The 113,627-nt window shown below is 32.5% G+C and overlaps 9 protein-coding genes and 1 long non-coding RNA gene across 21 annotated transcripts; 6 read left to right on the top strand and 4 right to left on the bottom strand.

The window, feature by feature from the left end:
• Positions 1 to 9,254: 9,254 nt before the first annotated feature.
• LOC109123214 (uncharacterized) lies at positions 9,255 to 19,462 on the bottom strand. 2 transcript variants are annotated; one of them, XR_002030859.2, is made up of 2 exons: positions 9,720 to 19,462; positions 9,255 to 9,588 (listed from the first exon to the last, which is right to left on the bottom strand). It is a non-coding gene; the product is annotated as an uncharacterized LOC109123214 (long non-coding RNA). The 2 variants fall into 2 exon arrangements; XR_002030856.2 differs by having other exon boundaries at positions 9,255 to 9,581.
• A 5,162-nt stretch (positions 19,463 to 24,624) lies between these two features.
• Positions 24,625 to 26,718, top strand: LOC100257476 (chaperone protein dnaJ 49). 2 transcript variants are annotated; one of them, XM_019222210.2, is made up of 2 exons: positions 24,625 to 24,876; positions 25,605 to 26,718. In XM_019222210.2, the coding sequence occupies exon 2, from the start codon at positions 25,752 to 25,754 to the stop codon at positions 26,478 to 26,480; it is 729 nt and encodes a 242-aa protein (XP_019077755.1). In that variant the 5' UTR covers positions 24,625 to 24,876; positions 25,605 to 25,751; the 3' UTR covers positions 26,481 to 26,718. The 2 variants fall into 2 exon arrangements, with proteins under 2 accessions (XP_019077755.1, XP_010656013.1); XM_010657711.3 differs by having other exon boundaries at positions 24,686 to 24,876; positions 25,710 to 26,718.
• Positions 26,719 to 31,370: 4,652 nt separating this feature from the next.
• On the top strand, positions 31,371 to 35,509 carry LOC104877364 (uncharacterized). 2 transcript variants are annotated; one of them, XM_010657722.3, is made up of 2 exons: positions 31,371 to 31,589; positions 32,334 to 35,509. In XM_010657722.3, the coding sequence occupies exon 2, from the start codon at positions 32,480 to 32,482 to the stop codon at positions 34,931 to 34,933; it is 2,454 nt and encodes an 817-aa protein (XP_010656024.1). In that variant the 5' UTR covers positions 31,371 to 31,589; positions 32,334 to 32,479; the 3' UTR covers positions 34,934 to 35,509. The 2 variants fall into 2 exon arrangements, with proteins under 2 accessions (XP_010656024.1, XP_010656028.1); XM_010657726.3 differs by having other exon boundaries at positions 31,379 to 31,589; positions 32,439 to 35,509.
• An 11,906-nt stretch (positions 35,510 to 47,415) lies between these two features.
• On the top strand, positions 47,416 to 54,955 carry LOC100247222 (transcription termination factor MTEF1, chloroplastic). The gene is made up of 2 exons (XM_002271126.4): positions 47,416 to 48,609; positions 54,758 to 54,955. Exons 1-2 carry the CDS (start codon positions 47,672 to 47,674, stop codon positions 54,813 to 54,815), a joined length of 996 nt encoding a protein of 331 aa, XP_002271162.1. The 5' UTR covers positions 47,416 to 47,671; the 3' UTR covers positions 54,816 to 54,955.
• A 657-nt stretch (positions 54,956 to 55,612) lies between these two features.
• LOC100242085 (F-box only protein 6) lies at positions 55,613 to 63,180 on the bottom strand. Its single transcript, XM_010657682.3, has 2 exons — positions 62,868 to 63,180; positions 55,613 to 57,146 (listed from the first exon to the last, which is right to left on the bottom strand). The coding sequence occupies exons 1-2, from the start codon at positions 62,999 to 63,001 to the stop codon at positions 55,898 to 55,900; spliced, it is 1,383 nt and encodes a 460-aa protein (XP_010655984.1). The 5' UTR covers positions 63,002 to 63,180; the 3' UTR covers positions 55,613 to 55,897.
• A 9,092-nt stretch (positions 63,181 to 72,272) lies between these two features.
• Positions 72,273 to 74,751, top strand: LOC100264367 (4-coumarate--CoA ligase-like 1). The gene is made up of 6 exons (XM_010657675.3): positions 72,273 to 72,718; positions 72,908 to 73,489; positions 73,569 to 73,767; positions 73,878 to 74,023; positions 74,144 to 74,211; positions 74,319 to 74,751. The coding sequence occupies exons 1-6, from the start codon at positions 72,296 to 72,298 to the stop codon at positions 74,566 to 74,568; spliced, it is 1,668 nt and encodes a 555-aa protein (XP_010655977.1). The 5' UTR covers positions 72,273 to 72,295; the 3' UTR covers positions 74,569 to 74,751.
• A 4,536-nt stretch (positions 74,752 to 79,287) lies between these two features.
• On the top strand, positions 79,288 to 86,767 carry LOC100254075 (squamosa promoter-binding-like protein 2). Of its 4 annotated transcripts, none has more exons than XM_002271276.5 (5): positions 79,288 to 79,462; positions 81,454 to 82,207; positions 82,494 to 82,627; positions 84,871 to 85,128; positions 85,940 to 86,767. In XM_002271276.5, the coding sequence occupies exons 1-5, from the start codon at positions 79,456 to 79,458 to the stop codon at positions 86,281 to 86,283; spliced, it is 1,497 nt and encodes a 498-aa protein (XP_002271312.2). In that variant the 5' UTR covers positions 79,288 to 79,455; the 3' UTR covers positions 86,284 to 86,767. The 4 variants fall into 4 exon arrangements, with proteins under 4 accessions (XP_002271312.2, XP_010655967.1, XP_010655962.1 ...); XM_010657665.3 differs by lacking the exon at positions 79,288 to 79,462 and adding an exon at positions 79,973 to 81,000; XM_010657660.3 differs by lacking the exon at positions 79,288 to 79,462 and adding an exon at positions 79,973 to 81,277.
• A 1,142-nt stretch (positions 86,768 to 87,909) lies between these two features.
• On the bottom strand, positions 87,910 to 95,341 carry LOC100264264 (ranBP2-type zinc finger protein At1g67325). 6 transcript variants are annotated; one of them, XM_010657640.3, is made up of 10 exons: positions 95,230 to 95,335; positions 94,313 to 94,358; positions 92,807 to 92,922; positions 90,151 to 90,421; positions 89,670 to 89,749; positions 89,238 to 89,283; positions 89,022 to 89,131; positions 88,820 to 88,844; positions 88,594 to 88,745; positions 87,910 to 88,320 (listed from the first exon to the last, which is right to left on the bottom strand). In XM_010657640.3, exons 1-10 carry the CDS (start codon positions 95,236 to 95,238, stop codon positions 88,318 to 88,320), a joined length of 858 nt encoding a protein of 285 aa, XP_010655942.1. In that variant the 5' UTR covers positions 95,239 to 95,335; the 3' UTR covers positions 87,910 to 88,317. The 6 variants fall into 6 exon arrangements, with proteins under 6 accessions (XP_010655942.1, XP_002277426.1, XP_059591091.1 ...); XM_002277390.5 differs by having other exon boundaries at positions 89,670 to 89,740; XM_059735108.1 differs by having other exon boundaries at positions 88,283 to 88,745; positions 95,230 to 95,341.
• Positions 95,342 to 97,743: 2,402 nt separating this feature from the next.
• Positions 97,744 to 104,385, top strand: LOC100248968 (YTH domain-containing protein ECT1). The gene is made up of 6 exons (XM_002271307.4): positions 97,744 to 98,250; positions 99,721 to 99,797; positions 99,897 to 100,394; positions 100,595 to 101,128; positions 102,017 to 102,229; positions 103,662 to 104,385. The coding sequence occupies exons 1-6, from the start codon at positions 98,208 to 98,210 to the stop codon at positions 104,013 to 104,015; spliced, it is 1,719 nt and encodes a 572-aa protein (XP_002271343.1). The 5' UTR covers positions 97,744 to 98,207; the 3' UTR covers positions 104,016 to 104,385.
• Positions 104,386 to 105,213: 828 nt separating this feature from the next.
• LOC100259092 (non-specific lipid transfer protein GPI-anchored 1) lies at positions 105,214 to 107,852 on the bottom strand. The gene is made up of 2 exons (XM_002277542.5): positions 107,367 to 107,852; positions 105,214 to 105,592 (listed from the first exon to the last, which is right to left on the bottom strand). Exons 1-2 carry the CDS (start codon positions 107,728 to 107,730, stop codon positions 105,351 to 105,353), a joined length of 606 nt encoding a protein of 201 aa, XP_002277578.1. The 5' UTR covers positions 107,731 to 107,852; the 3' UTR covers positions 105,214 to 105,350.
• Positions 107,853 to 113,627: the final 5,775 nt, after the last annotated feature.

Raw genomic sequence — 113,627 nt, 5'->3', positions numbered from 1 at the left:
AAAACAAATAAAATTTAATTTTTTAAGGTATAAATGAGCCAAAATTTTCATTATATGTCTATATGTATTACTCAATTAGGGACATTCTAAATTATTTTATCTAAAATTTCAAATTAGTCTTAAAAATTATATATATTTTAAAAGAATGTAGTTGTAACTAACAACCTTCCAAACCTAAAGGTAATAGCAATTAGCAAGCTTCATTTAGCCTTTTATGATTTGTTTTACCAGAAGGAAGCACCAAACAATCCCTTAAAAAAAAGGGGAAAAGAGAAAAAAGCAAGGGCATGAATGTAATAACAATAAAAAAAACAAGGGTAATACCGTCAAAAAGTGGTAAATTCCCGGCAAAAGTGGTTAAGGGAGGGTACAGTGGCAAGATGGTAATAAGCGCAAAAAGCAGGGGTAGCAGTTATTAGTCCTCCGTGGCACTTTAATCAAGGCTTTGTCACGAAGTGATTAGGCCATCACTACCCACTTCTTCCTCTTCTTTTTATTTATTTATTTATTTATTTTTAAAGCTACGTGACAACGACGTGCCACGTCATGAAGCGTGGACCAATGGAAGGGGGCAACGTGGAAGGCCATAATGAGGTAAGTGACAGAGCTACGTGCCAGTTATGGAAAAAGATAAAAGGAGATGCATCTAGGGACACGTGTAGGTCTGGGGAGGACTCTGGCTGAGTTTGGACGACTCTGACTCGGTCTCAGAAATTTGTAGGCTACTTTGGACAGTGAGTCATAACTTCTATTTTACTTGTTGGAAGAGGCAAATATTTATTTTTTTTGTTTTTTATTTTGTTTTTCCTCATTAAGTCTAAATTTATTTATTTATTTTATTTGGTAAAATAAAATAATTAATTTTTTGTTAAAGAAAAATTTTAGTGTATGTTTGGATTTTTTTTTTAAAAAAAAACAAATTTTGTTATAAAATATAAGAATTTTTATATAAACAAAGAGGATCATATATGACAATTAGAAATACTTTTAAAAATGATAAATTTTAAAAAATAAAACAAAATTCACGCTTTCACACATTTTTAAAATTTTAAAAATAATTTTAAAAATAAAAGATAGAAAAAAAAAAAAAATAAGATAAGAACATATCTTATATTTTAAAACATTTTAAAATTTTAAATAAAATATTCTCAATTTTAATTTTTTTTAAAATAATTTTTAAAACAAGAAAAAAATAATTATTTTAACTTCTAAATTTTAAAAATTTTCACTTTCATAAATTTAAAATTTTTATTTTGGAAAAAAATGAAACAAAATACATGGTCTTGTTTGATAACTATTTTTAAAAACAGTTTTTGAGAATAGTTTTTGAAAATTATTTTATAATGTTTTATAAAACAAAAATCTGTTTGTGAATGTTAAATGTTTTTATCCTGTCTTTAATATTTTTAGATACGATTTAAAAATAATTTTTATATCTAGTATTTTATATTTGATCGAAAAAAATATTATCTAAAAATACCATATTTTTTGTTTTTAAAAAAATAAAAAATGGAAATGATTTTTAGTTACGAAATGTGTTTTTTCTATTATAAAGAATAAAAACAATTCTCAAAACATAACCTAAATTATTACTTTTTAATTTAAGAATCATATTTTATATATAATTTTTTTAAAAAAAATAAAAATAGAATTTTCTTTTTATTGTATAGTCCTCAAATCATGGAAAATGAGTATTACATTTACAAAAAGTAATTAAATAATCCTAATTGGGGTTTAAATATTAAATACCAAATTAATGGGCTCATATCCGACTCTCTAATTAAAATGATTAATAATTAATCAACTAAAAATAAAATAGTGCCTAATCACACCCAATGGAAATCACGTGCCTGCACGTGTATGTAGTTTTTCCATATTGCCAGCTGCCATTGTCAAGTTGGCATCGAGGGAAAACGAGGGAAAACAGAGATTGGAAATATAAAATTAATAAAGATTAGTTTAATTATTTTATATTAATTTTCCAATAATTTAATTTTGGAGGTTTTCCAATAATTTCAATTTTCAACTTGACCCATCAAGAGCTAGTGGACAGCGCTATCTCTCTCTCTCTCTCTCTATATATATATATATATATATATTTTATTGAGGTTTTTACGAATAAATAATAGACTACCCTTTTTATTTGTTAATTTAATGAGGTTGGTTAGGAAAACTAAAGTTTTTATTTTATTTTTTATATTTGTATATATGTAAAATAATGCAAATTAATTTTATAATTTTATTCAAAATATATGATATATTATTAAATAATATATAATATTATTATTTGGCTTTATTAGAATTATGACAAAATATAATTATATCTAACATACTTTAAGTGAATTTTAATCTTGTGTGTGGATGACTTCGAGACAATCTCATTTATTCAAAATAATTCTTATTCCCGTCTTATTAAAAAAATTAAACAGATGGAATAGGACATGGTGGCACCACCACCCTTTCACATTTAACTTTTTTTATGAATTTTTTTTCTTTTTTTCTTTTAAAAAGTTATTCTAAAAAATTTGAATTACATTAAAATAAATATATTTTATAAATAATTAAATTATTATTATTTTTTATAACTTATTTTATTGAAAAACATTTTATTATTTTTATTATATATATATATATATAATATAAAATTAAAATTAAATTAAATTAACTTGACATATAATTGGGGCGCGGGGGCAATACTTGAACTTATCCCAAACCTGTCCCAGTTTAAAAAAAAAAATTAAACCTATTTATTTAAATTTTAAACTCGTCCCATTAGAGACAGAGCGGGGTGAACTCCTGAAAAAATCAACTCAATTGTCATCCCTAATCTATAGAAAAAGAAAATATGAAATATTATTTTCATCAACGAGATTAATATTTATATATAAATGCAATTAAGTTCTATTATATTCAAACTCTATATCCTAATACAATTCAAACTAATAGTAAACTTCTACCCTAATTCAAATTCTATATTTTACTCTAATTTAAACAAATAGTAGACTTTTACTCTAATTTAAACTTTATATTTTACTCTGATTCAAACTAATAATAAATAGATAAATATTAATAGTTAAATTAAAAATTATTTATTTTCTCTATTATAATCTTTTGTGTCCTTAATTTTTAATTATAAGAATAAAATTAATTAAATAACATTTTATTTGTAATTTTATTTTTAGTTTATATAATATATTTTTTATTTTAGAAAATTTTTAATTTCTATTGTAAAAGAGATTCATATACTTACCGCAATTCACCATAATATTTTTTTTTTCTTTCAATAAAAAATATTTAGGGTATGTTGGATTTTCAAAAAGTGTCAAGAAAAGAAAAGAGAAAAAAAAAATTATCCTCCTCAAGGAAAATTTAATAGAAAGAAAATAATATGAAAGATTTTAATTTTTTTTTTAAATGGAAATTTTGATAAAATGTATTTTTTAATAATTTAAATTTATTTCTCTCAAAATTTATATGGATAACAAGCTGAAATGAAGTATTATTTACCATTTTCTTTTATTATATTTTATCTTTCTATTTTTTTTCGTTTTAAAAAAAATCGAACTAAAAGTTGTATTTCTTTAAATAATATATAGTAATATAATCAATAAAAATAAATTGCAAAATAAAATTTACAACAAAATATTTTTTTAAAAAAAATACCTGTATAACATAAATAGTTTATAATAAATAAAAAATGTATTACTTAATTTATTTTATTATCACTTTTATTTTTTTATTAAAATCATTTGAAGAAATATAATTGTGATTTTCATTGTTTTATTAATCGTTTAATGAAAAAAAATACTCCTTTTAAATAAATTAATTAACATTTATTTTGAATTCTAATTTTATTAATTTGATTATGTTAAATTACTAAAACCAAAAGTTATAATTTAAAAAAAAATCAGTTTTAGCATAAATAAATTATTAATTGGGCTTGATTTAATATAATTCCACGCTCTAAAAAAAATTCTTTACATGAATTAATATTAAAAAATTTCTTTAAAAATCATATATATTTTACTTGTTTGATAACAAAAATAATTATTTTATAAAAGGATAAATATGGAATTTTAAAAGTTATGTTTTATGAATAAGTGATTTTTGGATAAGGTTTAGTTTAAGGTGATTTAAAATTTATGTTATAAAACAAGTGATGCACCATTTTTTGGATAGTGTATGTGATGTTTGTTTTTTTACTTAATTCTAAATAGAATTTAATGGTTAATAGTGTTAAATATTAGGTTGTTTGTTTTTGTAGTATTTTATTTATATTAACTATTAAAAAGTAACAAAAAACCAATATGTTATTTTTTCTATTTAGAAAAAGTTATATATTTTGATTTTTTCTATTTAGTAAAAAGTTTATAATAAGTTATGAAAAAGTAAAAAAACAAACAACCTAAATTCTGAAAACAAATTGCTTTTAGTTAAAAACCAAAAAAACAAACACCACCCTTAGGTTGAGAAAAAATTGGAATTCACCAATTATTTTTTTTAAATTTTGTGTATTATCTCTTTTATCATATGCGTTGTCATAATAACCTTTTTGAAAACTATTGAAAAAGATGATAACTTTTAAAAATTGTTTACAAAAATGAGATATTTGTCATGAAGTATGAGAAAGAACTTGTGACGATAGTTTATGTAAATCTATTTGTAACTGAATGGTCCAATTTCGTAATAATAATCGACCTGAATCTAACTCAATGTTTGGACGAACTTAGGCAAACATTTTCATTAATTGAGCTTGGATTAAGTTTTCTTAACCTGAACTCAATTTGAGTTGGGTTCAGGTCCAGATTCGAACAACTTGAGTCTAACCCGAACTTGATTTAATATTTTATAATATTTATAATATTCATATTCTTTTTAGATTTTAAAGAAAAAAATATCAAATTATAATTATATTATATATATATTTATTTATTTTTATCTTTTTATTATTATCTTGAAATTTTGTGTTATTTATTATTTAAATTTTGGTATAAATATATAGAAAAAAAGTTTATTAAAAATCATTATGGATGAATTTTGAAATTTGCAACCCAATGAATCTAAACAACTTGAGTCTAGCCCAATCAACTCAAATTTAACCTTATCAACCCGAATTTAGAAAAATAAAGTTGAGTTGAACTTGAATTGAGTGTCTCAGGTTAGAGGTCGAGTTAGGTTGATTATTTTTTAATTTCGATTAGGCTTGAATTAGTTATCAACCCAACCAACTCGCTCAAGTTGCAGCCTTAGTTGGAACCAATATAATTAACCTCTCAACTTAATTTATTTATTATTTAATTGACTTATTTGTTAAAAACCAAATTTTAAAAAAGTTAAATATGAGTTAAATAAGTTAGGGTTATAATGTCAATTTGGATCAAATGTATATTATATAAATTGATTAAAAAAAACTTATTTATTAAACGAATTATGTAACTTAATACAAATTTGACCCAAATAATGTTATAATCAATTTAAGCTTGTCAAAAAAATGTTAGATTTGAGTCATGGGCAAATCATATTACACTTTGTTATCCTTACCTAACTTTCTATGAAAAGTGGATTTGCTAATGAAAATTTATACTTTTTAATAAATTTTAAATCTAAAAACATTTAAAAAAAATTGTATGATTAAATTTAAAATATCAAATTAGCACTCATAAGTCATAAAGTGACTTCTCATGAATCTCATCTAGGTCTATTATTGTTTACTAAGCCAACAGCATCAATTCTCACCTTGGGTCAAAACTCATAGAGAATGATTAAAAATTTGTTTTTGTTGATTGCTAATAATTATGGCTGTTTTTATTTTTATTTTTATTTTTAAATTATAAAATTAAAAATACCAAACATTTTTAATATAATATTTATAAAAACTAAAACATAACCATGTTTGAAAATTATTTTTTTAAAACAATTTTTTATTCTTTAAAATAAAAAAACACAGAAAACACGTTTGACAACCAAAAACTCTTTTCTATTTTTTATTCTTAAAATAAAAAATGAGGTGTTTTTAGAAAATATTTTTAGTTGTTTTCTTTTATTTTCACTTGTGTTTTAAGGGTTATTTTAAAAAATAAAATATTAGATATAAAAATTATTTTTAAAACATATTTGAAAATAAATTAAAAATATTTTAAAACTTTTGTTTTACAAAATTTGAAGAACACTTTTAAAAAACTATTTTTCAAAATTATTTTCAAAAGTAATTACCAAATAATCCTTTATATTATCTACTTTCGTTTTCAAAATGAGTCATTATGCTTGTACTTTTGTATTCAAAATGAGTCACAAAATTTCAAAAAAAGAAGAAGAAAAGAATGGGATAGAAACAGAATTGCAAGAGACAAGGTTTTGAGTTGGCTTTTCAAGGGAAGGAGACAATAAAAATTTTCAAAGGCATCCCACAAGACAAGGCTTTAAAATGTAAAAGAACAATTAAAAAACCGCCTCCAAAACCATAAAAAGATGGGCAAGCCCCATGGTTTTTTATTCTAAAAAATAAATTATTTTTATATTTTAGTAAAATAATAAAAATTTCACAAATATATTTACAATATTACCATATTTTATTCCACAACCACATCATGCATCCCATAAAACTTCCTGCAATAATAATATTTTTAAGTCTCAAATCATCCAAATAACGAGACCTCAAATATTATGAACGATTTAACTTATTTTCATTAGATATTAATTAAATTTTAAATAAAATAATTAAAACCGATCCAAAAATTAATATCGAAATTCAGATAAAATTCAAGTTATTGTAACCTTATTCCGGTCTCGGAGAAGGGAACTTATTTTTCAAAAAAAAAAAAATAGTAATTTTTTTTAATGTAGGAAACTTTTTTAAAAAAAAAACAAGTTTTCTAACTCAAATATGATTTTTTTTAAAAATTTATTTATTTATTTTAATTTGTTCTCCTTCTCCACTGAGCTCCAGATCCCGTGAACCAACAATTGTGGTCAAATCATGAAAACTTAAGTGTATGCATCCATTTTGGAAGTAGCCCCACATATACATCATTTGCCAATTTTTGAAGCCAAGTCTATGAGATCATCACTTTTACCAAAAAAAAAAACCAAAGGGTCCAAAGGGTCTATGGTAAAACCGTAAAAGTCAAATTTTATGAACTGGCAAATTAAAAACCCTAGTTTAATGTCCAAATTCAGAGAGACGGTGGTTGAGGAAAAATACTTGTTTATACAATTTGGAACATGGAACATTTTGGGAACTTATATCTTATTCTTTGGGGCGGGGAATTGATAGTGGCCAGTTGGGCAAAAGTAATGATTTTTTTTTTTATAATTTGTTTTTTTTTTTAAATATTACTTAATTTTCATGGTTTTCAAAACGTGGGTTTTTTCTAGATGTAAATATTGAAGTCCTTTTCATTGATTTTTGAGCTTTTCTTTTTCTTTTTTTAATTTTGTGAAATGAGTTTCACTGTAAAATTGAATTAAAAATATGAGAATATAGAATTAAAAATATATAAAATTAACTTAATATATTTATGAATAGAACTTTTTTAAAAATCTATTATTTTTTTAAAAATAAACTTCTTTTTTAAAAAAAAAATAAAAAAAATAAGTTTTACAATTTATATAATATTTGGAGTGAAAGTGATAGTTAACTATTATGCTTAGAAATTGGAGCCTATTCAGTGGTAGCCAGAGAGCAGGGGTGACTTTTCTTTTCTTTAATATTACTCAATTCTTTATGTTTTCCAAAACGAGGGTTTTTTTTTTTTTTTTTTCCTAAACAATGATGATATATATAAATTTCTGTTATAGAAATGTGTAAATTTGTTTTAAAAAAATTCCTATAGTAAGAATCACTTCTAGCTCCCACCAAGATTTTAATACATAAACCCTAAAACCATAAACGAAACATGATGATTTATTGAATCTTTGGAAAAAAAAGGTGGGGAGTAAGAGGGAGAAGAACCATCAAAATAATTGGAAAAGAAAAAGGTGGGGTGTGAGGGGGAGGGGGAGGGGACAAAAGATGGAAAGAAAAGGACAACACAAAGGAGTGTTAAGTATTCCACCAAAACAAATATAATTAAACGTACTTCGGTCATTCTCAACAAGCTCTTTGATGAAAATTACACTAACAAATAATTCATGGCTTCGTCAGAGATTACGGCATTGCAACCAACCCCACGAAGAAATGCTGACAACAACCCCTAAGAATAAAGCTTCAAAAGTGATTAAAGCAGCATCTCATTACTCAACCTGATCAAAGTTTTTTCGGGTTTAATTATGTTACAATGAATTTAAGTTCTTGAAAAGCATGGCATGATGCTGCCTGCATCCACGGAGCTGCCATGATAACTTACATGGCAGTCTGAGGAGCGTAGGATGGGTGTAGACGTGGAAGGATCTCATCCAAAGGAATGGGAGAATGGGAAGATGAGGATTAAAGCTTAAACAATTCATTAGTTTAATCACCTAAGCTTATAAAAGTATTTGAGATACTTGTTCTCAGAACAATTGGGTGGTGGACCAACTCAAAGCATTTAAGTGTGGGAGATAGTGATGCATCCTCCAGACCTCATTGTGGGAATTCTCCTACCTTATTCCCTTTTTTTCTTTTCCGCCTAACAGCTAAGCTTTGTCGAACCTCAATGTGGATTTTAGCTAAACAAGATTAAAAAAACTAACTCTAATTAAGTTTAGAGAGCGAGGTTGATCAAACCTGACCCACTTCAAGGAACGGCGTAAAACATTTGCTAGATCTCAACTAAAGGTCTAATCAATCCTCTCTGTTATCCAACTAATGATACAGTTGACGTACTAGAATATCAACAGCACTGTGAGGGGCAAAAATGAGTCTAGAGAAAATGACTGCAGAGCCGAGCTGCTAGAGCCATCAGCCAGTCTGTTTTTGGGTGCTCCGGGGCCAGCAAGTTTTGGAACAATCCAGGATTCCATGGTTTCAAGAATATTACAAATAGAAGCAGCAAGGGAACACCTGATTGGATTAGAATAATGTTCAGATCTAGCCTATTTACAATATAAAATCAACCCAGATGCTCCTAAACCTTTTATATATTCATAAGATGAAAGTATCAATAATTTGGATGGCATCAGCAAATAACAGGAGACGGGTGGCAAAACCACCCATATGGTGGTCATATATGAGCATCGGAGGAAGTAGAGATCTAGGGATTTTTTTTCTCCTTTTCTTTTTTGCCCAAAGGTGAGACCATATACGTGTTTTTTAATGTTTTTAAAAAAGGAACAAGAGCCATCAAAGTTGATTAAAATGGCCGATATAATTCAAAAGCAGGTAATACAGCATGCCATCCACCAAACATTATGAAAAAGGAGTCCGTTTAAAATATTTGAGCAATTGAAAGCCGGGCCACATGGCACCTATGCATAACTCAAAAAGAAAACGAACCTTTTCTTTTAAACTTGTAACAGTTGATGATTGACTTGGCACACCATGGCTGGTGCGGAAAGCACTCACAAGTATTGTGTGATTCCCCCCATAGAGATGATAAAAGGGCTCCATGCACAGAGCCTTCTGAAATGTTTGCTACAAATGGGGCCGCCAAGCTAGTCACAATCTGCATGCTAGGAAAATGGTTGTTTCAATCATTGTTGTTTCAGTAAAAGAAAAGGGGAATAATACCATGTAAGAGAAGAAACCATCAACGTCTTGTATCATAATCATAACATGCAACATGTAAGGGATCAGGACCCACCAACTATGGCATGTGAGAAGATCCAACAGTGGAGAATTAACCAAGTGGCCAAGCTCATTGCAGGCTGCTGAGGATATTTCATTAGTGGAAATGGACCTGCCTAATGGGTCCTGATTTTTCTGTATGTAGAAAAAGTATGACGGCAACTTCCCATCTCCCAACCAAGCTGTCTCATCATTGATCACATTAGTATTCGTCTCGTGCAAATATCCTCAGCTCAAAGGGCCAGCACCCTTTTGAAAATTCTAATTGCTTGTTGCATAGCAAATACGACGAAATGAAGTTGACAAATTCAAAATTATTGAGGGGCCACATATGGTACAAACCAACTCCAGGTGTTCATGTTGGAAAATCATAGGGTCAATAGCTATTAACTTCTCCTTTCTTTTTTTTTTTTTTGGCTTTCCCTCTCTCTCTCTGTGTTTCTGTTGTTAAAAAAGGGAAGAAGTAACATTGTAGAAACCATATGGAGAACCCTAATAAGTAACCCAACACCCGCTCCTAAACAGGAAAAGCAAGGAAGAATATTAAGGCATACTTTCATGTGAGACATGTTGACTGTATGAGAATATATTTCAGACCAAAAGTGTTGTCTGCTTTATTTAACTCTCAATCAGAAAAGTTCAGTTTGCCTGCATTGATGCATCTGCTGCCCACTCTTGCCGGTACAACACCAAAATCCCCTAGGGTTTCTTAAGCTCCTCATTCTAAAATTCACATAAGCAAAATTAAGAGTTAATCAACCATGGAACCTGCATCCCAACATACAGAAGAATACATGAACCAAAACTCAAGTAGTTCTGTATACCAAAGAATTTTTTTAACAAAGAGCTGGTGCCAACTTGAAAACAGCATGTGTCAGTAAGAAAGGAAGCATCTTGCCAAAGTGTCTGGAATTGACACTTGAGCAACGTTCATTGGGTGAAAATCCCAGATTCAACCACTCATGTAAAGTGCATAAGAGAAGTAATATTAGTGAAAGGGGTATGGATCTACTGACCATTACTACTAATTAAATTGCAAACAAATAACATAGACAGAGGGATTTAAACCTGTTGTCTGAGGGATCAGGAAATAAATCACATGGTATGTTCTACAAAATCAAAGACTATGACCCAACAAGTATCGCTTGGTCATTTTCTTTTCCTACTTAAAAATGTATCTTGAACCAAAGTAATGGAGAATGGGTCCATGGACCACCTAACTTGTCCTCAAATGGTCATAGATAGACAATAGCAATGTTCCAAATATTGGCTTCAGCAACAATTCCAGTTCAAATCTAACGAAGATTGAGATTTCTATTATAATTCATTAAGAATTGGAAAATGACAGATCACTTGTCTGTACTGGTGTAATCATTGGTCTTCATTACTGATTCCCTATCCCCATGTCCTCAGTTTGTGTTGCCAGTTACTCAACTGGATTCATTTCCGATTCCACCCTTTCTTGTCCAGCAACTCATCCATCTCAACATCATTTCCCCAATGCACATATAATAGAGATATTGTATTCTTAACCGTCAAACATACTCCATAAAGTAAGGTTGATGCTATAATCACTTTACACAATTGTACCCTAGTTATGATAGACATTCATCAGCCACACAACTTTCTGGAAGCCCTTTGTTCCACTTTCGACAATGCTAATCTAATCCAATGGGGCAACATCACTTTCAGTCTCTCCTTTCTCATTGGAATTGGGAAATCCAATCCTACATGCATATCTTTCATGCAATCTTGAAACTAATATCAATTAACTGCAGTTATCACAAACTTAATGCTACAAGATATGACACAGCAGTACATGCACATTTTTCTAAGTAGTTTTAAGAAAAAACCAGTTTATGCCATTTTTCTTAAAAGATTGTTATTGCTTAAACGTACATGCCATTTTTCTTTCGTTTTCTTTTGCCTCTCCCATACAGAGCTCTTCTCTCTGAAGCATTTAGAATATTGTCTAACACAATTTCATTTTCATATTTTCTCCCATCTTATAAAAGTTTAAGATAGCTTTCTTTATAAATCTCTAAATCCTATCCAATTCTTCTATGCTTGTTTCACATCTAAAGGGGAGTGCTTTGAAATTCTTTTGCAAGGTATTCTACATCCATAAAACATGATGACCTCTTTTTGGGACATTGCTTGGACATTGTTTAGAGTTTTTTTGATACTTGCAAGTTTAGAAAGGTAAAATTTTATCATATAACCTATCACATAGAGCATTTACATATTTAGACATATTTCATCCAACCACAGGTTTTGAATGTGTTTATGTAAGATATTGATGGATGCATGTTTTTGCCTCTTTCAGCCTTATTGTTCATGAATGTTATATGTTGCTTTATGCAGTTAATATCTTGATTAAAAGGTCATGTTATCTTGAATGTTAATGGTGATTTTCCATAAAAATTAGGTAATTTTGGCTCAAACAGTAAAAAAAAAAAGGTGGCCAGGTATAATCAGAAGTATGAGAACTATGTATTTTGCAGTAAATTCAGTGCTCTGAAAAGCAAAGGATTTCAACATTGAATTTACATAGTATAAATGCCTACTCAACATGAATACCCAACTATGGGTCTCCTTTAGGAAAAGATTCATATAGAATATGGGATATAGCCCTGTTTAAAGCATTCTTTTCCACTAACTGTATAAAAGGATATGCCAATTCCTCATCCTCAGTAGACGTAACAGGGAAAATGAGAAACATTCCACAACATATGGGCAGATGAGCAATATTTCCTACTTAGGCAAGTAAAAAGAATCAAAACTGACAACAAAAACAACAAAAAGAAAAAAAAAACAAAGAAGGGAAGAAGAAAAAGAAAAATAACACACACAGCCTGTTGCCATAGCCTAATTCCGAAAGATTGGCTGGCTTTCAATCAAAATCCTATTAATTGTAGCTGTCCATAGGAATTCTACTTGGATGGAATGGATACTTGCCAGACGAGTTTCTCCAACCACAAACAACTTATATCAAGTTTTTACCAAAAAAACAGCTAACTGAAAAGATTCAAAGAGAGCTAAAAATATCATGATCTAACTCAACTGAAAATACTGCATCATTTATGTTCTAATAAAATTTGAATAAAATAATCTTCCAAAATGTAAATGATCGACGGTTTTTGAGCCAATAAGTGTCCAAATACAACAACCTACAAGAAGTAGAGATAAAGAAAACCTGTGCAAGAGACACTGCGAGAAGGTTTCCCTGATTCTATTCCAGAATGATGATTAGGCTCACATATTAGAAATATGCTGAACTCAAGATTCTTGGAATTGGATTAAAGCTACTAAAGGTTTTGCACCAGTAAGCCTTTGTACAGGAGAACTTTGAGGTTTTACTTTGCTGGTTTGACTTGTAGCCTGAGGCAAATCCTTATCTTTTGGTCTTGGGACCAGCAGTTCAACTTTGCTGGAAAGGTTCCATTTTTGCAAGTTCCAAATTGAAATACCTACACAAACAAGACTTGCCTAACATGACATGACTGGACAAATAGTCCTAGATTTGGAAATTCCTATATCATGTGCAGCCTTAAAACCTACAAAAAGATAAGAGCAGCCAAAGCTGCAAATTTGCCCTATGACACACTGCAGGGAGTGAGAACAAAATTTTCTCTATCACAATGCTTAAGATATAATTTTGACTAAATGATAAGTCATGAGAGAGTTTTAACACATGGCTCTCAAAAACCTCCATCCTTTCTAAGTGACATGTATATCAAATGCTTAAAATGCTTGACTTATTCAAAAAATGAAAAAGAAGCAGTCTATGGTGAGAGAATACATACCAAAATTGCTAAGTGATTTGTTTTTCCTTTTGAGGTTTTGGCCATTTTGGAGTTGGTGTCTCTGGCGGGGGTGGGTTGATGGGTGTTAGTGGCTGGGCAGGTGGGGGCTTTGTAGTTGGAGGTCAGCAAAGTAAGAGAACAAGTTATGGGATGTCATAATGCTGCTCCCTCCAGCCTCCTCCCACGGCATATGAGAAATAGAAAACTAAGCAAATTTCAAGAATGGCAACTCCCAAAATTCCTTAGATATCCTAGAATGCTCATATATGTGTGAATGCAAGTTTTTGTACCTAGATAACATATTATGTATTTTCATTCCTGTGTATATGCATGTATATATAACTCAAAAATTTAGTATTAAACTAGCCGTGATGGGGTAAATTCTGGTGATCCACGTTCTATTGCAGCAAGTTGAGCTTAATTTTTAACCCTCCATGAATATTATGTTATTAATTTTTGAATACCATTTTCAACAAATCTACCTTCCAACATTATAGGAGCCACTAGTAGTGCACTGTATATGAAGACTGAATTACTAAAGTTGAATTCCCATATATTAATACTAACAAAAACTCATTGGCCATGAACTTAAGCTAATTCATAGTTCCACATTCCATCCAAAATTTTCAGATAATGTTTGCACATATTCAACCACTATAAGATCATTATTACTAACTAAAATCCATATCAATACTAAGGAATTGCCAGATTTTTAGATGATAACATAATAAGTAAACAATCAATTATGGTCGGTTTGGTAGCTCAAATGAAAATTGTTAACTGTCTTCATAAACAGAAAAATAAAAAAAATAAAAAAATCCAATTACTATCCACAAGAATATTTTCTAAACTAGGATCATTTTTAGAAAATATCAAAATACAAGTACTTTAACTGATAGAGTTTCCAATTCTAACTCCTTTAATCAAGGGATTTCAAACATGCAGATATTTCTCCCTGATTACATGTGATTTGAATGAAGTCAAATGTAATACTTTTGTATTTTCAATCCCTACTCTTAAGGCTTAAAGTTTAGTAGTTTACTGTAAATAGGATTCAACTTTGTATATTATTAATATATGAATCATAAGTCAATACAAGATGAGCATTCTTTTCCAACACTGTATTCTCTGATATTTGCATTCCCTACCTGGTATCAGAACCACAGACACTCCAACAAGTATTTCTTCTCTCAGTGATTTTTTCTTCTTCTTCAACCAAACTTCATTCTCTAGAAATGGCCACTGATTCAGTCAAGAATAACCCCGTCATTACTGTCTCCACCACAGCATCTTTATCTGCCATGAACCTCATCACCATTATGCTGTTGCACAACTTCCCTTGAAACTAACCTCCGTCAACTATATCTCATGGTGGGATCAGTTCATCTCTCTCTTTTATGGCCTTGACTTGCTTGGATATCTAGATTGAACCATGCCATGTCCTCCCTCTGCAACTGTGACAAATGGTGTTTCCTCTTTGAATCCACATGTTTTGGATGTGTTAAGATCAGCTACTCTTACATGCCATCTTGGCCTCACTGTCTCAGACAATGGTCCCCTTGGTGTCCTCTGCCTGGTCCAGCCAAGAAGCTTGGACACGCGTTGCGCAGATGTACACAAAGAAATCTCATGGTCATATCATTTATCTTAAGGATAAATTTTCTCAGATCACCTGTCGCTGCAAATCAGAGGCAGAATTCCTGTTATCCATCAAGAATATTGTCAACAAACTTGGTGCTCCTCCCAGTGATGCCAACCTGCTTCTCTATAATACATACAGTCTAGAGCATGCCTACAAGGAACTCATAGCAGCCTTACACAATCAGGACCCCATTGTTCCATTTGAAGAACTATACGATCAGCTTGTCAACCATGATATCTTTCTGCACCATGGTGATGTCACTCCCAAACCTAACCCACCAACTGTCAATCTCACCTGCAAAATCCCACTCAACAACAAGAAACCTTACCCCTCAAAACATTCCTAGTCTTCTTCCATCACCTCCACTGATCTACTGTGATGAAAAAACCCATTCCTTCTCTCCTGCCATCCCATCCACTCCTTCCAACCCTGTTTCTTGCCAATTCAATGGCAAACATGGACAAGATGCCTGCAAATGCTATAAGCTTTTTCCTCATCTTCACCCTTCTAAACCATCAGCCAATCTCACTACTACCTACACTCTGACCAAAGGAAACTGGATTGTGGAATCTGGAATGTCTCACCATGTCACCTACAATCTTTCCAACCTCTTCATTCACCAAGACTAAGAGGGCTCTGGCAACATTGTAATAGGGATGGTTTGGGTCTTTCCATTACCTATAGCAGTTCAATGCCATTATCCAATAATTTTTCACTTTCCAATGAGTTATGTACACCCTCTATGAAAAAGAACTTGACTTCTATTTCCAAGTTTTGCAAAACTGCACACCTACTTCATACTTCATAGTCAGAATAGACATGATGTAATAAGAGTGGCTGAGCTCTAAGCATTTATCCAGTCGACAATCTATGGTTCCCTCTCCATGTGTGAGCATCAAAGCATCTCCTAACATTTGGCATAGTCGATTTGGCTACCCTTCTCTCAAAATCACAACTTTCCTTGCTCACTTTGGTGCTGCCATATGATTTCTCCCTTCTTTTGTGAGTCGTGTCATTGCAATAAGAGCCACTGTCTTCCATTTGGCTAGTCAAGTCTTCAAAGTCATGGTCCTAATGACATTGTCTACACCAATGTTTCAGGACCTTCTCCTATTGTGTCCATTGATGGGTATAGTTATTATGTCATCTTTGTCAATTATTTTAAAAATACTTATGGTTGTACTTATCAAAAAAAAAAAAAGTTATGGTTGTATCCATTGCATCTTAAAACAAATATTTATTCAATATTTCATCAATTTAAGTCCGTTGTTAAAAACTACTTTAAAACTTCCATTGTTTCTATTTATTCTAATGGTGGTGGCATGTTGCACTTAAAAACTTTCTTGCTAGCTTTGGAATTCAGCACCTTTAGACCTTGCCACACACTCCCCAACATAATGGTTCAGCCGAACAGCATCACAAACATATCATTGAAACAGGCCTTACCCTATTGCACAATGCATCCCTCCCTCATCAATATCGGACCTATGTCTTTCATACTACAGTCTACCTTATAAATTGCCTTCCTACTCCTATTCTCAACTATGCCTCCCCTTATAGCAATTGTTTCATGCCAAACCAAATTATGGGAAATAAAAAAATTTTGGGTGTGCTTATGCTTTCCGTGGATCAAACCATATACATCCACTAAACTTGATCCAAAATCTCAACCATGCATCTTCTTAGGATACTCTCTTAATCAAAGTTCTCATATCTGTTTGGAACTCAGAACATCTAAAATCTATCATTCACATCATGTTCAATTCATTGAAACAGTTTTTCTATCCTTCAAAATTACCACATCCACTACCACCTCCCTCAATCTGCATGATTGGTTTTCCTTGTCCTGATCTCTTGTGGTTCTTCTCTCCCCAATCACTACTGTTCCATTTCAGTCCCTGAGCTAGTCCACCATGCCATCTACTCCTCATGCAAATGTTGTAGCACCACCTCCCTACTTAGATGCATGCCCTGTTGCTTATTCATCATTGACAACCACAAGCTCTATGACTACCGAAACAGGTGCTACCCTTGCTGTCCAAACATCCCCTTCTTTGTCAGTCATCCCTACCACAACCTCACCTTAGCCTAGGTCCTCCTTAAAAAATAGGCAACTACCTTCATTGCTACTTACACCATGGTCACCAGGTCTAAGAATAACATCTTGACGCTTAAGGTCCTTAATCACACCAAAACCAAGCATTCCATAGCCAAGTATGTTGAACCAACATTTGATACCCAGGCACTCGAATCTGTCCACTAGCAACAAGCAATGTCCAATGAACACAAAAGCTCCTCCCAAATGGCACTTGGGATTTAGTGACCCCAAGCCCCACGCAAAATCTCATTGGATGCAAATGCATTTTCTGCATTAAAAGAAATCTTGATAGCTCGATCTCACAAAACAAACCTCTCCTTGTAGCCAAGGGATTTCGTTAGCTTCTTGGTTTGCATTACTGTGACACTTTCAGTCCAATAGTTAAATCAACCACAATACATCTCATTCTCAATATTGCCCTCTCAAATGGCTGGCTAATTTGATAATACTGCCTTTTTGCACGACACTCTCATAAAGGAGGTCTTCATGCAATGACCTCCTGGATTCACAGGCTCTACTCATTCGTCCTTTGTTTGCAAGCTCAGGAAAGCTGTCTATGGTACAATGAACTTAAAAGGGTTTCTAATTTACTTTGGCTTTGTTAACTCCAGAAGTAATGCTTCCTTATTTATTTATAAATCTGCTATTGTTACTGTGCGTTTCTTTGTCTATGTCAATGATCTTATTGTTAGAAGAAACAGTGCTGCTTTCACTGCTTAATTGTTGCAAGTTTTACCTAACAGGATTTCAGTCAAAGATTTGGGTGTTTTGCACTATTTTCTTGGTGTTGAGGTGTTATCCATTCTCACTGGTCTCCTCCTCACTATTTTTAAGTACATCTATGACCTTCTTGAGAAAACAAACATGATTGGCGCCAAAGATGTCACCCCACCAATGTCAAACACTCAACTACTCACTCTATCTGATGGTTCTCCACTCATGGACACCACAAAGTATCGACAAGTTATTGGTGCCTTGCAATATTTTCCCCTCACACACCCCGACATCTCCTATTCAATGAACAAACTTGCCCAATTCATGCATAATACTACTGAATCTTACTAGTACACTGCTAAACGATTGCCGTGATACTTGAAACATATCATTCATCATGGCTTATTTCTCAAATGGAACCAACATCTTCACTTGAGAGCCTTTTCAGATGCAAATTGGGCTAGGGAATAGGGATGGCAACATTTCCACCACGCCCTACATTGTTTATCTCAGAGGTAATGCTATCTCATGGCATTCAAGGACGCAAAAGTCAGTTGCTCGGTCTTCTACAGAAGCCAAGTAATGAGTTCTTGCATCCTATCCAGGTGAACTTCAAAATTTACTTGGTGAGCTTAATGTGACACTTACTAAACCACCTGTCATATTCTATAACAGTATTGAGGCTACTTATCTATCGGTCAATCCAACATTTCATTCAAAAGTGAAACACCCTTCCATTGATTATCATTTCATCCGTCATCATGTACCGCAAGACTCATTTGGCATTTCTTATATACCGTACAAAGATCAAATGGCGTATGCTTATCATCTCCACAGTTTCAATTTCCACAAACCAGGAGCGGTATCTCCAATGGGAGCATAATAGAATTTCCAGTTCTAACTCCTCTAATCAAGAGGTGTAAAATTTCAAGCATGCAGATTTTTCTTTCCGATTACATATGATTTGAATTAAGTCATTTATAATATCTTTTGCATTTTCAATCCCATCTCCATAGGCTTAACTTTATTGTTTCTGTAAATAGGGTTCAACCTTGTACGTCAATACACGAATCATCCGTCGATACAAGATGAGCATTCTTTTCCAACGCTGTATACAACTGAAAGCAGTAGAAAAACCAAATGTTCATCGTTTCCATTTTCGAAAGCGAAAACATTTCTGCTACGAATATTATAGTGTGGACGACAAATATACATTGAAAAAAGCAGAGAATTGGAAAGCAAATAGTAGAAAATCATATGAACAGATTCAGAAAAAAGAACCATTGGTTTAGGATTGAAGCTGAACGGAGATTCCGGTAGCTTCGGCGAGTTTGATCGGAAATAGTCTCCAACGCGTCCGAGACTGAGTGAAGAAAGTACTGTCGATACCTCTCCGATTTTCTCGGAGCTACCACTGTCGTTTTGGAAAACCACAAAATGACCGAGGGCATCTAAACGCAGCGTTTTGTTGCCTCTACCCAAAAGAAGCTTAATGTGGAATGAGGATACGTTAGTTGCATTTTTATAATTAAAATTTTGAAATTTGAATTTGATAGAAAGGTTAAAAAATAAGGATATGTTTGATTTTGGGAAAATTTGAAGGAAAGAAAATTAAGCGAAAATGTGTAATCAAAGAAAAAGTAAAGAAAAATAAAAAAATATATTTATTAAATGTTGAGTTAATCAAAGTGAAAAAAGTTACGTTAGGTATTATTTTAAAATTAAGTATTAAATTAAATTAAATTATTTGATAATGAAAACATGGGATGATCAAAATGATTTGTTTTAAAAATTAACCCTATAATTACTATATGACAGTTGAAATTTGTTCCAAATTCCTAATTAGTATGTATAGAAATATGAGAAAAATAGGAGACATCCAATGAAGTAAGAGAGTTCATGGTTCAGGACATGGATAAATAGAGTAGTGAAATATGAGATGTTTCGATAACCCAATAATTATATTCGATTTTATCATTTGTAATATTCTTTATAGTACAGTGGAATGATTCTCTTTCATTCATGAATGTAGGTTTAATCGACTGAACCACGTTAAAACCTCATGTATCATTATATTGATTGTTTTATCTTTATGTTCTTGAACTAACTTTGTTTGTATTAAAGCTTCTACCAACATAACATTCTATGTAACTAATATACTAATCAATTAAAATTATCTTTTAAAATATCATATGTATTGCAATTTACTAGACTATCAAATAAATCATTTATAATTTACTCACAATTAATTAAGTATATAAAGCTAATCACATCCTATCTTATCACCTTGTGTTTCAAATCCTTTAAATTCTTTAGATGTCCCATCTCATTAGCATTGTTCATAATTTCAAATATGAAATTATTATTTTTAAATTTGTCAAAAAATGTATTATTAATTGTTGTCTTCAATTATAGTTACATATTTATTACACAATTAATAAAAATATTTTCTAATATATTATATTTAAAAATATATAAATATCTAATTATGTTAATAAATGTGTAACTTTAAATCAATTATCACAATATATACATAAGGACATAAAATAAAAATTATTATTTTATAAAAAAGATAAGGATAGGAAAAACTATATATATATTATAAATTTATAAACCGTATTCATAAAATATTTTTCCATCTCCCTACAAAAATTAAAATATTAAAATAAATTTTAATAAATTAATTATTATTGAAAATGTAAAAACTATCATAATAATCTTTTTAAGAAGTATTTTTCGCATTTTGTATAGTCATTAATATTCTAAAAAATATATTTATAAATAAATTATAAAAAAATTTAAATTTGAAAAACAATTATACATGCATTATTATTTCTTTTGTAACCTTAACTTCATCCAAACTTAATAGGTCATTGTACTTAATAAATGTGTTTTTTTATATTTTTATATTATTACTTGCATAAATTTATAGTTTTCTTCGATGAGTAACTTATTGAAGTTTATAATATTATTTTTTTATAATTTTTCTTAATATATTTATGAGTTTGTCTATCAATTTTTTTTGTTCAGATTTCCATACATATTGTGACATTTCCATAATTGAATATAACCAATAGGTGTAATATTGTTATGCTAATCAAGAATATTTGGTTGATCATAGCTAGTTCAATGTTATTTATAGGCATATTTGAAGGGAAATAAATAGGCAAATTGATTATATTGTTCATGTTGGTAATAGATTGATAGTGAAAGGATACAAATAGCTAATTTTGTTAAGAACATTTTAAGACTGTGTAGAGGATGCTAGAGGAATTTTCACTTGAGCTTGTAAACCTCACAATATTTAGTTCTATATTTTTCTTCCTCTACCAAAAAAAAGGTCATTTGGGTTTCAATTAGAAACTTGGAACATGGTCTTCACTTGCTTTTATAAGACACAAGTCAAAGGTTGCTCTCATGATTTAGATTATTGTGTTATATAATACTCAAAGCCTATGACAAATCTCATAGTAAGGAAATTGATCTCATTGTATTCAATGTAATTTTGGATGATGGTTTATTATTTGAGTGTCAATTTATATATAGAGATATTAGGGATTTTTACAAGTTTCGTGGGATCATTGCCTTTGTTATATCTAAAAATATTTAATTCCTTTCCATTACTTCATCTCATGTCTTAGAGTTTTGTTTTACTTTTTGTCTATTATTTTTAAAGTAGGTGGATTGTGTTGATGCCGGGTTAACTGAGAATGGATTCCTCCCTTGGATGTGACAGTGAAAGTTCCCGTTCCAATGCCCGAATCTGGGCTTTCTGCTTCCCTGCACAAAGATGTCTGAACACACCCTCTGAAACCCAAGTCAGACTTTGGGAATGAATAGAAACCCTAAGAGAGAGAGAGAGAGAGAGAGAGAGAGAGCTCACAGTGTCCTACCCTTGTTCTATTTTAGTAGGGTTTTTATAGTGTTCAAAGGTGGAGGAAGGCTCAATAGTGTTGAGCAGGCCCTTGTAGTGATGATTGCGTAATAGTGATAGGGCAATCATCACATCTGCAAGGCGGCTGGGGATTGTGTCAAACGATGCGTCATGATACAACTTGTCATCCTTTCAATCTTGTTGAAGGTCTGGAACTAGATGCACCAGTCTAAAGATGTAGATGTGAGGATGGGGAGAATCCCATCAATCATCTGGATGTCAGTTGGCCATAGTCTCGCATATCAAAGAAGATTTGAGGCTATCAGGGAGATGCAGGTCGCTCAGTAGCGCAAATGGTCTGGACAGGATGTCTCCGGATGCCTTGAAGGTTGTTCGAGCAGTGATGAAAGAAGTGACACGTGGCCTAACTGGGATGATGCCACATGAACAGACGCATGGAAGTACTTGTGGGTGAAAAAGTGGGATAAGGCCCCTACAGATTGGTCATTCAAGATCATCCAAATCGCTAAATAAGACATAAGAAGGATACTTTACTACACTTGTTAAGAGTTTGTTGTATTTGAATATGTCAATACTTCTCATATATGTACCATGATCAATGTAGTAGATGTACATTATGATGGCATGCATTACATGTTACAATTGGTAAGTCTTACATGAACTGATGTTTGTAGTTTAACAAAGTGAAAACTATCAGCCTTTCAAGACTGTCTCTATTATCTTTGAGTTACAAATCCTCTTGTTACGTATTCAACTGATAAGTCTTAACTCTTTAAGAATTAATGTCAAGTTAAACTTAAAGAACTACCATGACCATAGTTTTTATGAACACACCTCCTTAGGATCACCCAATGAGACACTCTGTCTCAATCCCGTAAGATATCATGGTGCATCTACTGAAAATATTTATTGCTACTAGCTTCTATCAATAGTGACCTAATTCATAAGTAGGGAATATATAATCAGTTTACAATCCTACCCATAGGTCAAAACTACCGTTAGCTTTAGCACAAACTCAATATTCTCTTAAGGTTGAGAGACAACACAATGAAACAATTTAGTGAGGTCATGACTACTTGATGACTTTAAGTTATGACTTATTGTAAGTCTTGTCTAATGTCTAAGCATACACACTAATACAATCACTATGGAAAACTCATCTTGATAGTTAAGACCAGTCATTCCTTGTATTAGAAGGTGGTGCATTACAAACCTCTAATGAGTTATCTAGAATCATGAACCGATTATAAACAAGTCATTTATTTGTAAGGAACTTGTGATTTAGATCTTATGTTCAACTTCTAATGCACATAAATCACATACAATGTAGGTGAAAATGTCCATAAAGTGCAATTCATAGAACAAAGATAGATAAAAATGAAAGTAGAATATCATTAAATAATGAATTTCAAATTTATTACACTATGTCACAATTTTAAGGGCTCTATCATAACATGATGATTTATACAAGCATATCACAATCTACTGTTAGAGATCAATTATACTATAATAATTTGTACAACATCTAGGTATGGGAAATGAATCATAATAATAGGTTTGGATTACCTCTTTCAACTAGGTAGATCCATACTTTGAGTCAATTTAGACCAATTTGTTATCATATCACATACTACTAAAACAAGTTATTATTGATCCATCTACTTCCTTCTCAATAATTTGACGTGTTACATTGCTTTAACACATTTTTCAACCTTCTAATCACGTCCCAAGCTTCAATGATAGTCAAATTTCTTTGCCATATTCAATGGATATTCCATCTTTATATCTATAATTCTTATGTTTGTGGAGTTTAATGACTTGGTGAGATTGACACTTGTTTAATAACCTCCATTCCTCAATTGCCTTGTTATCGAAACTACTTCATGTGGTCCAAAACCTTCGTTTGGATTTCACCTAGTTTAGAATAGGAAGGCACGTCTCTTGTCAACTTTGTTGCAAGCGAAATGACCAAAGTAACCTTATGTACAATTACTCTAGAGGATGGGTTTGTTGGGTGGCATTAGATACATGTTACACTCTTTTGGCTTTTAGCCTCTCATGTTCAAGTTGCATGTCTTTAATTTTTTATTTTGATAACACCATTGAAGTATAGTTTAGTTAGTTTAGGGATATTTTGATAATGGTTTTTGGAAATTTGTCACTTAATAAGAAATATAAAACCATTTTTTAAATAAAAATTTACATTTATATCGATATTTCAGATGTTGATAAGGTTTATTGAATTTTTTTTATAAGCACGTTTTTTTAATTTATGTTAGATATTATTTTATATTTAATGAAGCTTTTGTAATATGAAAACTATCATTTAGTTTAAGATGCAAGTTAAAACTTTTTATACTTATCACCAATTAAAAAAAGAGTTACATATATAAGTTTTTTTATTATAAATATTTACATTATAGGAAAAATAATAAGAAATAATTAAAAAATAAATAAATAATTGGATCATTCTTTGGTATACCATACCTTGTATTCTCATAAAAATATTTTTCTATACTTATTTAATGATTTCCAAAAAAATAGTTTTTGCTAATGGGCCAAAAAAAAAAAAAAAAAGGAACTCATGACTAATTTAAAAAAAAACTATAAAATTTTATTTCAACTCTAGAAAAAAGAATCCTCCACTCTAATAAAAATGCTAAGAATAGAAAACTTGCAAACCCAACTCAAGAGTTAAAAATTAACCATGGTTAGGATTCCAACCAAGGAGATGAAAAAGGTTGGGTTGGGGTTAACAAAAACATATACTTTGAACCCAAGGGTAGCCCATACTGCCTTTATATTTTTATTTATTTATTTGTATAAATTATTTTGTATTTACTTATCGCTTGTGATTGTTTATTTGTGAAGTCTGTCCAGACATTGAGAGGGGTTTGACAAAAGGTCCAGTTTTGGGGATTTTTTGGATTTGGGTGGGAAAAGAGGGGCAAAAAAAGAAAGTTTTTTGGTGATGGAGGTCTGTCCATGGTGGCTCTACGATTCAAATTCATCAAATGGGTAAAAAAATTTCTCATTCTCTCCACTCTCTGTGTTCTAGATGGGTTTCCTTTTGTTCATCAAAATTAGTTGCTTTAATTGGTGAATTCTGGTCCTTTAAGATGATTCCCACCTTGGGTGATGTAGATCCATGGATGATTCCTTTGTTTGATTCTGATTTCTCTCTATGATTCAAATATTGGGTGTTTGCGGTTTTCTGAATTTTGTGGTTGATCGGGTGCTTGATGCTTTTTGTGTGATATGGTGGTTCAATGGCTGTTTTCGGTGTGTATCGAAATGGAGTCTTGTTGTGAATGGAATTTGGGTGTGTTGTAGTGGAAGTTTTGTATTGCATTGTGGAAATTTGGAAACTCAATTTGATTTATTTGGAACTCAATTGCCTGAATTTTTTTTTTTTTGGCTTTGGTTTTTGATGTTTTTGTGTGTGTGATAAGTTGGGTTAGCGGCTATTTTGGAGGTGTTGCAGAAAAGGGTTTTATTGTTAAATGGAATCTAGGGGTAGTGGAATTTTTGTATTGCGTTATTGAACTTTGAAAGCTTAATTTGGTTTATTTGGAATCCAATTGCCTTTTTTTTTTTTTTTGGGTTATCATGTAATTCTATGATGGAATGATGAACTGAAAGAAGTTTTGCTGTTTTTAAATCGTTCTGATGATTGTCTTGTTGTTTTCATGCTTCTTCTAAAGTAGCATTCTCATTGGGTCTATTGTTGAATGTTCTTGAATTAGGGTTTGGACTATTAAAGGTGGATCCTCTTTGGATTTATGAGAAAAGTTGGAATTGGTGGTATCAGATAGTGAGGATTGGCTGACTTTTGTTTATTGTACTGGTAGCTGTGCTGTGATATTACACAAAGAAAGCAGTTGATTAGGGAAATGGAGTGTAATAAAGACGAGGCTACCAGAGCAAAAGAAATCGCAGAGAAGAAGTTTATAGCACGGGACATTGCTGGAGCAAAGAAATTAGCTTTGAAGGCTCAAAATTTGTTTCCTGGTCTTAATGGTCTTCCCCAAATGTTATTAACACTTGATGTGCATATTTCTGCGGAAAACAAAATAAATGGCGAAGCGGATTGGTATGGGATACTTGGTGTGAATCCACTAGCAGACGATGACACCGTGAGGAAGCAATATAGGAAGTTGGCCCTGATGCTTCATCCTGACAAGAACAAATCTATAGGGGCAGATGGGGCATTTAAACTTATTTCAGAAGCATGGAGTTTGTTGTCTGATAAGACTAAGAGAATCGCATTCGATCAGAAGAGGAATGTGAAAGCAGGTCAGCAGAAAGTTCAGCCTCCAAGTGGAGGTCCATCGTCATCCGCTGCTGCTAATGGTTTTTACAGTTTCACTAAAAGTAGGACTACAAACACAAAAGCTCATAAGAATGCCACTCAGATGGGTCCCTCTTCTGCCCCTGCTTCAGCTCATAAGCTAAAACCCAATACCTTTGGGACAGTCTGCCATCGGTGCAAAATGCAATACGAGTACCTCAGAATTTATCTCAACCACAATCTGCTTTGCCCCAATTGCCATGAGCCTTTTTTTGCAGTAGAAACACCACCACCACCTTCAAATGGCTCTAAATCATCCAATCCTCAATGATCAAAATCATTTATTTTAAAAATTAACCCTATAATTACTATATGACAGTCTAATTAGTGTGTATAGAAATGTGAGAAAAAACAGTAGACACCTAATGAAGTGAGAAAGTTTATGGTTCAGGACATGGATAAATAGAGTAGTGAAAATGAGATGTTTCGAGAACCTAATAATTATATTCGGTTTTATCATTTGTAATATTCTCTATAGTACAATGAAATAATTCTCTTTCATTCGGGAATGTAAGTATAATCGATTAAACCACGTTAAAACATCATGTATTGTTGTATTGATTGTTTTATCTTTTATGTTCTTGAACTAACTTTGTTTGTATTAAAGCTTCTATCAACATAACATTCTATGTAACTAGTATATTAATCAATTAAAATTATCTTTTAAAATATCATATGTATTGCAATTTGTTGGACTATCAAATAAATCATTTGTAATTTACTCGTAGTTAATTAAGTATATAAAGCTAATTGCATCTTATCTTATCACCTTGTGATTCAAATCCTTTAAATTCTTTAGATGTCCCATCTCATTATCATTGATTGTTCATAATTTCAAATATGAAATTATCATTTTTAAATTTGTCAAAAAATGTATTATTAATTGTTGTCTTCAATTATAGTTATGTATTTATTACACAATTAATAAAAATATTTTCTAATATATTATATTTAAAAATATATAAATATCTAATTATGTTAATAAATATGTAACTTTAAATCAATTATCACAATATATACATAAGGACATAAAATAAAAATTATTATTTTATAAAAAAAGATAAGGATAGGAAAAACTATATATATATATTATAAATTTATAAACCGTATTCATAAAATATTTTTCCATCTCCCTACAAAAATTAAAATATTAAAATAAATTTTAATAAATTAATTATTTTCAATTAATTATTATTGAAAATGTAAAAACTATCATAATAATCTTTTTAAGAAGTATTTTTTACATTTTGTATAGTCATTAATATTCTAAAAAATATATTTATAAATAAATTATAAAAAAATTTAAATTTGAAAAACAATTATACAAGCATTATCATTTCTTTTATAACCTTAACTTCATCCAAAGTTAATAGGTCATTGTACTTAATAAATGTGTTTTTTTATTTTTTATATTATTACTTGCATAAATTTATAGTTTTCTTCAATGAGTAAATTATTGAAGTTTATAATATTATTATTTTTTTAATTTTTCTTAATATATTTATGAGTTTGTCTATCAATTTTTTTTGTTCAGATTTCCATACGTATTATGACATTTCCATAATTGAATATAACCAATAGGTGTAATATTGTTATGCTAATCAAGAATATTTGGTTGATCATAGCTAGTTCAATGTTATTTATAGGCATATTTGTAGGGAAATAAATAGGCAAATTGATTATATTGTTCATGTTGGTAATAGATCGATAGTGAAAGGATACAAATAGCTAATTTTGTTAAGAACGTTTTAAGACTGTGTAGAGGATGCAAGAGGAATTTTCACTTGAGCTTGTAAACCTCACAATATTTAGTTCTATATTTTTCTTCCTCTACCAAAAAAGGTCATTTGGGTTTCAATTAGAAACTTGGAACATGGTCTTCACTTGCTTTTAAAAGACACAAGTCAAAGGTTGCTCTCATGATTTAGATTATTGTGTTATATAATACTCAAAGCTTATGACAAATCTCATAGCAAAGAAATCAATCTCATTGTATTCAATGTAATTTTGGATGATGGTTTATTGATTGAGTGTCAATTTATATATAGAGATATTAAGGATTTTTATAAGTTTCGTGGGATTATTGCCTTTGTTATATCTAGAAATATTTAATTCCTTTCCATTACTTCATCTCATGTTTTAGAGTTTTGTTTTACTTTTTGTCTATTATTTTTAAAGTAGGTGGATTGTGTTGATACTAGGTCAACTGAGGATGGATTCCTCCCTTGGATGTGGCAGTGAAAGTTCCCATTCCGGTGCCAGAATCTGGGCTTTCTGCTTCCCTACACAAAGATGTTCGGACACAACCTCTGAAGCTCATGTCAGACTTTGGGAATGAATAGAAACCCTAAGAGAGAGAGAGAGAGAGAGAGAGAGAGAGAGAGAGAGAGAATGAGAGAGCTCCCAGAGTCCTGCCCATGTTCTATTTCAGTAGGGTTTTTATAGTGTTCAAAGGTGGAGGAAGACTCAATAGTGCTGAGTTGGCCCTTATAGTGTGATTGCGCAATAGTGACAACGTAATCATCACATCTGTAGGACGGCTGGGGGTTGTGTCAGACGACGCGTCATGATACAACTTGTCGTCCTTTCAATCTTGTTGAAGGTCTGGGACTGGAGTCGCTGATGTAGATGTGAGGATGGGGAGAATCCCATTAGTCATCTGGATGTCAATTGGCCATGATCTCGCATATCAAAGAAGATTTAAGGCTATCAGGGAGATGAGGGCCGCTCAATGGCGCAAATGGTCCAGACAGGATGTCTCCGAATGCCTTGAAGGTTGTTCGAGCAGTGATGAAAGAAGTGACATGTGGCCTAATTGGGACGATGCCACGTGGACAGACGCATGGAAGTACTCGTGGGATAAGGCCTCCACAGATTGGTCATTCAAGATTATCCAAATCGCTAAATAGGACATAAGAAGGATACTTTACTACACTTGTTAAGAGTTTGTTTTATTTGAATATGACAATACTTCTCATATATGTACCATGATCAATGATGTAGATGTACATTATGATGGCATGCATTACATGTTACAATTGGTAAGTCTTACATGAACTGATGTTTGTAGTTTAACAAAGTGAAAGCTATCAACCTTTCAAGACTATCTCTATTATCTTTGAGTTACAAATCTTCTTGTTACGTATTCAATTGATAAGTCTTAACTCTTTAAGAATTAATGTCAAGTTAAACTTAAAGAACTACCATGACCATAGTTTTTATGAACACACTTTCTTAGAATCACCCAATGAGACATTCTGCCTCAATCCCATAAGATATCATGGTGCATCTGCTGAAAATATTTATTGTTACTGGTTTCCATCAATAGTGACCTAATTCATAAGTAGGGAATACATAATCAGTTTACAATCTTACCAATGGGTCAAAACTATCGTTAGTTTTAGCACAAACTCAATATTCTTTCAAGGTTGAGAGACAACACAATGAAACAACTTAGTGAGGTCATGACTACTTGTTGACTTTAAGTTATGACTTACTGTAAGTCTTGTCTAATGTGTAACCATACACACTAATGCAATCGCTATGGAAAACTCATCTTGATAGTTAAGACCAGTCATTCCTTGTATTAGAAGGTAGTGCAATACAAACCTCTAATGAGTTATCTAAAATCATGAACCGATTGTAAACAAGTCATCTATTTGTAAGGAACTTGTGATTTAAATCTTGCATTCAACTTCTAATGCACATAAATCACATACAATGTAGGTGAAAATGTCCATAAAGTGCAATGCATAGAACAAAGATAGATAAAAGTGAAAGTAGAATATCATTAAATAATGAATTTCAAATTTATTACACTATGTCACATTTTTAAGGGCTCTATTATAACACGATGATTTATACAAGCATATCACAATCTACTGTTAGAGATCAATTATACTATAAAAATTTGTACAACATCTAAGTATGGGAAATGAATCATAATAATAGGTTTGGATTACCTTTTCCAACTAGGTATATCCATACTTTGAGTCAATTTAGACCAATTTGTTATCATATCACATACTACTAAAACAAGTTATTATTGATCCATCTACTTCCTCCTCAATAATTTGACGTGTTACATTGCTTTAACACATTTTTCAACCTTCTAATCACGTCCCAAGCTTCAATGATAGTCAAATTTCTTTGACATATTGAATGGTTATTCCATCTTTATATATATAATTCTTATGTTTGTGGAGTTTAATGACTTGGTGAGATTGACACTTGTTTAATGACCTCCATTCCTCAATTGCCTTGTTATCAAAACTACTTCATGTGGTCCAAAAGCTTCGTTTGGATTTCACCTAGTTTAGAAGAGGAAGGCACGTCTCTTGTCAACTTTGTTGCAAGCGAAATGACCAAAGTAACCTTATGTACAATTACTCTAGAGGATGGGTTTGTTGGGTGGCATTAGATACATGTTACACTCTTTTGGCTTTTAGCCTCTCATGTTCAAGTTGCATGTCTTTAATTTTTTTTATTTTGACAACACCATTGAAGTATAGTTTAGTTAGTTTAGTGATATTTTGATGATGGTTTTTGGAAATTTGTCACTTAATAAGAAATATAAAACCATTTTTTAAATAAAAATTTACATTTATACCAATATTTCATATGTTGATAATGTTTATTGAATATTTTTTTATAAGTACATTTTTTTAATTTATGTTAGATATTATTTTATATTTAATGAAACTTTTGTAATATCAAAACTAGCATTAAGTTTAAGATGTAGGCTAAGACTTTTTATTCTTATCATCAATTAAAAAAAGAGTTACATATATGAGTTTTTTTATTATAAATATTTACATTATAGGAAAAATAATAAGAAATAATTAAAAATTAAAAATTAAAAATTAAATAAATGAATAATTGGATCATTCTTTGGTATACCATACCTTGTATTCTTATAAAAATATTTTTCTATACTTATTTAATGATTTCCAAAAAATAATTTTTGCTATAAAATTTTATTTCAACTCTAGAAAAAAGAATCCTCCACTCTAATAAAAATGCTAAAAATAGAAAACTTGCAAACCCAACTCAAGAGTTAAAAATTAACCATGGTTAGGATTCCAACCAATGAGATGAAAAAGGTTGGGTTGGGGTTAACAAAAACATATACTTTGAACCCAAGGGTAGCCCATACTGCCTTTATATTTTTATTTATTTATTTGTATAAATTATTTTGTATTTATTTATCGCTTGTGATTTTTTATTTGTGAAGTCTGTCCAGATATTGAGAGGGGTTTGACAAAAGGTCCAGTTTTGGGGATTTTTTGGATTTGGGTGGGAAAAGAGGGGCAAAAAAAGAAAATTTTTTGGTGATGGAGGTCTGTCCATGGTGGCTCTGCGATTCAAATTCATCAAATGGGTAAATATTTTTCTCATTCTCTCCACTCTCTGTGTTCTAGACACATGACTGTTTCTAGGGTTTCCTTTTGTTCATCAAAATTAGTTGCTTTAATTGGTGAATTCTGGTCCTTTAAGATGATTCCCACCTTGGGTGATGTAGATCCATGGATGATTCCTTTGTTTGATTCTGATTTCTCTCTATGATTCAAATATTGGGTGTTTGCGGTTTTCTGAATTTTGTGGTTGATGGGGTGTTTGATGCTTTTTGTGTGATATGGTGGTTCAATGGCTGTTTTCGGTGTGTATCGAAATGGAGTTTTGTTGTGAATGGAATTTGGGTGTGTTGTAGTGGAAGTTTTGTATTGCATTGTGGAAATTTGGAAACTCAATTTGATTTATTTGGAACTCAATTGCCTGAAATTTTTTTTTTTTTCTTGGCTTTGGTTTTTGATGTTTTTGTGTTTCTGATAAGTTGGGTGAGCGGCTATTTTGGAGGTGTTGCAGAAAAGGGTTTTATTGTTAAATGGAATCTAGGGGTATTGGAATTTTTGTATTGCGTTATTGAACTTTGAAAGCTTAATTTGGTTTATTTGGAATCCAATTGCCTTTTTTTTTTTTGGGTTATCATGTAATTCTATGATGGAATGATGAACTGAAATAAGTTTTGCTGTTTTTAAATCGTTCTGATGATTGTCTTGTTGTTTTCATGCTTCTTCTAAAGTAGCATTCTCATTGGGTCTATTGTTGAATGTTCTTGAATTAGGGTTTGGACTATTAAAGGTGGACCCTCTTTGGATTTATGAGAAAAGTTGGAATTGGTGGTATCAGATAGTGGGGATTGGCTGATTTTTTTTTATTGTACTGGTAGCTGTGTTGTGATATTACACAAAGAAGCAGTTGATTAGGGAAATGGAGTGTAATAAAGACGAGGCTACCAGAGCAAAAGAAATCGCGGAGAAGAAGTTTATAGCACGGGACATTGCTGGAGCAAAGAAATTAGCTTTGAAGGCTCAAAATTTGTTTCCTGGTCTTGATGGTCTTCCCCAAATGTTAGCAACACTTGATGTGCATATTTCTGCAGAAAACAAAATAAATGGTGAAGCGGATTGGTATGGGATACTTGGTGTGAATCCACAAGCAGACGATGACACGGTGAGGAAGCAATATAGGAAGTTGGCCCTGATGCTTCATCCTGACAAGAACAAATCTATAGGGGCAGATGGGGCATTTAAACTTATTTCAGAAGCATGGAGTTTGTTGTCTGATAAGACTAAGAGAATAGCATACGATCAGAAGAGGAATGTGAAAGCAGGTCAGCAGAAAGTTCAGCCTCCAAGTGGAGGTCCATCGTCATCCGCTGCTGCTAATGGTTTTTACAGTTTCACTAAAAGTAGGACTACAAATACAAAAGCTCATAAGAATACCACTCGGATGGGTCCCTCTTCTGCCCCTGCTTCAGCTCATAAGCCAAAACCCAATACCTTTTGGACAGTCTGCCATCGGTGCAAAATGCAATACGAGTACCTCAGAATTTATCTTAACCACAATCTGCTTTGCCCCAATTGCCATGAGCCTTTTTTTGCAGTAGAAACACCACCACCGCCTTCAAATGGCTCTAAATCATCCAATCCTCAATGGACTTTCCCGCAACAGCAACAGAGCTCAAATCACCAAGCAGCAAGCAAGAGCACACTTAATCAGGGAAAGAAGAATGCAACCTCTTCAAATGTGGGAGCAGGGGGCTTTAATGCTCCTGATTCATTTAACCACACCAATTTCCAATGGGGTCCATTCTCAGGAACATCTTGTGCTTCAAATGCTGCACAGGCTGCAAGTGTGGTTCAGAAGGCATATGCAAATGTAAAGAGAGAGCGTGAGGAGGCACAGGCAGCCTCCAAAAGAGAGGAGGCCCTGCGGAGGAAGCATCACGCATCTAAGAAGATGAGTGGTGGTTCATCTGCTGGGATGTCTAACTCTGCAAAGAGAAGAAGAGGCATGGATGATGTTGGTGCTTCCAGCTATGGAAAGGACATCACAAATCGAATGGGTCCAGGAACTGGAGGAGCTGGTGCAACTGGTTTACAAGGTAATCTTGAAACACGTGCAGTTAATGGAATCAATAAGCCTAATGGTTCAAGGGAGGTCTCCCACACTGAAATGCAGAATATACTGGTGGAGAAGGCTAGGAAGGAAATTCGAAATAAATTGAATGAATGGAACTCGGCTACTGTAACCAAAACTGCAGTAAAAGGGGTGGAGAATGGGAATGAGAAAGCAAATGAAAAAGAGGAAAAAATTGAAAAACCTTTAGCAAATGGCAATGTGCAAGATCAAAACAGGCCTGGTGAGTCTGCTAATACCAAGACTGGAGTCCATGCCTTCAAGTCTTTTCCTGACACTTGCGGTGGAAATACAGATATAGAGACCATTGAACCAATGTCAATTAATGTTCCTGATCCTGATTTTCATGATTTTGACAAGGATCGGACAGAAAGATGTTTTGGTGATAACCAGGTATGGGCTGCATATGATGATGATGATGGGATGCCTAGATATTATGCTATGATTCATAGTGTGATTTCCGTAAACCCATTCAAGATGCGTATTAGTTGGCTTAACTCAAAAACCAACAGTGAACTGGGCCCACTAAACTGGGTTGGTTCTGGTTTCTCAAAAACTTGTGGGGATTTCAGAGTTGGCAGATATGAAGTCAATAACTCTCTTAATTCTTTCTCACACAAGGTTAGGTGGGCAAAAGGCATGCGCGGTGCCATTCGCATTTTTCCTAGAAAGGGGGATGTGTGGGCTATCTATAGGAATTGGTCCCCTGACTGGAATGAGCTAACAGCAGATGAAGTAATACACAAGTATGATATGGTGGAAGTGCTTGAAGACTATGATGAAGAGCTAGGTGTAACTGTCACTCCCCTAGTTAAAGTTGCTGGCTTCAAGACAGTGTTTCACAGGCATTTGGACCCCAGAGAAGTCAGGAGGATACCAAGAGAGGAGATGTTTCGGTTCTCACATCATGTACCTTCATACTTGCTTACAGGTCAAGAAGCTCCAAGTGCTCCCAAGGGTTGCCGGGAGCTGGACCCTGCGGCTACTCCATTGGAACTTCTTCAGGTCATAACAGATGTTAGGGAAGAAGAGATTGTGGAAAATGACAAAATTAGGGAAGAAAATATAGTAAATAAGACCACAAAAGCTAATGAAAAAGAAATTGAAGAGAATTCAGAGAAAGCTACAGAAAAAGAGATTTCAGGGGATTCCAAAGATATGCAGGAGGTAGAAATTCTGGAGGTTGCCAAAGAAAAGCAAGACAAGAAAGTGGAGCATGCTGAAGAAAAGCCAATTAGCTGAGTTTGGATTATTTGTTTTGATGCAGATACAATTTCTTGAGTTGGTGGTGTAAATGGGATCAAAACAGATTTATGATTCTTGAATTCCATGCCTACATAATGTGGGAAGTAGCCACTTCTAATGGAAATCATGTGGAAAAGACCTTAAAATAATCCTAACCTTTAGTTAATTGAAGATAACTTTTTAGAAGATGGAACCTACATGGTTCTTGGGAGTTCAAAAGCAGATCAAACTTGGAAGCTCATTATGGTGTATTCCATGCTGATTCCAACTTTCTTCAAGGATTTGTATGGTGAGGCTGTATATATTTCCCCCAAGACCTGTTCCTTTTATCCTCAAAGAACATCTCTTTGTCAGTCAGAGCTTGTCAATATGAGTCTGCCTACAACCCACCCCTCCTTTTCGATGATTCTATAGCACCTTGCTCAATTTTCTTCTTATATCTGACTGTTATGAATTTCACGTTCTTTATATTGGTCTGTAGAGTTGGTCTGTTGTTAGATCTCTTAGAGTACAATTAATAGTGAAGATTTTCAGTTTATTGCTTGAATCAAGATTAGATATTGCATTACTTTATTGAATTGAGAGTTATTTTCGCATATTCTCTTTGTATAACTTTGTTTCACATAGACTGGAAGCCTGAAGAAAGAACTCATATATTGCTTCTGTTTTCTTTTTCTATTTATTTTTTCCTTCTTCCCCTTTGTTACTTTGGACACCTCTCTTCCCTCTTCTCTCATTTATTTTCGGTCCTCTTATTTATGCCTGGTTGCCTTTCTCTAGTAATTGATTTAGCATCATCACTGGTTAGAGATTAGAAACATTTTGGAACATGGCCTCTTCCTTGTCTTATTCATAAGGGTGCTGCTGAATGGTGCCCCTTAGGGCAAGGGTTTAGGGAAAGTCATAAGGTTCAAGACTCTATCTGCAAGGTGCTTAGCTGAAAACCTGAGGCCCAAACCATGTCCAAGGTGTGCTGTGTTTAGCACAAGACTGAGACTTAGAGCTTATGTTCAATTTTAGTGTTTCTTTCTTTCTTTTTGTTTTCGCCTTTTCATTTTGGTTGTGGTGGGGGTGGATTTCTCGGAATTCCATCTTCAGTTCTACATTTGTTGGTAAAAAGAAGGGATTCCCGGCCAGTAGACTGTAATATTGTTTGTCATGAACTTACCTATGGTTTTCAACCTCTGCAGTTTTCAGTCTGACCTTTCTGGTTAACTAAAGCAATGATATGAAGGAATATAACCCACCCACTGATTCCAAATTCTTGGTGGTGAATTTAGAATCTCTTTAGTGGCCAAGGGTCACAAAGCGCTCCTATATATGTTCCGTCTTCCAGAGATAGTTTAGTTTGATATTTTCAGGCTCATTTTTTGGGAAGTGTTTTCGAAAACAGTTTTTGAAAACTATTTTCTGATTTTTTTATAAAACAAAAGTTTGTTTGGAAATCTGAAATGTTCTAACTTCTTCACCATGTTTTAAAATAAATTTTATATGTAGTGTTTTATTTTTAATCATTCCTTATATTTGTATGATTATTTTTTTAAAATAGCCCTTAGTAAACCCTTAAAAAATATTATTTGAAAATACCATGTTTTTTGTTTTTTAAAAACAAGAAACTATTTTCTATTTTTTTATTATCAAATATGTTTTTCTGTGTTTTTGTTTTGAAGAATGGAAAATTATTCTAAAAACAATTACAAAATAGGGCCTTAGTTTTCCTTGCCCTTCATTGTTGCATGTTGTAGTAATGTTTCTATTGAACTTACCTCCATCGGTTTTCTAGGTTTGAGTTTCAAATTTCTCTCGAAGTACATACATGTGATGTGAACTAGACATCACTGAACATACATGCGAATAAGACATCTTTGAACTCCCTTTTCTAAGGCTAGTTGATTTGGGTAACTCAAAACTTAGCAATCTAATAAATGATGTCACTGGAATGGGTTTCTTGGATCAAACTTTGATCATCTCATTTGAAAACCAATCTCTATCCAATGAGAGTAGGGTAATCGTTATGGTATTCGAGTATCATCATTTAGGTGATCAACCCTGACCTAAGAACGGTATTGTTTCACTCCAACAATCCCTCCCCCGACATGATGCAATTCTTGAATCGAGTATTGACCATTTCGTTTAAAAACCAATTGACATTCATTGAGGGTACGTCAAGCTTTTTATGGCTTTCGATCACCATTATTTAGGTGACCAATCCTCAAGCTTAAGAGTGGCATTGTTGCATCCTGGCAAGTTTGACTCTTGCTCCTACTGCAACACTTCCTATGAAGGCCAAGTCTTGGGTGGTTCAGTCTCATACCCTCATGCAGGCTTTGCTAATAGCCTTCAACAAGTAGGTGAAGGTGTTACTTGAGTGGTCAATGAAACATGGATTTACTTGAGTTTAGTCAATGAAATTTACTTTATTAGCCTGAACTATTTTGATAGTATTTGTTTTTGGGATGAATAAAAAAAATTAAAATATATGAATTTTTTTATTCAACTAAAAGTAATCAGTTAACATCAATCAATATAATTAAACTAAATAAAAAAAATTAAAATATTTAATTTTTTCTATTCAATTAAGAAACAAACACCACCTTAATTTAGTTATTAATACATGAATATCGATTATGTTAATTTGATTTGTTTTTAAGGAACTGATTAAATTGTGTACGCTCCTAATTTAAAGTTCTACAAGCCAATAGGATGAACCAAAAGACTTATTCCACATTAACTTTGCTTGGAGTTGTTCTTTGGTATTCCCTTATTCGCTATCTACATGTCCATGGGAGCAATCTCATATCTTGCGTGCTCAAGGAAATACCAATAGAAACAGGATCTTATAAAAATATAAAAAATATTGAATGAAAAACCCGAAAAAAAAAATAAGAACACCGAAAATTAATCAAAACGAGTAAAAATATTTTTAAAAATTCAAATAAATGTGTGTGTGATAGATTTAATGATATTACTAATAAAAAAAATACGAATTTTGGTAGCGTGTGCTCAAGAATAATACAGAGTAAATATTTGATTTCACTAGAAGTTAGAGCTCGTTTGACCATTTTTCCTAATATCTATTTTTTAAAGATTATCAAATAGTTTTTTAGTATTTCATAAAAATAAGGATATTTAATAAGTTGTTTTTAAAAATAAAAAAACAAAAAACTTGTGTGAATAAATTGTTTTTAAAAATAATTTTTCTATTTTGATTTTGTAAAAATATTATAAATTCAATTTATATAATACTAATTAAATTTAATTCAAGTGTTATTAAAAATGCAAATAGTTTTATAATTATAAATAAATTAAAAAATAAATAACTTTTAGTAAAACACCAATATTAATATTATAATGAAATCATAAATTATATTTTTTATAATATATATACCATTTTAGTATATATTAGAAGTGTTAAAATCTTGGTAAATTTTTAACCTAAACATATTAACATCTTTGTAAATTTTTTTATTAAAAATAAATAATAATAATTTAAAATTAATAAATTTTAATAATATTTTATTTAAAAGAAATAACTAACAAATTTTCACATTTTAACATATAAATAAGTCAATTTTTTATTAGCTGTACAAATTTAATATTCAATTATGAACATAATATTCTATTGATTTAATCTACAATTAACTTGATCATTTTTTTTAATTCTAAATTATTCTTATAAATTAAAAAATTCATTAACGGTTTTAAATTATTAATTATATCTTACTTAATTTATAATCTATTTATAAAGTAAAAAAAATTCAAAAATATATATATACAGTTATGCATATGGAAAAAATAGTAAAGTTATGACTCATAATATAATATATGAGTTTTAATTTATTATTTTTTTGAGTGATTAAATCTTTTCTTTTCTTTTTTGAGTTCTAAATTATTTTTAAAACTTAAAAAAACATTAATAAATTTAATATAAAGTATCACTTGATTTGAAGTTTATTTTCCTAGTAAATTTTTTTATAAAAATATAATTATCTGTAGAGAAGTAATAATAATGTCATTGTAAACCAATTTTATTTTTTATTTTTTTTGTATTAATGGGTTTATTATTTAAGTTTTAAATTATTTTAAAAGTTACTAGATTTGTTAATGAATCTAAAGTATTAAATCTTTTTTAATTTGGAATTTATTTTCTTAGTAAAAAAATTGAAAAGTAATGATTCTTTGTAGAAAAGAAACAAGAGTTAATATTCTAGAATAATTTTTGTCCAAAAATTTCTAGTATTAATTATATCGCCATTTGAGTTTAAGTTATTTTTAAAAATTATTAAACTCGTTAATGAATCTAATGCATTAAGAATCTGTTTGGCGGCGATTTTAAAAAACATTTCTAACATTTTTTACACTTAAAATTTTTTATTATTCAAGTATTAGAAATATTAAAAACATTTTTTAGAATCACTATCAAACGCAATCTAAGTCTTATTTAATTCGAAATTCATTTGCCTAGTGAAAGAAATTAGAAAATAATGATTATATGTAAAGAGAAACAATAGAGTCATTCTAAACTTGTTTTCTTCCATAAAATTTTTGTATTAATTATCATTATTTAAGTTTTAAGTTGCTTTTAAAAAATTATTACACTAGTTAATAAATTCAATGTATTAAGTCTCGCTTAATTTGGAATTTATTTATCTAGTGAAAAAATTTGTAAAATTATAATATATATATATATATATATATATATATATATATATATATAAAAGAAACTAACTAAGTCATTTCAAATAAATTTTAGTCTATAACTTTCTAATATTATAAAGTTTTGTGACATTCCAATATTAATTAAATCGATTTTTGAGTTTTAAATTACTTTTAAAAATTAATAAATTTTATGTATCAAGTATAATTTGATTTGGAAATTATTTATTTAATGAAATTTTTTTAAAGAGTTAAAAAAAAGTTAGAAAAACTTGTGTAATTTAAAGGAAAATCATATTTGTAGTTTTTAGGTATCATGAAAAGAGAATATATATATATATATATATATATATATATATATATATATATCATATTTTATTTTTCTTCTTTTTTTCTTATTAAAAATTAGTAAAAACAACTTCAACTTAGGTGTTGTTTGTTTTTTTACTTAATTATAAATAGAACTTTAATGCTTAATAGTATTAAATATTATGTTGTTTGTTTTTATAGTATTTTATTTCTATTATGTATTAAAAAGTAAAAAAAACCAATATGTCATTTTTTCTATTTACAAAAAATTATATATTTTGACTTTTTCTATTTAGTAAAAAGTTTATAATAAGTTATGAAAAAGTAGAAAAACAAACAACCTAAATTGTAAAAACAAATTATTTTTAGCAAAAAGTCAAAAAAACAAATATAACCTTAAAGTACGTTTGACAGTAATTCTGATAAGTGTTTTATGTTTTTTATTTCACTTTATTTTTAAAACCTGAAATAGAGAACCATAACCAAACAGTAGTATAAATTTTTAAAAACTATTTTTAGTTTTTAAAAATTGCTTTATTTTATTTTTTTTAAATATTTTCTATTCTTTAAAACAAAAATTATTTTTTAATTACACGGTCAAAGGGGTTATAATATTTTATACAAATTATATTTTAATGGTTTGCTTTAATACCAAATTGATGACCAATGTGATTTCATGGCGCTTAAGGAAGAAGGAAGTTCATCTTGATTGAGATAATATTGGTAATGATATAAACTAGAGGTGTGACAAATTGTGCTTTGGATGATTTTAAAGAAAATTGAACTTTAACGATAGAAAAATTGAACCATACCAAGCTTGTTTAAGGTTGGATTAGTTTGGTTTAAGTAATTAATTGAACGGAAGTTAAGTCAAGTCTTAAATATAATTTGTTTTTTAAAATTAATTGAAACAAATTTGGATTTAAAATTCAAAATGTATTTAAAAAGAATTAGTCCAAAATATAATAAATACATGTCCAAATTAAATTGACCATATTTTAAGAATAATGAATTACTTTAATAACTTCTAATATTAAAAAAAAACTCATAAAAAATTAAACAATAATGTATAGGTTTTATCATGTCGGTTTGATTTGATCCCATAGTCATTAGGTATTAAATTATGTTCAAAAACCTGTTTGATAATGATTATAAGAAGCGATTTTAATATTTTTAATATTTAAAAAATTTTATTATTTAAGTGTTTAAAATATTAAAAACACTTTTTATAATAATTGTCAAACGCACTCTAAATCAATTAGAAGATAAGGAAACCAAAAATTAGAATGATAAATTCGGTTTTCAAAATTCTCAAACCCAAACAAGGTATATAATTATTGAAAAGTGATAGGATTGGTTTGAAAGTTCTTTCATTTTTACCTGCAACCATAGTAGAGAGAAGCCATTAATAAAGACAAAATTTAATTCACTGCGCCGGATGTGAAATGTGACTACTCATAATTTATTCCTGCCCAACTAAGCCCCATTAATGCAAACTCCGGCCAATCAATGCCTCCCTCCGCTTTCTTAAATATCGACCCTACCACCCACCCTTCTTTACAACCATAATTACTTTCCATTATTATTATTATTATTATTATTATTTTCGTTAGTGTGAGTTGCTTGGTTATCTCAATGTATATTATGCTTGAATTTAACTGGGATTCGTGGTGGTGCAGAAATTGGATTTAAAAAAAAAAAATAGTTGTAAAATATCTAACGAAATCGTTTTTGAAATTGAGATCTCATTCAAATAAAAAAAAAATATCAAATATTTAAAGGTTTTTTTTTATATATTATATGGATGATCCGATCTATAAGGATCATGATTAAGGATTATTTTATCATTTTTTTTTTGAGAAAGAGACGAAACATAATCAATTAGAAATCGAGACAACTATGAGTTCTATTGTACCAGTTATCCTAAACTATAGACCCTTCACTTTACCAAGTATTTACTAATTTTTTTTACATCTTTATTTATCTCACATAATTCTACAAACTCATTTTTATTTTTTTACCTTTTTCATACCTTATAACTTAAAATTTTGAGACATTTTTCAATAAGTTGTTTAGCAAAAGCATATCCAATTTTATCAAAAGAATGTTCACATTTTTAATTATTAACAAAATATTAATTAAAAATAAATTCTAAAAATTAAAATAAGATATTCTTATTAGTAATTCCATCCTAATTATTTATTAGAAAACTCATGTGGAAAAATATGAAAAATTCCAAAACAATCCCTCCCGTTAATAATAAAGTATTAGAAATGAACGGTCACGATCTCTTTGACTCCGCAGAACCAAGTTGTCCGGATGATGCCGGCGCCACGTCACATCAGCGCCAATACGCGTCAATGGATGATACCATCAACGTGCCGAACACAACCACTCCACACGATGAGCCATGATTCGGTATGTGAGCCATCATATTTCCGTTAAAAAAATATCCAATGATATTTTGCCACGTTATGTGTGGGTCAGCAAAGAACTTCACCGCCCAATCACAGTACGGGAGTGCGGGTGACCCAAATTGAGAGTAACCAGCCTTCCACGTTTTCGGATTTGGATCTTTCTGGCAGAATGAGTTTGAACTAGGAGAGCAGTTCGAGACGGTCCAATCATAGGAGGACGCATGGCCAAAACCACGTGGATCGACCAATAATAAGCGAAACCGTGACGCGTAGGTCAGGGACGCTGTCAATTGTTTTTTCTTTCGACCACTATAAAAGGCAAATTGTGGGTGCCCCCGGGTGATTGCTCTGTTTTTCGGCCGGAAGCGAAAGAGAGAGCGCGAATCGCCTGAGAATTCTCCGACGATCTTGTGCTTCGACATTTTCCGGCCACCGGATCTCACCGTAAACATGGTATTTTTCAAGCTTTACTGTTTTTTTTTGTTCGTTAATGGTGATCTAGGAGGTTCTGGAAATTTAAATTCGTTTTGGTTTGAGTATCTCCTGTGTTGATGTTTGGTTGCTCAGAAAACTGAAGGGAGGAAATAAATAGAAACAAAAGTTTCAGATCTCACATTGGTTGCTTTGATTTCAATAAGAAAAGACAGAAAAATGTGAAAACTCAGCTATATATAAGCCAAATAGTTGTGTTACCCTCAATTGAGGGAGGTTTTCCCCCCTTTTTCTCGGCAATTAAATGGCTTTTTTTCTTCTTCTTTTTTTCCTGCTTTGTTTCTTTAGATTTTTCGGCTTTTTTTCGCCGATGTGTTTTAGGCTAGATCTAATAGACATTATAGCAATCTAATTATAATATTATCTTCAGAAAAGTCCTGAAGTTGATGTACATTACCAGTCCACCTCTTCCAGAATTAGGAAAACACGTGACCAGCAATGGTCCCGGGTTAGGGTTATTGACTATTCCTGTTACAACACTGAATTGCTTTCATCTTTTTTTGCAATCAAAAGTTGGTGTGAATAATTTGTAAATCGATCTCTTTCTCATGGCTTGTAAATCATTTTTTGGGTATGCAGACAACATCAAGGCGTCTTGCAGATAGGAAGGTAGAGAAGTTTGAGAAGAACATCACTAAGAGGGGGTCTGTGCCTGAAACGACTACTAAGAAGGGAAGTGACTATCCTGTTGGGCCTGTTCTGCTTGGGTTCTTCGTCTTTGTTGTCATTGGATCTTGTAAGCTTCTCCTTCATTTAGTTTTTACCATTTCTTACTGCTATTGATATTGATATACATTTTTATCAGTTTTCAAAGTTTCTCTAAGGACTTTTCACACGTAGCGGTATTACATGGTTGTGCCTTTTCTTTCTTTCCTTTGTCAACCAGATACACGAAGATATCCATCTCCGTCTCTGTTATGCCCATGAACACACTTGTTCACCTTATTCAGATTAATAGTAACCAGATTAAAAGTTATTATATTTATTTAAGCATAGATAGAATAGACCTTCTTGGATAGAAGGATAGTCCTCGGTAATTTGGTGACAAGAAAATCGTTGATCTAATTTAATAAATCCTTCTGGTTCCCACTGACTCACCCCTTGCACCCTTTTGCTTTGCAACCTGTGGGTGGAGTGATTTTTCTGCATGTTCACATTTTTTTACCTTTATTTTTCTGATTTTCCACCTTCTTGCTTTTCTTGATTCTGCCTTGGGATTATCTTGACCTCCATAGTCTATCTTGGGGATTTTTATTTTTATTTTTTTAAAAAAGAAGAAACTAACTAAATGTTTCCAGATTGTAACATCTTTGACTTGTTCATTTGTGAAGTGTTCTTAGATTGTGGCTTTTTTGACCTGTTCTTGTGAAGTGGTCCAGATTGTATCGTCTTTGACCCTTTTCGTTTCTATATCTGTCCTCTTGAGCACTGGCCAGATGAGGGCTAATTTGGCCAGGTCTTATAAGATATGTGTAGGATGTTTTGGGCTACTTGATTTTGAAATCTGAAGATTGCATTAAATAAGTAAAATATAAAAATGTGAATAAAAGAATAAACAGTGTGAACTACATTCTTACATCTTTAAACCCTTAGAGAAAACCATCATCATGTAAGACAAACTTTGATGTAGGATGGTGATCCCACTGGTTGTTGCTGGTTGAACTCCACTCTAGAAATTATGCTTTTTGTCTTTCAATGGATAATATGCATTTAGGGGGTTTTCCCTGGTTCAGCTGTATTGGTCAGAGATTGAAATTTGATTTCTTTTTTCTAATACATCTTAGTCTATTTTTACTGACCCAGTGGCTTGCTTGTTCCAGCTCTGTTTCAGATAATCAGGACTGCAACCAGCGGTGGCGTGGCTTAATATACATGTGTCAACCTTTAAATCCTAGTGGAGAAGTAGAGAACTGATAATACATGATGTTTTGTGAGGACTCGTACCAATAAAGTTATATATCAATTCCTATTCTCATTTTTTATATCTTTTTTTTCACTTTTCGCTTCTGCTCAAATTGTTGGATCTATGTTAGTATCTTTAGGCCCCATTTATCTTTTAATGATGAGAGCGTCCCGGCCGAATGTGTATGCTTAAGAGTGCGACGCGCTTGCTTAGTTGGGCTGTTTGATGACTGATAATATCATGTTTCTAAGTCCAACAAAAAAAATGTCATGACTGAAAAATATCTAATTGCTTGCCTTCTTTGATTGTTGGTCATGGCCATGGTGGAAAGTGTTTGCTTGGAATGCAAAAATTGGATATTTTGGAGAAAAATTCCAATTCGACCATTAGTTGAATTTTGTATTTGATCACCTTCACGTTGGGTAATGATTTTTTTAGTTAGGTTGACAATTTCGATTTCACTCAAAAACTAGTGAGTGTATTTCCAACTCGGGTTTTCCAAATCATCCTTGATGCCTAATGAAAACAACGATCAATGTGTTAAAAACGCTCATAAGGTAAGGTATGTAGTAAATCAATGAAATTGACTTGAGCAACTAGGTAATTTTTGTGCCCTGTTTTAAGATCATCCAAATTTATGGGAATTTTTGTATCCTGTTTCAAGATCATTAAGATTTATGTAAAATGGATCTACTTTTTAACTAAAACTATTTTCAGTCATTGGATTTAAGGGCTTTCTTTCCTATTTAAACCCAAAATTTATATTTTAAGACCAGGAAAACACTAGTGGTTGTCATGCACACCTAGTGTGCTTTTATTCCTTTCTAAGCGTGGGTATATTTGTTTTTTGAAGAAAACCTAACCTTCATTTTAAAGTTCAAAACAACTTTTTATTGGATCTTTTCTTAAAGCACGAATAAATTTTTTTGGCATTTTGGATTTTTTCTTAATGCACGGACAAATTCATTGTGGTTATTGAGTTGAGGTGAAACTCATTATCTTCTTGTATGGATTAAAAAAAAAAAAAAATTTTTGAAATCAAGTTTAATGTAGACTTCTAATATGCTCTAAAAAAAAACAGATAGCTAAAGTGGAAAGGTGTTAGTCAATTCATTCGGAAAGTATTAATAGACTTGAGCTAAGTAAAAATGTAAAATCTTGTATTTAGTTGTTTTTTATAATGAATGTTTTTTATTGTTACGCTCATATAAATTTTTTATCTTTTTAAAGATTTTTTACTTTAAATCATGGTGTAATTGTCTTTCTCTATTTCTTCATTAGTTAATTTTCTTTGTATTTATTTTTACTATAAATTTTATCTTATTTTAATAATTAGAATAGTAGAGAATTTGAGTTCAAATTTGATTTGTGCAATCCTTGAAATAATTTGATAATTTTCACCTTAGTTTTTTGTTTGAAGTAAAGGGAATTTGGATTTGTATTTGTGTTTAAAGTAGTTGAAAGTTGATGAAAATTTTGATTAGATAGCATTGTTACATTTTTTATGTGAATTACATTATTTTACGAGGGAAAGTGTTGGTGCATTCATTCTAATAAAAAATTAAAAAAGAAAAACATAAATAGTAAAAAAAAATTAAAGAAAAAGAATCATTCTTAGGGGAACTTTTCATATTATTAAAAACATTTAATATTTATTCAATCATACTTTGTTTTCATATTTAGGTATTTACCAAACAACACATGGAAATAAAATTTTAGGCTGTGGTTCCCAAAAAATTTAAAGAAAAATGCAAAATAAAAAATAGAGTGAATAAAAAATTGAAGAAAAATAAAAAATAAATTTAAAGTCAATAAGTTATTTTCATATACTATTTCAAATTCATACATAAGTTTTTAATTAATTTTAATTATATTTTATTTTATTTTATTTTATATGTTTAAGTAAACAATCGAATGAGAAAATCATTTTTTTCATATTTTTTTCTTTTCCTTTTTTTAGTAATTTTTGAAGCATTACATCTTCAAAAATATTTCTTATAAAATATTTCTCCAAACACTTTTATCCACAATCAAATATAACAGTTTGATTTAAGGGTTAAGTCGATAATTTTCCCTCATCCATCCCTTCATTTCTAACAAGATTAAGGTCAAATTTTATATTTTAGAAAAATAAAGATTATTTTTTCAAATTTATATATTTAATATCCCCTTTATTGGAATTAAAAAGGAAAAAACAACAATGATAACACTTAATGTGAAAATAATTGAATAGGAATTAAAAAAGAATTTAAGCTTATAAATAAAACATTTAAAATATTTTAATATAAAGGTAGAATTTTGTAGAAAAATCGTATTAAACTTTGTTTGATAATTATTTATAAAAAAAGGTTTTTATTTTTTAAAATAAAAAAACATATTTGATAATTAAAAAATAAAAAAGTCTTATATTTTTAAAAATAAAAAACACAATGTTTTTAAATAATATTTTCTATTATTTTTAATTGTTTTTTTATGATAATTTTTAAAAAAATAATTATATAAATGCATAAAAAAGATTAAAAATAAAGTATTATATAAATGTTTGGAGTTTCGATCAGACATTTATTCTATAAAATATTATAAAATAATTTTTAAAAATAATTTTTTGAATTGGGTTTCCAAAATCATTGATAAATAAGGCTAAATAACACATTTTTCAAAAATAAAATTGAAAATAAATATCTAAAATCAGACATTAACGTCATAATGAGTGGTTCATAAAGAGTAAAGACAACGAGTCAGCTTTTCTTCTCCAACCGTTTCCTGGCTACCCAATCTCTCTGTAAGTGTAAGCTCCAGTTTTCCAATTTGGAATCCGTTTTCGTTTTGTCTCCTCCCCTGTTTGATTGTTGATTGCTGAGTAAATTTGAGTCCTATAAAAGAAAAGGAAGAGGAAATTTTTAGATTCGTGCTTGCCTTTTAGTCTCCCCTGTCCCAACACTGATAGGCTTATCTGAGATGATAATTCGACTCCAATTTTTTCCTCAAACTTTAATCCCTCTTCACTCTACTCTAAGCCCTGTTAAAAACCCTAACCGTAGCCCTAACTGTACAAAGCAATCTCAATTGCTCGATGGCTTCAGGAACTCACTTTCCCCTCATCCAAACACCCCCATTTCCGACTCCGGCCTCCGTTTCCGTCAAAAACTACTCTACATTGAAAATCTCAAAGTCAATTCCTCCAAAGCCCTCCATAAAAACCCTAATTTCCGATCAGCTCCTCTCGACACCGTGAAATCCGTTGAGAAATGCCTCTGCTCGATGGGCATTCAACGCTCTGCATTGGGTCGAATCTTGGACATGCACCCACAGCTCCTAACCAGTGACCCCTACAATGATCTTTATCCTGTATTTGATTTTCTATTTAACGAAGTTCATATTCCATTCCCCGATATTCAAAAATCCATAATTCGATGTCCTAGGTTGTTGCTTTGTAGCGTAGATGATCAACTGAGACCCACATTCTATTTCCTGAAGAAACTAGGGTTTGCTGGACCACATGCAATAACATGCCAAAACACATTGTTGTTAGTATCCAGTGTAGAAGATACTCTTGTGCCCAAGCTTGAGTATTTGCAAAATTTGGGGTTCTCATACAAGGAGGTGGTGAAAATGGTGGTGAGATCACCAGGATTGTTGACTTTCAGTATTGAGAAAAATTTTCAGCCTAAAGTGGAGTATTTCTTGGATGAGATGAAGGGGGATTTGGCAGAGCTAAAGAGATTTCCACAGTATTTTTCATTTAGTTTGGAGGGGAAGATAAAACCTCGGCATAGGCTTTTGGCCGAGCATGGGTTTTCGCTTCCATTGCCAGAGATGTTGAAGGTTAGTGATGGCGAGTTCAACTTGCGTTTGATCGAGATGCGATTGCAACTGGCTGACGAGAGATATTTGGAGTAAGTGATCATTCCATTATATTTCCTATGTTCACTCAAGTGTAGAATTACAATTCTTTTGTGGTATGGTTGATAGATGTTGTATTTGTTTATGAGGAACATATTTGCAATGGAAGATCATGATTATCGCTATGGGCCAATGCAATGTGTTTCTTACACATGAGGTTTAGCTACATGGCAATGATGCTTGAGAGATAAAATAAGAAGTAAATCTAATTTACATCATGCATATGTCAAATAGTTCAAACTAAAGTTGATTCCATAGGAAAATTATTACCCACTTACAACTTATCCCATGATTAAATGCTTTGTTGTTTGTGACAAATTTTGGTCGGGATGTGAAAACTTATGCTGAGCCTGAGATGATATTTAATAGTATGGTAACCCCTTTAATTTATGCCTTAATGAAGGTTGGTTTTCATGCACCCATTACATACGTTGATATTCAGCATAACCATGTTATCTTAAACACCTGGTATTTGGAGATCTTTTAGGCTATGGATTCAATGCATTGCCTCTTAGATTGAAGAGTAACTTACATTTCATGTTGGGAATCCTGTGTGGAGCGAAGTTCTTGCGTCATAATCATGAGTCAAAATAAATATTCGTTCTCCATTAATGAGATACCCTGATGGGCCTGATCTGTAGAAAAAAATTATTACCTGTCTATCGGTCATATCACTCTGAACGTGTATATAGGCCTGATTAAGTTTAGGGAGGGATCACTGTATCCAAAACCCTATTTCAACTTTAACTTTGGCAGAAATTTGAGTTACTAAGCTGGTTCAATCATCTGCTCAATTTTTGGAGCATTCTATGGACAATAGGCATTAACACTCCAATATTGATTTAATCTAACTTTACTCACTCTTTTTGAAGTATGGAGTGAACCTTAGTGGATTATCCTCATATGCAATTTCATGAATATTCTTCTGTACTTGAAACTTTTAGATGGATTGTTGCATCCCAAATCCTTAGCCATCCAGAGAAACATTTGATGTTTCTAGTTTGAGACTGCATCAAGTGACTCATTTTCTCTTGGCTCTTAATAAACGGGAGAATAGATTGTGTTCATGCTAGATATATGCCCACTGAAGAAAAATCAAAGATGATCGTCAGTTAAGAACTCATCAAAGCACTGACAACAAATCGATCAAATATACCAAGAGGCTAGAGAGCTATTAATTTTAAAAAAATTCTATTCATCAAAATTGAGAGACTACACAGGTCTATATGGATTTGTGGAGCTCCTCTTTCCTTATAAAACTAAGGCTCTATTTCCTAGTAGGAATATGAACCCTTTTCCTAATTAAATTAGAAACTTTTTTTGATAGGCCTAATTAAACTAGAAACTAAAACAAATAAAGATTTGAATGGAAGATAAACTCTGAAATCAATTCTGGGAGTCTCTATGAAATGCTAAAATTACTAAATTATTATTGCTGAATATTGTTCTTCATCACCAAACCCCTGTTTATTGCATTTGGAGAGAATGTAAGATGACAAAATTCTTGAAGAGCATTAGCACTCAGATACATTGCTGAAAGTGCTTTTTCCCTATCTTTGTTTTGAGTGGTCTAGGTTGCTTGAGGAATGCAAATATAACCCAATTAGATTTCAATGATGGGACTGGCTTAGGACTAGAGGTTGTAGTCTTTCATCGTCTCTCATCTTTGTCTCTCATGGGCTCTCCTTATATTATGTCCTATGTACTTAGGTTGCACCCCTTTTTTTATTAGATGCTTTTCTATAATGCTTTATCCTTGGCCAATGAACAGGATACCTCCATATAAAATATTTTTTGATAAATATCGCAAATATATTAAAGGGCAAAGGCCATCAAGCATACAGGACGTATACAAATCTGCCTCAAAACGAGAGCACAAAAACAAAGACCCTTACCCTCCCTTAAGTGGTCGCTAGCCACTCAAAAAAACCTAAGAGTGAAGAGGACTCCTCTCCAATATACACCCTAGCCCAACTCCACAAGGTACAAACAAAAGAATTTTTGAGTTTCTGTATATTTAACACCCCTCCCTTAAACGCTAACCTATTTCTTTCCTTCCATACCGTCCAAAAAATACACAACGGGATAGAATTCCAAATTTTTTTCCTTTTTTTCCCCACAAAGGGGCCCCTCCAACTGAATAAAGCCTCCTTCACCAGCTCTGGGAACACCCAATGAACCCCCACAAGGGCAAAAACGATATCCCATAAGGCCCTTACCACCGTACAATGAAGAAGAATGTGATTTACACTCTCCTCTTCACAAACACACAAAAAACAACGGTTCGGGAACTGCCAGCCCCGTTTTTGAAGCCTATCCAAGGTAAGAATTTTCCCCCACGCAGCTTCCCAAGCAAAAAAAACCACTTTGGTAGGGACCTTGTCCACCCAAACTCCTCTATGCGGAAAGTCGCAAGCATTGATAACAAACAGCCCATTATAGGCCTGCTTCACCCCATACTTCCCCTGGCCCCCTCCTTTCCAAAGCACCCCGTCCTCCTCTAAAGATAGCTTGACGTCCCTGAGCCTAATAAGCAATCCTCTAATCAAATCCAGCTCCCAATCATTGAAGTCTCTATGAAATCTGAGATTCCAGCCACCTGGACCACTTCTATGGTCCCACATCTCATTAACCGTTGCATTCTTGTTGACCGCCATCTCATAAAGCAAGGGAAAAGCATGGGACAACCTCTCATCCCCACACCATTGATCCAACCAGAATTTTATTCTAGTCCCTTTCCCTACCTTGAACTTGATATTCTCCCAACACCAATTAGCTTCCTTCATGATTTCCTTCCATGCCCCTACTCCGTATGCTCCCCGGCCTTCTTTAGTTTTCCACCCAAACTCTTCCTGACCATACTTCACCCCAATCATTACCCTCCAAAGATTATCTTTTTCCACAGCAAATCTCCAAACCCATTTACCCAACAGCGCTTTGTTTAAGGATTCAATCCTCCTCATGCCAAGGCCACCCTTTTCCTTGCTAGTACACACCACCTCCCACTTAATTAAGTGCACCTTCCTCTCCAAGCTGCCCCCTCCCCAAAGAAAATCTCTTTGTATTTTTTCAAGTCTTTTTACAACACTCTTCGGCATTCGAAAGAGGGACATAATGTATATGGGAAGGCTGGCCATTGTACACTTGATTAAGGTGAGACGCCCTCCCTTTGAAATATATAGTCTTTTCCATTGGGCTAATCTCTTCCTCATTCTCTCTTCCACCCCATCCCAAATGGAGACAGCTTTGTGGTGAGCACCAAGGGGCAGCCCCAAGTACACAGTGGGCAGCATTCCTATTTTGCAGCCAAGTTCCACAGCCAGCTCCTCAATATTCTCCACCTCACCCACCGGAATGAGGACACTTTTATCAAGATTAATTCTAAGGCCGGAAGCCGCCTCAAACCAAGCCAACACCCAGCTTAGAGCGGACACTTGCTCATTATTAGCTTCACAAAAGATGATTGTGTCATCCGCAAAGAGTAGGTGGGACACTACCATCTCCTCTTCCCCTCTCCCCTTAATGTTGCAGCCTGATAAGAAGCCCCCATCAACCGCTCTTCTAATTAGAATACTAAGAACTTCCATCCCCAACACAAAGAGATACGGGGAGATGGGATCTCCTTGTCTTAGCCCCTTAGAATTCGAGAAAAAACCAGCTGGTACCCCATTGATCATGACTGAAAATTTGGCGGTAGAGCTGCACCACCACATCCACTCCAACCACCTCGACCCAAAACCCATTTTGACCAGCACTTTCATGAGAAATCTCCAATTAATGCTGTCATAGGCTTTCTCAATGTCCAATTTACAAATCAGCCCATTCTCTTTTCTCTTGTTCCAGAAATCAATCACCTCATTGGCAATAAGAGACGCGTCCAGGATCTGTTTGCCTCTCACAAAGGCGTTTTGATCCCCTGACACCACCTTATCAAGCACCTTCTTTAGCCTATTCGCCAACACCTTAGCCAATAGCTTGTACAAACTTCCTAACAAGCTGATTGGCCGGAAATCACCCAAGTCTTCAGCCCCTCCTTTCTTAGGAATGAGGACTAAAAAGGTGGAGTTAAGGCTGTTAGCAAACGAACGATGGTTGTAGAATTCCCTAAACAGATCCATAATCTCCTCCTTCACTAACCCCCAACTTGATTGCCAAAACGCAATTGTGAACCCATCCGGACCCGGCGCTTTATCCCCATTCATACCCATTAAGGCTGCGTAGATTTCCTCTTCAGAAAATTGTACCTCCAAAGTTTCAGCTTCACTGGAACTTAGACATTTAAAGTGCAGTCCCTCCACATCTGCCCTCCAGCCTGGCTCTTCAGAGAGCACCTGCTGAAAGGCGCTCACTATTCCTTCCCTCATCTCCTTCTCCTCAGTCAACCAAACCCCATTAATTTTCATTCTCTCCAGAGAATTATTCCTTCTATGCGCATTAGCCATTCTATGGAAGAATCCAGTGTTTCTATCTCCCTCCTTAAGCCACAATTCCTTGGACAATTGTCTCCAGTGGGTCTCCTCCAATAAAACCCATTTTTTAAAGGACTCCTTGGCTTCCTTTTTCAGTTCAGTTTCACCTTCAGACAAGCTCCTTTCCCTTTCCACCCCGTCCCAAAACTCCACTTGTTGCAGGGCTGAATTCTTATTAACTTCCAGCCTACCAAAAACCTCCCTATTCCACACTTTAATCTTATGCTTCAACACCTTCATTTTAGTAGCTAGTCTGACACTGGCCCTCCCTCTAACCTCAATTTCTTGCCACCATCCCCTTAAAAGATCCGAGAATCCGTCCACTTTGAGCCACATGTTTTCAAACCGAAACGGGGACGGACCTCTCCTTATCCCTCCCCCCATCAGCACAATAGGAAAATGATCTGAGGTCGGTCTTGGCAACCTACATTGCACGACCTCATTAAAATGATCAAGCCATCCCTGAGTCACCAGAAACCTATCCAATCTGGCCCACGCCTGATTGTTCCTCCCCCCACTCCAAGTTAGCATCCCTCCTTGTAATGGGAGATCAATAAGCTCTAGTTCATCAACAACTTGAGCAAATCTTCTCATTGCACTCGTTAGTCTCCCCTGATTACTCCTTTCCCTCAGTGACAAAGTGACATTGAAGTCACCCCCTATACACCATGGATCCTCCCAAATGCCACGAATTGCGCCTAATTCCTCCCACATCCACTCCCCCTCCTCTTTAGAAAATGGCCCGTAAACCCCAGTAAACATCCAGACTCTTCCATCTTCCACATTCCTCATTCTACAGGAAATAGAAAAGCATCCCACTTCCAATTCCATTAACTCCAAGGTCCTCTTATCCCAGTAGATCAAAATCCCTCCCGCAGTCCCCTGGGCATCCACAGTACCCCAATTAAGGAACCTGCCAGTGCCTAAGCTCCTCACCAACCCCTCTGTCATTGATTGAATCTTAGTCTCCTGGAGACAGAACATATCCACTCTTTGACTCCTGATCATGGCCTTAATCACTTTTCTTTTTGCACTGTCGTTAACTCCCCGGACATTCCATATAAAATATCACCCCAAGGATCCTCTGTTTTGAAGAGTAGTATGAGTTCTGATCTTTCCAACAAATACCCATTTTGTAGTTTGTTCTAATCTTTTTATTTTGTTCATGGTAAAGAACTTCATGTCCTTAAAAGAAGAAACATGAAATGTTGTATTCGTTTTTTCATCTCATGAACATTTCTAAATCGGAGCTCTTTGTCTTTATCTAGGAGTTGGTTGCTCATATGATCATATCTGATTCATTGAACACTGGGCAGCTAAATATGACTGTTCTTTATATGGAAATATGGAAATAAAAATATGATAGCATTTTGTAGTGACTATTTGTGTATTTTCCCACAAACAGAAATTAAATATGAACTACTTGGATATTAGAGAAAAAAAGAAAGAAAAAGATTTGGCTCAGGAGAAAAAAAAATAATAAAAAATTGCTGAGACAAAAATCTTTGCTTTCAAAATCACCATCCTTATGCTAGTAGTTTTTGGGGGTTGGATTCTACTATCGAAAACATGACATCTGCTAGTTTAGCTTATTTTTTCCCCTTGCTTATTTTGCATTGTAGTTTACATGGCGGATTTTCGTTTGCTGACTAAATATTTTGGTTTTCACCAGCTGTGTCTCAGAAAATCAGGACGGTAACAAATGGAGGCATGACTTAACTAGACGGTGACTATAAGATCTGGCTGAAGGTCCCGACCTGTGTCTGTCTCTTAAATGTTGTAAGTCCAGAAAAAAGAAACTGAAAAATACTTGTACAAGAAGGAAGAAGATGTATGAATTAAAGATTTGAAGATTTCTTTTCTTCTCTCATTTTCCTCTCTTGTTGTGTACATCGATATCTGCATGGGGGAAGATCTTCTGGTGTTACATCCTAAAATTCCAAGTGGGCAAGTGCCCCAACCCTAAGCACTTCTCCATTATTTCAAATGTAGAGAAATGGTGGCAGCAGTGTGGGCAAGCCAACATAAGGGACTTTCTATTTTCTACTCTTTCTTTGACCTGCAATCCATCTTGAGATGGAAAGGAGGAGGAAGAGGAAGATGAAGGCATTGTATTTCTCGTCAGTCTGAATTTGTATAAGAATAGTGTAAAATTTTCTAACGTAAACCACCACTTTTATCTTAATTTTGCAGAATTTTCAAATTTTCAATTCCTTTTTACTAGTTCGAACAATTTCTATATCCAAATTAAGAAACGATTAATACAAACCGAGCACATTCGTTATGTCAAAGTATAAAACAGCCAAGAAACCAGTCTTGAAGCGCCAGACAAGGCTGTAAAACAAACTTTTCAGCAAGAATTCTTTTCCTGAGAATAGAGCCGTAAAATCGAAGTTGACTGAAAACTAAAGATTTTTTCCCAAGCCTCGTCATGATGTCCACCGAACCTTACTGCAAAAAAGATTTTCCCCTAGAAAAAGCTCCCAGGGACTGTTCTATAGAGCCTAAAGCATTCTCAGCCAAAGCCTGAAAAGGAAACAGATCTAAAACTGACTTCTGAAATCAAAAGATGGAAGTACATATGTTTGTACATTAAAGGCAAAGAAGACAATAATAATAATAATTTCCACAGAGCCATCTAATTCCTTTATCATTTTCACCATAGAAAATTGACTCAATAGAGATTAGTGGTGAAAAGATTGCAGCCCACAAAGGATAAAAACCAGAGTACCAAATGGGAAAAAAAAAAAAAAAAAAAGACCCTGTCCTTTGCTGGGCTGATGCTGCCGGAAACACAAAGGGCAGCTAGAATTTAGGCTGAAGCAGTTAGGCATGGGTGAAATGCCGTGCCGCAGGCGATCCACTGCCGCTTCTTTCCACCACGGGGCACCACACATCCAGGAACCTTCAGCCATTCCCTGCTCAACACATTGTAAGTAACCAACCGGTTCATTTGTCGTGATCTTAGAGACAGCATGAGCAATCCTTTGTTGCCCAAGCAAGTCATCCGAACGTGCTTTCCGTAAAACTCCAAGCACCATATGTTTGGCATTCTGTCAACCTCCTTCCACAAGAGCATCATCTTCTGTAGCTCCCATATGCATACGCATGTGGCGGCATTCTTTGTCAGCAACCCCACGAGCATGATACGGCCTCCACACTCGGCAAGTGTGTGGTCAGTCAGATGCAGTGGGGCAGGGATTATGAACTGCTTCCAGGCCCCAGTAACCATATCATATGACACGATTCCATCTGGGTCTGAACGCATTAAGTAAATTGTGCCATCAATGGACACGGCCTGTGACAGGAAGTTTAGCGACAGCGGTAGCTTGACATGTAAGGGCATGCTTCCTGGACGGGCCCATGAGTTCTTCACTGAGTCATAAACTTCATACTCACCATCACAGCCCACCCACAGGATCTTATACCCTGCAGTGGTTGAATTCCCGTTCAGTGTCATTCCCACAGCTACTCGGGACCAGACCCTAACCGATCTTGCTGGCAACTCTTTGAAAGACTGAGTCAGAGGGTTGCATACAAAGAAGTTCCTATGGTTGATATCAAGGAAACAGACTAGGCCTCCTGCAGAAGCCACTGGCAAGACAGTCTTTGCACGCAGAGAAGGGATTGTGGGGTGGTGCCATTTCTTTAAGGAAGGATCGTACATGGCTCCAGGATCAACATTTTCATGAGTGATGGTGTAAAACCAAGGATGGCCTTGTGGGACTTGGGCACAATGTTGAGAGAAACTATTGGAGTTGAGCAATGAATTCCATTTCCGACAAACTAAACGGAAGCGAAAGAATGTGGCAATGGGAAGTCTAGCAATCACAGCTTCAAAAAGGTCTTCAGGGAATTCTTTCCAGATTTCTTGTTCCATTACCTCTGCTGAATTAGTCGTCCCAGGTAACTTTCCCCGGTTCCGCTCTTTACGGGATTTCTTGGTGGGTGGAGGCTCATAAGTTTCCATCGTCTTCAAAGTTCCAGATTTTCCAGACCTCATTATAGGATCGCAGTAATCATCTTCAGCAGAGTCATCATCAAAATTGGAGAAGCACCATCTGTTCACAAGGTAATCCACATCATTCAGACATTCCTTACTTAGGGTAACCAAAACAGTTTGGTAGGAAGATCATGTAAAGAGGGTGAGCAAATACTGGGCAATGGTGTTTTCCCCCTTTTTATTGGTAGGCATAATGAGCAATGTATACACAGACATGAATGAAACAAAAAATTCATTCAGTATATGCATATAGACAAAAGACTTCAAAATGTAGTAAAGCTAATCTGCTCAAAAGAATAATTATTGCACGAAAAAGAGAAACAACAAACATATGCATGAATGCAATCACGAAGCTGTCACTTTGGTTTTGATCCATTAGATTTCAGGAAAATGGAAGAATTATTTAACTAAGGTGAACGAGCAGATATATAACCATAACATCAGAAAACCCAAGTAGACCAAAGTAACATCTGGTGATTAAATGCATTGCCAATTATCAGTGCATTAAACATATGTTTTTTTTTTTTTTTTTTTTTTTTTTTTTTTTTTTTTAATTATTGATCAAAAAAAAAAACATATGTTTAATGCACTGATAATTGGCAATGCATTTAATCACCAGATGTGGCAGTCAATTACAATTAATCTTATTTCTAGATGAATTCAGAGAGGGAATGACCCCAAAAATGTCTCGGTTATCCAGATCCAAGGATTTCACAGTGGGATGTTGATACGTTATGCAGAAAAATGAATTTTCATGTGGATATCTTTTTTTAAGACTTGGCAAAGATGGGTTCTGCACAGTCTTGTACAGAGTCCACAACATATTCTACATTGTTTTATGATACGGTGCATCTTTTGGTCCCTGCCTAAAATAACCACAAAAAATGTTCCAATGCTGTTGCTAACTCCAAAATATTAGCCTTGAAAGGGTAACATGGCAGCTCGATCACAGTGTGTTTCTTTGCATATATCTATGCAGTTTCATTCTTTTATTGCCCATGTTTGAAATTGATCTGTGAAAATTTTCTTTGATGGGATAATTGTGAACTCTTTTTATGCTCCCTTCGAACTGAGTTTAGCTATATACATTTATACCAAGTAGGATCTGAATAGAGAACCAAAAACATGCCATATATCATATGAAAACCTGGTGTATAAGAAACATTGTTCATGCCACATGCATATTATTTTAAATAACATAATTTTTGCTCCTTTTTTCTTTTTTCTTATAGATATAAAAGGATTCTAAAAGCTTTTAAGCCAATAAATTCTGAATCTAAATTTCTGTGTCTAACACAATTCTCATGAGTGATTAGCATTCAAGGATAAATGATGACCTAAATAATCCTTAAGTGAGAACATCCCCACCAAGGCTGCAGGTAGTAGGGATGACAATTAAGTAATGGATGTGAACAGGGGCCAGCATATAGCCTAGAAGGCCTATTATCTAACAGTAAATCAAAAGGAAGCAATTTAAACAGGCATCTGATAGACACAAATAAATAAATAAAGATTTAAAAAAGTAAAAATAAAAACCTTTACAAGTTTATGAATTACAGATTTATCAACTAACAAATTCAGAATCAATCAACTTAACCATTCTAAATAAGCAATGCATGAGACAAGTAAATTGCCAAGTAAACACAAAAAAAAAATCCTCAGAATGGAGATGTGAAAATAAGCAATTCATTCAAGTTTATGGGGGATCCACTATGAAAAGTTAAATACGTAATTGCCGCAAAGCTTTTAAACTTTGATCTGGAGTCAAACTCATTTGGAACTTGTCATTTTTCCCTTAAGTCCAAAAGCAATTAAAGATTTTCATTAATTAGCCCTATTAGAATTCCAAATATGTTATTTGTTGTAACCATTTAAGATTTTCATTAAATAAGTTAAATCAGCCAAACAACAGAAGATCATGCAGAGAAAATGAGTTGTCTGAGCTAAAAGCTCAAATAAAACTTTGCTTTTTCTGTAGAATGCACAGTTTCTGATTTTAAAATATGTACAGTTGGTCCATATTAAAACTGATCCACCTAAGCAGTTGCTCAGAAGGATATTATTTTTCCTAATTATCATGATAGCTACAGCTAATTGACAAATTTCATTATTTGTTTCAATAAATCCAAAAGAGGATGAACACAAGATACCTATATTCTCAAGGGCTTTCTACACAAGATGCCTCAATTTGTTTCTATATGATGTTAACAGATGTGGATAATTTGGTCCAATGACAAATGGGAAAATTAGCTATTGCCATAACACAGCAAACTGTGGGGAAATACATATGAAAATTAACACTTGGTAAATCATTTTACCTCGCATTGCAAGCATGGAAACTCAATGAGAAGACACATCTTCCAGTTCAATATGCATTTAGATAGACATGAAGAAGTCAAATCAAACCACACCCAACTCAAAGAATAAAAAAAAAAGTAATTATTAGGATATATTGCCCCTTTACGCACCCATCTTGGAAGCTTTTGAAATGGCATCTGTGCAAATTATCATATAGTTCATCAAAATTTTGATACATCATACAACTACTTCATATTTGCAAATAAGAAGGAAGGATAAACCAGAATATATAACCACAATGGGAGAAGAGGGGGATCTTTAAAACATATCAAAACATATAATCTCATGGTATGTGAACAAGCTCTCATCCACCATATCTCAGACTCTTTCTCAAGTATTCAGACACAACTGCTGTTAAATAAAACCCTTGGGTTCAGTTCTCAAAGGCTCAGAACACACAGTAGAAAATCATTTTCTTGAAAGGTAATCTATAGAATTGTGAGGTGAACAATTTTCAATGAGCGCTAGAAATTTACAGGGACTACATGATCTGGAGAGAGAGAAAGAGAGAGAGCATATTTTTTAAGGTATTCTAGAAGGTTCTTTCTTCCTAGAGAGAACAGGTTTTTCAAAAGACATTATGTCCGAGTTTCTTTTCACAGTTTCACCTTTAAAGATTATGTTTGTGGTTTAGGCAAAGGTATGTCCTAAAGGATGACCACTTGATTAGCAGAAAATTGACTATGATGGACAAATGTTGCCTGTGAAATTTAAATTTCCACAAGCCTTAAGCTAGGGGGACTATGGCTTGTTTTATAAACTAAAAGAATCTATGAGGTTTCTTCATTCATAGCTTTTTGCATTTTGTATTTTGTATAACTTATATACATGTGTGTGCATGCGTGTGTGCCCCACATATATATACAGTTCATTCCTTATGTTTGGTTGTTTAGTTTTAAAATTAAATACATTTAATTCTAAATGATTTCATCCATGATCTACTTATCAAGGAAAAACAACCTATCTTCAATGAGTCACTAGCTTAAGTTAGCCTGATCTTGTTGGTCGAATGACTTGGGGAAAGGAGGCACACCAACAGCAGTGACTAGCTGTCATGCTTATATCTATACATATATTTCTTTTGAACTTTCCTGAAACCCCTAAATCATGATTGCATTTTCCTCAGTTCATTTTTTTTTAAATGAACAGATGTATGCATAAATGAAGTAAATCAAGTCTTCATGTAAGAAGTCATGAGCATATTTAATGGACTCCTGTATGCATGCCCAACTCATGTGTTGGATTCATCTAAACATTGCTAAGATGAGTCGACCACTTTGGAGTTTGCCAATGGCCAAATATAAAACCATCATCAAATGCATTTTAAGGTGGGGTGTTTGGGGAATTCAACCTTTACAACCAAAATAAGTTTATGGATAAGAAGAAAGAAATGATGCTGAACTGTTACCAACAACCATCTGATGACAAAGATCAAAAAATAAGCTGGAATGGCAAAAAAAAGAAGAACCAAGGACACTACCAGCAGCATCAAAATGACAAGAAATAAGAAACTAGTAAACTAACATCTAAAAATCATCACACATTCACCTATTATAGAAGAAATAAGAAAAACTGAGAGAAAGATTAAAATCTCCAAAAAACAAATTCAACTTTACATAACATAAACTCAGGAAATACCCCAAAAGACAGCTTCCATTACATTCACAAGAATAACAGCCCAAACTACCCTATGGATGAGGCCAAAATGTAGTAACGAAAAGAATCCAAAATTCTGAATCTTATATTTGGCACTATTTTCTGCCCCAGAAAATAAAAAACTCCAATCAACTCAGCCTAATACAACCACTTAGCATAGTCTCTGGTCAAGCCTTCCTTCTCATTTCTTTTCTTTTCCGACACTTTCTCAGCAACAATAAGGAGCATATCAAATAATCCTCACCTCATCAAGAAATAAGCAAAAACATAACTACTAAATCTTCTCTTTGTTTGCCTAAGAAATGAAGGAAAAGGAAATAAATTTCAGTATTAAACTTTTAATCTCATTCCTAACCAAATCAAGAGTTAGCTTAAGCAATATAACTGTACAAAACTAGGTTCAAGTTAATCTGTCTCGTCATTATAAACCAAAATGATGAAAAAATATAGGCTTTCAATTTTTACTCCACTCTTTTGGCAACCAACAGGGCATGAGCATAATTAACAAACAAAGTGAACCAAACGTAAGGCAGCTATCGTTTGGCTAAGTCTGAGGTCAAGTTTTCTCATTCCTTTCCTTTCCAATATTTTCTGAGCAACCAAATGGAGCCCAGAGGAAAATCCTCTGCTGAATCCAGAAAAACTGAAACACAACCACTCCATCCACTATTTCCAAAGAAGAAAAAACACAATCTATGGCTCTAAGTTTTAATCAAGTTCCTGAATGAACCATAAATCAATAAGAACTCGACAGAGACAAAATAATTTTACAAAACTTAAAAGATTCAACAGGTGCCAAGAGAATCCAAAATATATGGGGTTTCAATTTTCTCTTTTCTCCTCCAGTAATTGGGGAAAAGGAACCGAGCATAATGCAACTATGGAGCTAACTCTGAGGTAAGTCTTCTCATTTCTTTTCTTTTCAAAAAATTTCTCGGCAAAAAAACGTGCCATACAGGAAAATCCTCACCTCAATCAAAAACAACCAAAACAGAACATCTCAATCCTTTGTCTGTTTGCTGAGAAAACAAAAGAAAAACAAAATCCAAGGCCTTAAACTTTTAATCTAGTTCCTGAACGAACCAAAGAATAATATTAAAAAACCTAGTTAGAGTTAACTGGAGCCAAAACGACGAAAATACAGGGTTTCAAATTTCTCCTTTTGTTCCCTTCCACTTAACAAAGAAAGCCAGCCCAGCCTAATGCAACTATTGAGCTTAGTCTAAGGTCAAGTACTCTCATTTAGTCATTTCTTTTCTTCTCCAATGTTTTCTCAGAAACCAAACGTAGCACAGAGAAAAATCCTCACCTCAGTCAAAGAAGAACCAGGACACAAACGCTCGATCTTCTGTTTGTTTGCCGAAAAACAAAAGGGAAAAAAAAAAATCCGCGGCCCTAAACTTTTAACCGATTCCCAATCCAACCAAAGAAGTAAACTTAACTGAAACCAAAAAAAAACCGTACGGAACTTAGTTGGACTTAACCGGAGCGAAAATGACGAAAAATATAGGGCTTCAATTTTCTGTTTTCATATCCTCCTGCTTCTCGGCAACCAAACGGACCGTAGTTTACCAAAAAGCCAAAATGAGGTACAAAAGGAAACCTAACAAGGAGAAAGCATAAGAAATCACCAACTTCAAGGAGGGGAAAAAAAGGAAAAGAACTCACTATCATTGTTGATGAGAAACAGAGGATTTTGAGAAATATCAGAGAGATCTAAAGAGAGAAAGGGCAGAATCAGCGAGCATTAGAGAGAGAAAGAGACCTGTGGCTGTGTTGATGATGATGGTAGAGAAGTTGAGTGTGAGGTTGATGAGGAATGTAATTGGAGGAACCGTAGAGTTCGCAAAGCTCTTGAACCTCTCCGATCAGCTGCCTCAGCATGGCCAGGCCTTCCATGCCCCGCCGGCCGTCTCGGCGCTCCTCCACCACCTCCGCCACCGCTTCCGCCGTCCTCCTCTCCTCCTCCCTCCTCCGCCTCCGCCTCCCTCTCTCTCCTCTTATATTCTTCCCTCTCAGCTCACCCACTCTCCTTTTTCCACGTCAGCAGACTTATGCGATAATTGTAATAATATTGCTCGCTACGCAACTTTGTCCCTCTAATCGATGATATTTACGGGAATGTTTCGTTTGATTTTCCCAAAATACCCCTATGATTCCCCCATAATGGCTAAATTACCCTTTGTTGCTTTGTTGCCGGATTCGCCGCTTTGACACTTGTGATCTGATCATTCCCTCAAATTTTCAAAATTGCCACTATTGCCTAGACCGCCACGTGGCCGATACCCATTACTTTCAAACTCTTCGTATTTTCATTTTAAATATATTTTGTAAGATATAAAAATGCTACTTTTACTCTAATTCATTCATATAATTAATATATATTAATTATGCATGTAATTCCACTAACTCCATTAGTTAAATGTATTTAATATGGTGGAGTGGTAATAAATGGAAAACTATAGGGGTAAGAAAGTAAAAAAGCAAAACGACCACGTTTTGGTACACGATGCCCTCTAGAAAGTGGAATTTTTTTTGGGGTCCAGAGGTCCACGTGTGTGAACACAGCTTATAATGGTCAAGTAAACTAAAGCCCTTTTCAATCTAAACCAGCTTTTTATTTTATTATTATTTAATACAAAATCAACGGCTGAGATTACATCTGTGGAGGCAGTTGCCTTTTCTCATTTCTTCTACCACGCACACGGCATGATTGCCCCACCATTTTTCCATTTATGATTATTTTGTTAGAATTACGGAAGTACCTACTTGATGATCCCTTTTCTGTTGAAATTCCCAAATTGCCCCCTCCCCTTTCGTTTTTTACTTTTTATTTTTTATTTTTTTTAATGATTTTTCGTTTTCTGAAAAAATTGCCACCTGGCAAAATTATTGGGAGTTCAAATGCAACCGTGTAAGTCGTGGGAAAGGTTGGTAAGGCATTGTTTTCTGCAATGGGTGAGTTGATGGGTGAACTACCAACTAGCAAATCTTCAGGTAGCCTTCCCAAAATGTTAAGATATATGTTTTCACAAATTTTAAAAAATATTTTGTAAAATGAAAAGGAAATTTGATGAAAAGACGTCTCGTGTATCTTTGAGAAAAAATGCAAAGAAAAAATTAAATATAAAAATTAAAATTAATAAATTATTTTTATATATTATTTTTATAGTCAGTTTCACTTATTTGAATCTTTTTATATAAAAGTTAAATAATTTAAAAATATAAATTTTTAATTAATTTTAATCATATATAATTATCTTTTATATTTTTCATTGTAAAATTAAATATGTAAAAGTTTTTTTCCCTTCTTTTAAGTATTTTACTCAAACTAAACATAGTTGAAAGAAAATATGAGGAAAATAAAATATAAAGAAGAGAAAAAATAAAATTAAATTAAATCAATAATTATTTTTATATACTTTTTTCAAATTCGTCTTCATCCTCATTTCACATTCTAATTTAAATAAACTTTTTCTCAGTATAAAATGATGTACTAACTTAATATAAATAAATTTGAATAATTTTTTAAAAATTATTTGTTTTATTATTTCTTCATTTTTCATTAAAAATACTAATAAAATAAAGTAACCCTTGTAAGTTGTATCTGAAGACCCGTAAAGGAATTTTCTTATGTTAGCAACTAAAGTTCAAACTCATGAAATTGTTAATCTTATAACAGTTAAGTGGAAGAGTAGTCATTCAACAAATAAAAGTTATTTTAGAGATAACAAATTAATTTTCCTCACAAATTCACATAGATGAAGGTTTGGCACCTCGATATCAACTTTTCGCCACTCAGGGTTATAAACTCATTAAAATAATACATGAATTAGGTTCAAAATGTTATGAAATAGTTTGGTCCATATCCGTGTGAGAGATAGAATATCAAAAAGACAAATAATAACATAATCTCATAGTAAAAGGTAACATTAAAAACAATCAATTTCTATAACTTTTTTGTAAAATTAAAATTAAGTGCATGAATTATAAAGTTTTTTTTTTTTTTTTCATGGTTAAAACCAGTCTTGAGACATGAAAAAAATGTGAATATTTATACAATTTTTAGTTTTTCAGTTATTTTTTAAATAAAATAGTTCGTATATTTGACTTTATTTTTTTCCTTATTGATGGAAAACTGGTATGAGAAATTATGAAACATCAAGTACTTGAGAACATACATCATGTTGCTTCAAGTTTCCACTTGGGCATTCTCTTTCTTGAATTGTGGACTACATTTCATATTATATTTAATTTTATGAAAATGAAATAAAACTACAAAAATTAAAATAAAATAAAATACAAGTGATAAAAGGCATTAATTAAAGGTGACAATTATCATTATTTTAATTAAAATTGTAAAACCCAAATATTGCCCTTTTGGTATAAATAATAATTCCTTTTATTCAAAGAAAATGTTTTGTGTTTTGGGGAATGAGAAGGCTGAACTATTTTCAAAAATTCTTTTATGTTATTTAAAATAAATAAATAAAACAAAAAAGTATTTTTGACAACTATAAATTATTTTCTATTTTCAAGTAATATCTTTTAGGTTTTTTTATTATTTTCATTTGTTTTTTTATGACTATTTTATAAAATAAAATGTAAAATTATTAAAAATAAAGTATCGAATATAAAAATTATTTTTAAAATATATTTAAAAATATTAAAAATAGATTAAAGAGTTTTTAAAAATTATTTTTTATAACTATTTTAAAAAACAACTACAAAACAAGACCTAGGTGTATAAATCTTAATAATATATCATATTGAAAAACTTGAAATTTTGTTTTTACATTTCATTTATAAAAGCACTTGAATATTTATAAATATTAAAAAAATGAAGATATTCCATTTTTTTCATTTTAAAAATAAATCAAATTATGAAAAAAAAAATTGTGCTTTGCGAATAGAATTAGAAATAATTTTGATTCTTTTAGAAAGCTTTGATAAATTTAATTTTGCATCTTATACTTCAAATAAGTAAGGGCATGTTTGGAATACTGAAATTAGGTAATAAAAATGAGAATTTTTTTTTCATTTTGGATTCATTGCCATGCATAGATTACTTATAAAAAGTGGGAATAAAAATAGATTCAGTTTTTTTAGAATACTCTTCTTCATGGAGAAAAACAATGAAAAGTCAAGTTTAAATAAATCAATTTAATTTTCATTCATTAATATATTTAAATTATTTTTTAAAATTAGATTATAGAAACTAAATCCCACTTTCATTTACTTGGAATTTTGATTCATTTCCATTTCCATTTTCAACCTATTTTAGGGAGATGAGAAAAGGCATGGAATGAAAATAAGGGAAGGGAAGAGGATAAAAGAGGGAGGGTTGGAAAGAAGAAATTATGGAAAATGAGGAGAGAAATGGCATGGAATGAAAATAAGGAAAGGGAGGAGGACAAAAAGGGGGGGAGGGTTGGAGAGAAGAAATGATGGAAAATGGAGAGGGAAAAGAAAGAGGGGGTGGAAGACGTAGGAAGTGGGGGAGGGGGCTATGTTTAATGATTAGGGGTTGTCAAAACCAAGGGAAGAGAATGAGATGCGGTGGGTAATCATTTCTAGTGTCTAGGGAAGAGAAGCTTTGGTGGAGTGGGTAGTGCCTTAATCTATTACTATTTTCCATTCATTCATTCCATTCCATTCCATCTTCCATCCTCCATCCTCCATCCTCCATCCTCCATCATCATCACACCATCATCATGGATTCCTCTCTTTACTCCTCTCTTTGCCTTCCCCTCTCCCACTTTGCTCTCTCTGTCTCTCTCTCTCTCTCTTAAAGTCCCCATTGTCTAGTGTTAGATCACATCATCAACTACCAACTTTGGGAGTTTGGACTACTTCCTCAATTCCTTCCTTTTTGCCTTCTTTATTTGTAGAAAGTAATTTTGGATTTTGTTTTTATTAAAGAAGACCATGTAAGTATCAGGGAAACAAACAAAAAAAAAAAAAGCCCTATTTTTATTTACTTTCAAATAAATAATATATTATTAATTACATTTTATTTTTTACTTCTATGATAAATTAAATAAAATAGTTTGAAATTCTTTCAATTTCTCTTCTTGTACCCTATTGCTTTGGCATGATTAATAGCAATGTTGGCTTTCAAATTTTGAGGATCATAGAAGTAATGGGTTTTTTTTTTTTTTTTTGGAAGTTTTTATAGATTTTAAATATTTTAATTGAGTTTGTTTTTCAAGCTAATTTTTTATTTTTAGATGTTTTATTCAAATAAAATAAATAATTTTAACTTTATCTAACACTTTCATATTTACTATGATTTCAACCTATTTCAAATTTAAGGTTATATTTGGTTATTGAAAGTATTTGATTTTGCAATAGAAAATATCAAAGAAAATCCAATATAATTAAAATTAGTGAGAAGACATGTATTTGTGAATTTAACTCATTCCACATTTTTGTTTGAATAGTAACCCATTTTGATGTAAACGCCCTTAACTATTTTAAATATTTATGTATAAGTTAAAAAAATTATTTTTATAAGAAAAATAAGGGTATTTTTGTCAAAATGAGGTAAAAAATATGAAATATTAAATTTCTAAAATTGGGTTTTCGATGACCACTCTTTTAATCAAGAAATAATTGGTTAAAAGAGAAAAAATATTATTTATATTTAATTTGTTTAAAAAGTAATCAATTTTTTATATAAATACTTTTAACTATTTCAAGTATATATAATATGTTTTAAAATAAATAGTTATTTTTATAAGAAAATAATAAAGATATTTTTTTTAAATGAGCTCAAAAAAAGATCAAGGTTAGATTTTCAAAATTAGGTTTCAATGGCCCTTTTGATCAAATAAGCCTTGATTTAATTTATTTTATTTTAATTTTTTTTGGTAAAGTTTCCAAGCCCAAGTCAAGCCCAGCCTTGGGTTTAGAATTGGGTCGGGGTCTATGTTTAAGGCCCAAGAGACTTTTGAGCCTTGGCATCAAGTCGGGGGCTAGAGTTTAGGCAATTGACCTAAAAACGGAAATTTTGGTAGGAAATTTGAAAAACCAGTCACTAATTCCAAGAAATTTGGGCTCTAAGTTTTCAAAAAGTAGAAAAGTTTTTCTATTTGAGAAGACATGGACATGGCCCACCAAATTTATCATCTCAAACCCCCCTCTCCATTCACACTTCAAAAATACTTATTTTTTTAGACCTTTTTTTTTCCTAAATAATATAATTTTAAAAAAAAAATTATATTAAACACAAATTACAACAAGATTCTATACTTTTTATGTCGTATGACATCTCTTGCACTTTTGTAGTGTGCCACATCACTTTTTCTTATGCACAAAAGTCGATTTTAAAGTGCAAAAAGTAATTAAAAATGCAATCCTATAATTAAAAACAATTTGAAATTATTTAAGAATTTATTTATTTTATCTTAAAAAATCAATTATTCATCCAAAAAATTACACACCCATCTTGAAATTCATTTTAGGTCATGATTTCCAAGGTGTACAATCATTGCATAAGATTATAAAAGGCCAACTTTAAGTCCCATCCTAATTATGTAACAAGAAAATTATAATTCTAATAGTAAAAGTGTAACTTTATGCTCTTGGGAAATTTTTTAGATCACGCGTCTATATATTAACATTAATAGTACATATGTGATATCTATTATTAGCTTATTAAAAATGATCAATTAAGTTAATTAATTTGTTAGGCTTTTAAGGTATCTTAAGGGGTATGAGTTTTGCAATGTATAGAAACTATATATATATAGGATTATGGTCTCAATCTAAATAAAACATATTACTATTTTACTTATATTTCATCATTAAGTGAATTCAATTTCTTTGTAATAGATTGTTTTAGTATGAAAAAATGAAAAACCCTATTATTGTATTATAATGAATATCAATTCTAATAGATACAAGTTTTTGAGTGTAAACACTTGTATACTCAAGAATATGGCTCCATTACTCGAGAATACGAACCTCCCAATTATATGAGACTTGTATTCTCGAGAACACAAGTAAAAAATATTTTTTGTTAAAATAATCATGTCCCAAAAAGTGACACTGATATATCTTCCTATCAATTTTCTTGATGATTTAGTATGAGATGATTATCAATTTTCTAACACATGCAAGAAGAAATTATCTCAACAAAGAAAAAAAGATATATCCCTTGCCATAATAGATAATACTTTTTAATTTAATATAAAATTTTAAAAAATTATCTACATTTCCTTTTGGTTAGAAAGATGATGAAAATTCCAAGTCATAGAAAGACCAAAAAGAAACAACATTCAAAGTTCAAGCCACCCCTATGGCCCATATCCTTTTGATATGTACAACATCCGGACAAAAATTGAAAAAGAGGATAAATAATTCAAAAGTTGAGGGGACTCAAAAGAAGGAAAAAAAAAAAAAGGAAAAGAAAGAAAAAGAGGGTATGATTTGAATGGGCGCACGGGCCATCTGGGAGTTTGCTTTTGACTAGAAACCTGGCCTCATTCGCCAACAAGATTACCAATCTTTCTGCCCGTATCCCCAGGAGTTGACGCCATTATTAGCCTTCAACCCTTAGCTTAAAACCTAATCATCTTCAAAACTACTAACTTGCTATCCAAGGTGCCTGTGATTTTGTTGAGATGCCAACGATCTCCCTCGGTGTTTTTGGTATCCTATATCACAGCTTGTTTCAAAATGATTTTAGAAAGCGTTTTTATTTTAAAAAGTGTTTTTAAAGAAAAAAGTCAAGTGAGATCAGGTTTTTTTTCTTCAACATTTCTATAAAAAAACGTTTTTATAAATATTTAAAAAATTATTTTAATAGTGTTTTTGATAATATATTGTATAAGTATAAAAATAATTTTAATAATGATAAAATACTAAAAATGATATTTTTTTTATTAAAAAAAAGTTTAAAAAAATTCATTTTTATGAAAGGGAAGCCAAAGAGGAAGAGGAGAGTGAGAAGGAAAGGAAGAGTAAAAGGGAAATGGAGGATAGCAGAAAAATGTATTTTAGGAATATATGAAAAATTTGAAGGTGTTTTTTTTTTTCTGAATTTTTAAAATTATTTTTCAAATATTGTCAAACACTTAGAATGCGTTTAATAACGATTTTAGAAAGTGTTTTTAACATTTTTAACAGTTAAAATTTTTTATCTATCAAGTATTAAAAAAACTAGAAATACTTCCTAAAATTACTACCAAACGTAATCTTTTTTTTTTTTTTTACCTTAAAAACGATTTTCAGTGTTTTTAGGACTAGAAACACTTTTGAAAAACACTATCAAACGAGTTCTAAGATTGTGTTTGATAGTGATTTTATAAAGCGTTTCTAATATTTCTAACATTTCTAACATTTCTAACACTTGAATGATAAAATTTTTTAAGTATTAAAAATATTAAAAGTATTTTCTAGAATCACTATTAAACGGATTCTAATTCTTCTTCCTAAAAACACATTCGGAGAAAACATTTTTATTAAAATACTTTAAATAAGAGTGCTTTCAAATACATTCTTAGTCATATCATTTTTTTTATTATATAACTATATATATATATATTAAAATGATCAATTTTTAGTATGTAAAACCATAAATTTGGTGTGTGCTTGTCTATTATTTTTAGTGTGTTATTACTCTCGTAAATAAGGATTTACTTATGAAAATTTTTCAATAAGAGAAAATTATAGAAGAAAAATAATACTTAAAGAAAAAAAAAAGATTTAAAATTAATAAAATGTAAAATTTTAATTGGCATAATATTTGTTAAATTTTTTAGGATAGTGTAGGGTTTGGGGTAGGAATTAAAATTTTAATTTGATTAAAAAGATATTTGATAAATCAATTTAATGATTTAAAGTGATTTGATGACTTACTATATATATATATATATATATATATATATATATAAACACAATTTTATATTTAAGTAAAAATAAGTTAACAATTTTGACTTAATATTTAAAATTATTTTTAATTTTAAGTTATGATATTAACTTATCATTTTTTAAAATCTGAAATTAATATAAATTAAATAATCATTAAATCACTTTAAACTATTAAATTGATTTATCGGATCTGAAGGCCCATTAAGTTTGGCAATGTGTTGTCCGAACCCAAACCAAGAAAGCTCCAACCTAACTTAGCTCGGCTCATTTAGATGTCTTTTTTGGTTGATGAAATGAATTTTTTTTTTGAAAGAGTGAATAAAATTAATTGATAGTGTTTTGAATGGTTTTTTCATGCAAGGGAGGATTTTGTGTATGAAATGAAAAAAAAAAAATGGTTGAGCCCAATTCTATACTTGGATGGGTAAACAAAACACCAAATCACCAAGCGCCTACCTTCAACCTTTATCTCCTGGCCCATTGGGCTTCATGTTTGGTTTGCATAGTGGAAGCCCTGTGGGAAATTGAAAATAAACGAAAAGCAAAAAAAAATGCAAATATTTAAAATTTAAAATTTCCTTTTTCTTTTCCCTTCTATTTTTCATGATCCAAGAGGCGTTAGGAAAATGACCAAAAATTATTTTTTTGTCTTTACTTTTCCTCCAACTTCCTAGGATCCAAACACAGGTGGATAACAAGTGAGTTGGATTGGGTTTTTCTGCCAGTGGCCAAGGCTTGGAAGCCTCGGCCCAAAGGTTGAGCCTCAATTTGCAGCCTGACCTTAATATCCAATCTTCAGAAAATGAAAATAAAGAAGAAAAGATTACAAATAACATAATTTTCTGTTTCAAGAGGTTCTCTGCAAGGAAATTCCTTAGATTTTCAGTGGAAGAGGAGGCCAAGGGGATCCTAGAAACAAATTGCTTAGTAATGGGAATTTTCCCTTCCCTAAAAATCAACTGATCATAGTGATCGTTTGGGCATGATATGACCAAACAGGAAAGAGTCCCACACTTTTCTTCCTTCTCATTTGACAAATAACCATCTTAATTTTGTTCTTTACCTCAAAAATGAAGGGTCTGCAGTTACTTTTAGATTTGTTTTTGATTTCGAAGTGGATGATAGAAAGATTGCAGTTGGCTGTGACTGTCATATGACCCAACAAACTCCCACCTGCAAACCCCATGGCAATCTCACCCTCACCAATCTCTCAATAACTCTCTAATTCCATGCGCAACCCATGTTCGGAAATTTACAAACACCCTCATTTCCTATAAAGCTGAGCTCCATCTTCCCCTTCCCTCTCACATATCCAACATGGGAACTCACCTCCAAGCTTCTGCTCAAGATAATGAGCACATTTTCAGGAGCCAGCATCAAGCAGTTCCAGTGCCAGATAACATGACACTGCCGGACTTTGTGCTTCAGGATGCTGAATTGTATGCTGAAAAGGTGGCATTTGTGGAGGCTGTGACAGGGAAGGAGTATACTTATGGTGAAGTTGTCAGAGATGTAAGGAGGTTTGCTAAGGCCTTGAGGTCAATTGGGCTGAGGAAGGGGAGAGTGGTGGTTGTTGTACTGCCAAATGTGGCTGAGTACGCCATCGTCGCGCTGGGAATAATGGCCGCTGGCGGCGTGTTTTCAGGCGCAAACCCAGCTGGGCATGCTTCAGAGATTAAGAAGCAGGTGGAGGCTGCTGATGCCAAGCTTGTTGTCACAAATGGGGCCATGTATGAGAAGGTGAGCATGAATTTTACTACAGCTTTCTATGGCATGGTTTTAAGCCTAGAAATATGACCATATTTGATGCTGTTTGGTTTCCAAGAAACATAGGAAAAGGAAAGAAAACTCAGGTACTAAAAAGAATTGTCATTTGGGTGGATTTGGAGTAATGACTCATTCTAATACTTATTGTGATGAGACCAACAGGTGAAAAGCCTGGAGCTACCAGTAATTGTGATGGGGGAAGAACATGTTGCAGGCGCCATAAACTGGGGTGAGCTGCTTGAAGCAGCAGACCGGGCAAACACCGATACAATCAGCGAGGATGTGCACCAGAATGATCTATGTGCCCTCCCATTCTCATCAGGGACTACAGGAATTTCAAAGGGAGTAATGCTCACTCACCGGAATCTGGTAGCTAACCTCTGCTCCACCCTCTTCAGTGTTGGGCCAGAGATGGTGGGACAAATCACTATTCTAGGCCTAATGCCATTCTTTCACATATATGGAATCACTGGAATATGCTGTGCCACACTTAGGAACAAGGGGAAGGTAGTGGTGATTGGGAGGTATGAGCTTAGAACTTTTCTGAATGCATTGATCACACATGAGATCACATTTGCCCCAATTGTGCCGCCAATCATTTTGGCATTGGTTAAGAATCCGATCGTGGAGGAGTTTGATCTCAGCAGGCTCAAGCTTAGGGCAGTCATGACTGCTGCAGCTCCCCTGGCACCTGAGCTCCTCTCTGCCTTTGAGAAGAAGTTCCCTAGTGTCCAAGTCCAAGAGGTGAGCAGAGAGTCTTCTTTCAAGATGGCTTTTCAGATGAGATGGTGTGTTTTTATACTGATCTTCTTGGCACTTTCAGGCATATGGACTGACTGAGCACAGCTGCATTACACTTACTCATGGAGACCCCACTAAAGGCCATGCCACTGCTAAGAAAAACTCAGTTGGGTTCATCCTTCCCAACATGGAGCTCAAGTTCATCGATCCTGAAACCGGTATCTCCCTCCCCAAGAACACCCCTGGTGAAATCTGTGTTAGAAGCCAATGTGTAATGCAAGGTACACAAAAATGATACTAATTGCAGCATACAGAATTGCATTCCATTTTAGGCTGCAGTACTCTTTTTTTTTTCTTTTTAAGTAATGGCAGACTCTTGACAACCTTGCAGGCTACTATAAGAACGAGGAGGAGACAGCTCGAACAATTGACAACAATGGATGGCTCCATACTGGCGACATTGGCTACATAGACGATGATGGGGACGTCTTTGTGGTTGATCGCATCAAAGAGTTGATCAAGTACAAAGGCTTCCAAGTAAGTAGTAGTTTAATATAGTATCAGAGCTATACTTCACTAGAGGTCTCAAGTTTTAGAGACCCTTTAACTTATAGCGGCCAAAGAGGAAAGGCCCAAGTCATTGTTTTCGATTTGCAGGTAGCTCCTGCTGAGCTAGAGGCCATCCTTCTAAGTCACCCTTCAGTTGAAGACACTGCTGTTGTATCGTAAGCAATATAACCATAATTGTTCTTGGATCCATTGAAAAACAGGAAGCAAGGTGTTTGATCTTTTATATATATATATATATATATTTTTTTGGTGGGATTTGCAGACTGCCTGATGAAGAGGCAGGGGAGATTCCAGCAGCATGTGTAGTGCTCAACCCAGAAGCAAAAGAGACAGAGGAAGAAATTGTGAAGTATGTTGCCTCTAATGTGGCACAGTATAAGAGAGTGAGGGTGGTGCACTTTGTGGAGACTATCCCAAAATCACCATCTGGGAAAATTATGAGAAGGCTTCTTAGAGAAAAGATGCTAGAAAAAATGAAGAACAACACCAAATCTGGTGCTATATTACCCTAATAACATAACACCAGTATTTTCTAGCTTCAACCACTAGTGCTATGGGACATGAGCCATGATGGGTTATGGGCCATGGGCCATGATCACAACTCTGTACTGGTCCAAACTTAATCCATATTTTCTATGATAAGAACTTAGCTACAATGCAATCCAAGAAATTGGCTGAGCTTTGATTTGATATTATCATCAAAGTGTCGAGTGGACCCAACTCCACTGCAAAAGAGGAAGAGGATACTTGCAGACTCATCCAAATGCACATTGTATCTCTTGAAATAGCAAAAGTACTCATGGATGGAAATGGCATCTCAGACCTTGTTGTTAGCTATTTTTCCAAATAGTTTTTTTTTTTTCCTTACAGCCAAACACAATTTTCTCACTAAAGAAAAACATTTGCCAAACTTTCCATAGGAAACATTTCTTTTAAGCAGTGACTAAAAAAATAAAAAATATTCTAAAATTTTTTACATTATACTTAAGTATACAATTCCTTTATAGAGAATAGTTAAAAGGGTTATTTGACTAAAAGGGTCGTGAAAACCCAATTTTTTGAAATTTAATTCTATTTTTTTTTGTCTCATTTTGATAAAAATACCCTTACTATTTATTTATAAAAATAATATTTTCTTTGAAAATTTATATGTTAATACTTAAAATAATAAAGGATATTTATGTCAAAAATAAATTATTTTTTCAACAATAAAAGACGGTCTGACGGTCTTAACTAGAAATGATAAAACTTTTAGCTACTATTTTCTAATAATTATAATAATAATAATAAAGGATATTAAATGTTTTAGAACCGTTTATAGAGTAAAACAGTCATTGCTTCTACCTCTGAAACTAATCAATACGAAAATCATATAACTTATCCCATTTTTGGACTTAATCAACATTGTCAACCCATCTTTAGTGATTTTTAGTTATCTTTTACTTGTCTATTTATATCCCGTTGCATGATTAACACCCTTTTAAGGATGAGACAGTCATCAACAACCATGCCTTAATTTAATAAAAAATTGTCGAATCAAACTCATATTTCTTCATTTATATGACTAGATGTTTGTTTCTTCTATATATTCATACTCAATACAATACAAAACAAAACCAAATTTAAAATAAAGTAGGTGTATGGTAAGATTAATTAATGATTCTGATTTTAATATATGGGCTTAGCCTTAAACTATGCGATCCACTACGAATTGCACTTGCTTTTTTTTTTTTTTTTGGACATTATCATATTGTCAACTTGGCCAAGTTGCTCATTTGAGTAACATGTGTGTGTAAATTGTGCTAAAAATAATATTGAAACTTGAGCATAAGGAACACACTCTAGACATAATCTCCCTTCAAATGAGGAAAGGTCAAGAGTTGTAAATCGGTCGGGACATAGTATTCACGGCTTTAAAACATATGACAAACTCTAACAATCAGTTGTAATATTATTTATCTTGATTTGTTGACAACGATTGATATTGTTTGTTTTTGAGCTAACAGCCTTTATGAGTCAGCTTCACGATGTAACTCTTCATAAATTCTGAAAACTTTTTCTTTTCGTATGGTACGGAACATCATAAACATATTACCATTTAATATCCTATAATTTTTTTTATTATGATACAAAAAATTTTAGGCCTCGTTTGATGATAGCTTATGTTTTCTAAAACAAAAAACAAAAAAAAAAACCATATTTTGCAATTAGAAAATAGAAAACGAATTTTCTAGTCTTTAAAATAAAAAATATAGTGTTGTTAGTGAATATATTTTAGTTTTTATTATTATTTTATGATGACTATTTTAAATAATAATTGTATAAATTTGGAAAATAATTATCAATAGAACGCTACATATAAACAATATTTTTAAAACATATTTAAAAATACCAAAAATTGGTTGAAAACACTTTTAAATTTTCAAACAAACTTTTATCGTACAAAACATCAAAAAACGATTTTTCAAAACACTTCTCAAGCCAAGCTTTGGAATCTATTTGGTAATATTTTCAAAAATAATTCTCGATAATTTTAAAAACAGTTCTTAACTATTTTTGAAACAAAATTATATTTAAGAACTCAAAATGAAAAAAATAAATAAATAAAAAAATCTTAACTTATTCTTGGTAAGTTATTATATATTTATGAAAAATATAAATTTTTATATTTTTAATTGTTATTTAAAAAAATTTAAAAGAAACAAAAATTAAAAATACCTCAAAATTATTGCAAAAAAAATTATTTTGAGAATAAATGAACTACAGAAATAGTTGCTTATGGATTTAAAATGTGGTGATTAAATGTAGGACCTATTTGAAGTTGAAAACCAAAATAATGTAGAAAAAAACTTTTTTAAAAAAGATTTTTATTTTTGTTATTAAACTTTAAAAAAATAAAAAAAATTGACCAATATAATTATTAAATTTTGACCAATATTAAAAAAACAAAAATTTTAAAAATATCAAGAATGATATATTTATTTGTTTATTTATTGAAATGATTTCTGATACGTCCCTTTCATTGGAAATTGCAAAAGATAAGATGAATCCTCCAACCAAATTCCAAACTGTCAGCCCCCCTTCCCACTGTCCACTCAATTGAGTCAACTAATTTTCTTAGTCGACAAACAACAAAAATGGAAAAAATAGACAAAATCCAAAATGAATTTCCATGTGACATGACATTAATTTTTATAGAGTAATTAGGTTTTGTAATTAATTTTCTCTCTCTGATTAAATTCTTCTTGGTACAGCAATTATTTCCAACCAAATCTTCCTTCATCCATTTTCAGTTAGACATGATTGGATTCAAGAGGAGAAGACATAGAAAGCAACACATTTATCAATCACCCACCAATACATACTAATTTTGAAATAGGTTTTAAAATTTGAAACATTTATAATTTACTTTTTAATAATGTACAAATGTCATCCAATCAAAAGTCGCCATGTAATCAAAATAGATCTTATTTTCTCATGTTTTATAATGCCTTTTTTTTAATAATTTAATTTAAATCATTAAATAAATTAAATATATTTGACTTAATGATAACTAAAAAAAATAATTTATTTATTTTTTAATTTACATCTTTGTTTATATTTTTACCCTCGTTTCTCCTAATTAATTTCACAATATATTTTGCTACTTTATTACCTTAATAGTTACTCAACCTATTTTATCATAATTATAATTTATGATGATAAATATGTTAATTTGATGACTTTAAATAAATTATAAATTAATTTTATCAAATAATCTTAATACTTAAATTAGAAATTAAGTAATAGGTTTTAAGTCAAAAACTCTAAGTATAATTTAACTTAAAGTTAATTTAAGTTATTAAGTATTAAATATTAAGTTTTACTAAACACTCATTTAGTTACCAAATTAAGAGTATGTTTGAGTTTGAGAGTGATTTAAAAAAATGTTTTTAATATTTTTAATATTTGAATGATAAAAAATTTAAAATATTAAAAATATTAAAAGCACTTTCTAAAATCACTATCAAACAGATTCTGAATTTATATTGAGTGATACAAGGTAATATCCATTTGAATAGGTTTTTTATTGTTAAAAATAAAATAGAAGGTGGTAATAAATTGTATTACTTTGCTTGAGAAATCATTTTTTAAAAATTTTAAATTTGAGGTGGTAAAATTTGTTTTCAATTTTTTTTTAAATAGTGTTTAATCATAATTTTTTTTGCAATGTAAAAATCTAAAAAAATTCTTATATTATAATTTTTAAATTTTAAAAATAGAAAATGGAAAGTGTGTGCAAACCGACACTAAACATTATAAGTACACTAAAAAAATTACTCATTTCAAGTTTGCTTCCTCGTATATACAACCGACACACTTTTCACTTGTCATTTCTTTATAGGTTCATTTTTTTACAAGTAACCGAAAATATTCCCACTAAGTATAAGCAAACCTCGTGTTAACGCCACGTCTATTCCATGTTAGTGCTAACACATCTGTCCTATGTTAGCACTAACACATCTGTCCCGCGTTATCTTCAATATGGATAGTTCGTATAACATTTTACATGAATGTTTGTGTTACTCAATGCACGATCTTGTCATGTCCACTTCAAATGTGGTATTTTTTTAAAGTATGTTTTAATTATTTTTAAATTTTTTTATGATTGTTTTAAAAATAATGGAATAAATATGAAAATAATTAAAATTAAGATAGTACATATGAATTTTATTTTTTAAAATTAGAAATATAGAAAATAAATTGAAAATATTTTCAAATTTTAAACATATTTTTGTTTTAAAAAATATTATAAAACTATTATCAAAAACTGTTTTTGAAAAATAATTTAAAAAGCATTACAAATAATTTGTAAATAAGTGATTAGTTTGTCTCTCCGTACACAAATTCAAGAGCTTTACAATCGAATTAATGATTCAAACAAATATTTTGAAATATCAAATTAATTTAGTTTCATAAATAAAAGTTCATATATGGATTTGATTGCTTAACGTTGTTGTAGATAGGATAGGATGAATAGTGCTAATGTTGTGGTGGAGAGGGTAGGATGGATAAAGGGCAGTGGGAAGAGGAAGGTCCGACAGGAAAGCCCATTGAACGGAGCGGTGGACAGCCACATGTGTGTTTCCAAACAAAATTAAATGATTTGAATTTTGGCAGTCGCCATCACTGAATTATTGTAGCAGTGACTGCACCTGATCCCACCTCACCCAACACTCTGTTACTCTGAACCCTTACTCGCCCCCACTTCCCCACTCTCACTCTCTCGCCAGTCACCACACTCTTCTTCCTTCCGAAACCCATTTCCCCATTTTTCCTCTTTCCCGTAAAAACCATTACCCATCTGATTTTTTCCTACTATTTCCCGGAAAAGTCGGTGCCACAATGCGCCACTCTTTATGATCTGTAAGATTTCCCCTTTAGTGTATGTCTTAATTAATTTATTTATTTATTTATTTTTATTCACTTTCTCGGGAGAAGAGAAAGTGATTGAGGTTTTTTTTTTTTTTTTTTGACTGTGGAAACCCTAACTCTAAGAGGGAAATGGGGAAATTAGGGTGAAAGGCAGCAATGGTGGGTGTGTTGAGAATAATGTATTGCTGATTTGGGAGAAACATCTGTTATTTTTACAGGTGAGGTTGGGACATCATTTTCTCAATGCTTTGTACTGGTTGGGAGTCCAGAAAAGGAAAAGATGCTTTTTCCTTCTGCCTTCCTTTTTTTTTTTTTTTGCCTTTTTTCTTCTTTTCTTTTTGCCCCTTCCTTTTTCTTTAAAAAAGAAAAAATTATTTAATTTTCTCGGGAAAGTGCCGTGGAAAGGTAACCGGCCAAGACGCTGTCATTCTGTAATGTAAGGACCTTGTACAGCTAGGTTTGGATTTGGGGCGTAAAATCGAAAAAACCCTGGAAGAGGGTTTAAAATTTTATTAAAACTTGATTTGTTTGTTTTCTGTTTGTCGATGTTAAGAAAGTGTTTGGTTGCAAATAATTGGTTTCTGTTCTGAATCACGCAGAGTTGAAATTCCACTACGTCTGTTGTGGGAATTTTTCTATGAATCTAGGGGTTATGAAATTTTGTTTCAATTTAAGTTCCAAATCTACTGATATATGAAGCAAGCAAGCGAGTAGATTTGGAATTAGGGCCACCAGTTCCGTGTAGCCCAAAGTGGTTTCTTCAATTTGTACCAACTATTATTGCCTAGTAACTAATGCAGGATTCTTTATCAATCAGAGCCTATGGGTAGTTTTGTTTGAGCTGATTTTCATCTTTTCTTTAGGTGGGGACGGGTTAATTTGAAATTTTGAGTGGCTAAAAGAGTGGCACCGTTGAAATTAGGATCTTTGAATTTTAGATGCATAGGATTTAGATCCAAGGTGGTTGTGCTTCATTTGAAATGCTTTAACATTTTTTGGTTAGTTGATGGTGTAGTGACTCGGCCGACAAGCCTAATATTCCTTGTGTATTATTGGAAGTGAATGCTTGAAGGTACTTGTTATAGATGACAATAAAAGGTGAAACGTATTGGATCAATCAGATGAGTACTTCCTAGAAATAATTGGAGAGAGATGAGTGGATGCTGTTGTTTTGACAGGTTTGGAAGAATCTGGGGTAAGAGTAAGGGTGGTTAATTTTATACAGGGCGGGCGAGAAATGGTATTTTTGTTGGAATCTGTGCAGGAAGAGGACTTGGGTAGAAAGTGCGATTTACCTCAAGTGTGGCATTGATTTGAGGAACAGTTACATCATTTATTGGAAAAGCGTAAATTATGGATATGCCTGTGCATTGAATTGCTTTTACCAGAGTCATATTAGATTTTTCTAAATTGTGGGAACTCACAGTTGGAAGGTACTTGACTAACAAAGTCGTGGCTGGGAGGGTAGCAGAGTGATTAGCTTCTCTGTGTTGTGCGAAATGCAGGATGGAGGAATCCAAGTATTAGTGGTATAGGCTTTTTGACTTTGCATCTATTTTGGCTTCAAATCTTGACTTAGACACAGAGGAATTAGATTGTTACTGTGGAGTTGGGTGGATTTGAGCAGCATCATCGGTTCTACTTGGTCGACTTGGGGAAGAAAGGACAATCGATATCCTTCTCTAAAAGGGGATAAGGAATTTCCTTTCTGTGGCATGGTAATCCTTTGAAAAAGACAAGCATGACCATTCTGTGATGTGAATTTAGAAGCTAAGTCATGTTCTTGATAATATCAAGCTTAAATTGGTTGTCTGCTCTATTTCTTTTTGTCAGATCTTTCTAGAATATTTTGCCTTTATTGTACTGTCATTTGTGTGCAGCTTTTGATTGATATAAATTGCAATTTCTTTCTGCCTTTGTGTGAATTTTATATGCTTTGGTATAATTCCTTCTTAGATAACAAGGTTTGACTTGTATTCCAGTTAATCCAGCAGGATCTGCAACTGAAGTCTATGGAGAAGAGGAGTGTGTGAGATTTATGATTTCTTTCTCAATGATGGAGTGGAATGCAAAAGCTCCCGTACAGTGGGACTGGGAGAACCTTGACATTTTCAATGCAAAATCAACTGAAATTCCAAAAAAGTTACAATCAGACTGGGAAATTGAAGGAGAAGGAGGAATTGACACTGGTTCTTTCTATTCATCTGGATGTGGTGCTGGTAGTGGTGGTTCTGGCTCTGATTTGGGACATGCATATTCATCAAAGAGCTCAAAATCAGCTTCAATTGATTCTTCATCAAAGGTGGGAATAAAGACATCCAACTTCACTTTTGAGGCTTTCCAAGATTTTTCTCAAGATTTTAACAAGAAGAGAGATTTGGAGAGGGCTGAGCCAACTGGAAGTTCTCCAAACCTTGAAGCCTCGATTGGCTCTGGTGAACCTTTAATTGGTCTAAAGCTTGGTAAAAGGACATACTTCGAGGATGTTTCTGCAGGGGCCAATGCTAAGGGCTCAGTGTTTTCTGTGATTCCCATATCATCTGATACCACAGCAAAGAGATCCAGGTTATCTTGTCAGAATGCACATGTCTCGCGCTGTCAAGTTGAAGGATGCAACCTTGACCTTTCAACAGCCAAAGATTACCATCGCAAACATAGAGTTTGTGAAAGTCATACCAAATGCCCAAAGGTCATTGTAGGTGGTCTGGAGCGCCGTTTTTGCCAACAGTGTAGCAGGTAAGCTTCTTATGAGATAGGGATTATGCATAGATAATGAAATACGGGACTGATCTGTTTTTAGCATATTCTGTTGATTTCTCATGATTACCCTGGGCTGGATACATTTGAAATACTGATTGTTTCTGTTTCTCTTGATTTTTTCATTCATACATTTAATCATTTAAAGTTTTCCTCAAGGCCTTTCAGCTTATAATTTTTTTTTTTATGGGTAATTCCTTCAAGCCCTTTCAGCATGCAATGAATAATTACTGATATGGTAATCACTTGGTTTGTAATGTTAAAGGTTCCATAGTTTGTCAGAGTTTGATGAAAAAAAGAGAAGCTGTCGCAGGCGTCTTTCTGATCACAATGCACGCCGGCGCAAACCACAACCAGAAGGGATCCAGTCAAATTCGGCAAGGCTTTCATCATTCTATGGTATGTTTTCAACTCAGATGTTGAGCCATTTTTTCTTTCAGATATTATGGAGTTTATAGTATAGAGTTTAGCTTAATCCTCCCATAATTTTAGTATCTCAATTCCTCCTAAAACTAAACTTTGTGTATGTAAAGCCAAAACAGTGCAAGTAAAACTAGATGGTTTTGGGTGTGTTTGCGAACCCTCAGCTTGTTAAAGTCTGTCCTTATTTCCTGGGTTTGATCCATTTCTTTATAGTCAATTACAAAGAATTTCTATAAAAAAGGTAAGAGAATGCTAGTGAAATAATGAGATGTAATTTTTTTCATTGGAAAATTGAAACACAATGTTATAGTTGGTGCGCCATTGTCCCAAACAAACAGTTTGGTTGCATACAGGCAAATTTTAGGGTTAATCATAATTGATCCATGTGAAGAATCATTACATTTAGCCATGATTTTTCACCAGCTTACTGTAGTAACTGTACTGCATCTAGTATCTGGAGTCCGCTTGGTGACCCGATGAGCTAAAAGATCTTCATTTAAAATTATAATTGATGCACTGTTGTCCCAAACAAATGGTATAGTTGCATGCAGTCAATTCAGGGTTAATCATAATTGATCCATGTGAAATATCATTACATTTAGCCATGATTTTTCACCAGCTTACTGTACTGCACCAAGCGTCTGGAGTCTGTTTGAAAACTTCATTTAAAATTTGGCGTCATTTTTGCTAATGGTTGTCTCAATTTTTTGATCTTGAGATCAAGCAAAGTATTTTTTTAAGATGCTAACCATACAATACCCTGTGAAATAATCTTGAACCTGCTGAAAATTAATTATGCTGAGTACTCACAATCTGTTTAATTCATTTAACTGTAGTTGTGATTTCTGTTGTTTTCTTATCTGTTTGATTTTTATGAATGGTTTTTCTAGAGGGTTCTAGATTTTTCTCCTATATTTTCATGTGTCATAAGACTATCAAGCTTTCTAGATCCCTGAGTTGCTTATCTCTCCATAGCAAACTTATTAGAAGGCAGCAATGACCCTATATGAAGGGATGGAGGGAGGAAGAGTTTCTTAATTGGATATATGGAAAACTTGCTATTGATGTGATATGTTAATGTCTCCTTGCACCAAATTAGTTAAATTTTATATGGCAAAAAAAGCTTTCTGTTTGCTTCAATGAAAAAAAAAAAAAAAAAAATTGAAAATAGAAGCATACCAACTAAGAGAGATTAGTTGTAATCAGTAGGTTGATCTCTTGGTCTGGTTATAGATATGGCCTTAATAGTTTATGCAAATAATATTTGTTAGTAAAAAGGCCTGAGCATTCAAAACTGCTTGAAAAACCTTGGTCTTTACAGGCTGATGGTTCCCAACCATTGTAGCAAAATGGACCAGAATTTTAGGATAAGTTTTAGATCTTACTCAACCAAGACGATCTCACTTGCCAAGACAGAATGAGCTATGGAGAATTCAAAAAATGCAGAGCTTTTGGAACCTTTTTTCACATAGCTGGATGAAGGTCGAGAGACATCATTATTTTCCACTGGACCATGGGGACTAAATGCAAGCAAGTCTTCTCTGGATAGGACAATTTACAATGGAAGTTGAAGGAGCATTTGTATTGAGGATCATAAATGGATCAACTCCATACATGATGGTGTCAGTATCTTATAGGAACATAACTATAATTTGAGATATTAAAGTTGTTAACTGTCTAAATGAAAAATATTGTAATGCTGCAAGAAAAAGTTGAAAGTAACTTTCATGCTTAAACCATGAAGACAAAATTAAGTTGGAAATGTTCGAGAGCATGCTTCCTCTGCTTTTCATCATTTGTGTAGAGAAGCTGTGATCTAGTGGAAAAAGGGAAAGATGGACCGACCCATTAAGGCATCTTTAAGGTTTCCAAGGGCAAGTGGAAGTAATTTAACCATGCAATAGAAGTGGTTAAAGTTCTTGTCTAGTTGAACATCTATTGAAATTATTGTTCTCTTTTTGATGTAATTGTGGCATGTGATTTTGTTGTTCCTTTCAAGATGTCTAATTAAGTAGTGTGTTCAATTTCAGTTCTATCGAGCTTTTGATTTATGTGCATTCTTTTACTTGAATAATCTAGTTAATGAATCAATTTTTGTTCTGTTGCATGCCCAAATTACTTCTGCTTGTGGTGTACATGTTCAACAATATTGGCTGCTGTTGATATTTTGTGTCAAACCCTGCTTGTAGTTTGATCTGATTTATGAATTCTCCACACAGGTGGGAAGCAGCAAATGAGTCTTGTGTTGAGCTCGGTCCCCATTGTTCATACAAGGCCTGCTGTAAATCCTTCATGGGAAGGCACATGCAGCAAGTTCACACAAACAAAAGGGTTAGTAAGGCCTGGTAACACAGGAGGTATCGACCGGCAGCTGCATTTGCCTGGCAGTGAACTGCAGAATGGCATTAGTACGCTTTGTCATGATTCCAGTAGGCTTTTGCACTCTAAGGGTGCAATAGCTGAGGTTCTCAATCAAGGTATGTTTTCCTTTCTTGTTAGGTAACAAAGCACTCTGATGATTCCAGCTAATTTGCTTAGGATCTTACTGCTATCAGACTCCAGCCATTTGATTACATTGCCGAATTGGCCTTAGGATCTGGGCATCCTAACACATTATCCCTATTAAATTCCCTAATAAATTGTCTGCCTACCTGACAATCACGTGTTTTTAAATGTCCAATAAGGCTGGATTGATATTTCAAATATCAGAGGCCTCAAACAATTTTTTCATGGAAGAAATATGATGACCTTATGTTGATTGTTGAGAAGAACTAGGCAGGAATCCTGACACAGTACCCACATGATCCCACTTTGAAACCAACTTTCAACCGCAAGCAAATATTTCACTGGAAAAATCACATCCTGTTATCCATTGCCTTAACTGTGTGCATCTGGAAATATTTCAAAGATTATATTATGGAGAATATATGTAACATTGAAAATGATGAGAAAGGAAATCAAGAACAGTAGATCAACTATCCATTTGATGACCTATATAATGAGTGGGACAAAAAGAGAAAGGATAATGGTTACTGGCTTTCAAGAAGGGGAAGGTTAATGCTTGTCGGCTTAGATGGGTTGGAAGTGACAGTAAAAGTCTCATTGTAGTAAATGAGGAAGAGGTCAAAGACAGGTAGTTCAGAAAGAAAAGCTTAAGAATTTCAAATGGATAGATGTGCTTAGAGGGAGGGTTCTTTTGTGGTCTTTGTTCATGCTATTGATTCAAGTGTTTAGCTTAGTGCACCTAAAGTGATATCATCTTGCTCATTAGATGGCTAATTTCTGCAGGTCTAGGGGATTCTATGATCTCTTCCAACTTGGACACATCACAGGATCTTCGTCGTGCTCTCTCTCTTCTGTCAACGAATTCTTGGGGCTCATGTGAAACACAACCAATTCCATCTGACCACCCTATGCATGTAAACCAAACCAGCATGCCTCAATCTATTATGCATGCAGTGTCCCAAGGTATGTTACATTCAACCTCAGAACACTGGAGGACCGAGCTTCCCTCAACTGATTCCCGGGTGCATATCTTGCCTTCACAAGGTGATGGTAACACCCACTTTCAAGAGTTCAAGCTGTTCAAAGCGCCATACGAGTCTGGCTTTTCTTCTGGTCAGTTGAACTGACTCCTTGATTCCAATCCCAGTGTAGGTCATACGTTATGAAAGGTCAGTAGGCTCTTGGATTCACTTTCTAACATCTTCAAATAGTGGAGGGAACCAGGCAATCCAATGGTGAGAACCATTATGTGGTGGGATCACCTGGTTCAAATTGATGCCAAATTAAATTGTCTCTATTCTTTGCTTGTAGCCTCCTAATTCATCATACTTTGCAAAATGTTTGCCTGTCTCCACTTTAGTTTGATAAAAATGGTGTTTGATGAGAATGGACCATCATCTCCAGGAGCTATCAACTTCCACTGCCACGGATTCCAGGGACTGGCATCTGGTCTCCTTGCAGTACTCAACATGTGACATGTATTTTTGGTCCATTGACATGCAAAACACGATCATTTTGTAGTATTGCGTTGAAACGTCTTGTAATTTGGGTCATTTTGTAACTGCGCTTTTGTTTCTTAGAATTAGAATTATGAATTAATTAGTAACTCAATCTTGGCACTGACCCAATTCTGGAGCTGCTATGTGGGGCAACCCGCCCCACATAAGCATTAGGGCTGGAAAGACTGATGCAGACGTAAGGATCACAGCCATCGTCCAAACATCTACTACAACCTTTTTTTATAAAAACTTAAATGGTCAACATCTTTTCAAATCCTACCTTCAGGTTTTAGTTGCCACCTCCATTTCCATTCCTACCCTTGAAAACCGTGAATTCGATTTCAGGATATTCAGAGTATAGGGAATTGAGATATCCGATTCCTAGGAGTAACGCCCGTGTCATGAAGGAAACATAGACGAAGGAGAGGACTGCGGAGCCGCGGGTGCAAAATAATTTAATATAACTGCCATAACCCAACCATTCCATTAAGTTGATATTTAGAAGAATTATGATGTGTATGTATATTAAGATTCCAATCGAATAGTTAGATGGAGAATTTCTATCTCATAATATTCATAAAATAAAAATAAAAAGTTGTAATGTTATTTGAGTTCTCATCAACAAAAACAAAACAGTTGGTGGGGAGAGAGTGTATTCATTTTATCATTTTGGTTGCCTTCGTGGGCCACCACCACCGACACACAAGCTATGACTATGACTCCCTGTCCCTATAATTTAATGAAAGAGAGAAAGTGTTTGCCAAACAATAAAAATAAATGCATAAGGCAAAAAAATAAGTGGTTCTTTTTCAAACCACGTATATTCCCTAAAATATCAAGAGCAGATGCAGATACCAAATGTGGGCTAAACAAGAAACGACAAGAGTACATTCTCCGCAGCCATCATGAACAGCTCTGGTTCACTCTAAAGAATGCAAATTTTCAACGGTGGAACCTAAGTTTGAAGAAGTTTCCCCATTGAAGCTTGATGACAAATTTAACGCTCTAGTCTTAGGCCCAAGCACCAGGACTCTAAATCAATCTTTTTTCTTGAGGCAACAACAGAACCAGCACACAGGTATCCACCATGTTACAGGCAACCAATGGGAAAAGAAAAATGGCCTTTTTATACACCTGACATGCAACTGACCAATACCAGAATCATTTTCTATTCCCCACAACTGTAACATGATGAAACCCTAATTAAAATCCTGAGACTTTGGAACTTCATACACTTCTAACAGAAGCATCCGGTGAAAACAAAAGACACTTCTTCAACTTCATAGAGACCATTTTAAACTTAATTAAAAAACCAGAAACACAGCCTGCAGTACTGTCTCTGCTGCTGGTAGCATAGTGAATGTTAACAATACCCACTAGTAAATTCCAACAGTACATAAGCCTATCTAATAGAAACCAGAACCAACCTGTAAAATCTTGCCAGATAAAGCTGGCCGACACATAATGCATCTGTAGAAAAGGATCCATAAAGACCACAAGTACCATTGCAGTTAGTACAACAACTTGACACAGATGATGAGAAGGCAGAATAACGACAAGCGCTGCGACATGGAGATGACACGACTGACTTTCAGACACCCATATTGAGCAATGCTGGACGACAACCCTGGACCTTCTCAACCCTCAAACATGTCCTAGTACTCACTGGAACAGTAGATAATTGCAAATTAATGGATGCAAAGGTAGAAGCAATATAAAATTGGAAAACGAGACAGGAAAACAAAACCATTCGAAGATTTATCCATGTAAACAAACAATAGAAAGAGAAAGTTGCCATTGCAAAGGATCTTTAATTAAAAGTAAATTGTAAAATTGAATGTTTATCAAGTTTGTTATGTGTATACATATGAAGGACAGAAACAATAACTTCTTCAAGCAACAAATGCACATACAAAGAAAATGCATCACATGACAAACCTGATCATTTTCGTCCGGTGAGGGTGAAGGAGACTTTGTCGATTCAGATGGTTTATCGGCCCCACAGTTCTGTCTATTGCACTTGGTTCTGAAGGGATAGTTTATGTTGCTACACTTCTCACACTTCCAACTTCCATCAGGCATCTTTTGTTCTGAATAAATGAATTATGTTAGCATCAAAGTTAATGCAAAGCCAATAATAGCAGCAAGTTAAAAAAGAACTCACTAGAATTCTTCTCAGATTTTGCAGCCTGCATTTGCAAGAGAGAATTATTAGAAAGTAATAAACATACTACAAAGATTCCAATTGATTGTTAGATTTTTAAGTTTAACATCCAAGAAAAGGCTATTGAATGATAAAACTTTCATGCTGTGATATTAAAAATGACAATCTAGTTCTACATTCTTAAACGAAACGCTGCTCAAACCTGTGATCCAGGTTTTGGTGTATTGCACTTCCTCATGTTACAAACAGTTCTAAAAGAGAAGTTGACATTTCCACATTTAGGACAGGTCCAGTCATTATCACGGGTTGCATCTAGAGATTCATTAAAAGGATGAAACAGTCAGGATAAAGAATTTGCCATGATGCCAAATAATTGGCTCACAATTTATAAAATAGCAAAGGTGTGACAAGCCTGCACCTTTTTTTTGAGATTTATCATCAGGAAAAAAACCTGGTCTTGGGCCCTGCAGAACAATTTCACACATAAGGTCAAAAAACATGGAAAACAGAGGAATGTATAAAACCAATCTCTGACTCCAAAGAAGCATTTATTTTGTCCCTGGATCAATTTGTCTTCACTTCTTCAAGCAAGAAAGAACAGGAAAGAATGGGAGGGCTGGTGGAAAACCAGTTTTTCCCAAAACATTTAAACATTAAATAAATCCATATTCACCATACTTGTTAAGTTCAAACATGAATTAAACTAACCAATGCAAAGAAAATCAAATGCCAATGGAGTTTCTTATCAAAAAAAAAAAACAATGGATACTCAAGCAGAAACATTACTGTGCAGCTTGCAAATATGATCGTAAATGCAAATCCTAGCAATGAGAGATTCTTTTTTTCTTACCATAGCTGCATGGCCCATGGGCAAACCCAAGCCATAGCGGTCCACCAGTGGGGGCATACCATACATCCCACCTGAAAAATCTACATCCATTAGATGAAAATGAAACACTGCACATGTGGGGCAAGCAGCCATTTGATAGCTGAAATGAAAATAGTTTATCTTTTCAAATCAAAACATGAATCAATAAACATGTTCGCTTTCCACAGTGATGCTTTCAAATCCAAACATGAAACAATGAACATATTTGCCTTCTAATCATTTTCAATTGTAAAAATGCCTGCATTTTATAAATACACAAATAAACATTTCAACATTTTCTAAAATGAACAATTTTTAGGACATGTTTTTTGAAAATATGTCAACACCAGACACCTTCATTTCATTTCCATTTTTTCTCCAGAAACAGAAAATATAAGAAATAAACCAAAAAAGGAAAAGTTTAGACCAACTAGCACGATAGAACAAGAGAAACAACACATACCATTTCCCATCATAGACCCACTAGAATAAGGTGGTGGTCCAGATAAATGCAGAGGTCGGTAAGGACTGCCTGCAGAAAGGCGGCTGCCATAGTTGTAGTGATATGCAGAGCCCCCAGAAAAGGGACCATCATAAGGAGGAATGGGTGCTCCATTGAAGAGAGAAGAACCATATGGTGGCACGCCAAGATACATTGAAGAGGGTGCACCAGAACCTACATATGGAGCTGAGGAGTAACCCTGAGGAGCTTGCACAGGCTTAGCAGCAGATTTCTGGTAAAAAAAATGTTTTAGATAGAAAGTAATTATCACCATTGTTACTATTGCCCTAAAATCAACAAAAAGTGCTACAATTGGAGAAGAAAAACTTATAATCTGAATCAGTACATCAGCAAATACAAGCAATTCGATAGATGTGATCAAGGGGGAAGGAGGCTGGGAGCAGATTATCCATGCAGTGCTAATTGAATGGACTAAAACAAGGTGCAGCAAGGACATGAAAATCAAATTACACCACAGCATGCAAATCATGCAATAATGATATGAAAGGCAGCCCTCTTAACCCACATGCCAATTGACACCCAACAAGTTGATTACTTTAGACCCCTGTTTCAGTTCCAACATAGATGCCTGCTTTCGGATGAAAGTTCCTCTGCTAGCTTAACTGCATAAGAGTCCATATTAAACACAATGGAGCTGTCTTCAACCCAACCTCCATGCCATGCCCTTGCCAACAAACCTACCATAGCACCTTTCTCACCATCTCTTTGAAAAATCAGAGTTAACTAATCGCCTCTGTCAACCAATAATCAGGCTCCATAACCCTGAGGTGAACAAACAATGAAAAAGAAAGTGATCTGCCACCCCCATGCTTGCAATTATAACATCAATTTGGAAGATTTTTTTCACTCCTTAATAAGAGGCTCGCTATTACAGTGTTAACCAATGAAGCCACCAATGCATGAAATGCAACCTTCTACACCATTTATCATTCACCCCTTCTCCCCAGGCAACACTCTTTTGAGTATCATAGAAAACTTTATTGAAAATTCACTACACCCCAAAGCCTATTCCAATCCTGAAAAGGATCTGAATGTGATGGGTTCCAAAAGTATACACATCTCCTTCCCCATCCAACAATCCACAGAATTAATAGCTTTAGCAGTAAGAAGCAAGATGGAATATGGCAAAGCTATATGCAGACTGAATAATAATAGAAAGAACTAAAACAGTAATCAAATGATGGGAAGTTAGCAGCACAATAGGCTAAAAGGATGTGAAATCATAGTTTCCTACTTTGATGGCTGGTAAAGCCTTACAACAGTGGAAAGGCAGAGCACATACAAATATCCTTGTGGGTCTCGCCACATTACTTTCCCAAGCCACCTCAACTCACAAGGAATTTTAGGGTTTTGAAATGTTTGCCTTTTGTCACATTATCCCTGGCCTTACTTTATCACTGGAAAACTAACAAGATTAGTCTCCTAGTGAATTAGAGCTCTCTAGATGACTGTCAATATTGCATCCACGATTTAAGGTGGATAAATGCCCAATACATTAATATCAATATCTGGAAATAATGAAACATTTTGAGCTACAAATTAACCCAAAAGTTTAAGTTTACCAACAATGAATATCAAAATAATATAGGTTACAATCTTAACACCCTACTACACGGACAGCCTTATTTAGGCTTTCCATCTGGGCTCAATAAATGGGAGACATAAGCAGTCAAGTTTGAATTCATGACCTACAAGGCTTTCCACTATGTTAAGCTCCCAATTTACCTAAAAGTTTAAGCTGTAAGGAAATGGTGAGCCAACAATAAATATCAGGCTCATTTGTTTTTTTTTTTTTTTTTGATAGGTAATAAATATCTGGCTCATATGGAATACAACCCTAACAAAGCACATGAAAAACATAAAAATGTGAATTTAAATGGATTTGGATCATGAAATAACCACATCTAAGTTAATTTGAGTTCAGGTCATATCCACATACTTATGCAAAAATCCTACCCATGCACCTGAAATGAGACCCAGTTCCAATCAAACTGAGTCAAAACCCAATCCAACAGGATTAAATCCAATTCAGAATGGTCTACTCTGTTCAGCATACAACCCAAACAAACTGGTTGACATGAATGAAGATGCCCTTGAGTGAAGATCTATTTTTGAAGATCACTGCAAGCAAGCATCTTATGACTAGGGATTTTCAACATAGATATGTGATGCATCCTACATCACCATAAAAAGGCTGATATTGGCATGACAGCTAGATTAAGTTAATATGCTTATCAGAAAAGCAAAATATAACTAAAAAACATTAAAATTCTGCTAATGTTAATATTTGTAGTCACATTCATTTGAATATGAGAGAGAAAAAGAGAGACAGACTAGTTGTGTATCCTAGTCTGCTCCTTTGTAGATTGGTGGTCAGTGATGGTTAGTCACCCACAAGGTCAGGGTCACAACAATGGGAATTCTACATGAATTGAAAAGGTTCTGCATCTCTATATTTATAACAACAATTCCTGAAAGTTACACACACCAGCACAATAATCTATTAGTAGATTATGTATTCCAGCATGTGAAATACTGAAACAAATGTGGTTCTGTTCCTCCACATAAAAAGATACTACAGAAGTCCACATCTTACTGAGTTATGATCAGCTGGTCTGGGTTGGGTACAATTGCGCATATTGCAAGTCGTCCTAAAAGAAAAATTAACATTGCCACAGCTAGGACAGGTCCAATCATCTTCTCTCCTGCTACCTACGGATAAGCATAAATCAATGATTGGGCATCTTGAGATGATAACAAAGAAAATAAGCAACAAAGGAATGTAAAATCACATGTGGACAGCCAAATGTCAATAAATGCATAGATCACATACTGCAACCAATTTCAACAAAGCAAAAACAACATTTTGATACATCAGCTGTGACATGCACTCACACTTTTAATTTTATGAGAGAGAGAGAGAGAGATAGATAGATTAAGGATAAACTTCCGAACCATAAGATTTGATAGGGACATTCTAAAGACAAAAGGCAACAGTACTGCAAAGAAAATATCAAATCACTTGGTGATAAAGATGTGTGGAGGTTTTGTGTGATGAGCTAAATGATTTTGTTTGCTTTTTTCTTTTTTTCCTTTATAACTAAGGAACCTTCATTGGCCAAGCCCTTCAACTCTCCATGGAGACCCAAACCTCAAGGTGTTGACCGCACCCACCACAATCAGCATCAAGGAATCTAAGGCATTCAACTAATGGTAAGAATTGAACAAGAGACTGTGCACCTCTACCACACATCCCAGCATTTGCCCTAACCAAATGCGCATCCTAATGGGCATGATTTTGCATATTGTTTTCCTCGTCTTCCTTCTTGTCGTTTGAGTTTTTTTTTAAAACAAAGTTTGATGAGAACTCTTTTGTTGTATCTTGAAGAAAATCCGATAACAATTCATTTTTCTCCCACTCTTTTTTGACTTTTGCCTTTGCCTCCATGGGAAAACCCTACCTCCAAACCCTACTTCTCATTCCCATTGTCAACCCAACCAAATAGGTTAAGAAAATAGAGCTGGATGTCAAGTTGAGTTGGGTCAAGGCCAGACTGGGCCTGGGTTGACCTCCAAACCTAATCTGCCATGGTTGCAGACCTATGACCAACCCAAACCATCTGCTTGAGCAAGTGCCTCACTAGTCTACTCAAATCCATTGCTTTGAATTCATTCAAGCCAAAGTTTTCTTTGTTTGAAACAAAAATTTGTTATTCCTAAAATTTCAGCTTACTAAAGATAATGAGATTTTTATCAAACTAGATATTATGTGCTTAAAGATTTAACCTTTTAAATTTTTGGCCAAAGAAGTAATAATAAAGACAGATAATAATAAATTAAATATCCTTAAAATTTTGGACAGCCGGAGTTCAAAATTTTCAAACCGACCACTATTCTGGAATCTAAAGTATCATTATTTTCAATTTTAGCCAATGGAAACTCAAGCATACACGTCTTTGTAAAGGATACCAAGTCCCAACGAAACCTGTAAATGAGAATTGAACCAATGCCATTCATATCATGGAAAAAAGTACTGGAAAATGCAACATGAAAAAAAAAAGGACACATAAATTATAGAGTAGGAAAACAAACACTATCATACCATCAGTTCGTGCTCGCTTGGCAGCTGAAGAATTCCTGTTATCTACCTGATAACAGAGAAAAAAAAAATTGTAAACCAAAGGTCCCAATTGGTGCATGCAATTAAAAACACAGTAAAATCTACTAGCCATCAAATACCCAGCACAATTTATCCATCAAATCTCCAATTTTCTGATTGGTTACACAGAAATACATCTCTAAATTTGAAATTTTCAGCCCCAAATCCAAAACCAGTCCTACAGTCCTTACAAAAATTTAATCCCATCATGCACAACACAAAAAACCAATAGTCAAAAGTAATTATTTTAATGCCATGTTAAATACAGAACCTCCCATCCATCAAAACCCTAAGTATGTGCATGGATGCGTAAAAATAGGTGCTTAGATTCGAAATTCATTACCCTGAATCCACAGTTCAGTTGCCTTATCCTCACATAAATTAGACCCTTTATCCCACAAAAAACCAGAAAAACGAGCACAGAACTTAAATATTCCAATGCCATGAAAAACCCAGATTATCCCATCCATCAAAACCTTAATTATGTATTTGGCTGCACGGAGAAGGGTCCTTAAATTTGAAATTCACAGTCTCAAATCACAATCCGCATTCATCTACACATCAATCTAGACCCACAATCATCAACAACGACGCCACAAAAAAAAAAAAGTTCATAATCGTTGAAACCCTCAAAACAGAAATTCCAAATCTAGTCATTTTTCCTCACAACCAGTTCCATAAAAAAAAATCCAAAAGATAAATCAGATCCAATCAAACCAAAAGACAAAAAAATAAAATAAAAAATCTGCAGATCGTTTTCAGATTAAAAAAAAATCAAAAATACAAAAACGCAGAAATATACGAAGAATACAGAAAAATAAAAAAGAACAAGAAATTGGGATGATGAGAGGACGATTGACCTGAGACATGGCGCAGATCGGCGACGCGAGACGTATTGATGGGGCGGAGAGAGTTTTTGCCCTACTTCACGAGTATGCTGAGGGCTAAAGGACCTGTTAGATTGGGGTTTTTATATACCTTTCTTACGGTCTACGTTACTACACCTTACGCATTATCTAGTGTTTGGCTGCTGGAAGTCGAGGACTGGGATGGTCCAGTCCTGGGTTAGGATTGTCTGGATCCGGTTTAAATCTAATGGCCTCGATTTGGAGTATCAAAACATTAAAGATTTGTGGATATTTTTATTGTAATGTCAAAAATTAATTTTATATACAATATAGAAAATATATTTAGTTTGATGTTAAAAAAATTATACAGTATACATTACAAGTTCCAAACAACAACAAGAATAATATTTGTAGGATGAACAATGAGCTAGGTTGGAGACCATCCCAACCCTGTTTTATTTGATGGTATAAAAATATTTCAGACTTACTTCATCTTGTTTATCTTTTTCAAAAAATCATCTTTTTTAATTGTTAAATTTTAAATTATATTAATATAATTTATAAAAAAATAATATGAATTTTATAATTTATTGTAATTAAAATAAATTTTTGTTTTATCTATGCTAAATAATGTGAGAAATAAAAAAAAAAATTAATATTATATAATAATCAATATGGGAATCGATAAAAATAATGTTTTTATAATCAAACTAGTACTTGAATTGAAATAGTTATACGATTCACTTGTCAAATCGATGGTCAGATCGCAACTGAATCAGTGACGTCATAAATAATAATATATATATTATATAAAATTTTAATAATTATAAGAAATTAAAATTATATATGATTAAAAATTTTAATAATATTTCATTTTTATATTTAACATATCAAATAAAATGATGAAGAGAAATGTAAATATATTAATATTTTAAATTTTATTAAATAAAACATTTATAATATTTAAATATAAAGATATATTTAAAATGGAAAAAAAAATATTTAATTGTATTTGTGTATTTTATTATTTTGAAATTATTATATTAATTATTTTATTTTATTTTTTAATTACATTATACAATTATTATTATTATTATTATTATTATTATAAAAATAAATGTGAAAGTGTTTTATGCTTTTATACAATTAAAATTTGAAAAAAATAATTTTGTTATATATTTTTATTTACAAATATAATACAATGAAAAAACTTCATAACTTAATGGTTAAACTTCAATTTTTACACCTGAAAGCCCCTCTTTGCAAAAAAAATTTCTTCACATTAACTAATCCCACATAAAAAATAGATAAAAATTATACAGAGATTGTGGGGATATAAAAGGCATGCAAGAATTATTAACTTATAAGATTAAAAACTTATTGGATTTGATGATAAATGGGTTGGATGGGTTCCTCGTAAAGTAATTCGTCCTCATAGAGTGATTCAATTCCCTTAGGAAATGTTGTCGTTTTGATGAATAAGCTTTTTTGGCTTAAAGAAAAAAAAAAGTTAAACCGTTTGATTCATTAGTTCAACTAGTTTGATTCCAGTTCAATTCTTAATCGATTCAATTAGTTAGATTGAATTGCAACCAAGATTGGTTCACAGTCTAACAGGCCAATTCAATTCAATTTTTAAAACCATAAACAAAAGTCATATTTAAATTTCTTCCAAATCTTGATGTGGGTTAAACTATTCTATTATGGACAGGTATCCATAAAAATCCATCACACTTTCGTTCATAGATTTCAAAAAGTATAGTATAATTAAAGTGATTTTATAGTTTTATGGAACAAGGTAATTGATATTTAGAATTTTATGGGTTTTAGCATTCCATAACTACTTTAAAGTAGTTTTTTTTCTTTCTATTTTATTCAATTCATATTTCTATTATTGTTAAAATAATTTTTTTTTATTCCAACAAATAGTATTATTTCTACTATTCCTATACCACATTATTAAGGTTGAAGGTGGAATTAAAATTTAATTACTAAATTGATAGGCACTTGAATTGAGGAAAATTTCTTGATCCAAATGTTCGAGGGAAAGAAAAAAAGAGAGAGATATTTATAAAAAAGAAAAAAAAAGTAAGAAAAAATTATATATAAAAAAATAAAATTTTATAAGATTTTAACTTTGATTGTATTTTTAGGAAATAAATTAAATGATTGAAAAATATATATATATTTTTAACTTTCCTTAGTGAGAAAAATACAAAGAAATGGTATTTTTTTATATTCCTAAAAAAAATAAAATGTTGAGGCCAACAAAAGAGAAAAAAGAAAAAAAGAAAAAGAAAATTACGAGTTCAGTATATTATAATCAAATGGTTTATATTTTATTATATGTTTTTAACGATTGATATTATGATACTAGTATATTATCATTTAATTATGTAAATTTATTATATATTTTCAATGAATCGAGATTACAAATTTGATAGTTTAGAATTTTTCCATGAAGTTATCATTATTCTTGAATATCAAGCCCCAAGAATGGAAGGATGGTTGATGGAATATTTGAACAAACAGTTTCTCTACTCAAATCTTATTTGAACAAACATCCTCCAATATCAAAATGCAAAGGCCAGTAAAAAGAAAAGGGAAAGAAAGAGAGAGAGAGACAAAAAGAAAAGAAAATAAAGGAAAACAACCTTTACAACTTGGCATTGAAATCAGTGTAGCTCAAGCCCAAAATTGAAGCTCAAGGGTTGGGCCCTGGTCAGGGAGGAAGAAGACTATGGTTTTGGGTTGAGACTCGGGCTCCACAAAGGGAGAAAAAGGAGAAAGGAAAGGAAGAGAAACAGGTGGACAGGTGGGGGGTTATGCAAAATGCAAACTCAGCAGCTGAATGTGAAAAAGTGTGGTCGGACATGTACCACGGCCCCTTCTCCACCAAATCACTCGCTGAGCTCTTAACCTAAACGCTTCTCTCGCGTTCCTTCTCTCTCTCCCTCCCTCTCTCTCGCTATCTCTCTCTCTGCGAAGACATGGCAGCGACACAACAAGGCCCTGATCGCCTCATCCCAACAGGTACCCCATGAACATTGAACACACTATCATTTTCCCATTAGGTGACCTGAATTTGAAGTGGGTCTTGGTTGGATTCACGTGTCGTGTTTTGGGTTGGGCTGTGTTGAATTCGATGAAACAAGGGACCTGTTTGTTTCTTGGAACTTTTTTTCAACTGGGTATTGATTCGATGGTCCTGAAGATGAGTGGTTCTTGAGAATTGAACGCATTTGTTAGGTGTTGGTTTGTTGAATTTTGTGATTGTTGCGTGCCTGTGTTGGCAATTGGGTGTCATTTGCAACCTGTTCTGCATTTTCCTGAACTGGTGTGCTAAGTTCCAAAATGGGAATTGTTGGATGAGGACCAATAAGATTTGAATGGCAATTTGATCTTGATGCTACTTGTCATCATGGTATCTCTTGTTTAGTTAAGAGCTCTAGATACATTCCATATATGGTAAAGCTCTGAGAAGGGGTATATTCCCAGTTAAGTGTTTCTCATTCAAAGGAATCATTTGCTTGGAGTGATAATACTTGTTGATCCTGTAAATTTAACTCGTGAAGTTTCTGGTGATAGCTTTATTGGAAATGTGGGTGGGAGATGACTGTGTGGCTGGCTTGGTCTTTATGCTAGTAGATTATCTTAAAGGACCTTAAAGTGTTGCTTCTGTTATCAATTGGTTGTTTCCAATCAAATTGACATTATGAAATATCCTCATACTGGAGATTTTGGGTGAAACCGAGATGGAAGTAGAGTCCGTTTGGCGGTGTTTTTAGAAAACACTTATAATATAAAAAATGTTTTTGAAAAAAAATCAGACCCAGTTGGCAAAATTTAGAAAACATTTTAAAAAAGTTGAAAAATCACTTTTATTGTTTTCTTGAGAAGCACATAATAGATGTTTTTTCCAAAAACACTTTTAGAGATAACATTTCCTTTAAAAACACTTCAAATAGAAACACTACCAAACGCACTATTAGTCTAATTTTTGAAATGTTGGAAGATCAATCTTGCCTTTTCAGAACCATAATATTAAGGAGAAATACAATGGTCAATTGCAACAGGTAAAAAACTGCGAGTTTCGTATTGTGGAAAAATTTTCACCTGGCAGTGTTATGACGATAGCGATACTACAGTCAGCTGTGCCCGCATAAATTGCCAGCCTGTCCCCCCTTGAACATGGGCGTGTAACATGTTAGAGCTAGTAATCCTAAGCTCTGTATCCATTCATACTTGCATTTGCATGATTTTTCTCCCCATTTTGCAAATATGGCACACTAGATTATTATTGGCAACATATTTCTTGATGAGATGTCACGATAGAACTTTAGTTATTGGATTCTGGATTTTTTTTTTTTATGGTAATTCTAAATTAATGAGGGACACATGGGAAAATGTTTCCCTAGATATGGTACAGATGGATAAGTGTTCCTTTGGTTTGCCCTGTGTTGTTGCATAACAATCATGTTTCTCATATCTATTGTGATTCAGGTTTTGATAATGTCACTGGTAAATGGAATGAATATTCTTCATATGTTAATGCTGAAGGCTTGGAAATTAGATCTTCTGTGAGTAAAGACCGTCAGCTTTTCATCTTCATTCATGCTTGATTTTCCTTTCCTCATTAGAACTCACCAGATGTTTTTGTTTTCTATTGTCTGATTTAGGGCATGTACAATGAAAATCCATCTGTTGTATTTGATGGTAATGGGTATAATCCTCAAATGCCATATGGACCATATCCAGAGACAACACAGCTGGCTTCTGCAAGGGGAGATGGGAAGTTACATGCTGCACAGCAGTTCTCAATCTCTGATCCACTTTCCTACCAGCAACCCATTGCTCCGAACATTCCATATGTTACTTCATCAACTCCTGTTTCACAAACAGAGCTACCTTCGGAAATTGGTAAGCAAGGGGATTGCAAACCTTTTGGCTTGAATCTGGGTTACCCACCTTCATTGGGATCATTTGGTAGCAGAAGCAACTTTTCTGAAAATTCTGATGGGCTAGGTTTCATGTCGGATGGGTCTGATGTGTTTGGATTTGGTAGTCTCTGGTCAGATTGCTCAATCCCCTTGAAGGAGCGGTCTAAGTTGTCATCACCAGCAGCATCTCAGCAGCCAGTTGGTTCACTGAATATGTCCAGGACTGATTTTGGAATGGTAAGTTGTATTTTCCTAAATTGTTATTTATTTATTTATTATTATTTTATAATTTGGAATGGGTAATTCCTTTCTGTCAAATAAATTTGTTAGAATGGGATCTTGCATTTCACAATATTGATGAGAACAGTGTTTTGACACTTTGCTTTGAACCAGGGCAATAAATATCAAAAGATGCTTACAAATTTAAACTCATGCAGGCTTCTCAACAACATGGATCGCTTTCCAGATTTGGATCTCAGTCAAGCTTGAACTACAGGGGCTACAGTAGCAGTGGAATAAACCAAAGCTCTAGTTTCAGAAATACTTCCATATCCACTACTTCTGCCATGAATGGTTGGAACTGGCTTCCATATGATAAAGCAAAAAGTGGAGGAAACAGTGACACTTCATTTGGATGTACTGGTACAATTGATACTTTAATTGAGCAAAATCGAGGGCCTAGGGCATCAAAGCCAAAAAACCGAACAACTGCTAATGAGTCTTTTGTTAATAATAGCAAGAATGGAACATGTACTGGAGTCCACCGTGAGTCTTACAACCGTCTGGATTTTGTCACTGAGTACAAAGATGCAAAATTCTTCGTGATCAAATCTTATAGTGAAGACAATGTCCACAAGAGCATTAAGTATGGCGTGTGGGTTAGCACCCCAAATGGCAACAAAAGATTAAATTCTGCCTTTCATGAAGCCAAGGAGAAACATGGAAACTGTCCAATCTTTCTTTTGTTTTCGGTAAATTACTTAATCTCCAAGTCTTCTTGTTGAATGAATGGAAGTAACTTTGAATTCGGTATACAGTTCATCCAACTAGAAGTAATTTGTTTAACCTGGTATGAATATTGAAAGGGAGAAAATGAGTAGTCGGTAATGCATTAAAAAGAACAGGGAGAAAATCCATTGGTGGGGGTGGGGTATAGATAGTGATGTGGACATTCCTCTTGACATTCTAGGACAATGTGACTTAAAAGGTTGGCCATTATTTTTCTCTTCCATGAGGGAAAATAATGGTGCATATTTTAAGAAACCATAATTAGTTTCTATCTGTTTTTCTGATCTTTGTTTGTCCTTTTTCATCCTGCATCTCTGACATATTGTATTCTTATATATTTTTATTGTGAAGAACATCATTAAGAGTCTTTGAAGATGAAAAAGAGTTTCTCATGTCTAGGACACCTATAGGATCTGAGACTCTACTTCTCTCTCTCTCTCTATTGCTCTCTCCCTTCACCCCTACACATCACAAAAACTGTTGCTTGTTTACTCTTGTAAGTGTTGGGTGGCTGTATAACATTAAAGAAATAATTAATGGCAAATTTGGTCGGGATGAATCATATTGAAAATTTTCTGATTGATTGATACAAGTACATCTTGCTGATGATATGCTATTTGAGAACCAAGAGGGCCCTTAAGGGGTGATATCTTTGTATGCCTCTCTGCCTTGGTATTCTTTATGAATGTTTTAACTTGCGGCTGCAGTGTCATGAGACCTTGGGCATGCAAAAGTTGGCAGAAAGTTTCTACCGTTTCTCCTTATGATTTTTATGTTCCCCCCTCTTCCTTTTCCATTTTCTGCTCTATTTTTCTGATCTTGCTGTTTTTATTTCTTACAACTTTATGCAGGTGAATGCTAGTGCCCAGTTCTGTGGGGTGGCCGAGATGGTGGGGCCTGTAGATTATGATAAAAGTGTAGATTATTGGAAGCAGGATAAGTGGACGGGCCAATTCCCTGTTAAGTGGCATATTATTAAAGATGTACCCAACAGTCAATTTCGTCACATTATACTTGAAAATAATGACAACAAACCAGTTACCAACAGCAGAGACACTCAAGAGGTAAGTGTTATTCGGGATCCACAAATTATCATCTAAAAACATATCAACAAACTGTCAATTGTTTGAATTCATTATTTGTGCAAGTTAGGAGTGACTGGAGAACGGTCGTTGCTCAGTTGGATTTCTGGTATTTTGACTAAAGTTAACTATCCTACGCCTAGATTTAAACTACTTAGACACAATTTAGAGAACAAGTCAAAGCTAGGAGTTGGCTCTTTATATCCATGAAACATGATTTTTATTGGTCTCATACTGTGCCAACTTTGGCTTCTGTAATTAGTCTTTGGTGGTCAATCATAGGGAGCATTACCATGGCTGCAATACAAGGCTGTTTCTTGGTGTTGGTCCCAGTTCTAAAGCTTTATCCACATTTTCCTTTTCTTGCCTTGGAAATTATTATTTTAAGAAAAAAATGAATATGATGAATGTGGATGATGTGTGATCCTAATTTTCCCCATCAGCCTTTGATCTGAAGATGTAGATGAAAGCGTTTGTTTCAACATGGACACTGTGTCTTGTCTGCCTACCTGCCTCATGTGCGAATTTACTATATTTGACATGTGGTCAGTTTTTGTGTGAAAGAACAATGAGTGCCAAATTATGAGGAAGTTAATGCCTCCATGATAAATTCCAGATAGAAAGGCATAATACTTCTGCATATATGGCCATGGTGGACTCTTTTGCTAGTGTTCCAAGAGCTCTTGCACACAGGTGGCTGCCGATTGTGTGTCAATAGGTGTCTGACGCTCTGATAATCAATAGGATGAACTTTCCTTCACATCATAGCAATCAATTGAAATCAAGATTGTTTAGTATCATGGTGACTTTTCAAATTGGATTTTTCTTTTCTGATCTCAGTTAGAACTTGTATTAGAGACTATGATATACATTGTGGGCTTAAATCCTAACAGTTTGAAGTTTTAGGAAACATTTGTTTAACATGGTATTAGAGTCTCACTCAGTGGGAGGTTATGAGTTTGATCCTCACTGCATGTTTATTTTCCGAATTACATGTGGGTGCTAGAGAGCATCATATACATTTTTGGAAAATTGGTTGTCCAACCAGTTGCAAACTTAATCTCCCATATTTGAATGTTCATATTCTGTCAACACGGTGTTAAAATTAACCAATGTTACACACTGCATAATTCATGGTAAATGAAGTCACTTTACTTTTCTCATTAAATTTGATTTCATTTGAATGAACTTGTTAGATGTGGTAGGTCTTGTTACATGTGCAGTATTTTTCCATTTATTTGACTGGTTAAGCTGGGCCTGCTGGCATGTGCTATGCTTGTGAACAAGTTGAAAGAAGTTTAAATACACTGTTGGTTTCAAATATATTTTCTTGAAGGTTAACCGATTTTCTCATTTACTTTCGAAAACGGCTTTATCATTCACAGCTTTGTTTGTCCTTCCTCAAACCTTGCAGGTGGAATTGGAGCAGGGTAATGAAATGTTGAACATATTCAGGAATTACGAAAGTGATTCATCCATCCTAGATGATTTCGACTTCTATGAAGACAGGCAGAAAGCCATGCAGGAAAAGAAGACCCAACATAAAGCAAGCCTGTTGGCTGCTCCAATGGTTGTAGGCAGTCAGCAACAAATTCGCCGGTCTCTCCCAACTCACCTCATACATAAAATGTCAAAGACCTTTGCTCAAGCTGTGTTGTTGAATGAGAATGACAAGGAGCGGTCACCAGCAGGAAAGGCGGTGCCTGGTGCAGCTCGCTTGAGGGGAAGCAGAGTAGAACCCGAAAAAACAAGGGCAACAATGGCATGAACCAATCAGAATAGTTAATATGGTTTATCTTACAGGCAATCTTGGACTGGTATCCCTATAACATACTCCATTTCTTCTTTCATACTTCATTTTATGTCTCAGATTGTTTAAATCAAAAGGTTTTGGATTATTTTGGAGGACTGAGGAAGTTGGGATATATAATTTCTTCTTTTTAGCCCTGTGCTCCTTGTAATTTTGGATTTTCTTTTTCCATGCCTTGTACGCTGGGCCATGTACAAAGTTCTCCAGCCTGGGAGGTAGAGGTTAGAAAAAAAAATGCAACAATGCCAGCTTCAAGCAATCAAGAATGATGGAAACAGTACAGATCTTAGCAATTTAAAATTTTAAATGGTTCATTACCATTTTTTTACGTTGCATTCTTTCCACAAGGCCAACCCCATCTTAGACCTGGCTTGGAATCTTTGAATGCAATTTAGAGTTTGTTTAGAATCATTGTGAGATGGTTAGACATGCTTGTTAGTTTTTGAAGTGATTCCTTTAGAGCTATGTTTGATTCCAAGAAAATTTGTCACAAGTGTTGGATTGTGAAACATGAATTAGTTTTGTTGTGCTTCACTCGATATGTTGAGGATCGAGCTATCCGATTAGCTTACAGGGTTTTTTGAAAGCTGAACCATTGTACTCCTTTCTTTTTTTTCCTTCAATTATCGAATTGTTGAGTGTTGATGTACTATTTGGACTTAGTAGGGATCATTGTCAAACCATATTAAAGATTTTGTATTCTTCTTTTTTGTTCGTATCTAATTTGATTTAAAAAAATTAAAGTTAGTAAATTATTTTTAACTTAGAAATAAAAATAAATTATATTCAAACTCATTTAATTTATTTTAAAAATAATAAAATTAGAAAAAATTAATTAGAAAATATTTTTGTTTTTAAAATAATATCTTTTATTGTTAGCTCTTTGATATAATAAAATTAAAAATAAAACTAAACTATATTTAATTGATTTATAAAAACTATTTTTTTAATTGAAGGGTTAGAAAAAAACAAAGGCATGATTATATTCCTTTTTCGATAAAAAAAAATAATAGTGAAATAAATTAGTTATTTAGTTTTTATAACATTTTTTCCTTTTTTGTTTTAATCTTTTATTCTAAACTTTATTTTAAATGATTTTCTTACAACCATTATATAACTTAATACTACATTTGGTTACGGAAAAAAAAAGAGCATGAGATCTTAAATAGGAGCATAGAATAAATCGCTTACACTGCAAAGATAGTTTAATAATTGGAAGTCATGAAGGTTGAGAAAACATCCAGGGAAGAAACTAAAAAACGAAACCTCACTAATTAAGCCTGGCTACTAGCTTTAGCCGAAGAAGAAACCTTCACCAGCCTGTGGAGGCAGGCCCTGCTGGGAGAGCATAGAAAAAAAGACGGCCACAGCAATTGCCATTGTACCAGCAAGGCTTGGCGCATACTTATCTGCATTACTTCCATCATCTTTTGCCCCCGATGATGTCCCCGTCGAAGTACTGGCCGGAGCAGTTGATGTAGAATTGCTTGTGAAGATGCTGTAGTCTGGCGAGCTTGCAGAAATGTTCAGAAGCTCTGTTCGCCACAAGAAAGAGAGAGTCATCGAAGTTAGCAAAATTTCCTAAAGTATTTTTCATATTTTTAATTATTTCTAAAAAAACACACCTAAAGTAAACTGTTTTTAATAAAAAAAAAATATTATGATTTTTTTTTTTGAGTTCTTAAACTATAAATACAATTTGTATAGATTTTTCCTTTTTTGGTTCGTGCTATAAAGTACATTTAATAACTTAGAGGCTGTGGGTTGGCAACCGGAACGCCAGCTGCCACCATTAATCTCAGTACAAGTGACATTATTCTTTATTAAAATTCATGTCAGAAAATATAGCTAAGACAGCCCACCACAAGTTCATAGGTCTGTGAATTTACTCTTAACATTGAAAGCAGTATTCATTGTGATGGCAACAACCCATGGTTGAAGTTTGGAGGACTAAAGTGAAAGTCTGCAGTTCTTATATATGGTTGCAGACTTGCAGTATAGGAAGTAAAGATAGAAGTCTTCCACTGCAAGCAATCTGAAAATTTTGCAGTTACTGTCCATTTTAAGCCGGATTCAAATGAAAAGGGACGCTCCCTGCCTCCCACTTGTACACAGCTCTACTACACATGGGTATTTAAATTCTCCAAGATTCTTCCGATATTACTTCTATTACGATTTATGAGCACTTCTATGAAAAAGTCAAAGCTTTTAAAGTTATTTTACAGAGATCTGTTAAATAACAAATAAGTGATTTATAGAACAATCACCTGCCAATTTTAAAAGTGATTTGAAATAATTAAGCATCTTATAAAGTATTAGGAATACTTTCTAAGCCTCCTAGATTGACTCCAGAAACCAGAATGACTAACAAACGGGTTCTAAAGCTTGGTTCATATTCACATGTACATCAAAAGAATGCTGTATTAAATGCTTTTGAATGATGAAGAAAAAGGCAGAAGAAACGGTAAATGAGAGCTAAAGCAAATATATGGTTTGCAGTTGGCAATGGAAAATTGGAATTTGGAAATGCAGTGTGAAAAGCAATAGATGCAAAACAAAAGTGCTTATACAACAAAGCAAAAAGAAACTCAACAATAATCAAAGGGAAAAAGTTGCTTTTTCCTTTTTCTTTGTTCTTTCCTGATCAACACTACACACCACCGTGAGATGCTGTAACTGCTTTGAAGGTAGACTTTGACCGTGGCTCTCCATAGATAAGAGCCTGTTTGAAAGTGCTTTTCAAACTTGGAAACACCTTCAGAAAATAGTTTTTTGATATCCTATTTTAATAATAAGGTAACATTTTAATTATTTTCATTTAATTTTAAAATTGTTTTAAAAAATAATTACATATGGTTGAAAATAAGGTATTATTAATAAAAAATATATTTAAAATCACATATATATATATATATATATAACATGTTCATGACATTCAAAACTGTTTTTAAAAAACAGTTTTTAAAAAACAGTTTTCAAAAATATTTTTCCTGAACTGTTTTCCCCTACTGGTTTGAAAATACAACACAAACAAAAATTACAAAAAAATATTTATACAAAGAAAAAAATAATAATTTTAATATTATATTCAATAATCAATTTAATTATTATACTCCAGTTCTCAAAACCGGTCAATTTTCATTTTCATGTTTCTAAGATCTGAATAGCGTCAAATATATATTATTTTAATTCAAGTTTTCTAAAATAGATCTGAGCATCACTCTTAAGAGAAAATATACTATCTTAATTTAAGTTTTCTGATATAGATCTGAGCATGACTCAAAGAAAGGGAGAGGCAGTTGAACTCACTCGGACAGTCACTGAGACTCGCATTAGCCAGCTTGCAATCAGAAGGCAGTTGCAGCAGCTTCGCCTCCTGAATCCCCAAACTCTTCACCTCCGCACTCCCATTGTGCGTCTGTTGTATGAAATAACACAAGCACACCGGCTTGCTCTCTCTTATCTCCGACACAGCACTGCAACAGTCCTTCGTTGGAGTCGCCGCTTTCCCCGTCGCGAACGACAGGCACTCCGACACCTTGGTGAACTCGTTGGCGCATTGGTCTGCTAACGACGCCGCACCGGCGGATCCAGAAATCAAAGCGGAGAGAGAGATCATGAATACCAGAAACCAGCGCTCAGGTAATCTCATCTTCTTCTTCATCGCCTCCATTGTCTGAGTCTCCTTTGGATTGCGCTGAAGTCTTATTCTGTATTTATGGTAAGATGGTGGTGTGAGCTATTGTGCGTCTGGTGTGAGGTTTAATGACGGAAACAATGGGGTAGTTGGGAATGCAGTTAAGAGACTATGACGAGGGCCGGTGCCGTTTTAATGAGGTTTGAAAGGAGTGAGTTGTCCACGTGGTCTCGCAATAGCCACGTGGCTTGCCCCACTACTTTTACGTGTCGCTTTATTGTGCTTTTTTGAAAGTGATTACATTCTGTCTACTTCACATAATTAGTTACGAGTATTATTGCTTAAGGCGGAAATGGATTATAAAAAATAAAATATAAATATATATTAAAAAATTTTAAAAATTAAAATCATGTTTTCATTCAAATTATTTTTTTAAAAAATCACTTATGAATTATTTTTAAAAAAAATATCATAAATAATTTCTTAGATTTTTAAAAATATTTTTCAAAATTTATTAAATACCAATTTTTTTTTTCAAAAACACTTTTTAAATTAAAAATACTTTCTAAAATTATTATCACCTTTAAAATTTTTAAAAATGTTTTTGTTTAGATTTTATCAAACCCATCATTTATTTTTTTTATAAAAATATATTTTAAGCTAGAAACCTCTAAAACTGCATGAGAATTTGAATACAAAAATAATATGAAATGAATATTTTAAATTACTTACATGTATAAATTATTATTATTATTATTATTATTAAAATATGTGTATTTTATAACTTCTTAAATATACCATAAAGTTTATTCTTATTTAAATTGAAAACTTTATATTATAATTTAATTTCGGATAAGGCATGGGCATTGGAGTATGGGAGAAGTGCTGCGATCTCTGCCTGGGCATGTGTTCATACAAGCACGTGCCTTGAAAAATCAAAGCAAAAACTTCACAAAGTTGTACAGATATTTTACTTATAGTATGTTAAGACTTGCCAGTGGATTAAATCGTATTGTACGAAAATAATTTAAAAAAAAAAAATTATTTCAAATATTATGTGAGAGTGTTGGTTGTCTTTTTTATGCAAAAGTATTTTTAGTAAAAATATCTTTTTTAAAGTATTTTTAGTAAAAATATATTTTTTAAAGTATTTTTAAGATAATCACAATTTGTTTGATAGTGATTTTAGGAAATGATTTTAATATTAATAATATTTTTTTTTTGTTAAATCAAGTGTTTGGTAAAATTTAGGATTTTTTTTTTTTAAATCTGAAATTATTTATAATATTGAAAAATATCTTGTAGTGCTTTTTCGAAAAGAAAAAAAAAATCTCCTAAAAACACTTAAAGAGTAAAAATATTATCAAACGACCTTGTTAGTAATTTTTCAATATTATAAATAATTTTTTATTTTTTTAAAAGTATTTCTTAAATTTAGTTAAATATTTAATTTTTTTTAAAAATATTTTTTAGGTTAAAAATGTTTCCTAAAATTACTTCTAAATGAGTTTTTTAGAGTGTGTTTGACAACATTTCTATTTAATATTTTTTTAGTAGAAATATTTTTTTCAAAAATATTTTTAAGAGAATTATTAATTAGTGTTTCGGTCAAAAACATCATTTTTTTTTATATTTTAAAATTTGTCAAAACACTTAATATTTTTTTTGAAAATAATTTTTTGACTAAAAGTGCTTCATAGAAATCCTCCCAAACAAAATCTTAATTTTTGTGAAGGTTTTATTCTCATAACTTTTGTTAGGAACCAAGTTGGAATGGTAAAAATTTCATGAAATATGAAAGATTTTTTTTTTTTATAAAAATTATATTAAATTATTTTTAAACCATAAACAGTATTAATAAAATTATTGAAAACCAAGTACAAAAAGGTTACTGATTGTGAATAAAAAGCTCCAAACAAGGCTTCCACTAGATCCAAGATAAGGACGCTTGCTTTAAATGATATGAAATTTTGTACCTAAAAGCCCACCAATGGGCACCAAAGTTGCAGTTGAAAGCAACTGGAATACAGGGAGAGATAGGGAGAGGATTTATTTATTTGTTCCTCTTCTAACAGAGACACAGGAAATATGGAAATTGGGCATCTACTCGAATGTAGAAAGTTCAGACTCGTTAGAATTGACAACTCGTGGAAATGGTGGCCCTTTGTCTTAATTAAGGTGATGTTTCTTCTCTTTGAACTTTTGTTGCTTTCAGATTTAAGATGATTTACTTATTTTTTACTTTTTATTAACTTATTAGTTTTTTTTTCTTTAACTATTTTAACTTTTTTTAAATGCTAAAAATAATATATATGTTTTTTTTAATACTTAATTGAAACAAATATTAAAAAAAGAAACAACTTAAAACTTAGTAGTATTGAGCACCTCTTAGTTTAAGATTTTAACATCACTTAAATATTTTAGTTTTTTTTATTCGATTAAAAAATTTAAAAAATAAATAATAAGTTAACAAAAAGTAAAAAACAAGCTATATGAATGATACCTTAATTTTTTCTGAATACTAAAAGTGAATCACCATAATTAAAGTGGATTTATTTATTTATTTTTTTGTACTTTTAATACTTAATAAAAATAAAATACAATCTAAACGACACATTAATTTTTGTTGAATACTAAAAATGAATCACTATTATTATTATTATTATTATTATTATTATTATTATTATTATTACTTTCAATATTTAATAGAAATAAAATATCAAAAAAATAAACAACTTAATAACACTATTATAAACTATTTACAAAACAAAATAAACACTACCTAAATTTTCTACCATATGTAAAGTCTTTTTCCATTGCCTATACCAAAAGAGGAAAATAATTCCATCCAATACCTTGTAGGGTGAAATTGCTTTTTGAAATGTCATTTTTCTTTAAGGAAACTTTAGAAAATTCATTTTTTTTTTATATAATTAGTTAATATTGGATAGTATGTCCGATAAAATTAAGAGCATATTTGCCTTTTTTTTTTATATATATATTCGAAGCACTTTTTATTTAAAATTATTTTTAAAAGAATGACCTATTAAGAGTGTGTTTGATAGTTATTTAATAAAACATTTTTATAAAAAAAATTTAAGTATTAAAAATATTATAAGTGTTTTTTAAAATTACTATCAAACGAATTCTAACTTATCTAAAAAATACTACAAGTGATTTTCAACTTTTTAAAAATGTGTTTTGAAAATTTCCAAACATCAACCACTTTTTTTTTTTTTTTAGTACTTTTTAAAATCATTATCATATGAATTCTAAGATTAATGACAAGATACATTTGAAGCAAAAATGGACTAGGAAAACAATTTCTTACACATAAAAATGGTGTCTTTTGTGGGATTTTTTTAATTTTAAAAACATTATTCATAAAATATTTTTAAAATATATGTTTTTAAAAAAAAAATGATTTTACATACAAAAATCATCTTTTCCAATTTGGGGTGGAATTTTAGCATGAACCCACGTGAATAATTCTAAAATACATGTGTAATTGGGCCTTGCAAACATTATCACTGATTTGAGTAGGCATAGAACTTCTAATTGTTGTGGTCAAACACATTCAAGTACAGATAATCTCCATTATTAAGTATGACTATTTGGCGAGAAAGAGTTAGTATCGCCAACATGTAAAAGCGAGGAAGTAACCCCTTTGCTCATAGAGTGCCGATATGATTTGTCAACATGCATTTTTTTTATGAATAATTATATTTGGATCAAATTTATATTCACTTATATAACCTATTTAATAAACAAGTTATTTTTTTTTATCAACCCTAATATATTTAATAACGATGTTGAGTAGCGGATTTTAAACATATCATATTTAACTCATATTTGGCTCATTCAAAATTTGAATTTTGACTAAATAGATCAATTCAATTGTAAATATATCAAAATGAAAGGTTAATAATAATGAATCAAATAAAATTTAATTTGACCTACTTATTAAATGAGTTACATGATGTATTATATGTTTACAAAGTAAACCGTATTTGAGTTTATACTTTTAATCCAATTATTGTTCGTGTTTTGATTGGATTGGCCTATTTAATTAAGTGCCTGAATATGACCCATAACATGAATTGCTATCATTTTATTTGGAATGATCGTTGGTTTCTTCAACAACAATAATATTTATCAAACGCTTCCCGTTGTTTGGACTAATTCAATATGGATCACATCAAGCTTGTCATTGTTATCTAACTAGATTCTCATCTTATCTGAAATTTGAAGGAGAGCAAGTTCATTGATTCAATTCTAATACTTGTTTGAACATTTTGTAATTATTTCAATATAAATAAATAAATTAAAATTTATACAAATTTTTATATTTTATTTTCTAGGAAAGCTAAATTGTAATTTTATTTTACAAGTATTTAAAAAAAATGATCTAATTTTGTACTCAATCATTTAAAATGATCAATTACTTTAGAAAAAGTTTTATGTTTTACCAGAAGTTACCCTGCATTTTTGTTTACATGTGTTTAACATAAAAAAAATAAAGAAATTTAATTTTATCCTCAACTTAAAAATATTCAATTATTTTAAAATATATTTTATATAAATAAATTAATTAATATTTTCATAAATTATATATATATTTTAATTTTTATTGAGAAGTCAACTTGCATCCTTTCGAAAATAAAATATATGTATATGCATATATTTTATAAATAAATAAATTAAGATTCGGAAGAAGTGAGTTTTAATTCACTTATTTGAAAAAATATAAAAAAAGAAACTCCAACTCAAAAATATTTTAAAATACATGTATTTTCTCACAAGTCAAATAATTATTTCCTTAAATACCCTTTTATTTGATAATAGTAAATAAAATCATTATAAAAATAATTTATCATTTTAATTTAATAAAAATATCTTACAAATAAATATAATATAATTTTTTTATTATATAATATGAGATATAGATCATTTTGGAAAAATTCTCCAAAGATATAAATAAAATCTTACTAATTCCCATATCAATAATGATTTTATATACTATATTATATAAATTTACTCATCTTCTTACTTTTTTTAATAAAATAAAATAAAATTTTTGTTAGTTAACATCAACAATAAAATAAGAAATTTTAAAATTTAAAAATACAATTAAAATCAAAATAATTAAAAATTAAATACAATTAAAACAAAAAAAAAGTCAAACACAATTAAAACAAAAAAACTTAAAAATTGAAAGAAAATAAAATATTGACTTTCATTGTATTTCCAACTCTTTTTTTATATTTATTTATTTTTTACTAGTATCATTTAGCAAAGTGAAAGTTAACATTTTATTTTTATATGTTTAGCTTTAAAGTTTTTTTCTTTTAAGTTTAAAATTTTAAAATTTCTTATTTTAATATATTCTCACAGTTAAAATAAATTGTCAATTAGTGTTATTAACCTGACAAGTAAAATGTCATTTTTAAGAAATAAATATTTGGCTTATTTTAAAATGCATGTATTTTAAAATATTTTTAAATGGATAAAAATAAAATTAATTTATGAAAGTTGAGATTTATTTTCCTATATTTTTTCAAATTAGTGAATCAAAACCTACTTTTTCTCTAATTTTCATAAATTACATATATATATATCTTTTAAATTTTTATTGAGTAGTCAACTTGCATGCTTTCAAAAATAAAAAATCTATTTTATTTTATTTTATATATACATTGAATAAGACACTATGAGTTACTATAGTGACTCCCCTAATAATTTGTCTCGGCTGGGTTACGTATTTCCTAAACTTGTGTTTATTGTGCAAATTATTAAAAAAATAAAATGAAATAATAAGTCTGCAAGAGGAGGTGCCTATTGGAGTAGTTGTGTCTTTAAGACATTGAACACGTTGGTTGGAAAGGTGTATGTCATTAGACAAGTCTTTTTTTTGAATGAACACATCATTTTTG

Source organism: Vitis vinifera, chromosome 1, assembly GCF_030704535.1.
Source record: "Vitis vinifera cultivar Pinot Noir 40024 chromosome 1, ASM3070453v1".
In the NCBI taxonomy this organism is placed as follows: domain Eukaryota; kingdom Viridiplantae; phylum Streptophyta; class Magnoliopsida; order Vitales; family Vitaceae; genus Vitis; species Vitis vinifera.
The sequence above is the reverse complement of the archived record's forward strand: the minus strand, read 5'-3'. Positions and strand labels throughout refer to the sequence as shown.

Coding starts and splice junctions, on each gene's coding strand:
- LOC100257476 (XM_010657711.3), top strand. CDS start 24,844: ATGGTGGCTCTACGATTCAAATTCATCAAATGG. Junction 24,877..25,709: donor GATTCAAATTCATCAAATGG/GTAAAAAAATTT, acceptor TTGTACTGGTAG/CTGTGCTGTGATATTACACA.
- LOC104877364 (XM_010657722.3), top strand. CDS start 32,480: ATGGAGTGTAATAAAGACGAGGCTACCAGAGCAAAAGAAATCGCGGAG.
- LOC100247222 (XM_002271126.4), top strand. CDS start 47,672: ATGATAATTCGACTCCAATTTTTTCCTCAAACTTTAATCCCTCTTCAC. Junction 48,610..54,757: donor GCTGACGAGAGATATTTGGA/GTAAGTGATCAT, acceptor GGTTTTCACCAG/CTGTGTCTCAGAAAATCAGG.
- LOC100242085 (XM_010657682.3), bottom strand. CDS start 63,001: ATGGAAGGCCTGGCCATGCTGAGGCAGCTGATCGGAGAGGTTCAAGAG. Junction 57,147..62,867: donor CATCATCAACACAGCCACAG/GTCTCTTTCTCT, acceptor CCTTGTGAACAG/ATGGTGCTTCTCCAATTTTG.
- LOC100264367 (XM_010657675.3), top strand. CDS start 72,296: ATGGGAACTCACCTCCAAGCTTCTGCTCAAGATAATGAGCACATTTTC. Junction 72,719..72,907: donor ATGGGGCCATGTATGAGAAG/GTGAGCATGAAT, acceptor TGAGACCAACAG/GTGAAAAGCCTGGAGCTACC. Junction 73,768..73,877: donor AAGCCAATGTGTAATGCAAG/GTACACAAAAAT, acceptor ACAACCTTGCAG/GCTACTATAAGAACGAGGAG.
- LOC100254075 (XM_002271276.5), top strand. Junction 82,208..82,493: donor TTTTGCCAACAGTGTAGCAG/GTAAGCTTCTTA, acceptor GTAATGTTAAAG/GTTCCATAGTTTGTCAGAGT. Junction 85,129..85,939: donor AGCTGAGGTTCTCAATCAAG/GTATGTTTTCCT, acceptor TAATTTCTGCAG/GTCTAGGGGATTCTATGATC.
- LOC100264264 (XM_059735108.1), bottom strand. Junction 88,845..89,021: donor CACCAAAACCTGGATCACAG/GTTTGAGCAGCG, acceptor TTGCAAATGCAG/GCTGCAAAATCTGAGAAGAA. Junction 88,746..88,819: donor AAAATCTGAGAAGAATTCTA/GTGAGTTCTTTT, acceptor TCATTTATTCAG/AACAAAAGATGCCTGATGGA.
- LOC100248968 (XM_002271307.4), top strand. CDS start 98,208: ATGGCAGCGACACAACAAGGCCCTGATCGCCTCATCCCAACAG. Junction 98,251..99,720: donor TGATCGCCTCATCCCAACAG/GTACCCCATGAA, acceptor ATTGTGATTCAG/GTTTTGATAATGTCACTGGT. Junction 100,395..100,594: donor CCAGGACTGATTTTGGAATG/GTAAGTTGTATT, acceptor AAACTCATGCAG/GCTTCTCAACAACATGGATC.
- LOC100259092 (XM_002277542.5), bottom strand. CDS start 107,730: ATGGAGGCGATGAAGAAGAAGATGAGATTACCTGAGCGCTGGTTTCTG. Junction 105,593..107,366: donor GAGTCTCAGTGACTGTCCGA/GTGAGTTCAACT, acceptor TGTGGCGAACAG/AGCTTCTGAACATTTCTGCA.